General features: G+C 45.2%; 14 protein-coding genes across 21 annotated transcripts; 3 read left to right on the forward strand and 11 right to left on the reverse strand.

Annotated features, from left to right (window-relative positions):
• Positions 1-7874: 7874 nt before the first annotated feature.
• Positions 7875-8179, reverse strand: LOC6587993 (metallothionein-3). The gene is made up of 2 exons (XM_002013308.2): positions 8112-8179; positions 7875-8050 (listed from the first exon to the last, which is right to left on the reverse strand). The coding sequence occupies exons 1-2, from the start codon at positions 8134-8136 to the stop codon at positions 7938-7940; spliced, it is 138 nt and encodes a 45-aa protein (XP_002013344.1). The 5' UTR covers positions 8137-8179; the 3' UTR covers positions 7875-7937.
• Positions 8180-23366: 15187 nt separating this feature from the next.
• On the reverse strand, positions 23367-28858 carry LOC6587672. Its single transcript, XM_026995233.1, has 11 exons — positions 28807-28858; positions 28532-28749; positions 28319-28472; positions 26969-27106; positions 26685-26923; positions 24884-25016; positions 24640-24820; positions 24352-24579; positions 23912-24284; positions 23722-23853; positions 23367-23670 (listed from the first exon to the last, which is right to left on the reverse strand). The coding sequence occupies exons 1-11, from the start codon at positions 28856-28858 to the stop codon at positions 23470-23472; spliced, it is 2049 nt and encodes a 682-aa protein (XP_026851034.1). The 3' UTR covers positions 23367-23469.
• Positions 28859-38659: 9801 nt separating this feature from the next.
• LOC6587768 (NAD-dependent protein deacetylase Sirt2) lies at positions 38660-40140 on the reverse strand. Its single transcript, XM_002013310.2, has 4 exons — positions 39998-40140; positions 39848-39930; positions 39694-39790; positions 38660-39635 (listed from the first exon to the last, which is right to left on the reverse strand). The coding sequence occupies exons 1-4, from the start codon at positions 40080-40082 to the stop codon at positions 38767-38769; spliced, it is 1134 nt and encodes a 377-aa protein (XP_002013346.1). The 5' UTR covers positions 40083-40140; the 3' UTR covers positions 38660-38766.
• A 255-nt stretch (positions 40141-40395) lies between these two features.
• On the forward strand, positions 40396-43869 carry LOC6587688 (zinc finger protein 501). Of its 2 annotated transcripts, none has more exons than XM_026986920.1 (3): positions 40396-41438; positions 41529-42029; positions 42117-42240. In XM_026986920.1, the coding sequence occupies exons 1-3, from the start codon at positions 40799-40801 to the stop codon at positions 42125-42127; spliced, it is 1152 nt and encodes a 383-aa protein (XP_026842721.1). In that variant the 5' UTR covers positions 40396-40798; the 3' UTR covers positions 42128-42240. The 2 variants fall into 2 exon arrangements, with proteins under 2 accessions (XP_026842721.1, XP_002013347.2); XM_002013311.2 differs by having other exon boundaries at positions 40398-41438; positions 42235-43869.
• Positions 43870-46251: 2382 nt separating this feature from the next.
• On the reverse strand, positions 46252-59465 carry LOC6588000 (oxysterol-binding protein-related protein 8). Of its 7 annotated transcripts, XM_026984553.1 has the most exons (9): positions 58228-59462; positions 54561-54662; positions 50935-50984; positions 50037-50415; positions 49735-49971; positions 48780-48943; positions 48546-48724; positions 47307-48482; positions 46252-47239 (listed from the first exon to the last, which is right to left on the reverse strand). In XM_026984553.1, the coding sequence occupies exons 1-9, from the start codon at positions 58655-58657 to the stop codon at positions 47008-47010; spliced, it is 2949 nt and encodes a 982-aa protein (XP_026840354.1). In that variant the 5' UTR covers positions 58658-59462; the 3' UTR covers positions 46252-47007. The 7 variants fall into 7 exon arrangements, with proteins under 7 accessions (XP_026840354.1, XP_026840322.1, XP_026840337.1 ...); XM_026984521.1 differs by lacking the exon at positions 54561-54662 and having other exon boundaries at positions 49288-49971; positions 58228-59465; XM_026984536.1 differs by lacking the exon at positions 54561-54662 and having other exon boundaries at positions 58228-59461.
• Positions 59466-59648: 183 nt separating this feature from the next.
• Positions 59649-60580, reverse strand: LOC6588051. Its single transcript, XM_002013315.2, has one exon. It carries the CDS (start codon positions 60467-60469, stop codon positions 59726-59728), a length of 744 nt encoding a protein of 247 aa, XP_002013351.1. The 5' UTR covers positions 60470-60580; the 3' UTR covers positions 59649-59725.
• Positions 60581-61026: 446 nt separating this feature from the next.
• LOC6588074 (thioredoxin domain-containing protein 9) lies at positions 61027-62495 on the reverse strand. Its single transcript, XM_002013316.2, has 3 exons — positions 62429-62495; positions 61982-62230; positions 61027-61910 (listed from the first exon to the last, which is right to left on the reverse strand). Exons 2-3 carry the CDS (start codon positions 62156-62158, stop codon positions 61437-61439), a joined length of 651 nt encoding a protein of 216 aa, XP_002013352.1. The 5' UTR covers positions 62159-62230; positions 62429-62495; the 3' UTR covers positions 61027-61436.
• Positions 62496-63675: 1180 nt separating this feature from the next.
• Positions 63676-84345, forward strand: LOC6587943 (205 kDa microtubule-associated protein). Its single transcript, XM_026984198.1, has 2 exons — positions 63676-66051; positions 81014-84345. Exons 1-2 carry the CDS (start codon positions 64219-64221, stop codon positions 83030-83032), a joined length of 3852 nt encoding a protein of 1283 aa, XP_026839999.1. The 5' UTR covers positions 63676-64218; the 3' UTR covers positions 83033-84345.
• A 1787-nt stretch (positions 84346-86132) lies between these two features.
• LOC6588204 (DNA-binding protein modulo) lies at positions 86133-88502 on the reverse strand. Its single transcript, XM_002013319.2, has 4 exons — positions 88188-88502; positions 87671-88112; positions 86834-87571; positions 86133-86762 (listed from the first exon to the last, which is right to left on the reverse strand). The coding sequence occupies exons 1-4, from the start codon at positions 88431-88433 to the stop codon at positions 86398-86400; spliced, it is 1791 nt and encodes a 596-aa protein (XP_002013355.1). The 5' UTR covers positions 88434-88502; the 3' UTR covers positions 86133-86397.
• Positions 88503-88986: 484 nt separating this feature from the next.
• On the forward strand, positions 88987-93310 carry LOC6588142 (beta-arrestin-1). The gene is made up of 2 exons (XM_026993104.1): positions 88987-89926; positions 91912-93310. Exons 1-2 carry the CDS (start codon positions 89299-89301, stop codon positions 92760-92762), a joined length of 1479 nt encoding a protein of 492 aa, XP_026848905.1. The 5' UTR covers positions 88987-89298; the 3' UTR covers positions 92763-93310.
• Positions 93311-97204: 3894 nt separating this feature from the next.
• On the reverse strand, positions 97205-97981 carry LOC6588156. The gene has a single exon (XM_002013321.1). The coding sequence runs from the start codon at positions 97979-97981 to the stop codon at positions 97205-97207; it is 777 nt and encodes a 258-aa protein (XP_002013357.1).
• A 3163-nt stretch (positions 97982-101144) lies between these two features.
• LOC113564943 lies at positions 101145-101921 on the reverse strand. Its single transcript, XM_026984519.1, has one exon. It carries the CDS (start codon positions 101919-101921, stop codon positions 101145-101147), a length of 777 nt encoding a protein of 258 aa, XP_026840320.1.
• A 3163-nt stretch (positions 101922-105084) lies between these two features.
• On the reverse strand, positions 105085-105861 carry LOC6588151. Its single transcript, XM_002013322.1, has one exon. The coding sequence runs from the start codon at positions 105859-105861 to the stop codon at positions 105085-105087; it is 777 nt and encodes a 258-aa protein (XP_002013358.1).
• Positions 105862-114178: 8317 nt separating this feature from the next.
• Positions 114179-115522, reverse strand: LOC6588126 (CCR4-NOT transcription complex subunit 9). Its single transcript, XM_026994985.1, has 2 exons — positions 114405-115522; positions 114179-114345 (listed from the first exon to the last, which is right to left on the reverse strand). Exons 1-2 carry the CDS (start codon positions 115258-115260, stop codon positions 114311-114313), a joined length of 891 nt encoding a protein of 296 aa, XP_026850786.1. The 5' UTR covers positions 115261-115522; the 3' UTR covers positions 114179-114310.
• Between the last annotated feature and the right edge of the window lie 25120 nt (positions 115523-140642).

The following is a 140642-nucleotide window of genomic DNA, read 5'->3' on the forward strand; positions in this document are numbered from 1 at the left end:
TCATTAGCATTGATTTATGATTAAGTTCAACCTCAATTTTCAGTTAAATCGTTTTCCTTGCCTTCGTTTGGCGCTTGTGCGTCCTTCCCCCAGCACAGGGATTCTGCAAAGGACTTGAGAGCTGTTTGGGGGACAGAGGGGAGACCAAATGCTGGGGGACTCCAGCTTGTGCTGGAGCTGGAGACTGGGGGAAAACGTCGAAAACAAGAAATCAGAAAATCAGAAGTAGCTGCGATTCTCACAATCGGACGCACTGATGTGTATAATGATCTTTAGCTGGGATTTAAAACGGATAATAAATAATAAAAATACAGGGCGATTGAGGCGAAGGCAGCACGGGAATCCGAGCCAGTCCTGAATGGAAACTGAGCTTATAGTAAGTCTTCGCCGGCGCGGGCTCTCTCTTATAAAAAATGAATCGTTAAAAGGCCGCACAACGGCCACACAACACAGACATACAGACCTACTATATATAAATATATATTCGAATACTTATAAAGGAATATAAATGTTGGTTGCCACAGCAAATCAGAAAACAAAAAAAACAACGTGTAACGCAGTGGCAAGAAACGGAAAAATAACGCAATATTCAAGAGATGTATGTCGGAAATGGAAGACAATGGATGACAAAGGCCATGATATATGATGAGCCAGTCACTCAATTCCGCTGTCTCTGGACGGAACGGGACACAGAGGCCTACAGATTGAAATAGAAATGAAAATAGAAATTGAAATAGATGAAAAGTTTAATGATAGTTCCGTTCTATGTTCAAACTGATATGAATGATGTCTGCCGATGAGCTGTACAAATCGTACACACAATACAGCTTCATAATCTAGAGACCGTTTTGCCAGAGCAGAGAAACTCCATTTGAATAATGCTGTTCAATAAAGTGAATTGCTTTCATTCAGCCAGTTTCCCCATTGATTCTGTCCACAAGAGCACGCCAGGGCATACCAGGGCACGGGCACGGCAGCATCACACAAGGAAATTCACATTGTTGGTTGGCATTTCTCCCGATTTAAACGAATCCCGCCACACCAGCAGCAAAAGCAAGAGCACCAGCAGCAGTAACGGCAAAAAGCAGCAGCATTGAAATATGGAATAAGTTAAAAGGATTTATTAACTTTTAAAAGCTTCGCCCACAACAAAGCCAAAAGGCAGGGCGACGGCCAGCCGCCAACCACCATCGGTCCACCAAGTAACGACAAATATTGTATGCTGACTTCAGAAAATGCCAATGTTGGGCTGTCCCTGCCTGGGTCTTCTTTAATACCGAATATCGGATTTATGCAGCCGCTTCATGGCCTTTTGTTGCCAGTATAGTACAATCGGAAATTGCTCACATGGCGCGTTGAAAAATATTCTTGGGGCGGAGACAAATTTGAAAACACTTTTGTTACTCTTTTTTCAAGAGTTTAAGAAGAGTTTTAATACGAGTCAAATAAAATACTTGAAAGATGGATGTCCCAAATAAAAATTATCATATGCGAAAAGAATTCGATGAAATAGAGCGGGATAAAAAGCGAAGGATCGGGAAATTGGACAAATTAGAAAAATATTCAATGAAATTGAATTCAAATCCAAATCAAACCATATTCGTAACATCATCACATTGCCTAGCCATTACTTTCTGTGAAAGTCACTTTAAATATTTATACCATTTTTTCTATATGATTTCAATGTGCAAAAGTGAACTTTGGTTTTCTCAAAATATTTCCCACATTTATCAAATCTGGCCAAACAAACTAGTCTCGTCTAAGCTGAGCGGGGGCCGGAGAATATATGTATATAAAAAATACAACTCTTTGTTGCTCTGGCAATACCATATATCCTTTGTACAATAAACATCGCTCACAGGCATACACAGCACGGGGAGAAGTGCAACCATATTTGTGAATAAATTGTGCTGCCAATAAAAAATATAGCAAACTCAAACAAAAAATTCACAAAGCACATAAATTGGCTTTCTGTCGCCAAGGCAGCAGCGACTTATTCGATGCGACCCCGAAACTGGAGCTGGAACTGCAACCCGAACTCAAGCCCAAACCTAATCCCAACTCTTGCTGGAGGAATAAATAAACTGACTGCCACTGCACTTGACTCAACCAAAGAGGAGCTGCTTTTCCGGCCATTTTCATGGCAGAATGGCACCACAGTGGCTGCTTTTGAGCCACAATTTGAATTAAACACTTTTCTGGCGCTGCCATTGTGCTGATGGTGTTGCTCTGGATGATGTTGCTGTGGATGTTGCCTTTGCTGCTCCTGCACTCTTAATGGAAATTAGCACACTTTTCACATTTTCCCTTTGCTGTTGATACCGTGATGGCTCTGTGTGTATGCTGGCGATTGCAGTTTTCGCTCCCATTTTCGCTCCCTTTGCAGTTTGCAATTCGTAGATTCAAAAGTTCGGAAGCTGTTAATAATGTCGACAGGCACACGACACAAGTATTTCATTAGAGAGAAAGGAAGGCGGCAACCTCCTAGCCCCAACTGCCAGTCGGTCACTCGTCAGTAGTGTTTCCCCTAATTTGTTACCCTTTGAATTGGGGCGTTATCAATTCAAGTAAATGTTTGCAATGTGGGAAATTTAACTCTCTCATTGAAGCTCATAGAACCTCTGACTGAAACCCACGTCAAAGCCAAGTTCTTAGAGATCCCTAAGGACGGATGGGACAAAAGCGAGTTTTCTAATATACCTCTTTTATGCACAAGGGATTCGAAAAGGTATCTAATGTTTCGACCACGAAACTAGCCATCCGTTTCTTGTTTTCAATTTGGCTTTTACACCCGTTCCGTGCACGAAACGTTCTCGCGTGTCGTGATATCTGTTCAAATGCAATTACTAGAGAGCTGCTCTGCTCTCATGGCAAATGAAAGAAAAACTAATTAAATCCTTTGTCCAACATTTTGTCAAACAAAGAAGCAAGTCAAAAAAAAAATAGGATTACTCGTACATGAAATGGACGAGAGGTGGGAGAGTGGGATAGTGGGAGGGAGGTGTATAAACAGATCGCTTGCTAAAAGTTATTCAAGATAGCATTTACATTCCTTAACAATCCCGCGCTCTATGCAAATCAGAGTACGAGTATCCCCATCTGCAATGCGCCAAGGAAGCCAAAGGCGCCCACAAATCCGGTGCAGCTATATATTTATGTTAATGCGATCGACGAATCAATATGCTTTCGATTTCAGCATAAATGGCGCATCAGCGACATCCGTCTTGATATAAGAGGGATTACACGCGGAACCCACAGCGGAGCAATGTCATCGACAAGTGGGCGGATGAGTGGGAGGTAAGGAATGGCAGTCATAAATTTTTCACTGGCTTGAATCCCATTAGGGCAAAGAGCCGGCCAGTGAGTTCGCAAAGTGTCTCCGGCAGGTGCATTTCTCTGTTGTCTCCAGTTGTCGTCGTCGTCGTTGTCTCCACCTCCGTTGACCTCACCTCTGACGTCGCGCTGCTTCTGCATTGATTTATGCCAATCACGCTTCGCTAATAACTCAGCGACTCCACCGATGCTACTCCGGATGCTGATGCCGCTGCCTCTGTTCTCTGCTCTGGTGGCTGTCATAATGACAGCAATTTGAGGGTTAAATTGGATATGCTTGAAGCGTTGACAAAGTTGGTCACGTGCTCTTTTTTATACCCGCTACCCGTAGGGCACAAGGGTATATGATATGACAGGTAAAAGCGAGCTTCAGTCAATTCCCACATTTCTCTTGTACTCCAAACTAAAATTCAGAGAAGTTTCATTATGCGTATCTAGAAAAATATATACAGATTTTATATTTGTTGGAGCCAATATGTAATTATTCATTGAATATCAAAATGATCCATACCATTGGACAACACAGTATTCTTAAGTCGTTTCTACTAATTTTTTTCTGGCTGGTACCCGCCCTGTAAACGGTCCCACATAATTGACGTTTCATTAGCAGCATCTCTGCCTCTGTTTAAAGAACATTTACCATGCAAATGTCCACCTTACTTGATGCTCCCTACTTCCATCCTCAAACACACACTTTAAAGTTGTTGTCTTGGCAATTAGAAAGGTCAATCTTATGATGATGATGATGATGATGGTGACGTGATGATACCAATGATGGCACTCATAAAAACTTAAATTCGTGCACACACTTGCTCTTCCTTTTTCACTTTTCCCCCATTGAACTTGTACGAAAATCGAATTTGTGAAGTTCCTATACACACACACACGCACCGGACCCTCAATGGGAATGGGAAAATTTCATAAATGAACCAGGATTCCACTTCAATTTATGACATAATGATATTTGAGTGGGGCAAATTGTGTTAGCCCCGGGGATGGGAAGGAGTCTGAGGAGCGTTTCTTTTGTGGGTGCTTCTTGGTATGCTTGTGGCGGCTATTTGGCTCAATTTTATGTAAATTATGGGATTATGTTGTGATTTAGAATGGGTTACAATTGGAGCTTAGGGAGCCTATTAGGAACCACTTCCCATTGATAAGGTGTTGAGGTTAATTCGAGTTTTTATGTGGTGTGATGGGTGCTCCCTGGCCATTAAATTTAACAACACATTTTTGTTAGTTTTCGTATAAAAAGTTCTCTTACTTTGTTCACCCTGCTATCCTGCGCCACACTCCGTGTGATTAATAGCTGAAAAACTTGTTTTCTAATTATTTAACACCCAAAAACTACGACAATTAATTATGTGGCTGAACAATGAAGCCCCTGACGGACATTGTGGGCGACTCACAGACACACACAGACAAATACAAAAGCTTACAACAATTGCTAGTACAACAATAAATTTTATTGTGCATACACAAAATTCTCGTTGCGAATTTTGTGTGGCGCTTTTTTTCGTACTCCTGTTATTTGGTTGGCAAATGAAATTGTAGAGCAATGCACATGCATAGAGACAGCCACTCCGACACACGCAGAAATATATACATCAGATAACCAACCGATCCGTAAAGAAAGCAGAAACACTAACAGGGTGCCTTGGTACAAAATATTCGAGGATTTCTTATTAATATCCAGTTATTTTTAAGGTGTATTTAGTGATGTTTAGGCTCCTTTTAAACTGCTTAGCAAGTCCAAGAAAAATGTCCTTCTGCATTTGTTATACTTAACATCAACTCGCTACTTTCTAGTCAAATATGGATTAGTTCTAAGAAAACCAAAATATCCTTAGTTCCTACTAATTAAACCGACTGAGGGAAGAAAAGTTTGGTCAATAGCTGTCTTAATAATTTGATTATAGCAACTATTGAATGAATATCAAAATTGAAGACCCAAAGTTCCCCTGATGTACATTTTCACAGGGCATATTTCGTCACTATGTTAAATTCCACTATGCTAAGAGTATACAAATGAACGTACTCGTACGAATGGATGTGGATATGCATCCCATTGCAATGCATTGCATTCGGGTTAATTGTTTTTAGGCATGCAAAAACACAGAGGGAAAGAGGAACACACAATACCATATAGAGGGAAGAGGAAGGTAGAGAGCCCGAGAGAGAACCATTTAATGGCATAGCACATTCATTTGTAACTTTTTAATTAAACAGCAAACTGTGACAAATTATTTTAACGAGCTTTTCGCAATACAAATTAAAAATAAAAATCGTTATAAAGAAAACTCAAACGTCAGGCCCAAAGCCGAATAAAGCCCCAAGCAGCTAACAGACAACATCCTCAACCAAAAAAATACATAGAACGAACCACAATAAACTGGCCAAGATGGGAAGGCTCACAAGAAATCTGCTTAAAACAATTATTTCAGAATAATTGGCTTTAATTGCTTCCAGCATCCCCGACACCGTCGTCAGCGCCCGAAGTCGCCCAAGAAGGGGGAAACTTATGCCAAAGTGTAGGTCATAATGGCATCTATCAGTGGGCGACGAGGGCCGAGCAAGGGCTGTCGAGGGTTGAGTGGGCGGAAGCGGAAACAAGCAATTTTGCGGCCAAGTTACGAGTGCCACAGACAGCGGCTGAACAAGCAAAACAAGCACAACACAAGACAGAAGGCTAAAGACAATAATCCGACTAAAAGATACCCACTACTCAAGAACCAATTACCTGAAATAGCATTTAATAAAAAGAATTAAGTAGAGGCGATAAGTGCGTTTCATTTCACAGAGCGACTGACATTACGATAACCTATTTTGGTTGATTAAAAAGCTTTCGGAAGAGCTGTCTGCTGTATGTATCAGAAATAAAATATTCTATTATACTCTGCGATTACCGGGTATAGCAACTAAAACGATACGATGTGAAAGAAAAGATTTCGCAAAGTGTGGAAGTTTTCATCCTCTTGCCAAAGTAATTCAACAAGTTCTTAGCCAGAGATACGAGTATTTTCATAATTAACAGACTACGGTTTCGGTGCACTCTCGTATAGTGTGCATTTGGAAAGGAATCTCAAGTTTTAAACGCTTAAAAGACAATACCCCAGCGGTAACCAGATGTGCACTGGGCAAACTCTATAATTAAGTTAATAGAACCATGAGCAAAAGGGTATGCCGGGCAAGCCGCAAACAACAAGAAACCGCAGCCAAGTAAATAAAGTTGTGCGTTGGTCGCCTCCAACAAAAAGTGTTGGGATTTGGTGTGGCAACTGTGTTTGCGGATGGTTTTGTTTGCCTTGTTGTGGCCCAGACCCAGAGAGCCGAGGAGGCAAACACCAAAGTCTAAAAGCTGCTTATGACTTGCCCCGATTGTTAATTGCAATCAACTGTTCGAGCACACCTCGCCCATGGCTCTGCAAGATTAATGATGGAATTAAAAACCAAGCCAAGCCATGTAATGTGCCTGCCTGTGTATGAGTTGAGCAGTGCACTTAATTAAAAATGTTTGCCTAAATTATGTACAGACAATTAGACAGGCAGACAGGACAGCAGCCCAGACAGGCATTTCCACAATTTGTGGTTGGGATTTTTAACATTTCCGTGCCAGTCCCCAATACCAGCCCGACGCCCCATCGCCAGACCAAGGAGGTTCATTGTTAGACTAAACATGAGGCTCAGACTCACTTTCAAGAGGCTTTTGCTGAGCAATCTGAGAGCAGCAGCTCTGCGCGAAGTCCCTAAGTGGCCGCCAATTCATATTTAAGCGGATATTATCATTTTGGTCATATGATTGCAACACTTAGAAGCAGCCCGCTCCGACTCAACAAACTTGATGTATTCTTGGCCAGGATTACTCCATAATCTCAAAAACTATATTCATTTGCAAGGCAAGACCAGGCACCTAGTCGTCTCTCTTTTGTAGGTAGACTTAGTAAAAGAGGGCGAGATCGAGAAACAGTATGATGATGAGAGTATCATAACTTCGGTTCTGAAGTTGGCTTTCTTGAGCTCTTGAGTTTGTTTTACTTGATTTCCCTTTGTCACATCTTCGCTGTGGTGGGACTGGGTGGCAATGGATGTCCTGGAGCAGCGCTAATTAATTGCTTAAACAATTGCACTCTAACAGCAACCGCGCATTGTTGTGGGGTCCCCATTGCGTATACTTAATGCGAGAAATTATTTCACGCTCACTTACAAGTGTCACAATTTCGAGTAGTGTCCTCGCTGGTCCAAATGAGACCGCATAAATTTTGCAGCCTGCTTGCCTGACTGCCTGACTGCCACGCGCCGCAAATGCAATAACTGCGCGTTTTGGCCATGTGACCCTGGCTAAATGTGACACTAGGCCAAACGAGGATTTAACCGACCCGAGAGGCAAAAACTGGAATGGCCCCGTCATCTCTGCTATGACGCTAGCGAGTGGCAAATATTTGCCCTCGACATGTGTTTTGCTGGAATTTAGCTGCGGCAAACGCAATTCTAATTAAGCGAATATCATTTGCGACAGTAAGCGACAGTCGACGTAATAAACGATGTAACAGCTTAAAGTTTACTTTATTTTATTGCTCATTCTGTCAGGGAAAGGATACCCTGGCGAATCACTTGGCCTTGGTGGTGCAGCACTTATCCTTGGGACCAGACTTGCAGGCGCACTTGCAGTCCTGATCGCAGGCGCAATTATCGCCGCACTTGGTCGACGTGCACTTGCAGTCTGAAAAATAGAAGTTGTTTAAAAAATGAGTGACTAGACAATGGTTACACCTTCGACTCACTAGATCCACAGCCCTTGCAAACCATTTTGAAGATTGAATCGGTTGTACTTTACAACTTGTTGTTGGTCAGTGCGGGTTTGTGCCTGAGTATTTATAGGCTCGACCACCAGCTGAGGGCCGCGTGTAAATATTTTGCACTCTGCTCGTTTGATAACGAAAAACGTGTGCAAAATCAACAGAACATACTCGACTGCAGTCAGCAGTCAACAGAAAACGAGTTGGGGAACCCTTCTTATCAGTCAGTGATAAGATAGGGGATAGGGGATCGAATCCCCTTAGATTGCTGTCTCCCAGTTAGTCTTACAAAGCCCCCGATAAACGTTACTGGGTACTTACTATGCGCAATTGGGGCTAGTTAAAGGGGTCAGAGTGGAATTACCGCAAATTGCAAAAGTTTTTAATTGTTTATCTCGGTCTCGGGCGAAGCATTAGCGCAACATGGCCACGCCACTGCGATGTTGTCCTTGTCGCAATCAGCACACAAAAATCTTTCCAAGCGGATGCAAAAATTAGCCCACTCTCTCTCAAGGCTTTTCTGTCCGCCTGCTCCTGCTTCTGCTCCTGCTCCTGCCTCTACTGCTACTGCTACTGCCTCGCAGCACTTTCAGGATGAGGTCAAATTATTAATTTAATATGCATCCGTGCCGACTCGGACTTTTTGGACTTCCGTTTGCCGCAGCGTCAACTTGCCCCACGACCAACCAATTTTGTGGGTTATACATTCTGTTTGGATGCCCACTGGCCCACTCAAGACCTATGACACGGGATGGCCACAAAATGGCCACCATTTCCGCTGCTCCCACTCACTGTTTCTACCCAGTAGTCGTTGAGTTCGAGGGTATATTGCATTTGGATCTTATAGGCAGAATGAACGCATGTGAGCAGCATAACCATTATATTTCTTTAATTATGAGCAAAGGATTGATGAGATTCAAGAAACTATAAAATATAGTATTAAATATTGATATTATTCGTTTTAATACTCAAATGACGCATCACCAACTTATAGAATATGGTTCTGATAATATAAGCCATTATCTACTGATATACTGGAAAGCATCCCAATTGGACAAATATTACATTCAAAATTAAAAGACTAAAAAAACCAATGTCATGTATCTCTTCTAGTATTATTTTTGTATTCGAACTTTATTGGGATATTTCGTCCTCTCAAAATAGGTCTGTTTAGCGGGTACTCTATAGTCCGTATATAGAGCTTTAGTCTCATTCTTGAAACTCCCTTCTCGGACCAGCTTTGGTGCCTTTTCTTTGTCTGATTAACGTTTAAACTCATTAAGATAACGCAATTCTTGGCGCTCTGCTTAATTTTACTTTCTTGCAAACAGCTGCCTCCGTGGTTTTGCCTCCGGTTAGAAGCTGGGGGCTGGGGGCTGGAGATGGGGTTCAAAGGTCAGAAAGCTGGAAATCTGTTGCCATTGTCTGGAACTTGATGCTTGTAATTGGTTTGTAAACAATTTTGGCTGCTCTTTGACAATTTTCCTGGCCATTTTGTGTTGGGGCTAATTGTAAATTTTCCCCGCAGCTTCTTATCAAAATTGAAGTGAGCATTGAGCTGGACGGCCAGGGCCCGGCCTGATGCCCGGCATTATGCTCTCTATGTTCACGCTCAATTAAGGTCTGTGGCTGCTGGTTGTGTTGGTCTGGCTATGGTTTTTGGGAGCGGCTGGACAGATAGGGATCCGGGCTCTATTTACCCGCCAATCAATTCAATTTGCGACTTGTTTGCGCCGGGCATCGTTTCAGATCCGCTCTATTCGGGTCGATCCTGAGCGGGTGGGTTCGATTTGTTCGCCGTCAATAGCCGTCGGCAGCGCGCTGCGCTCCCTTATTAAACGAGCAAATATTTTCGCTGGCATATTAGATAAATGCTATGATTATGATTATGGCCTGGCAAAATGGCATAATAATCTGCGGAGTTCGAGGAAGGAGCAGCAGCATAATCAAGCGGATTTTGCCGAAAATATGAGGAAAATGTGAATAATTAAATGATTTGATTATGGCAAGGCTTTAATATTATATTTCTCCTTTAAAAGGGCCATTTAAAATGTATTGTATATGTGTATATTATTACCAATAACATAGTTGACTAGTCACCTAGTTTTAAAGCCCTTTATTGTCTGTACCCTGAGAACCTCCGAAGCAATTTAAATTTAAGCAAGCGAAGAAGGACTCAGATGGTCCCTGGCATTTGTAACTTAATTCGGGCCATCAGCTTGACATGACCATCCTGGCAAGTCACTTTGAACTAGTATAGGGGCAATCGTTCATCGGAACGAAAGCCAAACACATGCCATCAATCCCTCAGCAACTCCTTGTCACCCTTTTTTATCAGTCAGCAGGAACTGCACCTCAAAGAGCGCCTCAATTAGCATAATCCATACACAATGGATGACACCAAAAAGCTGAAATGTCGAATAGTGGGATGGGAGGTGTCATACCGAGCGACAGGCAAGGGACTTCAAAGGCCAACCAACCTTTTACAAGGGCCTCTTAAAGTCATAGAATCAAGAAGCAAGAAGCAAGCATCATTATAAGCAAGATGAGAAGCTCATTATACTATGGATTATGCTAATTTCAATCATATTTTATTTTTGGGGTCTTAAAATAGGCCTGGTTATCGCAAGGGGAATTTCCAATGATCCTGAACTATATACAATCGCTATTCTATATAAAGTACAACTAAGGGCTGATTGGCTCTTTCTTAAACTCAAGAGAAAACAGTAGAGTACATTTATGCATTGCATTCTAGCTCCCATAGAACGGGCGTTCCACGCATCTAAATGCTGCAAACAGAGTTGTTAATAGGCTAATATCAAAAATGTCTGATCCCATAATCAACTCAAAGCTAACTGCGGTATGCATTCTAACAGAATTTGTTAGTATTATTCACGCCCTTGGCCTTTCCGCAGCCAATGCTGCGCTTCAAATCGCATTCGCAGCATTAAAACCATTCCAGAATACGAGCCCGTGAAGGGAGAGGACTGGACTTCAGCTGGGACTGGGACTGGGACTGGGAACTACGAGGACTGAACATTTGGCCGAACAACGGAGCAACGGGCAGAGGAACAGCGACAGGAACGACATAACACTCGACGCACCAAACGAAAAAGACGGGGGGAAAAAAGGAACCTGCAACAAGCATCGGACCAAATGCTGTCCTGGTTCTGGTTCTGGTTCTGGATCTGCCTACGTTGCGGCTGCTGTGGTTGCAGTTCATGGCAGCCAGAGCCCCACAGAGGGGGAGGCATGGAAGAGGCATAGGCCGGCCGAACAGACCCAAAAATGTTCTGCAATATGCGTCGAGTTGGAAAATTCATCATAAATTCCATGCGACAACATGGGAGCCAAACTTTTCATATGCTCCTCAAAATGCCGCAACGGTCTGTCCCACAGTCCCACAGTCGCAAGCATCCAACCATCTATCCATCCAACCATCCATCCCGTCCAACAGCTGCTGGCGATTTTTATTTATACATACGTTGAGATGTATGTACATACATATACCCAGCAGAGTGTTGCAACATCTCGACACGCCCACCCGGCCCCTGTCCCCGCTGTCAGAAAGTGTGGAAGTGTGTTAAATGCATATTTGTGGAGCTTAAATTCCATTGCCGACAGATGACAATCGGTAACAGCTTGGCTAGTAAATTTCATACTTACCCTTTTGCAATGGTTAACCCGAATTCGAATTTGCATAAATGCCAGATACGAGTAGTTCCCTAAGCTGTCAACCATCCGTTTACCCAACCATCTCTGCGTTATCTTTTGTGGCTGTCATTTTTTTATCGACTTGAAGTTTAACAACTTCCACTCTGCAATTATAACTACGAGCATCACTTGCATTCATTACCGAAGACGGGGATGGCACAGGGTTCTTCGGGGTTTACGACTGCCACGATGCCAGAGCGTTTTTATGACAATTCCAGAAGCTCTAATGCTTTATCATTATGTAGGTCTTATCCTTACGTGCCTTTAAAGCTGGCAATTGCCATCGTTCGTGTCCTCGATTGAAATTGCTTGGCATCAGCTGAAGTTCTCATTACGCGCTAACGTTCTCAATATACATCACACTTCCGTTCTCCCACACACACACACACTGAGGGAAAATGCAATATATTCTGGTAAACAGAACGAAATAGTAGTTTTAAAAATAATTGAAGTCTCAGTCAGACATGGGTCTTGGCTTTTGCTTAATCACATTCAACCTTCATCATTTGAATTCTAAATTGTTTTAGTTCTGATTTAAGATTGAGTCGTTTCTAGCTAGTATTTGTGTTCAGTGCAGCCATACTGATGAACGCACAAAAGTTTGTCAATCTGCCAGCAAATGACATGCATCGACGCCGACGATGAGTGGGGCGCTTAAGAGCATGCAACACTTGGCGCCGTCATGCACGATGCTGACGTGCCAATGTCACAATTATTTAGAGAACCCATCCCCATCACCATCCCCATACCATCAAAGCAAAGCAAAGCCCTCCACCAGCAGGAAGGCGATGGTGGAGTGGGGAGCCCAAAAAAGATGTCGTATCCGTTGCAACTGCTGCCAACTTCCCGCATGCCAGAGAAGGGATAAGAGGTGAGAACTTGACGGAAATCACTAGAGCAACTTTTTTAATGGAATCAAATCAAATTGTTCGGAAGCTGTAAAAAGCGATTGCACGGAAGCATTTTGAGCTGTTGACAGCGAGCGGGGCGGCGCCACACGGTTGACATCGACAGCATCGACAGCCGCCAACAGTCATCGAGGTGTGAAAAAGGCGACACCAGCGCCAGAACTTGCCAAAGAAACACAAACTAAAAATCCCTAAAAATACTAGGAGGCGGAATCATAAGTACACACTTGAGAGGGAGCTCTTGGCAGCGTCGTCAATACGGCGTCAAGTGTGCGCTTGTCCACGCCCATTTAGGGCTCATCCGCAAAAGGAAACCAAAGGCAAGGAACATCTGAAGGAAGCCAACGAGAAGCCACCATGTAATTGGCCAAATGACAATGTGCACAAGGTGCAAAAAGTTACCACCAACTGAAGCTGGGGGCAGCAAAAAGAGTGTGAGCGGAGCTATGCCAAGAGGGCAGAAGTTCAAAGTGCAATCGTTCGCTTTTGGGTTATATGGCGCATAAGTTTCAGGCGGCGCTGCACTTGCACTTGCAAAGTTGCAGAGGAGAGGCCATAAAAATCGACCATAAAGCGTCAAGCTGGCTTGCCACAAACTGCTCGTAAATCAACTTAACACGCAGCAGGCCCACTCCGGAACTGACAGCCACCCGGACAGCAACCTCCCCCGTCCGTATCGGGGCACACAGCTAATAATTCTTGTTGACACCATCTAAGTTATGCACAATGAACTTGAGCTGGAGAGCTGGTGCAAATTAAGATAATCAATTCATTAGTGCGGTGGCCAGCGTGCCACAGTCCCTGGCTCCTGTTCTACTCCCAGTTCCAGCCTAAAGTTTCATTCGAAATGCACGACCAGAATTGCAATGGCAGTCGCAGAAGGAACAAATGTTCGCTCCACATTACATTTGTCTTTGGCTGGCTACCAGATTAATTGCCAATGAGTGTGTACAAGTTCGAGATGAAAGTTTTTCAGAACTCTTCCTCTTAGCCGCCATCCTCCTCCATCTGTCTCTGCTCCATTGCGTCTCCGTTCCGCTCCGTGTGGCATCCAAAGTGGGGGCCACGTACATTTTATCTGCTGCTCCTGCTTCTCCTGCTTCTTCTGCTGCTCCTGGTGGGCCCCTGCGCTCAACACAATTCGAGGTTTTTGAGGTGAAACAAATTTCCGGTGACATAAACTTAATTAGCTTTTGTTCGGGCTTTTGTTTTATGGTTTTGTGGGTGCCAGTGCCTGTGGGTTGACTGGTGTAGCATGGTGGCTGGCTGGGCGGAGACTGGGGGACTGAGACTGTGTGTCTTCTTTGTCTGTTGGTTTTTATAAATGGCTTTGGCATGTTGAAAGGCGGCATTTAGTTTTGATTTAATTGCTCGCCCACTTAACAGATTTATCTCCAAGATACTTTTGCTTCTTTTCCATATTTAATTAATGGCACGCACAACCAAACAAAAAACCCAACAATGCAAAGCCAAACCAAATAAAACCAAAAAAGAAGCCTATCTTCTGGAGCCGAAGCATGCGATACCCTTGCTTATCCATCCCTCTCGAGGCACCTATGTAAGTATGACTGAGTCCTGTATAATCTGTGTACTCGCCTTAGAAAGTGTATTTCAAATTAAATCAGATGCAAAACAAACTACTACGAGTATTAGCCATCAGCCGTCAGACGGCAAAAACTTTTCCCAACCACTTTTGGCATTTGGCTTACGATTTCGGTGGCCCATCTGCCTCCACCCGCTCCCGCTCCCACTCCCATTCAAGTTTAATAAAATGGGAAAATATTTACTGATAATATCACAAAATAATAATACATAACTGTTTACCGCAAACAAAGGCAGGGAGAACAACAAGACCAACAAAGAGCAGAACCAGCATGGGCAAAAGTAATGAAATTGAAAACTGAGCTTATGCCGAACGTGGATGAATAGGTGAAGCTAGAACTGAAATAACAGGCAAGCAAAGGTGGTCTGGTCTTGGTCCCAGAGAGGCAAGGATTGAAGGAAAACTGCGTGCGTGTGAAATAGTTGTGGACTCACAAACGGCACAAGCCCGTAGGATTTGAACGAATCCAACGCAGTGAGTGCAGAGTCTATAAGGACTTTTCAAAGTAACTAATACGAATGCATATGGATGTATCTGTATATGTATACATGTGTCCGTGTGAATACCAGGCGACCAAAGTTGAAATCTGTTCCTATCTCTTACCACAATTCGACGAATAATAAGTTCCCAAATTTGTTCAACATTAGTTTTCCTTAAACACTGTCTCTGATTTAATTACCTACGGAGTGAACTCACATTTTTTACATTAGTCATTAAACTTTAAAGAAACCACTGAAAAATAGGTGCTCTTTATATCCACCTAAACCCAGGAAAAAATACAGTGAGATCCGAATAGATTCACTTATTTTTTCCATTTTTATGCAATTTAATTTGCACCGAAAGTGGAGATTTATAAACAAGCAGTGCCTTTATTTATATTTTGACATTAATATAAATATATTTCATATTAAAATTAATTATATTTCGTACCCAAATTAAGAAATTATATTTGTGTTTATTAGTTTTTTATTGAAATTAAATACAGCCTGTAATAAAAATACTATTTCATCAATTTTTTTTAAATCATTGTATATAAAAACCAAATATTTATTTAAATACGGTTGTGATTCTTTTTACTATGCCGTTTTCTCTCAGTGTTTTTCACACAGAATAGATGTACATATATAAGAATTAGTAGTCCTAGTCGGTGCTTATTAAATTGATATCTTAAGTTTCTCTTCGATCTACAGCCGCATTTGATATCTTTGTAGCCAGTTCGTTCACAACAGAACATACAATTTCGACTTCTTTGAATTACTATATTTGCTCAATTTCATTATCCAATTCGATCGCTTACCTTTTGTCGCCTGCACACTTAAGGGGAGAATCAGAGCCACCATGTGTGGGCTCATAAATACTTCATCAGGCGCAGAGGACTAAGAAGTCTAAAGGTAAGAAAACTTTTCACTGAGGCTAAACTGACGATATAATGATCTCCCCAGGGTGTCGGGCGGCACACACATATGCACACACACTTCCAGAGACCCAGCCACCAACAAACCTACACGCAGACAGAGCTGATTAGGTCCTGAATTGAGATTCCTGCAGCATTGCCTGGCATCTCACCTTAATCGGCTGCCACAGTTACTTATGCTTGCCATTGCTTGCTGCCAGCTGCCTGCTGCTTGTGGATGCTGCCCCCCATCTACAACGCCAGCTCTTACCCCAGATCATCCTCCTCCGGCGCTGCTTCATTCCGGACAATATTAACAGGAAGTGAAATCAAAAGGTTGGCTTTTACTTGATTTTCTCAATTCAGAGGCAGCTCGAAGAACCCTCTTGGCCAGCCTCCATTGTTCGTGTGGCTTGTAGTTTAACTTTATCATCTTCACTGGGCGGTTGGGGAAGTTCCTCAGTCCTTCCCTCTCTTTCTCTATGCCTCTGCCTCTGCCTCAGCCTCAGACTTGTCTTGGGCCAAGTTGCCTACCATCTTTCAACTCATCTCCGTTTCCGTTTGCTTTATTCTGCTCGGCATTGGTTTGTCCGGGTCCGGAGCGTGCTCCATGGCTGTTGCTGTTACTGCTGTTATTGTATAAGCAGCTCATCTGCGGCTGAGCGCATTTTATTTGCTTCAAATTGAGTTATGCCTAATGAAAATCAAATAAGCCGCAATCGAGCCGGAAATGTTGGCTGAGTCGTGTCCTTGCCCGCAGTCGCTCTCCGCCCCCCGAAGCAATGCCTGCCACTTCTCGTTTGGCAGTTTGTGACTTTACATTAGCTTCATTGCCAGACTATTGACGCCCTTTGTTGGTGTCCCGCCACCAACATAACTCTGGCAAATGGCAAACACATCAGATGCGAATCAATTAAAATGGCTTCGAATGGATTGAAAGAGCCACAGAGTACACAGCGTAGGCGTTGATCGTAAGCCCAACTTGAAGACTGCCTCTTGGTAAGCCTTTTGGGGCCACTTAGCAGGCAGAGTGGATTCCAGACTTGAGTGTACATTTAGTCACACATATATTGTATATTCATTTCATATTTAGTTTCCAGTCTGCGGCTGTGAAACTGTGTGTGCTAAAGAGAAATGAGGGAAAAACTCACACAGAATTTTGTTTGTACATAAAATTGCCTTCCCACTCATTACCCTGCCCCCACATGAGTATCTGTTTATGTGTGTGTAATAGCCCCAGAAGCAGGTTGGCCCTCCTCCTACCCCTCCTCCTAGCGTTAAGTGCAAGTGTGGAAAATTATTTAATGACTTTTCTGAATTTGAAACGGAATTCGTGAGTGCGTTGCGGCAGAGTGCGAAGTATCCCGGGGAGGAGGAGGCCAAATATTTGCATACGCAGACGGGGAGTCAGAGTGCAGGGAAGAGCAAGGGGGGTGGGTGCACAAAGACGGAGTCGAGCCATTAAAGCGGTCGAGGGCAAACCTTTGCAACTGCCAAGTGGCAAGTAATTTGACCCCAAGGCCCTTCACTGAGCAACTTTTTTCACCTACAATCTTATTAATTATTAATGCGTCTTTGAAGTGCAACGCGTCGGCCACTTGGCCAGGCTCCACCACCACCACCATCATCATCCTCGTTCTCCTCATCAGCATCTAAGCATCTCAGCATCAACGCCTAACGAAGCCGCACTCGAGCAGCAGTCTCCAGGAGCGACGACGGTGTCAACATTAATTTGTGTTCAGGCGACACTCGCAAGACAGCTGACAGCTCTCGGAAGGATAACCAAAGCTGAAGATGGGAGATGGAGAGGCTGAGGCAGAGGCAGGCGGAGATGAAGCCGGAGGTGTAGCTGAAACAGTAGCAGCATATAATTTGTAATTAATGACCAGTTAAAGAGAGCAACCTTTGGACAGAAGAAGAGCTGAGCACTGGGACTTTGTCGGCCTGCGATTTACACTGGCAAAATGGGTGACAGCCAAACGCTGATTTATTGCCAGAGACCGCAAAATTTATATGCCATCTCACTGACTCGCCGAGCCCCTGTACCGACGGTCCCTGCAGATCCGGTGCCGTGCCTGCCTGCTTGCTTCCTCATTCTTGCCACATTGAGCCTGCTTGTCTTTACAATCCATATTCCGTTTTTCGTTCACTTCCCAAAAAGTACACTAGACTGTTAATAGAAGTTGAATGAGTGCATGCCGCTCTCCAGCGTTTGTAATGCTAATTGACCAAATTGAGGAAAAACCATATCGAACAACCAACAAAATAACCATTAAAACTATTATCGATATTAATTAATATGTATTAAAGGCAATAATAACAGGGCGAACACTGGCTTAACACTCTTGTTAAACCAATCAAAATTGATTATTTAATTCAACTTAATCGAGCGTAGAGTTTCCCCCCCTGCTGGTCCACACATTTCTGAGCCACAAATAATATCCAAGAGCCGATTGATCGCGGTAAGTGACCGATGGGTAAATGGTGGAAAAAAATTACGAATCAATGAGCTGGCAATAATACGTAGGCTGCCTGTTAAGACCAGGTCAAAATCGCCACTTCCATTTAAAATATCAGAACGAAAAATTCCTCTCTGGCGAAACATTTTCATATCATGATTTTCTACGATCTGTGACATTCAAATTCTGGTTATGAAACATTTAAACCACATTAAAGCAAGCGAACCGTATTTATAGATAAATTTAAAGCACAAAAAACCAAAAATGGAATAATTAATTACCGTAAAATGACAATGTGTTTTTTTAGAGTAAACAAAGAGTCGACTTGCATTTACCTTAGTATTTTTTTCTATTCCTGCAACATTTGAATGTGAAACGTCAGCAGCATCTCGACACGGCTTGCCTTTATGCTCGTCTCTGGCTCGGTTCTCTTTCAAATTTTCTTCTCTTTTCGATTCCACCTTCCACGAACTCTTTTTTGGTGCGACTATTGTGAGGAAGGAGGAAGGAGTAGCCCCTGTTTCATTTTGAAGTCATAGATCCCCGGCAAAGTGCAATTTATCTTGTGTACCAGGCAGATGAATCCGATAGTCAATGGCCTGAGCCTGAGCCTGAGCCCACTTACATTTCTGTTATTACTCCTCCAGTCTGAGCCCCAGATACCACCCGTCCCAGTTCCATCCAGATTGCGGATCTGTGGACACATTCGTTTCATTCCTTCTTCTGCATGTTTTGACTTTGTCTGCGGCTGTTGTCACTCGTCCGACTTAGACCCTTCTGTGGATGCCAGGCCTAAGCCAGAGACAGAACCTGCCATTCAAAGTGTAATTCCTCAATTACACAAGTGTCTATAGCTGCTCGCCTATGATTCGTCCCACCCCTCCGCTTCCCCTTTCAATCTACTGCTCCAATTGTCGACGTTTTCAAGCGCATCCGTAAGCCGGCGCCCGGCTTCCAGCTGGTGATTAATGGATCTCCGCTCCCGATTCGATGTTTTGCCAACCTAGAAACGCATCTAAGTGAAACAACACGGGAGATAACAGTTTAAGCCGATTCGCAACTGTATTTATTTGGTAGCCAACTTTTTAGCTAAGTGCAAAACAATTTACCCAAATTCGCACACAGCCAACACACACACACACACACACACACACCACACACTCACACGCACTAAACCACACAAAAACTTGCACATGTATGCATGTATGTATATTGTTCATACATGTTTGCTTAATTGTTCCCCCGACTATTGCCTCTTTGAGACGACTCCCCCGCCGCACAAAACCTCTTTGTTGTTGCTGCTGCTGCTGGAATGTATTTTCCCCGTGCAACGTAAAGCCTGCCTAAGCAGCTCTGCACTTTTGCGGGTCTCGCTTTTTCTCTATGAAATACCCAGTAGGATGGTGGAGCATATTGGGTCACGAGTCCACCTATTTTCGGGCAGGAAAGAAGTTTAATTTGGGGGTACAAAAATTGATTAAGTTAGCCCTTAAAATGAATAGATAGATAATAGGATTCTTTGCCCGGATATTGTTTAATATCAAATGTTTGGTGTACTCGTATGTATTATTATGATCTATTATATAATTCTAGTAAATAATTAAAGCTAACAATTACCATGGTTTGAAGCTATGTATAGCTAATGAGTCCTTAATTATATAACTTTTTAATCAAATTACCTCATACAAAATTTTTCATGAGATATTGCCATAATTTACTGCACTCCCGTCTCTTTAGTTTGAGTTTCTCTGTGCTACAGGGTATGCCAGTCATTGGAAGAAAAGAGTGCAACTTTTGACTGAAACTTTCCCCTCCGTTGTTTTATTATGCTAATGCAGCACAGCTCTGGGGTAACGGCAACCCCCCCGCCACCTGCCGCGTAGTCAAGTGTGTTGATTGGCGCCCTCTCCTGTTCGCTCTTCCTTCTCACAAACACACACGCACAGAAGGAGGAGTCCCAGCTTTGGGGGGGGTTGGGGCTGTAGAACAATAAGGGCTTGCAACATGTGAAAACTGTGCCAGCGTCGAGGAGGGAGAGTGTGCATTTGTGTAATGCCTTTTAAGCAGCATTAGACTAAGCCAAAACTTTGCTGGAGAAGCCAATACCAAACACCTCATAAAATATGAAAGAGCCCCTCGATATGGGGCGGGGCGCGCTCCAACAAAAGCAAAAACGAGAACAAGAACAAACAAATGGCGCAAATTTAAAAGGACGTCAAAGACACACCGCGAACGGGCGTCTCGGCCAGGTCGTTTGCCTGAGAACTTCAGCAGACTGTAAAATGAAATAATTATGAGCTATAAATTTGCCGGCGTCTTGGAAAAATTGTCGCAAAAGCTGCGGGGGTAGGGAGATGGAGCTGGTGAAGGATCAGAGGTAGTGGTAGGAGAAAAAAGCAGAAGAAACAGGCTACGATGCCTGAGTTGATAATGAGGCAGAACCTTAGACGCCGCCGTTGTTGAGGCAACCTTACCGACAGACAGCGACAAAACACAGGCAATTATGCAGAGCAAAAAATATACCGAATTCCTAATTGGATCGATTCGAATTCCACGGCTCCTCATGCCCAAGCGATTTCCAAAGGATGCGAACATTAAAAATTCATAAGACTCCTCGATTTGCAGATGCTAATTCAATTTAAAGGCCTCAACCTCTGGTCCCAGCCTTTCGAACCCAGATGGAACAGGCAAATCCACTTGCATGCCTGGACTCCTCTTCGAGCTCATATTTTATCGGTCCTGTCGTCTGGCTGCAGTTGCACGTGCCAATCTACCCGAAAGCTCCTACTGTCTCCCCTGTCCCCCCTCTCTGTCCGCCAGGACTTTTATCAGAGCGCGTAAATTTTCAGAGGGGACGACAACGCCTCGCACAGATTTATTTTATTTACAGCAAACTCGTTTCCACGGTGCTGCCACTGCCACTGCCGCCGCCGCCGCCGCCGCCTTTTATATAATTTCAATTATCGCCTGTTGGCTGTGGGCCATAAATTAAGTTAAAATCTGAGACGTTGCAGGTTGCGTTGATTGCATGTGAAAAATATTCCATTTTCCCAGTCATTTAATTAAGTGCAAATGCATAAGTTATGAACTCCAGAAAAGTAGTGGAAGGAAGTGAGGGTTTTGGGGTCGCCTTTTTATGTCGTGGATTTTCGAGCAAGTTTATTGAACCCTTTGACTGAGATAAGAGCTTTGTTCGGGGGCAAATCCCTTGCTAAAACTTTTGCCGACCCCGAAAAAATTGTCGTATAGCTGTCAGAACTGTCCCGGAGGGGCCATAGACGTGCACAACTTTTCCAACAGGAACAACATCAGTCCGTGAAGGCTAACAAACGGAAACAAACAGCTGCATTAGCAGCCACAAATCAGCAACAATCACAGCAGCAGCAGCAACAGACAAAGTTGAGCGCACTCACTTAAAAATTCCAAACACAGTACGGAAATATGCAAAATCTGGTGGAATGGACCAAACAAACAAACAAACCAAAAACCAGGAAACAAAGAATTTTTTAATGCCGAAGATGGAATGCTCTTCCATAGCCATTGATTCAATTCTAGAGAAATAGTTAACTATAACGTGTATTAAATGGTTGATATATTATTTATTTATTTATCTAATATCTAAAAATTCATGTCACCGTAAACCGATTTGTATACAATTTTTTTTTTTTTTTAGTCATGCGAATCGTAAATTATTTTCCTTTCTACCACTATCCACAAATTTTAAATCGGGATTTTAGTACTTTTGAATGAACAACATGTTTGTGTGTTTGTGTTACGTGTTTTGCGACTGTGAAAGGTTTGCACTGCGAGCAATTCCATTGGGCCGCCGAATGAATAAACCAGGAAGCATGCGAAATAGCAGATATCGAAAATGTGAGTGTGAGCATGTCCCAATAGCATGAATTTCAATTACCAGAGGCAAGAGATGAACGAAATTAACCACGAAGGTGATAAAGAATGTCCCCAAAGTCATGCACTTAAATGTAAACTTGAGTCATCAAAATTGTAGACTAAGATGAATCATACATCACAATAAATAGTTAAAAGTAGAGCAACAATAATAGTATTATACTCGTATTATATTAAGGATTTTAAAATCGTTTATTTGACATTAATTACTACCGTGTAGTTGTGGTACAATAAAGAGTCATGGCAACACCAACTGCTAAGCTACGAGACAGATGAACTGTGCAGCACAGCCGGATATGGCTATTTAACAACACTCTTATAAATTCACTTGACGGTTATAAATACTCCTACTCTTGCAAGTTGCATACATCTCGAGAAAATCACGATACCCTAGGCACGGAATCCAAGGAGAGAGAACGAGAGCAACGACAACGGAAATGACACAGCCGCCATGTTGGTGAACTTGTTGTTGTCGTTGTCTCCGACTGTAGCTAAAGTTGCTGTTTGTTTCTTGGTTTGTTTGTTTGTCGCTTTGAAACGAGGTGTTAACGAGCGGAGTAGACGGCATATGCAGGTGAGATTTACGGAGACTACGGTGGAGCATTAGAAGCAGTAGAGATTCCAGCAGGAGCAGCAGTTGCTGGGATTTGAGTAGCAGGAGGGATTCGAGTATAATGTGGCGGAGCAGCAGCGGCGGACCAAGAAGAAGGATGCCGCTAGAGACTTTGCAAACTGCACTAAGAGTGGCCCGCACCATGTGAGTGGATGTGTGGGCGTGGGCTCCGTCCAAAGCTGCGGCAAATTAGTGATAATGAATAATTTCCCACAGCGATAATTAAGGGCATCATTAAAAATGTTGCCGGGGATGAAATTGAGTTCGTCTGGGACTAAAACGCTTTTCCAATTACCACGACACACAGGGCAAAAGCCATTTTCCGCTTGCATATCCACAGTCCTACCAGTAAGTCCTCCCCAAAAAGCAGCCCCAAAACGCCAGCCAGTTCTTGCCACATGTCCGTGGCAAGTGCAGCCGATAGTGCCGGAAAACGAGACCGAATGCTCACGGAGATGAGCTCACTTTTCACTTGGCCATTCGGCCGTGACGCTTAACCAATGCCGGCCAACAATGCCGCCGGTCGATGTCGATTCCCTGCTGCCAAGCTGCTGTCATATTTTGCGCCGTGGGAAACTGGCACCTCACGCTACGCCCCTCCTTCGACTAAGCCGGGGTTTTGTGGCTTTTGCGTGTGATTTTGATGTTTGCTGTGACACGTGCTCATGGTCGTCGTCGTCCAGGATGAAAGGGGCGGCGGGGAACTAAACTGAATTGCAGGAACGATGCACGAAAATGGGCAAATTATTTGATTTTCTGTAGCCCACAGATGGCAGTCTCCACCAAGAGGGCACTGAAAGCGAAGGTGTAGCCAAAGGCCAGGACAAATAGAGCCCCAGAGATGTTGCTGACATTCAGCGGCTTTGGTGCACCCTTGGCCTTGGGCCCGTTGACCATATCCAGCAGAATTTCCTGTACCTTCTTGTCCATATACTTGACCACAAACTGTAAATTAATTAATTAATTAGTCAGAGTGACATACAAATAGGAGACTACCTCCAGCTCCCAGTGAACATAGAGACCCGTCTCCTGGCAGGTGAGAATATGCCTGTCCAGCTCCGGCATCAAAGTCCAGCCACGTATAGACACAGCCCGGGTCCAATCAAAGTACAGATCATCGTGCAGAACCTGAGACGACACATTTGATACAAACCAAGCCCATGAGATGTGAGAGATTTCCCCTTACAATGCGGTTCTCCAATGCTTCCGCGGGCACATAATTTCCAACCGAAAGAGACCCCGAGACCAGACGCTCGATCCCCAGTCCATAATTGGGGCTGAAGCTGGCATTGGACAAGAAGCTGTGGTCGCGCACCTCAAAGTTCCTGGCCAATATCTGCTCGATGCCCAGATCGGAGCTCTCCACGGTATGGACCCAGACAATGGAGGGTGCTGCCCATTTCCAGCCAGCTTGTGCCCACTTCTCGATGGTGTCTACGGGAGCACTGTAGAAGGGGACTGTCAGCAGCGACTTGAGCTGTCCGCTGTAGATGTTCTCCAGCGTGATGGTGGCGCACAAGAGCGTAGCCAGAAAGAAGCGAGTGGCAAACCGATCAAAGCTAGAGGGGATTCAGAAAAGGGAAACATGGAGTTTAAAACCCATGCATGATGCCCACTCGAACAGACCTGAGTGGAGCCGATGGCTGCTGGATGAACAGAGCAAAGGTGTCCAGCAGGGACTGCTCGATCTTCTTCGCATGATGGAATTCTGGCTCATATCTGCCATAGCCCAGCCGAAAGCTTGCAAACTTCATCACATATAGAAAGACGCCGCATATCACCATTGTGGAGATGAGCAGCAGCCACGTGGCGCCATTGAAGGGTAGAATATTGGTGCGCCAACTGGGTAAGGGTCTATAAAGATTAAAACTTCAATTGGAAAAGGAGAACGAGAGGTTAAGGGTATTCCATTACGCCGGTGCTGGTCCCAGAATTGTCACCGAGGAGCGGGCAATGTGATACGAGGTCTCCGTGATGCCGTCGTACCAGTTGTAGATGCAGCCAATGGCCAGCTCCACGCGCTGTTCGTAAATGTCCCCCAGCATGCCGTCGCTCGACTCATTCTCATAGATGCTGCCCCAGTTGTCGGCCCCATCTGGAACAGGGAGAACGCCTTAAGATTTGGCTCCAGCCAAACGGTGCCCCTGGCACAACTTACACGCCTCCACACGCAAATGACAATGATGCACCTGACAGAAGGTCTTCATCACATTGGCCTCGGCACCGTAGTACGCAATCGAACGGTTAGCCCCATGCGGGTGAATGGGATCTTCATTGCCCTCGCCAGCTGGCTGCAGTACCGTACGTGTAAGATGATCAAGGGGGAACTGCTTAATGGTAAACTATTGCTGGCCAATCAAGCGTCTGGGCTAATTTCGTTAATGGCCTTGTTATGGCCACGCCTCACACACACACACAAACACACACAGTGTTGGGGCAAGTTGGGGGCATTCAAATGGACATCGACACTTGCCTCGTCGGGTGGCAATTAAATGGAAACACGTAATTTAAATCAATGTTGGAGCCGGAGCCAAAGCTAAGCCCCAAACAAAACCACATGCACATGCTTGCGGCTGTATTCGCCCTCTGTCTCTTTCAGCGCGTGTGTGTGCGTGTGTTTATGAATGGGAGGTAGTATTTGTGTTAGTGTTTGTGTGGGCGTGACCGTGTGTGTGTGTGTGTGGCTGTGTGTGCTTACAAATGTGCAAATGTCCTTAAGGCAAACAATTGAGTGCGAACAAAACTTTTGCCAAATGACAACAAAAGAACTTTATTTTTTACAACTGGCACAGTGGGGCTAAAATGTACAAAAATAAAAGATAAGTTTGACAAATTTTTGTTATAGAGTAAGGGTAAATACTAGTTGATTTTGGATTCACATCTCTGATGCCTTTTGTTATCTGATTGATCCGAGACACTGTGCTTATACTCGTCTCAGAACACTGTGAACACTTCGATGCTCATATAAAATGAATGTTGTACGATATCTTTAACATAATATTGATACTTTTTTTAAGTCCCTAACACTTCAAGAAGAAGAAATCTATAGCATGGTGACGAAAAACCAAAAAAGGAGATGTTGATTTCAAAATCTACAATTTTAAATAGCATATTAAGTTATTCTAAACACAGTTTATGGGATATTTTAATTGTTTTACAAATAAATATAAGCTAGGGGGCAAGACCTCTTAAAAGTCGCTTCGCTCGTGCGTCAACCCCCGGCTCACTCGCGCCGATGTGTGTAAAATATAGGGAGACTACCCAATAATTTGTCTATTTAATAGAGAGATAACATACCTACATATATAAATAGTATAGGAGCATTACCAGAACTGTATAGAAACATGTCTGATATTTTGGACAATAATTTTTGAAGTGCGATATTTTTCTAGGTGGCTGCAAAAAAGTCTGTTTTTTTATTATCCCCAAGTCAAAAACTATGTGGCATGGTGTAACCAGACCAATCATATAGACGGCTCCTGACAACTGCTCTGAAATCTGCAACCTCCTCCGCAGCCATAGACACAGGACCACAGGACAACATGTGCTTACATTTTAGTTCCCAAAATCGTTGCCCACAACGACAACAAAGGCAAATAACTAAGCACCTCTCACCCACACAGAACAGAGCGAACCCACCCACAGAATGAGGCAACCACTGGACATTTATTCATGATGAGTCCACACACACACTGAGCCCCGACTAATGCAAAGACAACGATGTGAATGGGGGCCAGATGAAGAAGAGGCCCAGAACGGACCAGGGGCCAGAGAGGATAAGGAAGGGGATGAGTGCGAGTGCGAGGACAACCAATTGGCTTTGCTTAATGTTGGCGTGCAAATCTCTGGCATTTGTGGCCCAGCCTGCTCCCGGGGACATGCCACAGGGAGCAGGCCGCAGGGTTGGGGGGAGCAACAACAACAAACGATAAATATAAACTTAACCGGCAATTACTTACCACATAATTAGTAATTGTATATGGGACATAAGTAATGGAGCCCAAGCGCAGGGTGCGCTGCTGCAGATCGAGTAGCTTGTTGGGATAAAGTTCGACCCGGCTGTTCCCGGCAAAAGTTTCGTTCGGCAAGAATGCGCCCAGGCGCACGGCATCCAAATTACCAAAGGCTCCGACAAACTTTTGTGTCCACAGCTCGAAATTGATGTCGCGGTACGGCAAAGTGGCTCCGGCTCCTCCATCTCCATCTCGCACATCCCCATCCACATCCACATCTCTGAGTCGACTCCCATCCCTCGTGCTTTCCGTGTTTACCGATGTGCCCTCTTTATGCCTGTGGGCTGGTACTGGTACTGTTGCTGGTCCTCTTTCTGGTCCTGTTACGGCTCTTGTTCCTGGTCGCACCATCAGATGGTGTGGGTAGACTAAAGCGCATTACAACGATTTCCCGTTGTTGGACAAGCAGAAACAACAAACAAGCAGGGGACATGCGAAAAACCAAAAAAAAATGGGCGGAGAAAGCTGGCATTAGTTTTGCCCAGATCGACTACAGGCTATCCTGTATTACGAGATATTATTTTGACTTATAATGATTAAATGATACAGAAATAACATTTTAAAAAAATTAATAAACTAAAAACACATAATAATATTTTTTTTTTAGTGCTAAGAAAACAGATTTAGAAAGTGGAAAGTTTTCTTCAAAAAATAAAGAGATAACCCAAGCATTATTTTCAATGAAATTTCTTAAGAAAAACTCCTGTTTTAAGAGTTTTTCTATAGCGATTGTCAAAAAGACAAATAATTGTAATTTAATTAATAATTGAATAAATTGTATATAAGAAGGCGAATTTTTCAAAACGTAATTTCATTGCATTATTTTGTACACTTTTTCAAACGAAAAGAGCTATAAAATGTGTATTATAAACTAAAGTATTGGCACACTTATCACTTTGCATTTTTTTTATGGAGCATGTTCATGGAATTTCGTCCAATAAATCGCTCAAATATAGTTAAGGAAAAAGAAACCAAAGAAAATCGTAAGTTATGTCAAATACAGGAAAGAATATAGCATATATGTATGTGTTTTTTTGTAATATCTGCAAACGTCAAAGTCTCCTCCATGCCATTCCGTCTGCCTTCACCCTTTTTACCTACCTTCCGACATACACTCACACATTGTTAAGTCACCCTGTATCCTCAATAAATACAGGGTATGTGAAAAGAAAATAAAAAAAATCGAAACAAAATTAAGTCGTGGCAAGCAAAACAGTGAAAACAAAGCCAACAAATAAAGAAAAAGACGGAACGGAACGGAAAGGAAAAGAAAGCCCAAGCAGAAAAAAGCCAAAGTTTACAATTGAACAAGACGCCGTCGAGCGTTGAAATTATTGGCAAGTGCTAAAGTTTGATCAACTGGCCACGAATGTCCTGCGGTGGTTGCCCGCTCCTATTTGTGTTGCACAGTGTCAGAGCATGGAAAAGTTTTCCAGTTGGATTTGTTTAGACATGCCCCAGAGGGGGCTGGCAAGAAGTCACCGCTTAAGCTAATAAATTGATGTTGGGGGAATGGGAAGCGACGGAATTCCAGGGGAGCTCGATTGAAATGTGAGATCAATGAACGCCACTTCACTTACACTGCAGAATGTCCATGGCCAACAACTCCTGGGGATGTTCATCCTCGCACAAGAACAGATATCGCTTGTCCTTGAGGCGCACATTGGCATTGCGTGTGGCATAGTATCGGGCATGGAGAAAAAGATTCGTCTGCGGCAGGATTGTGATGAATCCCTTAAGAGGAGGAGGTATGGTAACATGGTAACAGCCTCGATTCTGTTCTCTAAACCTACCTCTATGGTGCTGCTGTTGACGGCACTCATGACCTGCCACTCAAGTTCCGCCAAGTCACTCAATTGTCCGACATTGATCCATTGCAGGAGTATGGATTGACCGAAGCCCTTAAGCACAAGCTCCAGAGATCTCAGGTACTCCAGTTGAAGGAGAGTTGTGGTCCTGGTATTGTTGTGAACGATCAGAATAGACGAAAAGGAAGCGAAATATTGTCCAACTGAGGGAAAGAAGAGATTGGGGTGTGATATGAGAGCTATAAAAGCCGCCTTCTTACTTATAATCCGAAGCAATGGACTCAGCTGCATCACGAGTGGCTGGAACAACATCTTGTCGCTCTATTGGTCTCAAATGCAGGGAAAATCAGCCTTTATAGGAGGGACTACGACTTAATGACCCTGCATCGATTGAGGAACAAATTGATTTGAGCTCGAACTGTAATTGAAAACCCTCTGGTCGGCTCTGGGTCTGGTCTGGCTATCATTACAAACTTCCAATGGGCATTGTTTGCCCAGACATTATCCTAATGAAACGCACACAAGACATTACAATATTTGCATAATTCACTAAACAATCCTCGGCAGGTCGGGGGAAAATCGAACAGAGGTGGATGGGAGTTTGTCAAGTAGAACAACTCCACTGCCACTCAAGCGAAAGCCATCGAAGTGAGGTGACTGCAGCATTCGATCCCTTAATCAACCCTGAACGGACTTCCCCCTGGCTGTGGGCCAATTAGCGAAGCCACAAATTAGCGACAACAATACTGCCAAAAGACTGACTTTCATTATGAATGCGAACAAAGCCCCCAGCCGAACCAGCGCTACAGCCGGCGGATAGTAGACACAGAACTGAGCCAGGCCAGGCCAAGTGTCAATTGAAACAATTCAATGGTCTGGCCAGGAATGGGGGAAGCCAGGAGTCATTGGAACAACGCAGTCGTGGCCAATGTGAGAACATAAACGGACAGACCCAAACGTCTGCTGTTCTCTCCCTCTTTCTGCGGGAATGTGTGAGTGTTGGGAGTGCTTAACCAGTGGGTTATTTGAAATTGAAAGACGGATTAAAGGATTTACTCTCCTGGCAAGGCAGACCGGAACCAGCTGGAGACACAGAAAGCGAGCAAGCAGGCACGACGAGCGGGGAATGACGGCAGTCTGACTCCGGCTCTGGTCATTCGAGTGCCCAGCAGGCGACGATTTTATTGCCCCGACAACCTGCTAGGACCTGCCCCCCAAAAAACAACAACAACAAGAAAGGCCAGCACACCCACACACATGGCTGTAACTATGGCAACATCCACTCGGGGCCCCCAAGGGCAATTAAACACTCAAGCGGCGTTTTGTGGAGGCGTGAGAGTTGGGTTGCGATGCCCCCTATTCGGGGTTATTCGAAAGTCAATGGCATTAAAAATCCATGAAACGGTTTATCTTCCCTGAAATGATTCATTGGATAGCAATCAAAGATAAAGATCGAGATAAAGCGTTTACTAAGTTAATAGCTGAGAAATGGTCGCATAAAACCAGAATAATATTTAATCTATCCATTCGATATTTCAGTTTTGCAACGTTACTAAAATATAAGAAATACAGCTTCATACGAATCCACTTATATTTAAGAGCGTTCTCTCAGGTTCCAGAATATCGTCTGTTGGACGAATGTGCCAAAAAAGATGGGAAACTCAAAACTATGCCCAGCGCCTTGAGTCAACCAGAACTAATCAAGATACACATGGCAGACCAGTGAGTGAGTGTTTTATTTGGTCTTTTTCTGGTTCAATGTCTGTCCGCAGAAATGGAATTTACTCACCTCGCACACGCAACTATCGGGCAGCATTCCCGGAGCCAGGAGCCAGCAGCCAGCAGCCGGGCCAGGCCTGGCCGGGCCGGGCCTGGCGCCGCACCACCGCAGGCTGGCTGGCCAACAAGCCGACCACAATGTGGCCAACAAGCACCAGTGGCCAGAACAGCAACATATGTATGGCCAAAAGAGAGAGTGTTTCCGTGTGTGGGCAAAGAGTGCGTGGCGCATTTTTAGCTAAAGTTTTTTCAAATTCTTTCCCGGGTTTCTGTTGTGCTTTCATCTGCTGCCTGTTGCCTGGTGCATGGTGCATGGTGCATGGTGCATGGTGCGGCGGTGTGGGCAATTTGCTAGCCAGTATTGCTCCTGAATTGCTAATGGAAAGTAGTTGCCGCAAAAGAAATTAAGAGCCTTAAAGAACTTTAAATTGCCACAAGTTTAAAGGCAAATTTTAATACTCATTTTCTCCCCTATTCATATGCAAATAATCACGGCCACGACAGCAAGTGCAGCCCGGCAATCAACGCTCTGAGCTGCATTAATGAATACTAAACAAAACAGAAGTCCTTGAAAGTCCTTGCCAACTAAGGCTAAACAATGGCAATATGAAGGACTCAACGTACATCATGCCACTCCATAATATGTGCCAGAGCCCTGCAGAGGCAACACGAACCATGGAAATGAGTTTTCCCTTTCAGCGAGAAGCGGTTGACAATCAGGCCATTCAATACGGAATACTAACTAAAATGAACATCGTCATATTCCGATTCAGGGCTCAAGGGTACATCAGATTTAAGAGGCTTCAAGTCTTCAAAACCAAACACGACACCAGAATGATCCAGAATAGATATCACAAGACTAACAATTTAAGTAGATCCCGGGCTTTCTCTTGATTTTTCCTAGTATTTTATTCGCAAAGTGTTGAGTTTTCATCGAATTATGTGACCTGAATTGGTCACCTCATCTATGTCTGTGTCTGTTTGAATGATTGAACTCATTGCAGAAGCCAGAAACAATTACGCACAGCTCATCAGATTGCCTCGCCCACCCGCACTTGATGATGGGCTGCTGTGACAACTGAATGCTGACAGGCTCCGACAGGCGGCATGGCATGTGTTTGAGTGGGGCTCTGGGAGATTCTTCTATCAATTCTGGGATAGGATGTGTAAATATTTGCATGGTAATTAGCTGCGACATCCATGCCACTTCGCATCCATGAGGCAGTCTCCTGTCATTGGCGCTGTCCTTGGAATTCTCATTTGCCAGCCAAGTGCGTGAGGTGGAAAATACATATTTCCCCAGAACATTTTGTTGCTGCACAATTATGCAGATTGGCATTGCTGAGTGGTGGTCTGGGGGTGCTGGGTCTGCAGAGGGCTTCGAGTATTGCAGTAAATATTTGCCATTTGGTCGAGGCCTTACTGCCCGGACTTCTGGTATTTTTCTGATATTTGTTCTTGCTATTTTTTTGTTTGTTTTCTGGCTGTATTGCAATTTTTGCATATGGTTTGTAAACAAACTTGAGTTGTAGCTGGTGATTTTAATGCCCTTTTTTTTAGAAAAAAATCTTATCAAAGCAGAAAAGGAAGCATGTTCGATTTTGCTGGGTTTGTTTCAGTGTAAGCCCGTGCACAAATCCTGCACTTTTTAAAAAGATTTGTATTGTCAAGTCATTGCAAAAAAATCCTTTTCATTTTGAATGTACTCCAACGAAATAGCAGTTATAATTTCATCACATAACTTCCATCGAAAGGGCATCTAGGGTTCGACCCCCTAGCATATCTTCCTCGGTTTCATTCTCTTTTTTTTTTGCTCCTTGTGGGTTCTTTTCATTGAAGTCTGAGGCAAACACTCGAGCGTGTAAATGCACACACACACAAAAAAGGAGGGGAAGATGGCGAAACTAAAATAGAAACACATTTCATTTCCGTAAGATCTGGCAGAGTGGAAACGGAAAATGTGCAGTACACTACTATATGGTGTGGAGGGAGGGGGTGAGGATCTTAGGAGGGGGGGCAGAACAACGGGCAAACAACAAGAAAGTGGAAATATACTTGGCGATAAACCAACGAAATCGATTGGAAATATTTTAACGAAATTGCAGCTTAAAGTGTCAAGGCAGCATGTTGCATGGCTGCCAGCCCCAAGATGGAGCCATACAGGGGGTTGGGGATTGGGCAGTGGATAGTGTGAAGGAGGGCGTGTGGAGGGAGGAGGGGGGATAGCAATCATTTTCAGTGACGTTAAGATGAGTGCTCGTTCCGTTGATTCCGGCTGTCGATGATTATGAGGCTGCTGCAGATCCAGATCCAGCTGCAACGAAATGTTTCTGTTGGGCATTTAGATAGAATCCTACACTCAGAGAAACTAAGGTATATCAAATGGTGTTGCTTGGAACACTTGATGGTCCTTTTTTTAATGCCATAAATGATCACCATTCTTGGAAATCAAATTATTCTTTATTCAAATTCTGTCATAATCCCTGTCTTACGTTCCGCCCCATGCGAACCTATAGAGTAAATAATAGTATCTTTTTCTGAGTGAGATTCTCTCTCTACTGTTTTTCTCGGCCCATCTCTCACTCTCTGTATCTATGTCTCGAGTGTGCAATCTCCGAGCGAAGCGCAACGGCAAAGAAACAGTTTAAATGCTAACAATGCAACGGTTTCGGGTCAAGTATTTCCATTTCTTCCCCTGTCCCTCCTTGGCAACATCTCCCCTGCTCTGTATTTTGGCATATCTCCCTCCCTTCGGCTACGGAAACGAAGTGTAATGAAAGCGTGTAAAGTGCAAATCGAAAAGGCAATACAAGTAACGAGTACAAAATACTTATACCCCTCCGTTTCTACCTCTTTTGGCCAACATTTTCTCTAAATTACCAATGTCGGACAGGGCCAGGACGATAAGGAGGTAGGAAAGGTACCAACTGGTAAGGTGCCCCGGGCATATCCTGAGCGAAGGAAACAGGCTGAGGAAATGTATCGCAAAATGCAGTTTCTTTCACGCTCTAAATGGGTTTTCCTTTGCGCTTTCTCTCTGTTTCTCTCTGCTAAATTATAACTTTAATTAAACGAATTTAATTTCGGGCATTTCTCCAAGGACTTGACTTATCCCCCGATAGCGAAGTGCTTGCTGCTGGAGAATTTCGTTCGGTCTGGCCAGGCACTTAACTATTTATCTAAACAGATTTCCACATTTCATTAGCATTTGGCGACCACAGAAACCGCCAGCGAATTAAATATTGATAATTGTTTTTCCACATCGATTCCACGGGCAGCTGGCTCAGCGCCGCGCCCCATAACTTTATATGAATTTATCTATACAAATATATCTATCTATCTATGCAATTACATAATCCACTTTGTTGTCGAGCCGCAGAGTAATGTTGCTGTTGTTTTTTCCAAAATTTATTGCATTCTGAATTCCGGCGGGAATTGGCCATGGCCCAGGGGCTTAGAGCCAACCATTCAAAATGAATTTAAAGCCGACGCAGGCAAACGAGCCAAATGAAAAATTTCAATTAACCACAAAAACCGGACACAACAAAACGAAAACGAAACAAAAACCAAAAAAAAGGTTGTCCACTGCCAAACCATTTTGGCTAAATCATTTCCCCATCTCCCCCATCCACGACGACTACTCGCATACGAGTGCCGGTCTCTCTCTATATTTTTGAGGAGTTTTTGCTGCAGTGACAGCAGCCGGGGACAAAGCGAAAATCCGATTGTTGGAGTGCGCGGGTCGTCCTGTGCCACAATTAAATGCACTCGATGATGCACCTGACGGACCCCAGGACGCAGCACAGCACAGCACACCATACCCACAGACCATGCCCATCTCCGCCGTTCATTTATTCATTGAAGATTGGCTTTGGCCCAATCAATTGACCATGCACCGTGCACCCCAGCCATCGACGAGGTTTTTCCTGGTCCAAATCAATGCAGCATGCGGTCGGGGTCACCCCACTGCCAGTGGACGGGTTCCAGCTTTCCAGGGGGAGGAAACCAGCTAAATCAATGCGAATTATTTGGTTTTTCAATTCGTTACACTTCTCCAGTGACAATCCCTTAATTTTGTTTGTTGTTTATTGATTTTATTTTGATTATAAGAAATATATGATATGTCCGATCTTGTGAATAATTTCATTTGGCCACCATTCGAATTGGTTATGTTCTGGTTAGTGGCCATCATATTTATGCACATCGGTACTATGTGCACTGAAAAAAGGGCATATATTTCCTGATTTCAAAGACCGTACGAGTCATAGAGAAAACAATCTATGAATTGTGTTATAAATGCATTCTTGTCCTGTCGTGATGATTTTGGTCAGGATTTTTCCTCTGTGTATGGGTAAAGCCACAGCGGAAATGTACTATATTTTATACATACCACCGCAGCTCATTTGGAGCCACGAAAACCGCCAATTTGGATCTGTGCGGCAGGCAGGCAGGGCATCATTTCAAATCGCACTTTAATTTTGCAGGAGAGAGTGTGGCATGCGGGAGGGGCACGGCACACTCAATCGTTTTTGGAGCATTGTGTTGACAAAGACGTAAATAAAAATTTATGCGCCCAAAAGTAGCTATACAACATGCACATAAAATGATTATGACGATTATGCTGGGAGCTGGAGCTGGAGCTGGAGCTGCTCCGTCGACTGCTGGGAGGGATGGGATATTATGCGAAAAAGAACATTGGGTACCCACCCACACACATATGCAATGACCCCCCCCCCCCCCCCACACAGAAACACACACTCCCGCACATTTATTGACACAAATTGCTTTTTCAGAACAGCATTTGGCAGCCGTCGCCCGAGTGCTGCGGCTCCTTCTGGTTTTCTTTTTATTAAAGCCATAATAAAATATTCATAAAGATTCCGTTTATGCTACGATAACAATGCATATTTTAGAATAAACGCCCATCAAAGATGTCTTTTTTTATTCTTTGGGGCCCACACAATCAATGAAGATCTCTTCGATTTGCTTTATTAGAGACCGCTTGAGCTATTTGTGGTTCTGGGTATGGGCTATGGGATTTCAAATGCTTTTAAACCCTCTCCATTTGGGTGTGTGGTGGGGGCTGGGGGTGTGTCTTTGCAATCAATTCGATGGCAAGCTGTGTACTGCTCCTCCGCACAATCATGTCAAGAATTCAATATCAGAGCGCGAGCACAGCTGTCGGTGATGACATCGAGGAATGTCCCTACAAGGAATACTCGTCTTTTGTTTCAATGCCATTGATGAACAGGCTCAGAGTGGGGATTAGGTGATCCCGGGTGCCGGGTGCCGGGTGCCGGCGGTCGGGGGTGGCATCATTTTGATTACAAATATGAAACATGTTCACATAAATATGGCCCCGCCCTTTGGTCCCTCCCTCCGGCTCCACTTTCGCCTTCGGCATCATCAAGTGCGTGTGTATGGAGTGCACTTAATGGCGTTCCTTCCACATTGGAGGAGCGGAGCGGAGCGGAGAGCAGAGGGCTTCCGCCCAAGTCAAGTCAAGTTAATATTGGGGGCAACTTGAGTCAATTTTGAGTGAGTGAGACACAGCATATACACACAGAGTACAGACTGCAGAGTACAGAGTACAGAGTACAGACAGCCAAACACTCTGGAAAATTGCAAATAGACAAGTTCTTGGGGCCATTAGCTTTAATTGCCCAAGTTGTGGGGCAACTGCAACAAATTGCGAGGCCATCAATATTTCCGTTGCTGCATCTGATTTCCTAGTGTGCACCTCCAGCATCCGCATCCTCCCTGCCAGCGATTAACAATATCAGTTTCTGCTTCCCCCGTCCGGAGGGACAGGAGGTTACCCGCTGTGCTGGTTCGGGCTGGGTTTTAATTAGTGCAGCCCGTACGTATTTTCTATTGGCCAATTCACCGCAGAAGCTTCATTACCAGCAAACCGTACGAGTATGAGGCAGATCCCCATCCCTCTCTCTCTCTCTCTCTCTCTTTCTTTCTCTCCGTCCATCTGTTTGCGTGTGTGTTTATCTGTGGGACAGATTGTGAGTCATTAAGTTGGTGCAGCAAGCATCAGGATGCAGCTGCATGCCACACAAACATTCTGTTAGGATGCCACATACAACGCCCACAACGGCGGTTGATGACGTTGGGGGCGCGGCAATGGGGCAATGGGCAGCTGTAACGGAATCAGAACCAGAAGCAGGATCAGAGCCAGCAAATGCTGCCACAGAAACAGAAACAGAACCAGAACCAGAACCATGTCGAGAGTTAACCTTTGTTGGCGGTTTCAGCTTTTTGTGCGCCGGAAACGGCAGAGCAACTCAATCAGTTTTTGCGGTTTTCGGTGGCACGGCTAAAAGGGACCTCGGCCCTGCCTCCCGACTTCGGCTGGACGGACACTGGCTAACGCTAATGGCTCACAAATGGCACTTGAATAATTGAAAGCCGGAAACGAGCCAGAGCCAAATGAAATGAAACGCACGGGATTTACCAGCCATGATGCGCATTCCTTTGTCCGTTCAAACATGTCCCATCTATACAATTTGCACCCTCAACCAAGCCCTAGTCCCTACCATACCCTACCATACTGCCTAGCCCTCTTCCGGCAGCTTCTGGTCTCCTCTTCATGCGAGTCCACAACGGTTTCCGCTCAGTGGCGATGAGCTCCTGCAGACTGTCCGCCCATCCCCAACAGGTAACCAATCTCTAGTAGTGGAAATTCTGTGCATGTGGCTAATATCATGACTTTCTTATGCCCCTTGCCCCCGGTGCACATGCACCTGCCAATACAGTCTCGACAGGTTCGTGTTCTGAATTTATTGAATATGCTACAGTATTCATTGCCAATCCAACGCACGAGATAAATTTCTAGTGCCCTTGATTGACCTTTTTCTACCTTGGATGTAGACACGTGGACAGTGCAGTCAACAGCAAGTACAAAAAAATATTGTTTGTCGAGGTCTGAATGGACTGTTTTGATTTTGATTTATTAATTTCAAGCTATTATTTAAAACTTCAATTTGTTTGCTCCCAATTATAGGAGCAGAGTCCAGAGCTTATGAGTCTGATGAGCACAGACTGCTGTGCTGGCGCGCTGCCTGGAAAATGTCGTAGGAATGCTTCGCTAAAGGGGACTTCCGGCTCCATGTACATTGGACCAGGGTCCTGAAGGCTTATATTTGATTGTATCGACAACGCTGTAGTTGGCTTGCAGCCACATGCCTGAACCAGAACCTTGAACTGATTCTGAGGCACAGTACGCTGCTTTAAGTACTCTGCCCAAAGCCCGGCAGCCAATTCCTGGGCTGCTCGACCAGTACTGGTCCGTATTTAGTAACCCTGACGGCGGCGTCTGGAATCGAAGCGTCCATCGATGCGAGGAAATGATGATCATGATGCTGTTCCGTGTCCAAAAGTGCTTTCTGCCTTGCGGGAGCTCCTCGAGCTAGATGCCCAACAGATGGTATACCTAATTGAACCATTGGAAAGCGATATGTGTGAATGGCAAGGAGAAAGTCTTCTTCGCCTGCCTCCTCTGTCTGAAACACGCGTGGGCGGAGGAGTTACAGTATGCCTTCCATCTGATGTCCCACATGCATTTCAGCCTTCTCAGTAGGAGAACAATATGATCGCAAAGGTTTTCAAGTCGCCCGACTTCCAAGATTGTCTCTTCGAGTGATCAAGGACTCTCTATCGATCTCCGCCAGCATGGAATTGCGGAATTCTCGACAGCTCAACTAGCGGACCTTCAACCTGTTCCTGCAGCAGCACTCCGAGACCCACATTGATAGCCTCGAGCCTGGTGGTGATGATGACGATGTCCACTTGTTTCGGGCCCGTAGTTCGTTGACGTATTCCGATGTCCAGCGACGGCAGACTTGTTGTTTGAAGGCCGTCACCACGTCGAAGTGCTCTAGATTGGTGAGGTTAAGTGTGTGGATTATCCGCTCAGGTAGCGCATAGGCAGACCTTCTTCATAAAAGATAAGGAATATGGAATTGTCACCCAATATTAGTCAGTGTGGAGGTAAATGATAGTGTAAATATTTGATACCGTTACGTAATTCCGGATTGAGGAATTAAAGATTATTTGGGATTTTCTTTTTGAAAGAATTAAAGTTTTCTTCTGAACAAACTCGGAGTCAAAACGAACTAATTCCACATTAGCAATCGATCCGGCTTGTGGCTTATAACAAATCAGCTTATAATCCTATATATTTTCATTGGTTTATAGTCTATGGTCGCGAAAGTCGACAACTGGATAGCTGATATCCTGACTTCGTTCACGTCCTTTACATGGCTTCGAGAGGACAAATCGAAAGCCGCAAACGAGCCGAAACAAAATGAAATGAAACGCACTGAATTTACAAGCAATGCTGCGCATTCCTTTGTCCATTTATACATCTGCCATGTTTACAAATTGCACTCTAAACCAAACTTAACTACTAATTTAACTATCTAATCCGTTCTTTACTGCGGTGCAGTTTTCTCGGGGCTACTGGTAGAGGCAGCCTCCTCAGCGTGCGGCTTCTGTTTTGCAACCAATTCCTGCTCGGTCAACAGTTTTCGCTCAGTGGAGATGAGGTCCTGCAGCTCGTCCTCCCAGCCCAGATTTTTGGCCAATTCCAGCACACCTTCGTCACAGTCACCAAGGAAGGCCACATCCCGCGTGTTGTTGGGCCGGTTGTAGAGCAGAAAATCGTCATTGTGTCCATCCATCCAGGTGGTGTATTTGGGACGTCCAACGGCGTCGCGATTAATCAGCAGTCGCACACAGCGCGGTCCAGGGAGCTGCGCCAGCGATGCAAACGGATGCACTTCCAGCGTGGTGCCCATGATAATCAGAAGGTCACACTCCTTGAAGTCTCCATCTAAACTGTTGTGGAACTTTTCGGGTAGATTTTCGCCAAAGAAGACAATATCCGGCTTCACGATTTTCTTGCAGTTTGTGCAGGTAGGCAGCCGATCGGAGAAGATCTCCTTCTTCATCCAGGCCATGTCGTACTCCTTCTTGCAGCCAATACAATGGTTTGTATGGAAGCTGCCATGTGCCTCGATTAACTTTTCATCGGGTATGCCTGCCAGGCGATCCAGCGTGTCAATGTTCTGCGTGTAGTGCCTCAGCAGCATACCCTTCTCATGCAGCAGCCGAATAAAATAGTGTGCCGTAGTTGGCTCAAACGAACCAGGGTACAGCTCCTTGGCCAGGGCAAAGAAGGGAGCTGGTTTCTTCTTAAAATAGCCCAACTCAAATATGGCCGTGGGGTAGGGTAGCTTGTATTTAGCCAGGTTGTCGTACAGTCCCGAGCCGGGTGATCGAAAGTCCGGTATGCCAGCGGCTAAACGAGCGACAACAAATGTAAAAGGCGCGGCCAGACGTACACTCAGTTGACTTACATGTGGATATTCCGGCTCCAACCATGGTGATAATCTTCTTGAATCCATTTTCACGCCAGTGGTCGGCAAGGCCCTTAAAGGTCAAGTCCGCTATGACCTGGAATAAATCAATAATGCATCAACATTCATTTAATCAGTGAGTGGTCCACCATACCTTCTCCTTCTCCTTAGTCGATGAGGGACCTACATTCAAAGTGCTTGCTAGCAGCCGACTTATACCATCTACTGTGAGACTACCTGGAATTAACACAAAACATTACTAAATGACAGTCGTGACAATTGTTTATTGTCAGTCCGAACAGACCTTCGCTATTATCACTTTCGGCGGAATCCTCTTCCTTCGGGGCGATCTCCACTGCAGCAGTGTCATTCTGATCGTTGTCGCTCATAATGAAGCAGGTTTTCAGCCTTTGATAGTAGATATATCGAAGGTCTCGAATTTTTCGGAAAATACCTGCCGTTTGTTTTTGTGTTTTTAATAAACCAATATCGAAACACGCTACCTTCGTAATTTTCGACTCATCGATATTTTCCATCCGATAGTTGCTATCGAAAGTATTCGCGATATGAGCAGTGCGCAATTCGGCACATTTTTGGTGCGCAGCCCTGGTACGACTATTCGATATGCACTATCGGTGGGCGAGCGACCACTGCCGATGCAGCTCTGCCCGTGCCGAGGCCCTGGAAAACCACGCCAGTCATTTTTGTTTTGATAAGGATACGGATACAAAAAGAGCGTGGCCTGAAAATTTTGCATTAAGCATATAAAACGCAACTTTAAGATTCGCGAAAACTGTGAAAACTGTGTGGCATGTTGTGCAGGACAGAGTGTTTGCCAAATTTCTTGCGATAACGCATACGTGGAAGCGACGTGCCAGGTGCCAGGGCAGGTCGTGGTAGCAGCAGCAGCAGCAGACAGCTAAAATAACAAACCGACGGCGGAGTGTGGTGGGGCTCTGGTGGCAAATGGCTGCGGGGTTTCAATTAAATTGTATAACGCGCCCACTCGCATCCTTCATGTGCAGACAATAAGCGACCCAAAAGTCACTAGCTGGAGCTGAAGATTTTTCGAATACCTCAGATCGGTGAGGCAAACCCCATTACTATGCATCTGAATCATGCAACTGCTGCGACAGCTGCCATGGCCAACTATCAGCACTATGCGCCCGCCCAGCTGGCCACGCACGGTGGCGGCGGCGGTGGTGGTGGGGGCGGGGGTGGAGGAGGCGGTGGCGCTGGAAACGCCTTGCAGCAGTCGACCACCCTGGCCAGCCTGCAGCAGAGTCAGTTCGCGTTGCACCAACTGACCGCTGTGCAGGCCATCCAGCATCCCACCCACCAGACCATGCTCCATCCGCAGCATCCACTGGTCCACCTGCTAGATATATCGACGACCACAACGAATAGCGGGGGCAATCACACGCCCATACCGCCCATGAAGCAGGAGATTGTGCAGACTTTCATCAAAGAGGAGGAGTCGGTGGTGGACGACCCGCGCAAAAAGAAGCAGTGCCACGTGTGTAAGAACAAATTCCGGCAGCTCACGACGTTACGCAACCACATGAAAATACACACCGATGAACGGCCCTACAAGTGCAAGCACTGCGACAAGGCATTCCGCCAGATCTCGACACTGACCAACCACGTGAAGATCCACACTGGCGAGAAGCCGTTCACCTGCAATATCTGCGCCAAGGACTTCCGGCAGCAGAGCACACTGATCAATCACATCAAGACGCATAAGGGTAAGTGCAGGCCTTTGACTGAGGAATCACCTTCGACCAGACCCTGAACATCCCAACAACTATTTCCCATTCCGCACTTTCCCCACATAGCGGCAGAGTCGAGCACGCCGACGTCACTACTCAACTATCAGCCCCAGCCGCAGTCATCTGGGAAGATGAGGAAATCGCAGGCGAATCAGATGCACAACGCCTACCAGCAACAGCAGCAGCATATGCCGCGCGTACAAATCTCAAAGACTCTATACTCCGGCAGCTACAGCTCGCCGGCGGCCGAGGAGCTGGTGAAACCGTACCAGTGCAGCGTGTGCAAGCGGCGATTCCCGCAGCTGAGCACGCTGCACAATCACGAGCGGACGCACATCGATCCCAAGCCGTACAAGTGTGAGACGTGCGACAAGTCTTTCAGCCAACTGGCCACGCTGGCCAATCACAAAAAGATCCATACGGGAGATAAACCATACACGTGTTCCTACTGCCACATGCAGTTCCGACAGCAGAGCACCCTCACCAACCACATGAAGACGCACACGCATCTGGCCTCCCAGCAGCAGCAGCAACAGCAGCAGCCAGGAGGCACAGTCACAGCCACAGGTGAGCCGCTTGTGTGTTCGCCCTACAACTGAGCCGCTTTCTGTTATCACTGTGTGCATTGACCATTAACGCTCTTCCCTAACGAAGCTTTTATTTAAATTTTGTACGCATGCAAACACCGATTCGTTACGATCCGACCACCAAACCGCCAACCGATCAACCCTCCTCCAACATCAACCGAACCAATCCGCACATCGAATTGCAGTGGATCACTCGATGCCAGTGCCCCTCGCGCCGGGAACGCAGCAACTGACGAGCGGACTGCTGCCCAACAATCTGCACGGGGCAACGCACAACATCCTCCAGCTGGAGCATCATCCGTTACTGCATTTTCTGGACAGCGGCACCACGGTCAGCTCTGTGGTAGCCAGTAATGTGGCTGCTGTTGCGGCCAAGTCTGAGCACTTCCAGACCAACACCAAGTCTGAACACTTCCAGGCCGCCTCGCCGCCCGGTCGCATAACCATGGTGGGCAACATCAACATGCTGAAGGGCGAGAATCCGGACCGTCCGTTTGGGTGCAGCGTCTGCCAGCGGTTCTTCTCCCAGCAGAGCACCCTGGTCAATCACATTAAGACGCATACGGGTGAGAAGCCGTACAAGTGCAAGATCTGTGAGGTTAACTTCCGACAGGTGGCCACGCTCAACAATCACATGAAGATCCATACTGGTGAAAAGCCCTACAACTGTTCCTACTGTCCCAAGCAGTTCCGGCAGAAGAGCACCCTGCAGAATCATCTAAGGGTGCACACGTGCTAGGCGAGAGGCGACGCCACAATCTCCAGCCACCAGTCCGCAGCCAGCGCAGCCCAGCCCAGCCCAGCCCAGCCAGCGAGCCAGTCAACCAGCCATTGAGGAATAGTGCAATATGCATGCCACATACATAAACCGCATACAGTTATAGAGTTGCATATGTATACAGAATATGATTACATGAATACTATATTTGAATTATATACTCAAAAGTGTTATTTACCTGCTGTGCAGAGCGCAATTGTATGTAACTATATAGTAGGAGAGCTGATCCACATGCATGTCCAATTGTAAATTAAGGCTAGCCGTACATCGTACATCGTACATCGTACATCGTACATCGTACTGTCGTACATCTGACGTGCACACACGTACACATATAATACAGGGTGTTTAAGCCTAAAACTCTATACTATCCCCCCACTACTACTAATACTACTACTATTAGCCTCATAACTGTTGTCACCCAATCCCAGCCCCAGCCCCAGATCCAGCCTCTCCCGTTTCCCTTCCCCCGAGTCAAGTCTAGCTTCTCTCCAGCTTTTCTCGTCGTGTTAAATGTTAAGCCCCGAAAGCAAACTAAAGTAAAGTAAAGTAAACAAATAATGGTAAAACTAGTTATTGCTATACTGTGTGTAACCCCCCGCCCGCTCTAAACATATACATACATAAGTTGTCATCGAAAAACAAAAACGCAACTATTTATATAAGTGTACTCTTAGCGGATATTTAGCAGCATCTTTTACTCAAATGACTACAAGCGGAACGACGGCGCGATCGCATAAATAATCAATAATACCACACTATTCATGAAAGAAAAGTTTAAAAACAAACCGGGTTGCTTATACTAGAACAAACAAAAACTTAGAAAACGGAGAGACGAGACGCGAGAGTCCCTATATTAAGCGAAAAACAAGTAAAACCAGCTTTTACTGCATAGACACACAGAGTATGAACGTAAATGTTGTAGAAAATATATAGTATATATACAAAATATACATATAAATAAACTACTTGTAAATGTAAGCAAAGCGAATAGCTAAAAACAACAACAATAAAACATGGAAAACAAGAAATATTACCCATATTCAACGTACCCCACTAATCTTGCATTCAGACCTTATCAACAGCACTCCCAGAGATGTTGTCTCCTACGAATCTTATATGATGTGCTATTCTATCACATTTTCCAATCACTCAACGATTTAGTTAGATTTGCCGAACGATTGCCCAACCTATTATAGAACTCATTTGAGAATTTTTGATTGCAGTCCAATAGGATTGGAGTTTAAATATAAATCCTGTATATCCCCCTGTATATCAAACAGGGACATTCCCATTAACTCAAGGTTAAGGAATACTTATGTTCATAGCGATCTCTTTCTGCAAGATGAGCTTACAATCAAGCTGGAAAAAGGAAAACTGCAAATGCAGTATCTAATATTCGAAGCAAAACAATTTTGAATCAAAAAATCCAATTGGAAATGTGTGTTGCTTAGGATCACTTTGAAAAGGGCTAGATATAATCCAATACCAAAGAAGTATATATCCACTAACTAGAATACTAGAGGAATACACAAATGTGGCCAGCAGTGTGTCCGCCAGTAGAGATAAACAACATTGAGTTTTCTTGGATTCCCTGCAACTTTAAGAACGAATTTCACTCACTTAACAAATCAAAAGCATTAAATATTGAAGATGATAGCCAGAGGAATATCCATACTTTTTTAAGTATCACCCACGTACGTCGCACAAGTATTACTATCATCATAGTAATAGAGGTATTATAGAGGTATAGCAAAGTTATCCGCTATTCCCAAATTGTTTGAGAAGGTTTTAACTCCGCACTTGCAACATCTCTGCAAGTCACTTATATCTCCAACTCAGCATGGATTTATAAGGCGGCGATCAACCACCACGAACTTGTTAGAGTTTACCTCTTTCATTATTAAAGGCTTTAAAGGTAACTTACAGACGGATGTTATTTACACCGACTTTAGTAAAGCATTCGACTCTGTAAACCATTCCCTTTTAGCACATAAACTTGACCTTTTAGGGTTTCCGCCCAACCTCCTGAGATGGATTTCTAGCTATCTTTGTTCTAGGTCTCAAAGAGTCCTCTTCAAAAACTCCCTCTCTTTACCAGTAAAGGTTTCTTCGGGAGTACCACAGGGCAGCCATCTAGGCCCCTTACTCTTCACACTCTTTATTAATGACTTGCCTTCAGTAATAACATACTCTCGAGTACTTATGTATGCGGATGATGTTAAACTCTGTGTCCAGTACAAGGACATTTCATTTCATTCTCGCTTGCAATCCGATCTCAATAGCTTTCAGTCATGGTGTTGTGCAAACTTGTTACACCTTAATGCCTCGAAATGCAAAGTTATGACATTTCATCGTTCTAACCCTTTGTTGGCTCCCTACACCCTATTTGGGGGTTCTCTTGAGAGAATTACCCTGGTGGATGATCTGGGTGTTATGTTAGATCCCAAGTTAAAGTTTTCCGAACACATTTCTACCATGGTAAATAAGGCCATGGGCGTGCTTGGGTTTATAAAGAGGTGGTCAAAGGAATTTGACGACCCCTATATAACAAAGACTCTCTATACCTCGCTTGTTCGTCCGATCTTAGAATACGGCTCCTGTGTATGGTGCCCTCAGTACAAAGTACACCAGGACCGTATAGAATCAGTACAGAAAAACTTTTTACTCTTTGCTCTGCGGGGCCTTAACTGGGATGCGGGTGTAAGACTCCCATCTTACTCTAGTAGACTATTATTAGTAAACCTCCCATCCTTAGTTAACCGTAGAAAAATGCTTGGTGTGATATTTATGCACAACTTGATCAGGGGTGACATAGACAGCCCTGATCTGTTGAGCCGCATAAACTTCACGATTCCTATTAGACTGACTAGAAACTTTATACCGTTGTTCCTTCCACTTTGTAGATCGAATTATTCCTTGCATGAACCGTTTAGGGTCTTATGCTCGGATTATAATTCCCTCTACCATATTATATCCTCCACTAATTCTCTTCCTCTTATTAAATTACTAATCCTTACACACCTTTCTAGTAATTAGTAATTGTAGTGGTATTTGTATTTTGTATTTTATTGCATGCTTAATTTCTTAATAAGTTTAGTGCTAATTTTCCTCGAAGGTTAGTCTAATATCTATCTTTCTTGCATGCTCGCGTTTGGTTCGGCTACGCACCGCGCGTCATGCGGCAGCGCCCCTCGGTCGGTTGGGCGGGAGGAGGGCTGCGTTTTGCCTGGGATCCGCGCGTAACAGCCTTCTGCTGGTGTCACACGGGCCACTTGACGGTGCAGTAATTGCATCGCCTCTTGTTAGATGCAGTCATTGCATGTCAACGTCCAATAATCAGCTGGGATCCTTTGGGTGTACTCCCCAAACCCATACCCAGTAAATGTCATTTAAAGATGGGCAGTAGCCTCTTTTTATTTGATTTGAAAAAAAGATAATTTATTAAATATGCACTTCAAGTGAAATGCTTGCAGGTCTGGGGGGAATACAAGGGAAAACAGGAGGTCATGTATATAAGATATAGGTTGTACTAAAATTAGATACATATTATAAGCACTTTCGCATTAAATCTCTAGGGTGCGGGTGGTGTCGAGCAGACAGCCTCTCGAGCATTGTTCGTTCGTTAATCGCTCCAAAAGGTAATCGGGTAAAAGGTAATAAAAGAGTACGTATCCGTATAATTACTCAAAGAAGGGAGAGACAACAACGAAACGAAAAAGCGAACTAGCCAAACAGTAGTATCGAAGATATTGGAATTTTTACGAAATCAGGTGCAACTATACTATATGCATGTGTGTGTGTGTATATATTTATCTATACGCTATCCTAGCCTACCCAAAAAGTGTTTCGGAGTTAAGAAGGAGACTTGCACTTGGCCGTTAACTGTGGGATAGTGGGAGGGTGGGGAGGGGAGGGGAGTGGAGGGGACTTACGAGTACATACGGCAAACACTTATGACTTAGTTCGTGATTGGATTCTCGCGCAAATAGAGTTTCTAGCTGCACATCTCTGGCAGCGGGCAAAGGCAATACAGTATACAATAAAATAGTAGGCGTCGTACAGTCTGAATCTGTTTTATAGGGTGTATTATAAGTTATCTAAAGGTTGACCAAAATGTATTCTTGAGTCTAAACAAATTGCGCCCGCAACTGCCCTGCCCTCTCCTGCCCGTCCGCGTCTACTTGAACAGCCAGCGCAGGATCAGGCTAAAGGTCAGCCCAATGAGAGCATAGATCAGCGACTTGATCACCGTCGACAGGGCCACACCGCCGCCCAGCATGTTCTGTGCGCCATGTCTCAGGTGCGGCGGGGGAGCGTACTGCATTCGCTCTAGTCGCCGGCTTATGTCGTTCAGCTGCTTCGAGTGCTCCTCCAGCACCCGGTTAACCTGATCGAGGGCCGCGTTAATTCTGAAAGGTAGAAAAATCGATACTGTAGTACTTTCCACGAGGAGAGAGGCAATGCCCTTTCACTTACTGCCTAATCGAGCTTGAGGAGCTCCGCTTGACCACGCCCTGGGGCGACTGGCTGGAGTCCGAGTTGGTGTCTCGCGGCGCCAGTACCAGGCTCTTGTTCTTGGCCTTGGGCGCCTTCGAGGAGGCTGCCCCCGATTGTCTGTGCGAGCGGGCCACCGGTTCGAGGGAGCTCCGCAGGGGATGCATAAGTTCGGCCCCGTGGACGATGGGCACCGACTTGTGGCGAGTCTGGGTCAGCACCTTGTACTGGCACTCGTACTGCCGCACATCGTTCCGGACGTCCCAGGGCCGAAGGTCGGCGTACTTGTATATCCACTGGCCGTAGCTATCCAGCTCGAAGAGATTGGGCACGTATGGGGCCTCGATGCTCGAACGCTCCTTGGCGTCGGCCCGCTGCTTCTCCTCCAGTACGGTCTTCTCTTCGGTGGCAGCCACCTGATCCTCGCGTGCAATGGACTCTGAGACGCGCTCCCACAGGCGCTGCGACTCGTGCGGCTCCTGCGCCTCGACGGGGACCAGGTATCGAGGCAGCCGCTTAGCGCGCAGATCGGCATCCACCTTGAACAGAAGGGTTTCCTCGCCCGTCTTGGCGTCCTTGATGCGGCACTCCCTGTCCCAGTGTCCATTGATGGTGGCCAGCGTCTCCTTGCCCAGCTTGATTTTGCCCACAACCACATTGGTGGACTCTGAGCCGCCGAGGAATGGCTTCAGCTTGAACTCTAACTCCGTCCTGTAACCGGTGTTCTCGCACTCGATGTTTATCTTGCCGCCCAGCTCCATGGACAGCGTACCCATCAGAATGCCTTTGCAGTGGGCGTAGGGCGTGGTCGCTGTGTAGCATTCACCGCGCGGCAATAGCGTCATCGTGGCCGCCCCCTCAAGGACGGCGGAGGTGCTATTGCCGTAGAACTTCGATTTCGCCAAGATGGAGCAGGTGATGCTGAAGCCATCCTCGCGATTCGTCACGTAGAAGGCCGACACGGGCGGGTGATGCGAGACCTGCTCGGCAATATAGAATGTCCGACTGCCGCTGGGATGCTGCCAATAGCAGCGGAACGTCTCGCCCAATATCGGATTGTAGGGCTTCTTCAGGCCCTTGGGTTTCTTGTAGAAGCTGGACATGTACCATTGCACGATGATCTTCATGCGCGTGAATGCGTCATCCTCCTGCACGGCCCTACAGAGAGAGTCAGAGTCTTAGTTGGTAATGAAGCACACGTTAGGGGAAGAGATGACCTACTTGGAGAGCAAATCTGCGTGGTAATACGAGTCCGAGAGCTTGTCCAGAAACGAACGTGGCTCCAGGATGAACGTGGGCAGCACCACCTTGCTCAGATCCATGCCAGGACGCACCTGCTTCACAATGCACCAGATGAGGCTCTTGTTCTCGTCGGCCAACTCCTCCACCTGCTCCCCTTGCTGAAGAAGAAACGTGTGAAATGTTGTGGGAGGGAGATGACTTCCGTTTAGTTACCTCCCCAAATTCCTCTTCGGTGATGGGCACATAGGTGGTCTCCACGCAGTCGGCTGGTTCTAGGGTATCATCTTGCACTGCCTCGCCCGCATCCGACTCCGATTCTGACTCCAGGCCCGACATGGCGGCGTTGGGCGCTTCATTCTGACTGTCCGCGTCCAGATCTGAAAGGGATAAGATTCATTGAAATGAGACACACGTTTAGCATTTGCCACAGACGTTTCTCTAGCTGTAGCAGCCTCTTAAGAACAAAGCTCTCGACTGCTGTCAGCCTCATTAGCGAAATACAAGGCAGATGCAGGCGCTCTTGTTTTACAGCAGCAAGGACTAATGATTAAGAGGGGCTCTGACGGTGTCAAAGAGGATGCCCTTCCCGGCACATACTCTATAATTTTGAACAATAATTTCCAAGTCTACGCTGATCCTGATCCTAGCCAGCTACAACTACAATGACATCGACAACGACAGCACTAGCTATATCTAGCTATAACGACTTGTTCGGCATCACCCTTCACGTTGAGGCGGAACCGGGGCTGCAACGGGCACTCGGGCGGAGCGCTCACAGGCCGCGGATCAGGGCCCGGGGCAGGGGCCGGGGCCGGGGCCTGGCTGCCAGCGCTCGTGTCACCATAGTCATCCTCGTTCTCTTCGCTGGAGCTGCTGCCGCCCAGGGCCCCTGTTCCGCCCAGGGACAGGGACTTGCTGACGGGGCTCAGGAGGCGACGCTTGCGCTGGGTACCCAAGGCGTAGTCGCAGCTGGAGGCATCGCTGCAGGAGCTCTTTCGTTGCTCCGAATGATGCCGAAAGTGTGGCAGCCGCTTGGTGCGCTCCCAGTTGCTGACGGCGCTGCTGTAGAGCTGCTGCAGCAGTGGAGTCTGGGCCCGCGAGGGCAGGCTGGTGTCGGAGCGCGAGGACTCCATGTCGGGCGGCAGCGCCAGGAACTGACCCCACTTACCGTGGTCGTTGAAGTGCTTCTCGTAGTCCGCCTCCGACCACTGTGTCTCGTGGGAGACGGGCAGCAGCGGTTCCCCCACGTAGGAGGTGTTGGACGGCGCTGTGCTGCTGTTGGTGCGCAGCAACAAAGCCGAGCAGCGCAGCGACAGTTCCAGGGCATCCATCCAGCATTTACCAGCCGCCTGGCTGGGCGCTCGAAAGATCAGGTAGGCGGTTGGTAATGGCTGGACAACGGCGCCTGCAAGAACAATTCTTTAGAGGTCGCATCGGGCATACGTTGTTTGGCGCTTGGCCACCACTCACCAATTGTCTCCTTGTCGGGGCCGCGTGGCGCCCAGATGGACTGCTCCATGGGATGGAAGAGCTTGAAGCAGAAGCCATCCTTCTTGCTGGGCCGCTCGATCACCTGGCACGCGGTCAGCATCACGGTGCCCACCCAGTGACTGCTCTTGGTCTTCTGGCTCTTGTAGATCAACAGCAGTCCCGGCTTGAGCACGCACCACAGCTTCGTCCAGGACTTGAGGGTGCCGCGGACCTTCAGCCAGTCGGCCAGCACAATCACGGCTGGATCCTGCAGGGAATTCATCAGCTCGCTGGCCACGCGTTTCTTCTCTTTGCGGTAGTTCTTCCTCTGGGCCTTGTAGGACTCCTTTCGATTGAGTTTGGCGGCATCGGCAGCGGACTATAAGAACGCCAGAGATCAAATAAGTAGGACATACCATACCTGGAATTCGTGAGACTAAAACCTTTCTCCCAAAACAGCAATGGAAAACGTTCAAATACTGGGATATTTTCATGGATTCAGGCGGGTCTCAGGCGCTTGGTGCTCTTACGTCAAGAGTCTACGGAAAATTACTCAAGGCAGAGCTGTCAAAAGTTCTTTTTGGAAGCAAGGAAGCCCGAAACTCAAGTGTTAATCTAATTAACATTTATAATTCCAATGAAAGTGGAAAGAACAATGTATCATATCCATTCCATGTTGCACGTGGCATGTTCCAAGTCCATCGATTACAATAAATATCAGACCAGACCAGACCAGACCAGACCCCACTCTTATCGCAACTTCTTGCCCGCCCCACCTCCCTGTAGATATAGATAATGACCCCATTTCTGTTTGCTGGTAACCAATTTTTGATAAACTCAAACTAAATAAAATTATACAATAATTATGTATGTACGTATTCGGTTCGGGAATACTTGCCTTATCTGCCACATTGCCGTCCCGATTATCTGAGGCCCAATTGGCGATTCCTGTAAAACGGAAAATATGTTCTACGTAATGATTGTTTTTCATTAATCAGGAGCTTGGATGGGATATTCGTGTGTGGTGTGTGATTTTGTAGATGGTTTTAATCGATCCGAAAAATGAACAAAAAATATATCGCAAAAGGGGAAAAGTTTTCCATCGACGTTTTACGATCGAAAAAAAAAAAAAAAACACAAAAAACTAAGAAGAGGCCCAGAGACTAGGACCAGGTTGGGTCGGCATAAAAATCAACAATATCTATACTAAAGGTGAGCGCAGGTCGGGGGAGGGGAGGGCCATGGGTCGCGGATGGGCTGCCGGGGCAGTCGTTTTATTTATTTTACGAATATGCTTTAATTTATTTCGCAAGATACACAAACAAACATCGACTACATCTCGCGCGGTTCCGTACACCGAGAGAGCGAGAGTCTTATGGGAGGTCGGTCGTGGGGGCGCGGGACGCGGGGCACGTATGGGGTGGCATTGTCAAGTGTCTCGTACTTGCATTTTACGGCACTGCTGTCCGGCCCTCGCGCTCATTCCACATTATTATTAATTTCGTTTATTGCTTGTCTAAAAATAAATACCCAAAAAGAGTATATAATCGTAAAGCTCACACACACACACACACACACACACAGAGAGAATAGATTATAATTTCTTGTTGACTTTTTGTTGGTGGATTAATAATTGCCACTTGCTTTGTAGAAGATTCATGACCAATCGGACATAACTCCGGTTCTCCGGCTCTCCACTGGTTTCCGTTCCGAAGATTACATCCACACACAGATGTATGTGTGTGCAATATTTACAGGCAGTAGTTTCTTTGCATATTTATTTTCATTATTATTTTGCTCATTCACACGTTTTACAAGGCGGCAGACGGCACGGCACGGCACGGCACGGCACTACATGGCGTATGCGTTATGCGTTATGCGAGAGGGAACCGTTTCGAAGACGCCGACGACTGCGTGCTGAATGTGTTTTTTCGACTTCTTTCTGTTTTCTGCTTTCTTCTTCTTTTTCTGGCTTTCTGCCGTTCCGCCGGCCTCTCGCGCCGACTGATTGAGATATATGCCGCCGGGCGCTAAACGAAACGCTCGCCCAAAAGCGCACAAGCGGCGGCAGCAAATGACAACTGAAAGCAGCAGCAGAGCAGAGCAGCAGAGCAGAGCAGCAGCAGAGCAGCAGCAGAGCAGAGCAGAGACCCGTCAGCGCGCTGAGAGCTGGGGCCCAGCGGCGATGACGACAACGTCGGTCGGCCAACACAGCCACAACAATTGTCTGGTCTGCCCGCTGGCTCGCTCTGTTTATGCACTCGGAGCACGCTCGTCATTATTTTTGAAAGAGCAAATAGCCAAGAACCGAAGGTATTGATACTTTTACAAACTGATCATTCCAGTGTCCAATCTTCGATGACAAGCCAAAGATAAAAAAAAACTGAGGCTCCTACTACTTTCTACAGACAGATCTGGTCTAGTTTTATTTTGATCAATTTTGGTTGCGTTTTAGGCAAAGATTTTCCACTGCATTTGAACCATATTTGGTTGGAACATTTTCAGCAAGAATCGGTCCTGTTTGGCCTTAATTTCGGTCAGCGGTGGGCAGTATTTGCTGCGTCATGCACACGACATGTATGTTGCTCTTTGCACTCGCTTGTGCAAAGGCAGCTGTTGGGAGCAAAGATTTAAACTAAAGCTACCTACAATTCCATCACAGACACAAACCACTAAAAAGTGGGGATATTCTGTACCCCTAAGCCTAGGGGACATGCAAAAATGCCCCCTAAGCGAACGGGCACATATGTACCTTTCGAATGTCACGAATCGCCACGAGCGGGAGAGTGTATATTTCGTGGCGCACGAGTAGTGTGGCAATATTTCTAGCAGAGAAGATCGCCGCTGGTTCTGCCTCTGCCGCAGCCAGCAGACAGTTCAAACGCGTGAATATACGATATAGACAACATGTGTGTGGGGTGTTCAGATAACGATAACAACGCTGACCTCGCTGCTGATGCTCTGCCGCAAACCTTTCGGTAGGCGTTATCGATGGGGGCCCAGCAGAGGAGCTGCCATATCTCCGGCCGGACAGCAGAACAGCGTGTGTTCTGAAATTATATATTGTACAACACAACACCCCGCAATTATGGCTTGCTTTCGTGGATTGTGACTCAGGTGGGATCTCCTTAGCCCGAACCTATCCCAAGTGGAAGATTAGAGACAGGGCGGATCGTTATCTGTGCACTACAGTGCACGTGCACGTTGGGTTGTACTCGGCCTGGATTTATTCGTTTCATAATAGAGATCGAAATCAAAGCCATTGTAAAGATAGCCAGATATCCAGAACAATCGACTGCAGACCTAGGCCTGAGCAATGGGTTTACTAGCTAGAATCTCAGCTTCTTCCTTGGTATCTCTACTGAATCATAAAATACCTACCTATTTGTTTTTCCAATTAATGTGTTCCCAGTCCAATGTCCATGATAAATGGGTAAGGAACACCTGTGAAATGTAGCATAATTGTCTGCCCAAAGATAAAATCCCGATCGGAGACCACCTGAGCATTTTATGTGTGTCACGGCTGAAAGGAGCGGGCTCGCAGACACCTGTCGAAGCACAGGTGTGCTTCTGGGGATTACTCATCACAGAAATCAGAACATGAACCTTTATCAGTGCCAGCAGCGATAAGGAAAATGCTGTTGTCGTTTCGTCAATGGATGATTCACCTCTTCAATGGACCCTTTTTGCGGGAAATCCTCGGCTGAAACTATCGTAAAAGTCTTTCGCTCCATAGATTCCATGGAGATTTGTCACCTAATTGGTTTCTTATCGCGGATTCGCAACATTTTTAGGGTTGTAAAACTCAAATCAAAGCCATAACCGCCCAGCCAAAGCGATAGCGATAAGATATCGTACGACCAGAACCCAGGGACAAGCATTTATCCAGGTTTCTTTCTGCCAAGCGAAAAGTCCGAACAGCACTCGAGTATTTAATAATAATTCCCGACTCTCCACAGCACACAATCGCAAAATCTTTTCATGATAAAGTGGCCGCAGTCGCTCCACAGAAAATTCTACACAGAAATGGCACGAAAATGGCAATCGAAATGCGTCATGGAATGCTTGGCTGACTTTTTGGGTGGAGGGGCAGTAGGGGGGGTTTCGGTTGGGGGATTGGGTTAAGGTTGGGTGGGGCATATACATAAGTATTAGCTGGCGGATGGGAGTTGCATACAAATGCGACACCAAGCAGTTTTTGGTCAGCAAAATCAGGTGATCAGAGATGATCAGGTGATCAGTTGCTCAGTTGCTCAGTTGATTATGATCGTGATGGATGGAAACGAAACATAAGTTCTCACAACTACGAGAGAGCCTCTCTCTCGCTCTCTCTATAGACTATGATCCCTAGTGGATGATCCTTCGAGTCAAAAGCAACCAAAGAAATTTCAGAGATGATCAGTGATCGCTAATCGATAATAAATGTAATCGAATGTGATGTTTTGGGTGATTGATTGATTGAGTCGAAAGAGTGTTGTTGTTGTTGGTTTTTTGTGGTTTTTTTTTTACGAGGAGGAACTTCACCTGGCGATGATGGCGCCGGACTGTTGCTCAAACTGTCGGTGGATGGCAGTTTCGTTAAGAGCACTTTCAGCGAAGGTCGCCGTTTGAATTTGAAATCGAATACTGAGGAGAGCAGCACACACATATACGGGCGGAGGGAGAAAGAGAGAGAAAGCGAGCAATATGTATATAGATATAGATATATATATATAAGTATATATAGATATATAGAGAAGGTTCACTGGTACAGACAGTTTTAGTTACAGATAGTACGCACACGACACATAGACGACATCGACACGTTTTAAGTACAAAATAAAGCACATACTACACACAGAAGGAACAAAAGGATAGCCACACACACACAGACACACACAGAAGTACAGTTATCTACAGTTTAGAGTGGGAGTGGGAGGAGGAGGAGGAGCTTGATCCAATCAGGCCATAAGGCAGCACCATCCGAGACCATCCATTACCATTACGGGCTTAATTATGTGAGCTCATCAATTGTCTCCGTATCAGACATGGGAGCTCAGCACGCAGTCCCGTTGCAAGCCCCCAACCGCCCCCGCTTAAGATGGTCTCGTTGAGCGCCAAGGAGGCGCCTGCCTGCCTGCCTGCCTGACTGGCTGCCTGCCTGCCTGGCGGTAATTAAGATTAAGGCGATAGGGATAGAGGACTCGTACCAGAAGACAGCATACAATGCCTTGATTGATTTTAAATAAAGAGCTCGAGCGGCCGCCCGCCTTGCAGGCAATCAATTTACGCAATTAGAACACCCCTCACCAGCCACCCAAAGACTCTACGGAAATACTGGAATAGTTCAAAGTTCAGGCATGCGGTCATGCGGCGAGAATTATGGACACACACTCTCTGTTTGGCAATTCCCCAGACCCTCCAATGATGCAAGTGCACTCTGCACTTTCCCACCAGCCCACCCCCCACCATTCCCCTCCCCGGTGACGTCACATGGCGCCACTCTAAATGACCCCCCACTGAGTCCTCGGTTGTGCTTCTTTTTCGATGTAATCCAATTACAATTCCATTTCGGGGATCAATGAAGAGTGACATGTGGCGTGGGGACGGACGGCAGGTAGCCCCCTCTCCACCCCGTTCTAGCCATGTTTTATGTATCCCTGTATTCCTGTAATTTGCCCAAAAGCATGCTATAAAATATTCATCGGGACACACACACACACACACACACACAGGGCAGGATGAAACTCGTTCAGTATGCAAATGCAGATGCAAATCGGCATTAGCCCAGAGACTCGAACAAAAGCACAGCCCAGTGCCCCCCACTCACCCTCTCGCTGTTGACCTTTTCGTGGAGCCATCTTTTAGCCGAAACACTCGCAAAAATAGAGCTCATCAGCACGAGAGGAGGTCCGGCCCAAAGTCTATAGTCCACATTCTGTGACCAGTTGACCCACTCTCCGCTGCGACCTCTGCCCCGCCCGCTGCCCCTTCCGCTGCCTGCCTCTGTGCGCGACAAGCTCCACTTAAAATGTTCGCGAAAACAGTCCGAAAACATCGCCGACACATGTATGCTCTTTTCTTGGAAGATAATTGAAGACTTTAGCGAAACGCGTACACGACATGTAAGCAGTTTACAGCATTCGCTTGTGCAGAAAGGACATGATTTATGGATTGCAGCCCAAGAGCTTTTACCAGCAACCCCAACCATGGAAGACCTCGGGAGGCTCTGCCGCAATCCATCGATTTTTTTCGTATTTATTTTTCACGCATTTTCCCTTTTTTGCAAATTCACGAGCATGTCCGTCGGGGGTGAGGGTAGTGGGGGTAGAGGGCAGTGGGGGCACCTCTTTGACAGGTGTACAATTTTCCAAGCGTTTTTGCACACATTCATGCAGGACCGGGGGCGAGCTCTATTCGCGCCCACTGTGCCCAGGGCCAGCCAAAAAAAGAGACGAGGCGCGGCGTACAATGGCAATTATAAAGTCGCATTTAGCCTGGAGTATGAGCGCTTGTGTCAGCTAATTACGTACACTACACACATACATATAGATATAGATATACACACGAGTATGGATGTATGTATGTGTCTATCTGAACAATAAAAGAATACAACATGCGAAATAAAAAATTTAACGACAATAGCACACAATAATAATCAAGAGCAATAGCAAAAATATACACAAATTTCTGTGGACTTGGGGTCAAAGGGTGCGCGTGCAAAATTCCCTTCCCGCCGATCATTGATTGGTGATGTTGTCCTGGTTACCCACCTGTCCCGGGCCCCATAATGGGGGCCCGCAGAAAGCAAAAGTCATATGCAAATCGATAAACAGCACAAAAGGGGAAAACGAGAAGCAAAAACAATCAAGAAACAGAAACAAAAGCGAAACCATGTTGCAAAAGCAAGAGGGGGGGGGGGGGGAGGTGGGAATGCATGGAAATGAAGAACCTAAAACTTGGGCGGCAGGTGGAAACGAGATACGTTATCGGGTGTTAAGTGATACGTTAGGGCAAATAAAAAGTACTAAACAATTGTGGGAAAACAGAACGAAAATGACACATGATTTAGGAACAGAAATCGGATACGATTCAACTCCAAAGACTTTTGGGGCGAGAGAGCCACGCATAATCATAATCGTATATTATCAAAAGGAGGCTGTCCTTCTGAGGGATCTTGGCTAGGATCTTAGCGATGAATATTCTGATAATAAACGAATCATTTCCCCCTAATCTACTTTGCATTTCCATAAGCTGTACTGCTTTAGCTAATCCACTTAGTCAGTAGATCTGTTCCGCTTAGTGGATAAGTCAATTAATTACTGGGAAAATCTCCATAAGGAATCTGCCTTGAACACTCGACTCGTATCCCTAGTATCACCGATGCCATGGCAACACTGTAAACACAACCACACCGGACCATGGCAAAATGTTCCGATATGACAATCAAACCTTGGGTAATTCGTGGAGAGCCAAGAGCATGGCAACCAGTCAGACAGCCCCCGACTACTTAGTATGTAAATCAATTAACACCAGCGACAGATACAACTACAGCGACAACTACAACTACAACTACAACTACAGCAATCAAAAGAAAAGTGAACGACAGACATGGGACTTGGATGAATGGTTCCGACACAGCGGAAGTGTGCTAAATGCCGAACAAAGCAAAGTGTTAAGCGATAACGGGGCCACAGGGAGAGCCAGTGGCGGGGCGGGGAGATGGTTTGTTTCCGACACTCATCGGATGAATGAATGAGTGAACGGGATGGACATTAGATGAATTTTTGAAATGCGAGAAGCCACAGCAAATCAAAACTGAAACTGATATCAAAAATTATGTTTGTGTGCGTGTTTGTGTGCTTGTGTGTGCCCCCCTACAATGTTAATCATTTTGATTAGTTTCGATTGTGAATGATCGAATCGAAAGAACACATAACGGAACGAAACTAAACGAAATGGAGAACACAGAGGCAGAGAGACACAGAGACACAGAGACAGAGAGAGTGTTGCGGTGGAGTATGTGGTCCGCTGACATTGAATCGAATTAAAAAGGAAAACAAGACGTAAGAGGCAGAGGCAGAGGCAGAGGCAGAGGAAGAGGATAAAGAGAATACGAAATGAACAGAACGCCAAAAAAAGACATCAAAAAGCCATTGGGGCCAGGCCATCTAGCAGGTATGGGGAGGGGATGAGGGGCAGCTGTACTCACCTGTCGACTGACGGAGACCAGCACTGTTCGGTGGCGTAATGCTGATGCCGCCGACACTGCCGGCCGCACCGACGCTCAGGCCCAGCGATTGATTCGAGGCCCCCATCGAGAGGCCGGATGGCGTCACGGCGCCGCCAGTGGCGCTCGGAGTCTGCAGCTGCAGATGGCTGCCCGTCGGGACACTACTGGACTGCTGCGGGGTGCCTGGCATCGAGTGGGAGGAGGTGGATGCACCCGTCCCACTAACGCCAGCCAGGCCCAGCGACGGCAGCAAGGAGTCGCCGCCGCCAGAGTGCTTCGCGCTGTTGATCCTGATGGGCGTACTGGTGCTGGCAGCTGCTGTGCCTGTTACGGAGGAGAGGCTGGACGTGGGATTGACGGGCGTATGACTGCCGCTGCCGCTCGGTTGCGCTGGCTGGGGCGACTGCATGGTTACTCTCGATTAGGATACACTTTCTTTGGGATGCACTTAAATGTTCTGTTCCAGGGGGCTGATCAATAAGGCATTGCTCCAGGTGTTCAGGCAGCCACAATACACACTCAACTCACAGAGAGGGACACACACACACACTGACACACAGTGACACACAAACACACGGGCACGGGGCCAATTATTGATTTTTGTTGTTGCCGCGAGAGAGAGTTTCCCTTCTTTTTTGCACTTTGAATTTGTTCTGTTTTGTTTTGAATTTAGATTCTTCTTCTATCGATTGCTTACAAGCAGCATTGCCAAAAAACAAACGAAAAACTAAAAGTGTGTGCGAGAGAGATGCCTACGTTTTCTCCAGCTCAGCTGTTGTCAGTGCAGGCCGATTGTTAATTAATCCAGATTAATGCCGCGTTATGGCCACGTAACATTAAAACCCACCAATTAGTAGCAATGGCAAAGAAAAACGCTGCTGCTGCTGCTAGTAAAATTCTACGCACACACACACACACACACAGAGAAATGGACACACTTATGCGGGCTTTGTCACACGCTTTTCGTATCTGTATCGTTGGGCCGTTGTCGTTCGTGGGCGTCCGCTGTCGTTCATCCGGCGTCGTTCGCGATTCACGTTCGAATGAAGCTGCCCCACCGTCCAGCCAGCCATCATCATTCCAAAAAGCTAAACTTGTTTCTTTTCGTTTTCGTATGAGCTCATCCACCGCAGCCATTCCATTCCATGCCGCCGCACCACATCACCTCACCGACCAGGCATGGGCAGACGCACACCCCCCTCCTCGGATACGGCTGGTATTATTTTATGACGCGGCAAAGACGCTGGAAGTGCAAAAGCGTCCCGTTGTAAAAGTTAAACAAGCTTTTTGCTGTTTTCGGGGACGACTTACAAGCAGCTGATGCGCTCGTAGTCTCCAACCCTGATCGGGCAGGGTCGCAACACAGCTCAGCCAGGGCTGCACTGGCACAACATTTTGAATTTAATTTTAACAGATTTTTTATTACGTTACGTCACTCTTTGGAAGAGAATTAAGATATGAGTATATACAAAATTCGTCAGAAGTTGGTTTCGCCACCGCCGCTGAGCAAAACTAACTGCACACGCCCCGGCATCGATTCGTACAGTTGTTCGATCTTGTCCACCATCTCCTGGTCGGTGTGCCATGCGTCGTAGAGCACGGCCCGAAACTCTTGGGCATTTTTCGGAGCCTGCGTCTGGATCTTGGGCTGGATGATAGCCATCAGCTGTTCGAGGAGACTCAGGTCACTGCGATTGGTCCCCTCTGGACCCACCAGGGTATCCACGAATATCTCCTTCGGCGGCGTGCCATCTACCAACTTGAGATCGTCCATGTTGAAGACGTTGCGCCAGTCGCGCACTGTCCAGTCCTGGTGTGCAGTGGCCCAGGCCATGCGGCGTTTCTTGACGGCCATACTTAGCCCCACGTTCCTCACATGGATATGCTTTGTCTTGATATCGACCACGCGACTCTGAAGGGTGCGACGGTTCCTCTCGATGTCGTGCTGGAGCACATGCTTCTGCTGCACATGGATGGGATGATCTTGAACCTGCACCACCACATTATCCGCTATTTTGTGCGGGAGGCGCACTGTCTTAATCACTGCCGCGGGCTTCGTCGGGAGTTTTAATGTGGCGGTGTTTCCCTCGACGAGCTCGCACTCCTTGATGCAACTGACCACACTCTCCACGTCGCACTCCATAATCTGTGCTATTTCCTCGAAGGTGTTGGAGCGAATCAGAGCCTGCACTATGCCGCGCGCCGCAGGTACGAGAACCATTCTTGAAGAGCTTGTTGTCTGTCTCTGATGGATACGATTTGGACAAGAGATTTATAGTCCCGGGCAGACTGCGAGGTTTTGTAGCGAACAAGCTAAATTGGCGTCAGATAAATTTTTGCGATCAGGCGTCCCTTTTGCTTTTGACGGATGCTTCCGTTATTCGTCAAACCGGGCTGCCAACTTAATCGCATGCAGCCCTGCTGCAGCGCGCACTTTTCAAATAATCGAATCGAATCACTGGTTTTCTTTGAGAATATGCAATTTAATAGTTTTCTTTCTGATGCTTTATAGAATTACAAAAATAAATATAAAAAACTTGTACATATGTGTTAGTTACCACTACATTAGGAAATGCATTACATCTCTGTCAAATTGTTAGAAAATATATATATGCCAGATGATATTTTGTTTGTCTTTTTTGTTTGTTGTGTGCATTCTTTTACATTCACCATTTAAGAGCGAGCTTGAGTACGTGCGGATTGTGCCCCAGAGGCAGACTCGAAGATGGGTTGTAAACTACTAGCAAGTGGATAACACATGGGTAAAAATATTAGAAATTATTGTAAAAAACAGTATTAAAGAGTTTACATAATCGTGCATAATAGTTGAGGCTTTATAAACATCGTTTCAAAGGAGATATAATTAAGATTAGGGTACTTTTAAGCTCGCTAGAGTGTTTAAACGGGGGTAAAAGGCAACCGAATACTAATGCTATACGAACTGAATGTGCGGAGTGGATAGGGGGGAGAGGAGGGTCGCAGCAGCAGGAATACGTTCGAAAACGTAATATTAAATAAATAACTCTAAAAAGTATGCCTAATTGGTTTAGATCCATGTGCTAGCTTTTGATTTGTGTGTGTGCTTGTGTTTGTTTCTTTTTCCGATTTGTTTCAGGCCAAGCTTTGAGTGTGGGTTTTGTGTGTGGCTGGGACTTTTGGGCTTAAGGTTACGGAATGGGTGGCTGTTGTTAGTCATCCAGTTCGATGTCAGAGTCATCGGAATCGTAGCCGCCACGTATTGTCTTTTGCGCCCGGTTCATGTACGGCTTGCGCTTCACATCTGGCGGCTGCATGAGATCGCCCTTGTACTCAATCACCCCCGAGTGGGCGATGCGCCACTCGAGCATCTCCGTGGAGAAATCGTCGCAATTGCCCAAGTCGGTGAAGCCTACAATGAAGTCCTTCGTCTTGCTGTCCTTCACCAGTGCAATCGTGGGTATCACCTTGATACGCAGGCGCTGCGTCAGGAATGGGGACTTCTCGGCGTTCACCTTGCAGAATTTGGCCTCCACATGCTTAGCGGCCAGGGTCTTCAGGTGCATGTCCACAATACGGCACCGCTCGGCGCTGTCTCTGTAGAAGTGGCACACGATGTTGGGTGATTTTTTCGACACCTCGAAGAACTCTTTCTCATCAGCCAGCTCCGTGTAGGTGCCGTGGCCCTGGGAGAAAGAGGCGAGAATTCGGTCAGCTCTTGGCGGAAATGGTGCGGCAACGACGAGGCATTACTCACATTTCTGAGCCACTCTTGCTTCTTGTTGTTCAGCTCTTTCAGTTCGCGTAGGCGCTGCTCGCGCAACACCTTCAGGTCGTCAGAGTCCAGGTTATCCAGGCGGTCGAGCTGCTGGTCCAGCTGCTGCTCGATCGTCTTGGCCGCATTGAACAATTGATTTTCCAATAGGTGTGCCATGGCTGGAGGTTCTATCTGTCCAGATAGCAAACAAACCTGCGCTGAAGATTTTCCTCTGGTTTAGCTCGGGCTCTGCGTGTGGTGCGGCATGTTGAGGTGAGGTCGAGGTTGAGGTTGTGTATGTGTCCGGCACAAATGAAAGGCGTAGTCATAGGAGCCGCAGATGCGTCATGTTTAGTGGAAAATTCGGTTAAGTAGGCCATGTTAGTGGAAGTTTGCAATGGGCTGCGTCAAATGCAACAACAAATTAACTTTTTAGATGGTACGTACATTGATAGTTCGACTATTTCATTGATTTTAATGGTTTAAAGTTTATTTTAGCGTAGTGTTGTGACAGTGTGACCGTGGATTTATCTACAAAATACACCGTCCAGTCCCGTCTCCACTTTTAATTTACACCAACAAAATATCTGTCGGTGTATTCCTTCATATTCGTCGATTTTGATATTCGGTGGGATATTACTAGTCAGCTTGGATCCTCAACCCTGATCATATAGTTTTATCCGACAATCGAATCAATTTTACATAAGAATGGTTTATTTTAAGAATTCATCTTTATTGTATGTTTATAAAATAAGGTTTAAACAAAGAAGGTCAACAAAAATGTGCTAGGTTTTACATGGTAACTACACATTTGCTACATGTCAACAACATATGTATTTATGGACTACGGACATTTGTATACCCTATGGTCCATAAATTAATATTAAAATCCTGTTCTCCGACCTGACATGTTTTTCACCTATTCATGCATTTAATTATATTCCTGTATATATCTGTATATATCTATCCATATACATTTTTTCAATGTCTGCTTAATTCATTAGATATGATTATTCGAATCAATTCTCAAAGCACATTGTTGATCAAAAAACGGCGATGTAAGGTTCGTACAAGACTTGTAATATCCTTTAGCCGTTTTATCCTGTTGTTCACCCTTTCCATTGCCCATTTAAGAATGTAGCGCAGCTCAGGTAAAAGATATCGTGGTAAACGAGAATAGGAAGGATAGGATAGGTTGGATCTACAAGAATAATTTACAAACAGTATTCTTTTTCGCGGCTTAACTCAAGTTGTTCACCGCATTAGTTAGAGGTGGGTTAAGTTCGTTTCGTTTATCGGTATATTTCGGTATTTTTCTTGCCACCATTTGCCACACTCTAATGAGTTAACGTGTATTTACCATGTAAGGAAATGAATTTTGTGGAAATTGTGGTTGACTGTTTTGATTTAAACCCTTAATCTGACCACTATTGTAGGAAATTGACTTAATAATCGGCTAAAATTATGAAGTCAGACCTGAGGGTCTGTGCTAGCAAGTAATATTCAACCGAATATCCAAAACGAGGAATAGAATATGTTCCAGATTTAACACAAATAATTCGTCAGTATATTTACGGTATATTTTGAAATTTGTGACGTGTTCGGTATATTTCAAAGGCGGAAGACGGTATATTTCATCAGAATATGCGCAGCCACACTGTTCATATCAAAACTTTAATTTCAACTGAGCGGTTGCAGCGCGCGTCGGTCGGCTTGAAGGCGAACAATTCAAAAGTAACAAAGCCCAAGAAAATCTTATTTGAGAGTTAAACAGAAACACAGAAGGCGAAACCAAAACGTTCAAAACGTTTGTTAAAAGTTGAATGTGCTAGCGTGTACGTTATTAGTCCGTTTTGACATTTTCTCAAAAGTGCGAAAGAAGGGAAAAAGGACCGAGTGAAGAAGCAGCGAAAACGACAAGCGAAAAATTTGTTCGTGACTCGGCGGCTGTGCTGTTCTGTTCGCTTCTCCCTCCCGTTCGCCGCTCTCTCTGTGTGTGTTTGTGTGGTGCTGTGGTGCGGCGTGTATGTGAGAGGGCACAAGGAGAATTTGCAAGAAGCAAGAAAGAAACGCCAGAAAAAGAAGCGAGAAGAGAAATAAAACGCAGTGGCGTGTGAATCACGAGTAAGCTGAATCATTGTTATAATTTTTTTTGGCAAGCCCAAGAGCCAAAAGAAATTGTTTATTGCTAAAAGAGCACCGATATCCCCCAGAGAGAGATTGAGAGATACAGCAAAATGGAGCACGAGGACAACGCTCAGTTCGATAATTACATGAACCGCTTCGCGGAGAATATTCAGCAAATCGCTGGCGGTGCCGGCAATGCTGCCGATGCTGCCGGCGAGCTAGTGCCCAACATCGGCACCGCCTCCGTCAAGTCGGGCGAGCACGAAGACGACGAGGAATGGAAGTACAGACATGAAGTGCTGCAGAGCGAAAAGCAGCAGCAACAGCAGCATCTTGGCGGCTTCGGCGAGGAGGATTTCGGCGCTAACGTGGCAGGAAATGGCAACGGCAACGGCACCGGCAATGGGTTTGGCCACCACGAGGCAGAGCTGCTGATCGGCAATGGGCTGGGCAATGGCGGCGGTGCAGCCGCTGGCTTTAGCCTGGTCTACGAGGACGAAGACGTTGAAGTGATCAAGAACGACGGTGACTTCTCGACAAACTCCAACACCACAACGTCGACCGGCGAGGTGGCCGGCCTGGAGCGGCACGATCAGCAGCAGCTGCTGCTGGAGCCACAGCGAGATCTGCTGCAGCAGCAGCAGGAGCTGCTCCATCAGCAGGAGGACGAGGATGAGGCCAGCTCGGTGGCCACCACATATGGCACCAGCAGCCTGAGCGAGAACAATCCCACGCCGCTGGATCAGGAAGTGGTGGGTGGCCAACAGGAGGAACAGGAACAGGCACAGGACTTGCTCGAAGCCTTTGACAACAAGGAGAACAACGATCCTGTTGACGACCCCGAAGAATCTCACTCGCAACTCAATCCCAATGCCGTCGCATTTGTGCCCAATTTTGGCTCCCAGCCGTCATCCCCATTGCCCATGGAGGGTGAGCCTGTCCTGGGCCTGAATCCCCGCCAGCTAATTGGTGGTCCTCTCGACGATATGGTGGCGGAGAGTCCCCGCAAGGGCTCGGCCAGGGACAACATGGACGCCATTGCCGTGCCCGACGAGCGGGAGTTTGACATTGAGGCGGCCAAGCGACCCCATGAACTGGAGCAGGAAAACGATGTCTTTTCCGATGGCAACCTGGAGCAACAGCTCTTGAATGGAGCAGGCGCTGGCATTGTCCTGGGCGCTGCCCCGGTCCTCGAGGATGTCCTGGACCACGGCCCAGAGACCAGCGTTGACTTGGATCTGCCCGTGGACCAGATCATCGCCAGCAACGACATCATGAAGCAGTCGTTCTACGGCGAGCACAATGCCTCCATTGAGGACATACTCAACTCGGTGCAGCCGCTGCCGACTCAGTCGAGCGAGGATTTCGGAGCTGCCGAGAAGGAGCTGCTCAATGTGGAGGAAAAGGAACATGTTTCGCAGTCCCCCTCCACGGAGGAGCTGCAGTACCAGGCCAACGACGACCAAGACCAGATTCAGATTCAGCAGATCCAGCATCAGCAGCAATTGTTTGGCTCTGCCCCCGAGGACCCAATGCAGGCCTCGTTCTATCTGGAGCACACTTCCAGCGAGGCCCATCAGCAGCAGCAGGACCAGCAGCGCCCAGATGAAGATCTTTCACAGCTGCCCGGCGACTCTTCCGATCCCTTCGCCCAGAACGTCAACGACCAGAGCCTGCTGCTGGACACCAGTGCCCCACTGTTCAGCCCCGAGGAAATTGCCCCCGTGTCCAAACTGGACGCCAGTGCCCCCCCGTTCGTTCCCGATGAAAATGCGCCCGTGGCCAAGCTGGAGCTGGAGCCGCAGCAAGCCGATATTGTAGACATTACGCCGTCGCCGCTCTCCTCCACCGAGGAGAAGCATCTCGTCGAGGACACCAAGGAGACATTCGAGCAGGAGACTCTATTGTTCGAGCCAGTTGTCGAGGCCGGAGCTCCCCCACAGGTAAGCCGACCGCACCTGGGCTTGCACAAGAAGATGACTCATTAAAAGTGCCAAAAAGTCATCATTATTATGCACTCGTTCGTCATTTCATTTGTTTTCTCAACCCTGTTTACAAATATATATACATCTGTGCGTGTGCGTGTGTGTGTGTACCAGTGCCAGTACCAGTACCCATATGTGTGTTAATTTTTCCTGTCTTGCTTCCGTTCCTGCCCTGCCTTTGCGCCTCACCTGGCCCGCCTAAAAGAGAAATCATTAAATTTGTTGGTATACTCCTTTGTCCTCTCTGTACAGCTCCTGGCAGTGCATGTGCCGTGACCCCTCCATCTGTCCTTTGTCTGGTCGCACAGTGAAACAGTTGCAGTTTGCTGGCGGTCGCGGGGGAGGGGGTGCGGAAAGTGGGAGTGATAGAAATGTGTTTGCTGTCGAATATTTGTTTAAAATTACATTTTTCACCGAAAGTGGTTGCATTTATTGAGCCTTTACTGTGGTTATTGCACTTCTACGATCCTGGGGTGTGTACCGTTAACTCGCTCACGCGTCGAACAACGTCTCCGTCTCCTCTCTCTCTCTCTCTCTCTCTCTCTCACTTGCTATGTTTCCGCTGGCTCGGTCATGTCCTCGCCCTCGTTCTGGTTCTCATTCTCCTTGACGCGCTCTCCTGCTATTGCTCTGCACTCTCCTGTAGTGGTTGCAGCAGTCGTGCCGCCGGCCCGGCCCGGGGTCGGGTCGGGTCTCGACTGCCACTCAATTTTTACACTCAACAGGACACGCAAGTGTTTCCTTCGCCCTTCCCCTTGCCCCCTGCTCCCTGCCAGAGAGCGGAGCGAGTACATATTTGGTGGTGTTAAGGTTAGAGCCATGCTCTTGGGTGGGGTTTTCCCCCTTTGTCTCTGAGTGCGCGAATGTGTGCGAATGTGTGTTTTAATACTTTAAATTCCGATTTGAAATAATTAAGGGAGGCCCCAAGGGGGTTGTTGGCCATTTGCCTTTTGGCCATCATCCTCTCTTTATTGCCTGCCTTTGTTGTGTTTGCGTGTGTGTGTAGCACTTAAAGCTGTTGACCCGGCTCGAATAAGCACTTAAATATTGTTGTCACCATTTTTTTGGGACTTCCACCTTTTGTCTCTTTTTGTTGGATTTCCGTTCCAATTGGAATATTTTGGTCAAATGCATTCTTGTATGTACTCCACTGAACCTTTTGGCTCTCTCTCTCTCTGTCTCTTTCGTTGCTCTGTTTGCTCTCTGCTCTCAGACTGGCTGGCTGGCTGGCTGCAATCTGCATGGCCAGCAGCAACAACAAAAAGCGTAACAGTAAATGGCGTTGCCAACTTCTGCAAGAGCTGGCAACCTTTTCGCTTCGTTGCAAATTCCAGCTCCAATGCACACACACATACACCGATGCATATGCACGCTTTCATAATTACAACAACACTGAAAACAGCTGCACACAGACAAACGGACAGAGATAGCTAGACAACGAGTAGGCGCGAGAGAGCGAGAAGGGGAGTGAGAGACGAGCTTTTGGGTTCGCTTAATTGGGTCATATACGGTTTTCGCTTGCATGTGTATACGATTTTTATGATTCTCTTTATATTTGTTTTATGTGTATTTTCTTCTTTGTCTTGCTTTGGGCATTGTTGTTGGTGCTGTCGCTGCTGTTGCTGCTATCGGCATCGGCCACTTCCTGTGGGAGTTGTGCTTTGGGTGTAGCTTACGCCTGCAGACAAAACGATTGAAGAAAGCGGCCGCCGCTTGTCTTTTGCCCTCTCTTCTGCTTCTTCTTATTCTCCTCCTTCTGCATGCATTTCATTGTTTGCATATTACTATATTTATCAAAATGATTTGTGTCGTTTTGTGTCTCTCTTTTGTTATTTATTGCCATTCTGCTCTTCCCCTTTCCCTGTCACCCAATTCGTCCTGCGCAGGGGCCATGATGTTTTTGACCAGATGTTTTTCCTCAAGGGTATCTACAATTTCGGACCCTTTGCCAGCCCTTCTTTTTGTTGTTTATTATTACTCTGCTTTGGCGCACGCCACGTCTTCCCTTCCCTTCTCTTCCCTTCCCTTTCCTTCTGCTTTGCTTTGCTTTGATACGATTCCGTTCCGTGTCGCATGCCAATTATTACTGTTTATTTATCGGCAATCACATATAACAACAACATTAGCGTAACAGACAGTTTGTCACCGATCTTGTAAACAAAAACAAAACAAAAGAAAACAAAAGAAAAACCAGCAGCCATTTAGCCGCCGGGCGCGGGCATTTTTATCAACGAAAAATGAGACCCTACACAATTTTCAAGTGGTTTTCAACGTGTGGTCATTAAGTTGTTTCGTGAATGGGCTCTTTGATTGATTTATGGCCAGATAACATGATGATTGTCTGTTAATTGGCAGCAGAAGGTGCTCTCAGCGGCCAACAGCCAAAGGCAATCGTGTTAATCTAACATTAAAAGGTCGGGGGGGCTGTTCTCGAAAACGAAGGGAAATCTTTCAGATTTTTAAATATATTAAATATTCTTTTATTGTTATAAGTTTTCAGCATTCTATTCCACCTCTTACCTTTAATATAATATATTTAATGTTTTAAGAATAAACTCAGTCAATACCTACTGCACGTACCACGAAAGGACTGCAGGTCACTGTCTGGCTGCGACACATGCAACAAAGCTAAGCATCACCAACCCAAGACAGCTATAGGAAATGGTCATCGAAACCCGGGAACATCTCATCTGCAACTGGCCGAAAACAACCTGGTCGCCCTGGTCCTGGCATCACTAGAAGATGCCTCTAAGAGGACGCCCAAGGAACTACTTGCCTTTGCTAAAAATACCTCGATTGTCGACGACTTTAAAACCTGATAAGCACTCCCGCGACGATTCATACCCCCCCCCATCCTGATAACCAAGGGCCTTACTGGCCTATGGGGGCCGTTCCGGTTAACCTAATCTACTACTTAAAGAATAATCGATACGATTGCCAGAGCTTTCGGGAGCCCTGAATATCTGAGGCACATACAAAACAGCATTCATTGCACTTTGCTCTCCTGCTGCTCTAATCACGCCAATCTATTTATAAAATCAAAGCCTGAGAATAGCGCCAGCCCACAATCTGATACATATATGTACACATAGAAAGATAGATAGATGGAAAGATGGAGAGATAGAGAGAGAGAGAGAGAGGATGCACTTAAAAATTAGACAAACAACAAACTGATAAATGCGCAAAATTGTTCACGCGTCTGGCTTATGACTCAGCTCGAAAAAGGTCTACCTACCGGCCTATCGCCGGTGTCTGTGTCGGTGTCTACGATTCCCACAATGGGGCAGAAACAATTACAATTGCAAGCCGCATAGAATTACAATTACAAAATACAAAATACAAAATACAATTTGTATTGTTTGAAGAGAAACTTTCCCTAGAGCTTCGCTTCGACGCTGTAGTTCACACAATTCGCATGACATTTGCTCTGGAACCATTTTTTTCGGTTCAATTAAAATTTATACAATTTACATACATTTGCATTTCCATTTGCTGCATTATCATTGTGTTTTAGACTGAATCTTTGAATGACAACTGGTCGGGTCTGGTCTGATCAGGCCACCATACAGTATTATTATTATTTTATTTTTTTCCCGACTGTAATTGAGCGCACTCGTAATTTAAAACAGAGCAAAACAAATATATATGTACAATATATTGTGTTTATGTGTGACCCTCCAAAAGTGAATTTATTTAGCAAATAAAGTGTAGGTACATTCCAGAAATTGTGCAAGGGGAGTGCTTCTTAGGTTAGGGGTATTCCTGGATTGGCTTTGGGTTTTTAAACCACACTGAATCGTTTATACAGGGCAACAAATGGACGAAAGTCGTATCTAATAGACCTTCTTAAAAATTGATCTGGCAATTTAAGACCCCACGCAGAGTTCTTGGTCTATCGAAGAAGGAGCGTCGTACCCTTAGCTTAGCTTTTGCCGAAAGATACCCAGTAGTGTCCTTAGAAAAATGCAATAATGAAAACAAAAAATTAATCTAATTAAGAGAGTCATAAGAAAGCCGATCATATGGATTTTATTTGAATTTTAATGTTCCGAAAGCACGAATTTATCCAATTTTGCGGTGCTTTGTCGTCCTCCAGCGCCACAGTACCCACAAATAATTGAATACAGCTTGCTTTCATACAAAAAATTTGAATATTTAACTGTTTTTGTTAGCAAAAAATCACATAACAGTGCAACCGTAGAGCCTGCGCCTCTGGGGCCAGATATATAGCATTTTGCTGGTCTTTAAAAGGAGAAAATTCACTAAAAATTTGCATAGATCCGTTGCCATGTCCCATCGTAGGCACATGCTGGAATACCATTAACACGTTTTTGATGCCTGCTACTTTTTATTTGTGCAGTCCAAGGCCTGACCCCAGCACGTGGCTGGATGAGGGGGGAGGGGGCCCAGACTTTATGGCCCAGACTTACAAAATGCTTTTCGGCTTAACAGCCCCTGGAGCCCCTGGAGCCCCTGGAGCCCCCGGAGCCACAGAGCCTGGCCTGTAATTAAATTGAAAAATCCATTAAGATTATTAGCTCAATTAAAATTGCAGTTCGCTTCTTTCTTCACTCTCTTTCTGTCTACAGTAATTTAGTTCACACACACACATCAGATAGATACTCATGCAACGTGGCTTTTGCCGAGGCGCCACTCCATGACTATGGGAATGCGATTGCAATTGAGTGACGCCTGACGCCTGACGCTTGGCGGTGGGGCAAGCAACGGTTGGTCTGGTCTGGTCTGGTCTGATTTTTCTTCGCTCTCTCGTACTTTTGAAACCTACGCGAAGAAGGCGCAATGGCACCCAACCTTGTCTGCCCACACAGGACAAGTGCTTAGAGATACAGATAGATAGATAGACCCAGGCTCAGACCCAGACTCCACTGCTGCTGCTGCTGCCCACCTATCGACAGACGCCCAAAGCGTCCCAAAGTGACAGCCAGAAGGAGAGAGAGAGAGAGAGAGAGAGAGAGAGAGAGAGAGAGAGAGAGAGAGAGAGAGAGAGAGACAGAGAGAGACATACCGATGTGTGTATCTCAAAACTCCGCATGTCTGGGGATGTCTGTATGTATCTGTGCGAAACTCGTTTCGGCCCCAAAAAGCCAAAAAGCAGAACAATTGCAAGACAAGACAAGAAATCTCTTGCTGCAATATGATTGCTGCTGCTGCCACTGCCACTGCGACTGCTGTGTGGGTTGACTGTGGAGTTGATTGCCAAAAAGCAGGCACACACGACTGGAGGAGCACTTGACGACGCTGCCAATCCTCCGGGCCAGGAGGCCCAGGCCAACTCAGGCAGACGGAGACGACTTGACGATTAATTGCAGCATTTTACATTTCGAGTTCAAAAGAAAATGCTTGCAGCAGCAGAGGCAGAGGCAGAGGCGGCAGGGGCAGCATCATCAGCCAGAGTCAGAGGCAGAGCCATTGCTTGTATCTGGCAGATACAGTATCTCGTGCGGCCTTTTTGCCGCTGCATTTGTATGTGTTATCTAAATTTACATTTTCCCCATGTACATGTATATATTTCATATATATCTGTACTTTTGCCCGTTCCGCGGAGAGAGGCGACACTTATGAGCGCCCTGCACTTTCGCTGGCTGCATCTTTTGAGATAGAACTCAGTGCCAGTGCTTCCTGCTGCTGCTGCTGCTGCTGCCCCTGCCTCCTCTTGGTCAGTGTATTTATAAAAATGCAAAATCCTCTGCCAAGTGCCAAGTTCAATAGCTTTTCATACACCCCTGAGGGGCAGGAAGGGGGGCAGGAAGGGGGGCAGGGAGGAGATACTTACACGAAAAAATCATTATTCAAAACGGGAGACAAAATGTCGCTGGGTGCATGTTTCTGTTGAGTTCTGTTCCTGGTTTTTTGGCCCCTGCAGCGATGGATTGGATGGATGGATGGACGGATGGTTGGCTGGCTGGGATGCCGGCAAGGATGGCAAGCTGGCAGACCCCAACTCCAGAGAGGTCTCCCCTCGGCACAAAAATAGAATTTAATCGCTTCGAGGCTGAAGCAGTGGGCTGGTATCCAGTGGGGTGTGTCATCCATCCAGTTGCGAAAAAGAAAGAGTGTTGTGTGTGTGTGCTGTTAATTGAAAGACATTCCAGAAAGAGGCCATCCCAGCGACGATCCACTCACTGCAGTCATCTGTCTTCCGCCCCAGCCACTGCACCTGCCCCTGCCCCTGCCCCTGCCCCTGCACCTGCCCCTGCACCTGCCCCTGCCCCTGCTGTATGTTTTCGGTGAGGAAAACTATCCGCAAGATTGATGTTTTCATGCCAGAGCTGGGTACCCGCCTTAAACTGAACCTATTTGTCTTCCAAGTGCTGCCCATCCGCTCTCGAATGGAGATTTAATGCATGTCTAACAAGACATAACAGTTTCTTTCGGCGACAATAACATCTTGATGGAACGGAGAGAGAGAGAGACGTGGGGAGAGAGGATTGGGATAGTAAAACCTGAGAACCAAGTCCGCTGTGGCCTCGTGTCTTGCTAGAGCCATTAAACTGGTTAAATTTAGTTGGAAATTAAAATAATTTTGTCACATTTAGTGCTATAAAAAAAACCTGAAAACATGGAAAGGAAACTCACATAAAGATCAAATGTGGTTTATAAAAGCATTCATTTGCTTGATTTGGATGTGATTTAGGGGATGTACTATGACTAATCACTATCACTATCTAATATCATTGAAAATATACGCATTTATTGACCGGTACTCTAGTATTAGGTCATCTAAGCATTCGTAAGAGAAAAACAAACCTTATCGGCGTGACGTGAGTTGAACCGGAGGCGAACCGTGAGTAGAACTTCCATACAGCGAATCTCAAAGGGACAAATAAGGGAAATCGTTATACGTGAAATTCGTCATATCCGTAACAATAAATTTTTTTAAGCCTATTTTGCTTTAAAATATGTATATATGTATATGTATAACTTTGTTCTACGGAAGTTCGTTATAGAGAAGCTCGACTGTCTTACGCCCATACTTTTCTATGGTAGACGATATTTTTAGAAAGTGGAGCTCCGGGCTTCACTCAAAAGCCATTCCAGCTCGGCCGATGTAGCAGATGACTGAGATTTAGTCTTTGGCCGTCGTGCACATGACATGTATTTTGTGTTCCAAAGTCGAAAGAAAACAAAAAGAATGAAAAAATAATTCAAATTATGTTTTAAATATTTTGTAATTATTTAACATTAAAAATCATAATTTAATTTGTAAACATATATATATATCTAAAAACATATATTAAACCCCCTGGCGCGCTCTCTCACAGAGTAGCTTAGCAGAGTAGGGTGCCTGATTGATGACAGGTGACAAGATATCACCTTCTCTTTTAGAGTGGTTCCGCATAATTTGTATAATAAAATGTTTGGTCATCTGCCAGAAATGTTTAGATATCGCTTTGGTTCCTTTGCCTTTAGCCGCTGCCAGGCCTTCGCCTATCGCAGTTATCGCAGAGCACTTGCCCCGCAATTAATCACACTCCAAATCCCATAAACATTCCCTGATAATAACTTCTTCTAGAAGGAAAGGCCAACTGCTATTTATAGTTGGAGTTATCTCCGCCTGGATTCCATTTCTAATGCCACACAAGTCGTGCAGAGACAGAGAGAGAGGCGGGCGGGTATATGGGTGGATAAATGGATCGTAAATAAAAGTAAATGTGGAGTTCTAGCCTGGGTTTGAGCCCTGGAGTCATGGATCATGTTTGTCATAAAAGAAAATTGTGCAAAATAAATTCCGAGAATAGAGGAAAATGTTTCGACCTGCAGGTCAATTTACTTTAATTAATCATAAAAACAGATACAGAACAAGAAACAAGCCAAGACACAAACAAAACGTCAAATTTAATAACAGAAGAGACTTGCATTGGCTTTGGGGGGCCCTCGCCAACATCTATCTATAGGAATTGACAGAACAGAACGGAACGGTCTGGAACGGTCTGGATGGAATGGGTGGGGAGTCGCCTCGGCCTGCTTCTATGGATGGTTTAGTGGAGCTCCAACTTTCAAATTGTCCAGAGATGATTGCACTTCCCCCCGGCCACAGCCCCAGCCACAGCCCCAGCCACAGCCACGTCTTCGCCGAAGAGAGTGTGAAGCCAAAGCCAAAGCCAACGCCAAGGCATTGGCCATTAGCCACAAGGCTTTTTGCCTTGCCTCGCCTTGCCTTGCCTTTGTCTAGAGCTTCGGGGGCCCCCAATGCTAAAGAACTCATAAAATAAAAAGTGGCAGAAGTACGACGGGTATCTATGGCAGAAGAGCCCCAGAAGCCCCAAACCAATGTTCGTGCTGGCCAAGTTTGTTGGCCAGGTGTTTTATTACCATTTGTGCTATTAACAATTTCTTTTGGCCCATGTTTCATGCTCTTTTTGTATCTCATATTTTGCACTATTATGAATTTGCTAGATACCCTCTCTCTTCCCTCCCTGCCTCCCTCCGCTCTCTTTCTTTGCGGACCGTTTTGATTGGTGGAGGGGGACCCTCCTTTGGAGCGTTTTCGGTTTATGGCCAGGCCGAGAGTCCAACTGTTGGCCAACAAAGCCAGTCAATTTCATGGCTGCGGCTGCGGCTGCTGCTCCATTCTAATGTATCCATCGGATGACTGCAATGTGGTTTCGTTTCTTTCTTTCTTCTTGTAATTGTATCTTTTCGGTACATTCTGTATCCGTTGAATACTTTCACAAAAGAACCAAAAACAACACACAAAAAAACAAAAACAAGCCGCAGTTAAATCTGTTTCATGTCCGTCGCTTTTCCACATTGCATTTTCTTGTCTTGTTTTTCCTTTTTGTTTCGTACTGGCAAATGTAGCTGTATCTTTAGCTGTGCATCTTTATCACATTACCGAATGGATTTATGGAGAGGGGAGTGAGCACTGGCTCTGGCTCTGGGGCAAACCAATCTGGCCTTTCACTTGGCCAAGAACCCATTACCATTACCATTCCTAATCCCATTTGGAGGGAGAACTGATTTATCATCGAACTTCACAGAAAATTAATTGAAATACTAAAATGCACTTGGTATTTTTTTTTTTTTTTGATGGATTCGAAAGATACAGCAATGGAATTGCAAGAAGCGCAGAAATGCTTCCCCTATGAGAGCCTGGGTTTTCGAGCCACCAGATAATAGTCTTCCTGTTTCCCCTGAACGAAACTTTTGCCTCTTCAAAGTTTCATTTTATCTTGGGCCCTGCGTCTGGTTCGGGGTCTTTCGAAACTTTCTGCATAAATCCAAAGAAAGAAAAAAAGAAAAGTTCCATCTAATAAATTTTCTGCATGAACATTTTTTTGTTATTTTCATTTTTGTGGTTTCCTAAACAAATTACAAACAAAGTGGGGGGAAAAATTGGCAGATTTTCTCATATTTATTTTGGACAAGCCTCATACAAGATTTTCCTTTCCTTTCTGTCAAAACCGAGCGAAAACGCCAGCGGCAACAGAGCAACCGCAGAGGAGGAGAGAACATGCCCCAACATCATCATCATCATCCACTCGGCGGCATCGCGTTGGGCTTTTCTTTTGGAACTTGGGAACTCTCCAAAGTACAAAAGCAAAAGGCAAAAATTATAAAACATAATTAACTTTCTATTCTTTTGGACTTGATTCGTTTCTTGTTTCTCTTGCCCCTCTTGCCCCTCTTGCCGCAAAACACTTCAGACAGCGCTCCAGCCAGCTAGACCGACCTCATCATCATCATCATTATGATTATCATGTGGCAACATGGTTTCGCAAATTTTTGTTGGCGGCTGTCTTGACTCCATCTGACTCTCCCCCTCCACGTATCCGTATCCGTATCTTTATCTTTGACTGTGTCTGTGTCCAACTCTTGCCAGTTTGTGCCCTGCTTTATTTCTTTTCTTGAGATCTTTGGTGCTTTTTTTTTTCGTCTGGCTTGCGAAAATGTTGCCATGGCCGTTTGCCGGTTTTCCTACACAATTTGCGCTGTATCTAGTTCTTTTTTTTCTTTTATTGTGGTTTATTAATTTTTTGTATTATTTATGCCAGAGCGCCGCCATAATTCATTGAGTCCGAGCCGGGGCTGAGTTGGCGTTGAGTCGGTGTATCGTTAATTGTCCAAAATTATATTAAGAGAATGACGGACAGAAGCGCTCCCCGCCCCGGGGGGCGACCACGCCCCACAAGGCCGCCGCCGACTCATTGACATTTCTCGAGCGAGTGGCTGACTAAGCGCAAAACCCATAATGAAAAGCAACAAGAAAACACACGAGAGCACAAAAAGAGAAAATGTCGCAGTGCATTTTCTTGACCTAAGTCATTTCCGCACTGATATGAAAGCAGAGAGTGCAGCAGGAGAGAGCGAGGAAGGGGCTCCCACCAAAGATAATAGAAATAGAAGTAATAGAGTGACCAACGCCCAAAGCAAGTCCTGCGCTCCTAACAGATCATCCTCCTCCAATACGGGTAAAAAAAAGCACAAAAAACTTAATTAAAATTCCAAAAAGGTGGATTTGCTTCATGCCTCAGTGCAACTGCAGCGCAGTCGCAGCGGCAGTAACTTTGTGTGTAAGAATGATGAAAATACATATAACATTTTCCATTAATCACCATTGGGAGATTAATGATGTGCAGCAGCAGCAGCACATGAGCCGCGGCTGCATCTACCAAAAAAGAAGCAAAAAATAATAAGGTGGAAACAATAGAATATATGCTCATGCGCCCAGCGCTGGCTGCATGTTGCGTGTTCCTCTCCAGTTGCATGTTGCCTGGCTGCCTGCTTGCTGGCTTGCTGGCTTGCCACACGGTTTCAACATTTATTGCTCATCATAATTGCCGCGGCACAGTTAACCAAGCAGGATAGGCAGAGAAAACGAAAGAGAGAGAGGGATAGAGGTAGAGGAAGAGTGAGCCAAGCGCTGCAGCCTGCAGGGCATATTAGTGTCTCCCTCGCTCTTTCTCCCACTCGCTGGCAAACAAAAAAGAAATAGAGATGAGAGGATTTGGCAATTTCTGGATGAGTCACAGTTTACAGGGCATCGGTTGGGTCGCTGCTGCCCGCACTCTTGATGTTCGCCTTCTTTTCCTTTTGATTTGTCACTAATTTTTTTTCGCATATTTAAAAATAGAAATTACATAGCCGCACAGCCCCAATAGAAGCAAAAGCAAAAACAGCAGCAGCAGCAGCCACACTTCATTACGCACGCACACACACACACACACACACACTCGCATAAGGGAAGGAACACATGCAAAAGTCAAATAAAAATGCAAAGAGCAAACTTTTTCGCTTTATTTGGCATTGTATTTGGAGAGTTTGTGCCTCTCTCTCTCTCTCTCTGTTTCTCCTTTGATGAGAGTGCGTGTGCCCCCTCCCTCATGCCCCGATCAGATCATCAAGAGCGTCGCCATGGAACATCATGGATCATCAGACAGCCGGCGGCGAATGCGAATTGTGCGTATGAAAAGGGAACGGCCCAAGACAGTGGAACATTAAGCTGTTTTATTGTGGTTGATTATTATAATCATTTTGTGCATACATGTACACACTTTTATGGTTAGTGAATGAGTGTGTGTATGCGTGTGCATGGCCAAAAACGGTTGACAGTTCGGACCGATAGAGACCCTGCGCAGCGACTGTCAATTGCATTCCATTTTTGTACAAACCTAATGGCCACTGTGGTCGCCTCTCCTCCGTCCTCCGTCCTCCTTAGAGAGTGTGTCTCATTTCCCCCGTGTGCCTCGCGGTGCCCAGTTTTGGCTGTCTAACGAGCCATGTGTGGCAGCAAACGGCAACCGTTGGGTCGGTCGGACGTCGCGTACATCGAACGTCGAACATTGAATGTCGAATGTCGCATAGCAGCAGCAGTAGGGGAGAGCCGGAGGAAGGCCCGGCAAAGACATGGACGACTCAATACCAGTGATTTGTTGTATTTGCGCACAAATTTGCGACTCTATAAATTGTCTTGTACGCTTGTGTGCGGATCTCTGTATAAAATTATAGCCGGCCATTTGTTCATACTAAAACAACCGTACAGTCAGCTACGCTCCTGCTTATGCGATCATTCTCCTCCTCCTACTCCTCCTCCTGCTCATGCAAATCCACATACAACGCCATCTGTTGAACTTGATTTTTCTTTTGCTCTCTTTTACCTGCCCCCAGTCGCACTCTCTCTCTCTCGCTGTCTCTTTCTCTCTGAATCGCACAAGTTGACGTCAACTTTCGTGCAATTTCTTCATTTGCTGCGCACTTTTTTGCAATTATCCAAAGCCAAAAATTCACATGAGAGCCAGCCGAGCCGCAGCTAGAAATTGTTGATGTCATCGTTGCGTTCTTTGTTTGCCTTTTGGCAAGCGGCAAAAAGCACGGACAAACACCAACAAAACCACCCACCAACAGCGGCAGAGCCGGTGACGGCGACCGTTGACGCCTCGTTGAGCAAATCAATGAGTGTGTGAGAGAGTGAGACCCATTGTTGTACTCTTTGAGGGAGAGAGTATTATGATTTTGCTCAAGTATTTACTACGTGCAAAGAAGCTTATACATATATTTATTTATGTATTTCTGATAAGCATCAGCCGTAAGGCTTAACCAAATTGGGTTTAAATCAGATATGAAATATCATACGATTATATGGACATGGCAGCCAGGGTATCAAAAGCTTCGCTCCCATTTCTTTTTCTGTGCATGTATTTTTGCTGCCGGCTTCTTCGAGTGCCAAAATGATTTGTAAATAGACAGAGAGAGAGAGAGAGGGAGAGGGTTTGCGGTACTCTAGCACACAGTGAAATCTCTTTCATTGAGTGGACCACAAATTGAATGTGCAAATCGTTAGACATTGTGTGTGCCCACTGTACACATTTGTGTGTGCAAAAGTACGAGTATTGGTTGGCCAAATAGATTATTTGTGCAAAAATAAAAAGCAAAACACTCAATTAACACACCGGGCAGGCCGGCCGGCCGGCAATCGCCGCTACAGAGAGCGCTGCCAACTTGTGCGGCTATCAGCTTCCACACTGATAAAATACCGAGCAATTATCGCGGCGATTAAAATGCACACAGGGAGTGGGGCAGTGGAGTGGAATGGGCTTGCAGAGTTATTTGAAAACGCGTATTACATCATTTCTAGTCATGATTGATTAGCAAATAGCAGCGACGATGAGTCATGGGGCAAGGAACTAAGTCTCGAGAGAGCTCCGACTAAGCTGGGGTTTGTCTTTCATGCTTCTTTCTTTCTTTTTGTTGTTGTTTTTTTTTTTTTTTTGGACTTATTCGCTTCAGCTCACTTTTAACCCCATTACGCTTGAGCAACAGTCCAAGCAGTGCAAAGCAGTGGAGAGAGAGGAGAGCAAGGCAAAAGAAAGTCCGACCAGCCCGACCAGCCGGCAATTGCGCGAGGCGAGTGGGCTAAAAGTGGGCAACCGAACTGGGAAACCTGGCAACCCGGGGACCTGGCAACGAACGGGGCCCCGGCTGGTGGCATTTACTGGTCAATGACATTTTCGAGTTTCAGATCGCTCTCTGTGGTGTGATGTGCTCCGATGTGCTGCGGTGTGGGTCGACGATGCGGTGGTGCGGTGTGGCCTGGCCTGGTCTGGTCTGGTCTTTGCGTGCCACAGAAGAAAAGTGCCGGAAAAAATGTTAACGCTACATTTTCCCCTGCGCCAAAACTAACGCCGAGTCACACTACTAAGTCACTGACACGTTTCCTGTCATCTGACTGTTGTTTTTTTTCCCTTCTTTCTTTCTCTATCTTTGGTTTTTGTTGTTGCTGTGTATGTATGCCCTGGCCATGTCATCGCTGGTTTGGCTCTGTGCCTGCGGTCTGGTTGTTGGTAATACAGTGCGACATGGGGCTGGAATACTGTCCAGCAATTGCCATGACATTGTCGGGGGGCTGTTCCTGTTCCTCCTTAGTTGCTCCCGCTGCCGCTGCTTTCTCACTTTCACAAGTTCTCTGGGCTCTTCTCCGGGCTGATGTCATCATTATCATAATTTGTATGCATTAGTAATGTGTCTGCGTGTCAACCCTGGACCCTCCCTGGCAAATGCGCAGACAACACTCCCCTTAGTTTACTCCGAAATCTACAGTTACCCTGGGGGTGAGTGCAACGTCCTGAAAGGGCTGCCACTTTGTACCACATTTTGGGATTACTTTTACAGTGTTACCTACGGATGTGGGATGTGGGTTGTGGGTGGCAAGATTGTCCCATAAAACATGCACCATTTAAAAGCACTTTAGTTGATTTCTTTTCGTCAAAAATCCTTCCTGGAAAATGTATATTTGAATATTGCCTGCTTTGGGGCGCGGTCGCTGTACCGATATAAAAAATATTCCATCCACTTGCTTTTATATACGCGTATGTGGGGCATGTGGGGCCCACAGTCCAGGCCAGCCCAGATGATATTCATTCCTGTTTTCCCTCCGTATTTATTTAGCTGGAAATTTGTCTGTCTGTCTTCGTGGTGTGATTTATTTTCGTTGGAGCACAAAATACTTTGGTTGCTGCATCTGTCAGATATTTTTACGAGCCACGAGCAATAATGCCATAAGTAGCGCGCAGAGGGAAAACTGTTGTGCCACCATTTTGCTGTGTGCGTTGTGCCCCCAGACAAACGGAGATGTCTTTCAATGGACGGGGGCTTATTGCATTTATCGATTTAACAGCACTGAAAACTTCGAGAGGGGGGATTCCAGACAAACGGGAGACTGGAAGACAGCGACAATGGAGAGCCAGACACTTACCAAATGCTTCTTTTTGTTGTCTTTCGGCGATGGCGATGGCGATGGCGATGATGTTGTTGATAATTGTATTTTGGTTTAGTCATCTTCGGGGTGTGGTGCCTAGCATTTCCAATTCCCCCAATTCCCCCGAATCCCCCGAATCTTTTCCACGTCACTTAATAATCTTTTCTACCCACTTGTTTTTCCGTTTCCTTTCGTTTTCCGCAGGTGGAGGAGTACGCTGCCTTCAATGCAGCTTCCGGCTATGAGGCTCAACGCTCCGTCGAGGCAGAGGCGGAGGTGGAGGTGGAGCTGCAGGAGGAGGAGCAGCTCGCCCCGTCACCGGGAATCAATCCATTTGCTGCGCCATTCACGCCCGCACACTTGGCCGAGGAAGTCATCGTGGCCCAAGAGCTGCAACCGGAAATACAGGAAAACTTCAACCAGCTGCAATTGCAGGAGGAACTCATCGATGAGGAGTACCAGATTAGCCCTGAGCCTGAAGCCGCCGCCCCCGCCCCCGTCAACGTGTTCCCCGACTTTGCTGCTGCCGCGGCTCCAGCTCCAGCTCCAGCTGAGGCTGCTGCACCCTTTTTCAATGGCTTCGAGAGCAATGCCACCCCAGAGCCGGTGCTCCAGCAGGAGGAGATTAGGGAGCCATCGGTGCTGCTCTACTCTGAGCCAGCTGTGGAGGCACCAGCTCCGGCTCTTCAAGAGCCCGAGCTGCCTGTGAGCTCTGAAGCAACTTCCGAAGCAGTTAAACCCGTTTCTAATGCATTTGACCTGGACGACACTCCGGTGGCTGAAGCAGAGCCCATCCCTGTGCCCGCCAGCGAACCCGTTGCCGAGGAGCCCCCCGTGGTCGCCGCTGCTGCTGTGGTGGCTGCAGCTGCAGCCGCTGTCGCCGGCACTGCCGTGGCCGCAGCCGCAGCCAAGGCCAAGGGAAAACCAACTCACACTGATGCCAAGAAGCCGGCTGCCAAGCCTGCAACCACTACGGCTGCTGCCAAGCCCAAGCCAGCAGCTCCTTCTGCGGCAAAGAAGCCCGCAACAGGCCCCACAACAACAGCAGCACGCCCTCGGACGGCACCAGTGGCTCCCAGGACCACGACTGCATCGTCGTCGACAGCTGGCAAGCCGGCCACCACTGCCCGCAAGCCGCTGACCAGCTCGGTGGGAACTGCCGCTGCCAAGACGGCACCCAGGATCACCACCACAGCCAGTGCACGACCAGCGACAGCTCCGGCCGGCCGTACGGCTCCCGCCAGCAAGCCGTTGGCCAGCAAGCCCCTGGGCAGCACTTTGACCAAGACGACGACCAGCACAACGACAGCCGCTCGCAGCGCTGCCTCTGCCAGCCTGGCGGCACGCAAGCCTCTCCCTTCGGCCTCGGCCAATGCAGCTGGTGCCAGCAGCGCCAGCAGCCTGGCCAAGCCACGTTCGGCGACCACCACCAGCACTGGCGCACCCAAGCCGAAGGTGCCGTCGCCTCGCAGCGCCGCCCCTACTGGCGCCAGCACAGCCCGCAAGGCGGCGACTGCTGCTTCCACAACGATTGCATCCTCGCAGGGCGCTCGTAGCCCCACAAAGCCAACGACCAATGGACTGGGCAAGAGCACCGCAGGCAGCAGCACTACTACCACCACCACTACTCGCGTCAAGTCGGCCACAACGGCCAATGGCACAGGCACTGGCACTACTACCACATCGACAACAAAGACTTTCACAGCCCGCCCGGCACCCAAGTTCACGCACTCGATGGCCAGCGGAACCACCGGCAGCAGCAGCACCACCACCACCACGCGACGCTCCCTGCTGGCCACGAGCTCGACCACGACTGCGGCCCAGCGCAAGTCCTCGCCCCTGAAGCCCAGCAACAACACGCTCAGGGCGTCGCCTCTGAAGTCAGCCGGAAGCGCCTCCACCACGCCGCTGAAACCGAAAGCCAAAGAAACCGCAGCCGCTTCCAAAGCCTCGCCGGCCACTCTAAAGGCGCCCAAGGTGCCCACCCCGATGAAGGGTGCAGCCCCTGGGGCCCCCATTAGGAAACCAGTGCCGGCTGAGCCGGCTCCTCCGGCCACCAATGGCGAGGAGGAGCAGCAGCCACCCATTACCCAGAACGGCAACGGATCACACGAGGCAGAGGTCGTCGCAGAGGAGTTCCCAGTGTCCCAGGATCAGGAACAGGCACCGGCTGTAGCTCCAGCTGCAGCTCCACCCGCAGAGGTGTCCCTGCTGGATTTCTAAGGAAAAAAACACGATAATTACTTTACTAATATTATAAACATATTAAGCTAAAGTACTTTGTGCGCGCGCGGACATCAAGAGAGGAAAATAAGATGGGGAAAACTGAAGAAACGGAAAACTTTAAGACAGAAAATCGAACCCGAATTGTGAATTGTGGGCCCCGATACCGATGCTCCAATGCAATCGAACCGAACCGATCTATTAATACATCGACTACGATTTCGATTTCTTTATAGATATTTATATATATATTAAATGTATGTTATTAAAACGAAGCCCCAGAGCGAAAGCAACGTTTTGTGCTATTTTGTGAAGGTTTTTTGTACCGCTGTGGCAAATGATTATACTATATGGTGTGCTCTGTTTTTTCTCGCTCATTTATTTAAGTTTTTTAGTAATTGTTCCTCACACGCTCTGTTATTTCTTTCGCCCATGTGCTAAGCGAAATTTTTGTATTGCTCCGAACGGCACGACGGCACCCAAGCGCATCGCGAAAAACCACACAAAATAATTGTCATTTTTGCAACATTTTTAAAGGCAAAGAAAACCCAATTGCGAAAGAAAAAAGCCCAAAAAAAAAACATTGTCAAAAAGGGAAAACGCAAAAAAAAAAACAACAAAAATCAAATAAAACTATGAAAAAATATCGTGTAGGAAGAACAAGAAAAAGTATAACTGTAGCTATTAGTCGGCGTTCTAACAAGTTAATGGGAAGAAGAAGAAAAACCATAAAAAAAATCAAAACTAATCGAACAAGAAGGAAAAGCAAACAAAATTTGCGCAGCTGAAATGTTAGACTGCTAACCATTAAAAAACGAAAACAAAAAGAAAAGAAAAATAACTTATAATATTACTAAAGGATTCAAGCAAGAATCGATGTGTTTTAACTGTCCTCCAAGCACACACGCATATATTTTATTGATTTAAAAATGTTTTGTATACGTTCCTCCAAGTCTACTTAAAAGAAAAGAGTTACAAAAATTGAATTTGCTTGAAACCCCGAAGAGCAATCAAAATCTTAACCCAGTGTATCATTTTAACTTCAGCAAAAAAAAAATCTTGAAAAGTTTTCTGTTTTAACACATTTGAAAAGCAGTTTTTAATGCCACCAGGAAACTGGTTTCATTGTATTATTATTTTTTAATTCGTTAAAGACAAACATCAGCAAACAATCGGCAGAACGAACATTTAATGTAACTCTACAGCACCATCCCCGAATCACACACACTCTCTATACATATACTCTATGTTTAAAACGATATTACCAATTAAAAATTAAACAAAAACGAACAAAAAAATACTTAAAAAGGAAACATTACAACTTTTGATTTGTTTTATTTTATTTGTATTTCATTTTTTAATTTATTCCTTCGGTTTTAGTATATACAGATCCCGTTTCAATATTTATGTATATGGAATGAGAGATACCAAAGCGTCAACGACTCGAATTTATTGTATTGAGAAAACCAATTTTGCCTGCTTTTGTGAAAGTAAACACCTCCCCTGTCCCCAGTCCCCTGCCCTGTCGGGGGGGGGGAGGGAAATGTGGATCAGTTTTTAGATATTAAGTTGCTAGAGTTGAAAGTTTTGCCTCTATTTACACACATAAATCAAATATACAATGCATGCAGTAATACAATACACAAGTATGTATTACCTAGATAAGCCTATGCGATCGATCGGTAGATCCTATCCATGTTTTTAGAGAGTTGGTTGGTTGGTTGGTTGATTTGCGTTATTCGGTTTGCCCAGCCCAGCCCCGCCCCGCCCCCAGTGCCCTTCACTTTCATTTGCCTTATTACTAGTAATTTGCTAACTAAAGCATAAGCTAAATTATGATAATTATTATATTACATCTATTGAAAGAGTTTAAGAGTCGAAAGCACGAGACTCGGGCCCCTTCCAACCCTGATATCCAGCCCAGTCAAAGACCTTCACGGCTCCAATTAGTTGTGCTTGAATTAGCCAGACGGACCCGGGCCCGGCCCCGGCCCCCGCCCCAGCCCACCTTCAACCCCTCAACCCAACAGCCCATTATCGTCTAGTTCGAAGAGAGACTGATTAAGTGATTCATAACCAATACTGCCCGTGGGGCTCGGAACGGTACGGATTCAGCAGGGGCCTGCTGTTGCTGGATGGCTGGAAATTTATTCTCCGTTGCATTTAGGCCTTGGCTCTCGGACCAGGGAATATTTCCTTTTTTATACACATATACATATATTACACATGCATGCATGGAAGAACCCTAAGCAAGTACTTAAACAACAAAATATATTTAAAGAAAAAGGCAGAAGATACTAAAACTAAACAAAAACTAACTAATACCTACACATAATTTATCAAATATACATACATATGCAACAAATGGAAAATATACAAGACATACTATCTATCTAAACCATATACATGCATACATACATACATACATACATACATACGAGTATACATATATATCAGTCAACAAGAACAAACATATTTGTGTAGTGACAAAACTGAAATTAACAAATATTACACAAAAATACAGAAAATTTATTACTAATAAATGTTAAATATACAAAAAAGAAAACACCACCACCGCTGAGCAATTACTTACGTTACCAACTGTTGCTGATGGGCGATGCCGTCAAGGAGCTCCCCAATCAGTCAGAGTCCTCCAAGGGGGCGTCGTGAATCGGGCTCATTATGGCCAGTGACCTAGCCAAGCCCCCACTTCCACTTAATGCAACTGACCTGGGCCTGGGTCTGGGCCCCCCGCCTGCCGGCCGCCTCTGCTCATTTGCATTGTGGCCAAGAAGACATGAACAAAGACGAGACTTACGAGTGGTCTGCCGGCCAATGGGAGCGCCACCGCAGAGCAGGGCCATCAAAAAGTTTGCGTGTGGAGTGCAGGCTGGCTGGCTTGCATGAATCACTCGACCGGCGACATCGTGTGCAAAGTGTAATGAATCATTTGTCTCGGGGGCAGAGAGGGTACACCCATACGCGGAGTGTGTGTGTACGTGCTGGTAATTTGCAATTTTGTTCTCGCACCAACTTTTACCAGTTTTTTTGTATGAAATTGGCCCACAGCCTTTGAAGGCAGACAAGACGACAAAAGACGTTTTGCGTTTGTTTGCATTTACTCGACTCTTTTTATTCAGCTTTCGGCTCGGTGGTGTGAATGGCAGCAGAGCAGCCCTTACATCGGGTAATATACAAATCTTTTATGGAGTGGGGGAGGAGGAAAAGCGACCACGCCGACACCGATGACGCCGCCAGACTTAATGACTAAATTCAACGCACTATTTCGCATTGGGTTGCAGGGAGGGGCGTTTTGCGTTTATGGATTACAGATTAACTTAAGACTAAGCCAGTCTAAAATCTGTTTAGACCTCCTGCTTGACCTTCTTCCAAGCAGGCTTTGCACCGTTGTCCTGGGCTGGCCGTTTGTTGAAGGGCTTCTTGCCGAATTTGTTGAACTTTGGTGGGCCGGCGGCACCTGGGGCTGGCTTGCGGTTGCCGCCGCCGTTGCGGTGCAAGGTCGACTTCTTTTTGAGCAGCTTGTGCTTCAGCATCGAGTTGGGCTCTAGGAATACGGGCTGGTTCTTCACGACGCGCTCATTGCACAGGAAGGACTTGCAGAAGCCGTCGTTGGTGGCGAACTTGACCAGGGCCTTGTGGGTCAGCAGTGTGACGGAATCGATCTTACCGCTCTCACCAAGCAATTCCTGTAGGTCGCTCTCAGTCACATCTACAAATAGTAAAAGAACAAAAATATTAGTATGGAAAAGGTGCTGGGAATGGGGAGGGGGAAAAACCCACCTGCGGCAAGATTTGTCACCAGAACGGTTCGTGGCGATGTGTTGAAGGTGTATTGCTCCAACTTGAGCTCCAAGTCGCTGACAGTCTTGCCATTGAGCTGCAGCAGCGCCTTGGCGGCCTGCTCTGGCTCCTTGAATGTGACAAAGGCTAGGACATAGTTGGTGCACACAACATCAATGTCCACAATGTCGCCGAACTTCTTGAAGATCTTCTCAATAACGTCGGACTTGAAGGACTCGTGCTTGGCACCATTCTGGACGATCAGCGTACGCTCGGGCGACTTCTTCGAGTTGAGCTTGTACGAGGGCTCGCGAACGGTAATGAAGCGAGAGTTCAACTCGGTGCCGTGCAGCTTGAGAGCCTTGGGCATGGAATCGACAGACTTGAAGCGCACGAAAGCCGTAGGGTTGCTGCGGTTGTTGGACAGGTTGACCGCCTCCACTTCACCGACCTTCGAGAAGAATGTCGACAACTGCTCTTTGGTGGTATCGCGGCCAACTAGTCCCACGGCAACAGTGCGATTATTCAGATCATCCTTGTTGAATGGCCGACCCACGACCAAAACATTGCCGTAGAAGGTCAAGGCCTTCTCCTTGGCTTCCAGAGCGGCCTCGGCCGCTGCAGATGTCTCGAAGGCAATGAAGACAGTGTTGCCGTCATTCTTTCCCTTAATACGATTCACTGCAATGAGGGGCCCGAATTTGCTGAACTGAGCAACCAAATCGAGATGTTTGTACTCTGGAAAAAACGTTTAAGGCAAATCCAAATGTGAGCTCAAATGCACAACGACCACCAGAAATCATTTAACTTTAAAGAAGAAGGCGTTAAATAACTTACCATTTGGTATGTTGGAGACGTGAATAACCTGATCCTTGGGAACATCCGCTGGAATCTTGCCAACAGTGATTTTTGGAATGCCGCCCTTTTTGGGTGACGACGCAGGTACTGCTGCTGCTGCTGCTGGGGCAGCTACCTTGCTTTTCTTGGCTATGGGAGCCTCAACAGGTTCATCGTCTTCGGAATCGCTCAGTTGTTTTCCTGCATTTGAAATCTGGCCAGGTTCATCGTCTTCGGAATCGCTCAGTTGTTTTCCTGCATTTGAAATCTGGCCAGGTTCATCCTCTTCGGAATCGCTCACTTGTTTTCCTGAATTTGAAATCTGGCCAGGTTCGATGCTAGAATCGTCATCGTCATCATCTTCATCATCATCATCATCCTCCTCATCGCCATCGTCTTCAACAGCTTCATCGTCAATTAAATCTGAAACTTTTTGTTCTTCCTACAAATACAAAAAACACAAAACACGCGGTTTTTCCTACGGCTTTTCCTGAAGCGTGCTGTCTCTGAAACTTACCTCGGACTCGCTGCCTTCCTCAGATTTGACGGCAGTCTGCTCCTCCTCGGAATCGGACTCATCCTCGCTTTGCTGCACTTGTTGCTCTAGCTTTCTTTTGGACTGCCTTGTCTGCGTTTGGGTAGCCACAACCTCCTCGTCGATCTGTGCCGCCTTTGGCTTTGGCCCGCGCTTGTTGCCGACTGGCTTCTTAACACCATTCTCGGACTTCTTTGCAGGGGCTACAGCGCGTTTCCTTTGTGCCATTTTGCTAGTTAAAATGTTTTCAGTCAGTCAGGCTAATTAAAATAGGTTACTTTCAGGCAAATTTGTCGCCGAAATGTGAACAACGCGTGGTTTAAGCGGAGTAAAACGCACGTGGTAATAGGGATGGGAAACAGATTTATCGGGGAAATATACCGTCCGACTCTCAGAAATATACCGCCTCATTTTAAAAATATACCGCAAATATACTGACGAATTCAAGTTCTATTTAACATATTCCTCGTTTTTGATATTCCGTCGAATATTACAAACAAAAAATATATATATATTGAAATTTAAACAAATGAAACAGCCCAACATGATATGGCAACGTCGTGAAATTAGTTGCAGCACTTACAGCACTACCATAGATGGCGCCATATCGATATTCATCTGCCATTCTATGAGCGATAAGCTTGAAGGACGAGGGTCATAACCTCCAGCTATTATTTATTAGTTCGAAAGGTCGTTGAAACATAAAAACTGGCGGCGAGCGCTTATCACCGTAGGACTACCTATTGCGAATGGTTGTTTCTGAGAGTAGTCGTGACCAGCAACAGACACGGATGTATCGCTCATCCCTAGAAATTTCGTACAATGCTTATCGATAAGCGATAAAGTATACACATAAAAAATTAAATTGCAGCACCAGCACCAACGCACATATTTATTGTTCGAAGTGCGAGGAGTGCCAAAAACAAAGAGCGAAGCGACGAGCGTGTGTGCGACTAAACACTTTGGAGCAGATACAGACAGACCGGAACCAGAGCCAGCCACGGGCCGTATCAATAAGGGAGTCGCAGCAGCAGCAGCACAGGGCAAGGAACTGAGCAGCAGCAGCAGCTAGAACAACGTCGACGACTACACAATGAACACACTGACCCCCAGCACAAACGGAGCAGCCAGCGGTGGCTCCACAACGGCCATATCCACGACAGGCAACGGCAACGGCAATGGCAGCGGCTCCAGCACAAATGTCACAGCGGCCGGCACTGCCGTCGATGGCGGCGGGGGCGGTGGCCTCGACGAGGCTGGCGGCGATGCCAGCTCACGGCGGCAGGCGACTCGTGTTTTCAAGAAGAGTTCGTCCAATGGCAAAATCACCGTGTATCTTGGCAAACGGGACTTTGTCGACCATGTGACGCACGTAGATCCCATAGATGGGGTGGTCTTCATCGATCCCGAGTATGTCAAGGATCGCAAGGTGTTTGGCCAGGTGCTGGCCGCCTTTCGCTATGGTCGCGAGGACCTGGACGTACTGGGTCTGACATTCCGCAAGGACCTGTATTTAGCGCATGAGCAAATCTTCCCACCCATGCAACTGGAACGCCCGATGACCCGTCTTCAGGAGCGGCTGATTAAAAAGCTGGGCCCCAATGCACATCCGTTCTACTTTGAAGTGCCACCCTACTGCCCCGCCTCGGTGTCCTTGCAGCCGGCCCCCGGAGATGTGGGCAAGTCTTGCGGTGTGGATTACGAGCTGAAAGCATTTGTGGGTGAGTCTTTGGCATATGGCTGGCAGGCAGGCAGGCAGTCAGCCGAGGGCTTGCCTGCCTCGTTGTCCATTATTAATGTATGTGTCGACATCTGTGCGTGTGTGCGTGCGTGTGTATGAGAGTTCTGCTCCGGTCAGGCAAAGTCAAAATCATTGATGAGCAGCGACTGCAACAGTGGCGGCAGCATTCAGGCATTGTCAATACATGCATAAATATGTACATTTCCACATTCCACATTCCGCAGTACGTACCCATGTACATACATACAATATGTGGAGTGGAGTATAGATGTGTATAATGTGGCGCATGTGTCACGCGGACACGCGGGGTTAATTAATCCAGCTACGTCTACATGGAGCGACAGCGGGGACTGCGCAAAAATGTCATTGGAGGTTTGATGACGCAGCGTCCCACCTAATTGGAATTCGACGCTTCTAATTGGAATCCGACGCTGCTCTCGACGGTGGTTGTATCACAGTCGAGATATGTATTGTTGTTGGCTTTAATTAGGCGCCGCTGCCACTGTCGCTGCCGCTCCCGTTGACTTTGCTGACGTTTTCCACACTGCTCCTCCCAAAAAACACTCAATTGATTCTCGGAAGAGTGGTGGGGGGGGGGCAGGGGTTTTGTTTTCTGCTTACAAAAGCTTAAAGCGCAGAGCGGTTCTCCTCTTTCCTTATTTGTAATAATAATAGGTTAACAACAATATACGATCGCCGCTTGTTCAGCGAAAAAATTAGCTGCGATTTATGGAAGTTACGCGCGCATATTTGCGTTTCGCACGCGCACTGGCAGTCGCACATCTTCTACGCTCCTCGCTCCCAAGCCCCATCCTGGAACGGGATGGGACAGTGCCGCAGGCCATCTCGCTTGCACTTGGCACACATTGCTATCTGTTTTGTGTGCGGCGCGCTCTTGCCTTTTGTCCGCTTCTGGCGCTCATTCTTATCTGGTTGCGGAGGCTCTGCCAATTTGTGTGCGGCCATAAAGAGATTAATGAAAGAGCGGGGCGGCGGCAGCGGCAGCGGCAACGGCACCCCAATTGGCATTTGGGTGGGCCTTGCCATATGTACATATAGATAGACAGCCTACTGTTGCACTGCACTAGATGATACCTAAATAAAATGTGAGATTTTCAAAATAATTATTCACAGAAGCGTTCCACAGCACGTCACACCCACTCTGGATCTCTGGCAGCTTCCTATACCCGAGCAGAGGGTGTTATGACTATCAATGATGACCGAGTATTTCGTACTCTCACATTGCTGATCGGCATTAAAGCTGGTCTCCAAGCTGAAGCTTTGTACATACCCTTCTATTTGCTGCCTGCAGCATGAACACCTTGTTCCCAAAACCACTCTTAGAAAAATCACTTTCATCTGATTATTTCATCTAATTTAGACCACAAAAGATCGCTTTGGAGTCCCATCTATCTGCTAGAGTATTAAACACTTCGGGGTCTGAACGATAGACTCTCTTTCTTGTTATTTACTTGGCGTATGTTGATTTGTTTATTTAATGTGCTTTGCCTCCATGTTTTTGGCATAAACAATTAACTCAGCCCCTCTTGACGCGGCACGATTTACGATCTTCAATTTGGAAAGCATTTCGTTCAATTGGGGCAACACAGAAAACCAACCAAGAAAATCTTGGCATTGAGCTGTCTGTATCTGGCTCTAAACCATCTCTTGTCACTATGCCCTTGTATGTGGATTCCCGGAATTTGGTGGGGATCTACATACAATGGTTGGGAAGGGGATAACTGATTCATCTGGTTACAATGCCGGTGCCGATGCCGATGCCCGACGCCTACCATCTATGACGCACATAAACAAGCGTTCTTTCATCTATTCACACACTGAGAAGCACACACGCATTAGGGATAGATATGACACACCTCTAAGCCAAATATGCAAACGTCACATGATATTATTCCAGTCAAGTGGATAGCCAGGCCCTTACTAATTATGTGTATCCTACATTAGGTGAGCACGTCGAGGACAAGCCACACAAACGGAACTCGGTGCGGCTAACCATACGGAAGGTCATGTATGCCCCGTCCAAGGCCGGGGAGCAGCCATCGATTGAGGTGAGCAAGGAGTTCATGATGAAGCCGAATAAGATCCATCTGGAGGCCAGCCTGGACAAGGAGCTGTACCATCATGGCGAGAAGATATCGATCAATGTGCATGTGGCCAACAACTCCAATCGAACGGTCAAGAAGATCAAGGTCTGTGTGCGGCAATTCGCGGACATTTGCCTCTTCTCGACGGCCCAGTACAAGTCCGTTGTGGCCGAGATCGAGTCGGAGGATGGTTGCCAGGTGGCCCCGGGCTTCACCCTGTCCAAGGTCTTTGAGCTGTGCCCTATGCTGGCCAACAACAAGGACAAATGGGGACTGGCCCTGGACGGACAGCTGAAGCACGAGGACACAAATTTGGCGTCCAGCACGCTGATCACCAATCCCGCCCAGCGCGAGAGTCTCGGCATAATGGTGCACTACAAGGTCAAGGTTAAGCTGCTAATCAGCTCGCCGCTGCTGAACGGCGACTTGGTTGCCGAGCTGCCGTTCACGCTAATGCACCCCAAGCCCGAGGAGGAGGAGCCCCCGCTGCTGGGCGAGAGATCGCCGCGGGCCAGCCTGGCGGCGCCGCTGCTCACCTTGGGCGACGCGAATGAGGACGGGGCATCGGGGTCAGGTGGCGACCAGGGACAACAGGATGTGCCCACCACCACCAATCTGATCCAGCTGGACGATGAAGAGGCGCAGGACGATGACATCATCTTCGAGGACTTTGCCCGCCTGCGTCTGAAGGGCGCCGAAACGGAGGCCTAAGTCGCTGATGGCTGGTCTCCCGTCCCCCTAGATTTTCGGTCGCATTGTTGTCGAGCCCAGAGCTCTTGCAGTTCTTGATCGGTCTCGATCGGTCTTGATCGGTCTTTAGATATATGATGATATATGTTATAGCAGTGTGCACGCACAACAACACACTTCGATTGTCCAACTTATTGAATACGGTCACCTTTCGGCATTTTGTATCATATATGAGAAATTCGCGCAGCCGCCTAAATGTAAAGTTTTATACAGTAGCCAATAGCCACGGTAAATAGTTTGGTGTAAGCTAAAGTATTTGATATGTGTAGGCCATACGTTCTAGTATCTATAGAGTTAAGCTGACAGTGTACGAATTTTAAAATGTGAAATTGTTTAACAAATACACAAACCATACACAGACACGCCCACACCCACTCCCACACAACGCAACGCAGCACAGCACAGCAAACCGCACAAGCGAACCAGATACGCCATGTAATTTACAACCCAACACCCACGCCTGCAACAGTTGAAAGAATGCACAAAAATTATATTTATTTATCTTCGAACCACGAAATCTGTTCACTTATGCCCAACGATTGACGATTGAAATACGCGCACACAATCCTATGCATTCTAGACCTCACACGTTGTTGGACTTGTCGTAATTGTGGCCCCATCGGAGCACGGCAATATTTTAAAAGCTTTAAATGCAGCTAATTCGAACTATGTTTTTCATTAAAAAGAACAGCAGCAGCAGCACAATGAAACGCCCGAGCATTATACTTACATCCAATGCCTAAGTGTAAAGAATAATTTAATGTAATTACAAAAAGAATAAAATGCAAGGAAACTTGTTAAATGTACTTTGTTAAAAATAGCAAAAGGTTATGTATGATTTTCGAAATTTGCGAATCGAATTTTGAACTTGGTAGCTGAAAATATCATCAGAAATATTTTAATATGCATTTTTATAGCGTTCAGACGGATCGTATGCACTGAATCCTTTGGCACGAGTTCTGCTCCTAATTGGCTAAGTCCGGAATCGAAATTGAGGAAACGAAAACGTAACGCAAATTACTTTAGAAACACACACAAATTGGAATTGGTTCCACTATATATATTTTTATGACGACCTTTTCAATGAAAAGTAAAAAACGCATAAATTTAGAAGCTGTGAAAGCGAGAAATGTATGAATTTGGTTCCTTTCATTTATGGGCGGCGCCTGCTACGAATGAATTATATGATATTTAAAAATAATTAAAATTCTAGATACGCCTAGGACAAACAAAATTGATAAAAAAAAATATGAAAATAACATAATTTAAGGCTTTTAAATGCGAACATTAGCTCGAATTTGTTTTTAGACCGAAAGAAACAGCAGAAGCGAAACAAACCTTGATATACTATGTAGATATCATATGAACATATTTTAAAGTGCATTTTTATAACGCGTATATCTGTACGATCGTATGGGTTTGTTAGAATGTTTTTAGAACGCGACGGGAATTATAGAAACTGGAGCAAAAACTGGTTAAAATGGATACAATACTCGTATGACAACAAGTAATTTAACAAAAATATATAGAGCAATTTAAATGTATATGTAGAAGGAATATTAAAATAAATATTTATATGTGAATATAGTAAATATACATCAGAACCGAACAAAACAGAACAGAACCGAGTGTAAAGCATTTAAGCCATAGCCTCAGCATGTGCCCACGAATATGAATATGAATATGAATATCCAGCAGATCTGCTTAAGAAATTAGTCTCGGATGAATATAAATCAAATTTTCAACATTATTTGTAAAGTTTTTATAATACCTTTTTATATATTTCATACATACACATATAAGACGGAGGAGAACCCTTTTGTAGCCTGCACAAAAGCAAAAACAGATGAGAAAATTGAATTAATTTTATTTTTTAAAGTACATTTTTTATCTAGTACCAAAATGCATTCAATTTGATAAATGTTTAATGTGTAATAATTAATTATACAGATATAGGTATAGGTATAGGATATATAGTTATTTATATATATTATATACATATGTATAATAAATACCGAGCATTATGTGCTGTTTGCCTAGCCCACGCACAGAGAAGGAACCCACGATAGTTGAAATGCTACTTATAAGATATGAAATGTATGTATTACAAGTACCTACCAGAACTAACATAGTATCATAGTCCCATAGTATATACTATACACCGATATAAATATATATATATACGAGTATATCTGTACATATATGTATATGATATGTAGAATATGTGAAATCGAAATCGAACATTGATTGATAATCTATCCACCCTAGCCCTCGCGCAAAGCGATTCGAATGGAACACGAAATCCAAGACAACCTACCTACTACTCGTACTCGTATGACTAATCGAACCCAAAAACACGAAAACCTAAAACCTAAAACGGATAACGGAAAGATTGAATGTTGTTTATTTAAATGTTATAGAGTACCGAACCGATAAAGGAAGGCATAATTATTGGAAGAGTGGAAGGGGCACGTTGGAGTTGTGTGTGTGTGCGTGTGTGTGGATGAACGAAAGAGTGTGTGTGTGTGTGTGTGTCTGTGAAAGACAATGTCCGAAAAGCTTTAAACAAATATATACAAAAATATATAGAGAGAGCATTACAAAAATATACCATTTATTTGAGTTTGTTATATCGATATTGAATCACATTCCCCATTCCCCCTGCTATGTCTCTCAATATCATCCAACGTGTCCATCAAATAATTAATGTTCTATCTACTCGACGCAAAAAAAAACAAAACGAAAACTACATAAAACAATCTATCAAATACTGAACTAAAAGGGCAAAGAAAAACAGCAGATTTTTAAATGTAAACGAATTTTTTTTTGTCATTTGATTTAAGCTGTCATTATTGTTGCACCATTTAGAGAATAATTAATTAATGAATTATGATATATTTTTGATGTCCAGCGATGATTGAACAGCAAAAAATGGGAAATATATTCGCTTTGTGTTTGCCTGAACAGTTTAATAATGTAAACTCCTGAATAATTATGCAATAAAACGATAGAAATTCTATGGAACTCAGTGGAATAATACGAGTATGAATGTACCATATGAATAATCAAAATCAGAGGGTAATTAAAGTACACAAGTAGAAACTGTTGTCATACGTTTGTCGAAGGTTCCTTTATACCGCAACAATTAGCGAGAATTGTATTACATTAAAGGGGTATTGTATACGTCCTGAGTGTTCCCTGGGATCCCATTTATAATCCGTGCACATTAAGCTGCTGAAACACAGTGCTGACCCACAATCAGGAGCTGAATGGAGAACGAGCGGGTGTTAGCCTGCTTGTGGGATCATCAGAACTTCTTGGGATTATAATTTATACATTTTGCACAAACTGAATAATTGATAATGGCACAATGGACTTGGCAGCGCCGCTGCGGTTTAGAGGCTGCGCTGTGGAACGGATGTACAGACAGATGTCGGGCGCTGGCGCTGGCGCTGGCTGATGGCCAACGAACCCGAGCAACGAGCGGAAAACCGCAATGTGAAAAAGCCATTTGCTGTTTGGCCTTCCCCCTCCTAAATTTCCACTCACCCAACATTACTAGCGCACTTAAAACAGACGAGGAGCAGCAGTCAGCAGAGAAGTCAGGTCATAGAGCAGAATGTTGTAACATTTCGGGGGACGGCCATTCAGTGCGGTTGTGTCTTGGGTATGTGTCAGTCAACCTGTGACGACCACCGAATCTGTCGCTGGGAGTCGAGCAGCAATTCTTCATTTCCGGTGCAGCTTAAGAGCCATGATTCCTTCCCGACTCCTTCCTTCCTGGTTCCCCTCTGTGTGAGGAAAGCCTTTCTTTTTGTGCGCTGTGGAAAAAGCGAGCAACGGCAACGGCAACGGCAATGGCAGCGGAAGTTGCTTGCCTGACCCAGACCCAGACACAGACCCACACCACTCAAGCCAAAACTCGTTCCGGGGTCGCCTTCAGTCTTCTACGTGTTCCTTACCTTGTCCTGCCTTGCCCTCCACTCGCGCTTTGTACTGTATGGTTTTCATTTCCGGTTTCCGCTGCTGTTCGAGTTACTTAAGCGGATTACAAGAGCAACAGCGAATGACGAAGTCAGTTGGAGCAGGGGCTTGCTGCAAATGATGAAGTAGACGACAGGACCGATTCCAGTCCTGTTCCTGTTTTGATTTACCAAATATGTTGAATATTAATTGAGATTTATGGCCACTGCACCTCCACTGGCCCTTCCTAACCCACCCACCCATGCATTGTTAGGCAAACCCATTATCGTAATTATGCCAAAATGACGGATATAGAATACCAGTTGTACATGGACCTTGCCTATGGCGAACTCTACTTCATTAAAAGCTGAAACACAGTCGGATTGCTGCTTTGCTATTACTTATATTTGAATGATTGAAACAGGGAGAGGCATCTAGCACTAGGCCTGGCAGTGGGCATTCTCCCAGAGCTGGGCTTGCGACTGGTAGTAGTTCACCAATTCCTCCATACTGACGTTGGCGAGCATCTCATTGATTTTCGGGACGAGCAGGTTCTGGTACAAGGAGTCGGTGATCTTTGGCTGGATCTCCTCTAGACCAAGAGAAATGAGAGTCTTGCTCCAGCGGTTCCAGAAGTTGTTGGTGGAGATGTTCCACAGAGTGTTCCAGTTGTCCAGCTGAATGTCGGCCAAGTAGATGGCCAGTTTGAAGTCGACGATGCGCAGACCCGAGGAATTGGTCAGGCTGTTGGCAAAAGAGTAGCTTCCCACAAAGCGCAGATCCACAAAGGCCTCATTGATCAGATCGCGCTGACGGATGGGCAGAGGGACTCCGGCAATGTTGATGAAACCCTCGATCTCGGAAGAGCCCAGAATCTGGATCTTGGGGAAGATAACGTCGTAAGCTGCCACGCCGGTGGTGCCATAATCGCTGGCGCTCAGTATCTGGAAGTTGTTGAGGCCCTCGATCCGGATGTTGCTCACATTGCCCTTCAGATTGTAGTCGTCGCTGGAGCAGTCGAAGGCGTAGAAGGGATTGACAATGGGAGCAAGCACGGGAATGTCGGGGGCGTAGCCGCAGGGCATGATACTCTTGAAGGCCTGTATGTACCGGGTCATGGCCGAGCTGAAGTTAGCACTGGCAGCCTGTTGGGGGACTGGTGTAGCGCTGACCAGGGCGATGCCCAGGAGGGCCACAAGGAAGAGTTGGGAAGCCATTTCGATTGCTGACGCGGTTGGTGAATGAACTGTGAATGGTTTACGATGGCACCGTGTGTCTTTTATAGTTGGGATTCTTATCTATTCAGTCGATGTTAAATGGAAACTTTCAAGTCTTATGATGGATTGAATATCGATCGAATCGCTTATTGGGTGCCCATATCGCCACTAAGGCGCATTACATATCTTCAGCTCCCACATGACTCATTGGCTCGTGCGCCTGTCGAGGGGTTTCACACACGATTTCAAACGATCCATCGAATACTTAGTGTCTGCAAATACCGAGAGCCGTGTTCATTTGGTTTCGATATCGGAATGAGTTCCCGGAATATTCTAATTGATGAGACCCTTAGAGTGGCCTTTTCCGAAGCCACAAGCAACCAACTAGCAGCTTTATTAGAGACTTTTTAATTTAGTTCCACTGAATTTTTCTACTACTGGAGATGATAGATGAGCTGAACAGAACATCAGAAAAACATTCATGTTCCCAACATATACAGGTGTTGTGGTGTTAAACCTCTGAAATATTTTCAGATTTATAGAAATGCAAGCAGACTGTAAATGGTATCGTAACTCTTTCTCCAATTCCGGTCGCGTTTAGTACTCTTGTCTAAGTCCGCGGTGGCGAATCTCCAGTCTTTTATGGGACCCCGGCATTTCCAGAATATCGACCCAGGCTCTTGAGATTGAAAGCTTCTTCTACGGCTCCCACTTTCCTGGGTAGCATCTGGTATAAATATATGTTTGCCATCAACACTTTTCAGATCGATATAATCGTAATCAATAGTGGATTATTCATTTCATCTTTAACTTTACATAAAAGGTACTATCTTCAATCTAGTGGACCTTCAGTGCCACCAGATAGTTGGGACTCCCAATTTTCTTTTCAAATTAATATATCTTGTTTTCTATTATATGCAACTTTTTTTCTTGTTTGTTTTGGAAAAACAAACATATTTAATTGCTAAGAATTCCGCTTCAAAAGTACGCCTTTGATTCCAGACCTATTCCTCTTGGAGTTGCACATATCGTGGTTTTCTGGAATTCCTTCTCCCGTTTTTTGAGTGTTCTTGTCTTGCAATCCTTTATTGGGTTTATGGAACTTTTTTTAATGTTGAATGTTGTACCAAAAGCAATAGAATCAAAAAAATCCACATCTTGAAGTGCTTCGAGATGTTCAACTGCTCGAGAAAGGGAAAGAAAACTTGCTTTTCTCTCCTTAAGAGAAATATACTAAAGCTGTTCCTTCTTATCAACAATTTCTGAGTAAACACATAAACTTACTCGTTTAATCTGTTATGAGAAAATAATGAGAAAGTCTGGATGAAATGCGGGAATGATAAGAATAAAAAATACTTTTCACTTTGAACTTTAAACTCAAAAGAATCCGTGTGAATATATCCAAACTGCCAATGCAAATGACGCAATGATATTGTGGAAGAGTAGACCCTGGAGCTGTAGATCTTACTATAACCTGTTCCCTGGCTCTGTTTCCTTTAATTTGTTAAATAAACGCTTTATACTTTATAAGCCTGTGTTTTCACCGGGTCCAGACGGGGCTCCAGGCTGTGTACTCAGGTACTGCCCGGAGGTTCTGACGTGGACTCTTGCTTAAACTATTCACCCTGTCCATTAATAGCTCTTGCTTCCTCCCGATCTGGAAGGAACTTTTTATAATTCCTCTCCATAAAAAAGGTAGCAAGTCTGACGCAACAAATAATAGAGGTACATATATCTAAGTCATCTAACTCCGCTTAACTTAACTTTAATCACTTATGTCTCCAACTCAGCATGGATTTATAATGCGGCTATCAACCACCACGAATGAACAACTCTTTCATCATTAAAGGCTTTCAAGGAAACTTACATACGGATGTTATTTACACCGACTTTAGTAAAGCACTCGACTCTGTAAACCACTCCCTTCCAGCACATAAACACGATGGATTACTACCTTTGTTTCAGGTCTCAAAGAGTCCTCTTCAAAATCTCCCTCACCTTCGGTATAAGCATACTCTCGATGATCCGCATATGAAGGTGATGTTAAGCTCATGTCCAGTATATGTATATTATATATATATATTTTTTTTTTATTTTATTAGAAATCAGCTTTACTTAAACTATGTATATTTCCCTTCAAACTCGCTTTCAGTCATGGTGCTGTGTAAATTTGATAGACCTTATTGCCTCAAAATGTAAAGTAATGAAATATCATACCCTATATACCTATACCCTATGCGGCGATTCTCTTGATATAATTATTCAGGTTGATCATCTTGGTGTTCATACTTCTACCATGGTAAGGAAGGACATTGGCTTGTTTGGGTTTATAGGGAGGTTGTCAAAGGAATTTTTTGACCCCTAAATAACAAAGACTCTTTATACCTCGCTAGTTTGTCCGATCTTAGAACACAGCACCTGCGTATACCAGGACCGTATAGTATCAGTACAGAAAAACTTTTTACTCTTTGCTTTACGGGAGGCGGCTGTGAGAGTACCATCTTACTCTAGTAGACTGCTATTAGTAAATCTCCCATCCTTAGCTAACCGTAGAACATGCTTGGTGTGATTTTTATGCACAACTTGATCGAGGGTGAAGTAGATAGCCTTGATTTGTTCAGCCGCATAAACTTCACTCCCCTAGAAACAATTTACCGTTGACCCTTCCGTTTTTTAGATCGAGTTATTCCCTGATATAACCGTTTAGGGTCTTATGCTAGGATTATAGTTCCCTCTATCGTATAATACCTACAACTAATTCCCTTCATTCTGTGTTTTTGGTGGGATCCGCTCGTAACATCCTTTTGCTGGTGTCACACGGGCCACTTGATGGTCACGCAACGTCCAGATAGTACATTCGAAAAAATGGTTTCTAAAGTCTTCTTTCTTGAATAGGAAGATAGTTGGTCGGGTGACCTACTTCTGATTTAATACACCAAATGTGTTGACAATTAATTGAGATTTATGGCCCCTGCATCCACCAAAGCATTGTTAGCCAAGCCCAAACACGGCCTTCAGTCGCCCCATTAGTGCAATTATCGCAAAATGACGGATATAGAATACCAGTTGTAGTTGGACTGGTGTTGAAAGCCGAAACACAGTTAGATTGCTGCTTTGCTATTATCTATATTTGAATGATTGAAACATGGAGAGTCATCTAGCACTAGGCCTGGCAGTGGGCATTCTCCCAGAGCTGGGCTTGCGACTGGTAGTAGTTCACCAATTCCTCCATACTGACGTTGGCGAGCATCTCATTGATTTTCGGGACGAGCAGGTTCTGGTACAAGGAGTCGGTGATCTTTGGCTGGATCTCCTCTAGACCAAGAGAAATGAGAGTCTTGCTCCAGCGGTTCCAGAAGTTGTTGGTGGAGATGTTCCACAGAGTGTTCCAGTTGTCCAGCTGAATGTCGGCCAAGTAGATGGCCAGTTTGAAGTCGACGATGCGCAGACCCGAGGAATTGGTCAGGCTGTTGGCAAAAGAGTAGCTTCCCACAAAGCGCAGATCCACAAAGGCCTCATTGATCAGATCGCGCTGACGGATGGGCAGAGGGACTCCGGCAATGTTGATGAAACCCTCGATCTCGGAAGAGCCCAGAATCTGGATCTTGGGGAAGATAACGTCGTAAGCTGCCACGCCGGTGGTGCCATAATCGCTGGCGCTCAGTATCTGGAAGTTGTTGAGGCCCTCGATCCGGATGTTGCTCACATTGCCCTTCAGATTGTAGTCGTCGCTGGAGCAGTCGAAGGCGTAGAAGGGATTGACAATGGGAGCAAGCACGGGAATGTCGGGGGCGTAGCCGCAGGGCATGATACTCTTGAAGGCCTGTATGTACCGGGTCATGGCCGAGCTGAAGTTAGCACTGGCAGCCTGTTGGGGGACTGGTGTAGCGCTGACCAGGGCGATGCCCAGGAGGGCCACAAGGAAGAGTTGGGAAGCCATTTCGATTGCTGACTCGGTTGGTGAATGAACTGTGAATGGTTTACGATGGCACCGTGTGTCTTTTATAGTTGGGATTCTTATCTATTCAGTCGATGTTAAATGGAAACTTTCAAGTCTTATGATGGATTGCATATCGATCGAATCGCTTATTGGGTGCCCATATCGCCACTAAGGCGCATTACATATCTTCAGCTCCCACATGACTCATTGGCTCGTGCGCCTGTCGAGGGGTTTCACACACGATTTCAAACGATCCATCGAATACTTAGTGTCTGCAAATACCGAGAGCCGTGTTCATTTGGTTTCGATATCGGAATGAGTTCCCGGAATATTCTAATTGATGAGACCCTTAGAGTGGCCTTTTCCGAAGCCACAAGCAACCAACTAGCAGCTTTATTAGAGACTTTTTAATTTAGTTCCACTGAATTTTTCTACTACTGGAGATGATAGATGAGCTGAACAGAACATCAGAAAAACATTCATGTTCCCAACATATACAGGTGTTGTGGTGTTAAACCTCTGAAATATTTTCAGATTTATAGAAATGCAAGCAGACTGTAAATGGTATCGTAACTCTTTCTCCAATTCCGGTCGCGTTTAGTACTCTTGTCTAAGTCCGCGGTGGCGAATCTCCAGTCTTTTATGGGACCCCGGCATTTCCAGAATATCGACCCAGGCTCTTGAGATTGAAAGCTTCTTCTACGGCTCCCACTTTCCTGGGTAGCATCTGGTATAAATATATGTTTGCCATCAACACTTTTCAGATCGATATAATCGTAATCAATAGTGGATTATTCATTTCATCTTTAACTTTACATAAAAGGTACTATCTTCAATCTAGTGGACCTTCAGTGCCACCAGATAGTTGGGACTCCCAATTTTCTTTTCAAATTAATATATCTTGTTTTCTATTATATGCAACTTTTTTTCTTGTTTGTTTTGGAAAAACAAACATATTTAATTGCTAAGAATTCCGCTTCAAAAGTACGCCTTTGATTCCAGACCTATTCCTCTTGGAGTTGCACATATCGTGGTTTTCTGGAATTCCTTCTCCCGTTTTTTGAGTGTTCTTGTCTTGCAATCCTTTATTGGGTTTATGGAACTTTTTTTAATGTTGAATGTTGTACCAAAAGCAATAGAATCAAAAAAATCCACATCTTGAAGTGCTTCGAGATGTTCAACTGCTCGAGAAAGGGAAAGAAAACTTGCTTTTCTCTCCTTAAGAGAAATATACTAAAGCTGTTCCTTCTTATCAACAATTTCTGAGTAAACACATAAACTTACTCGTTTAATCTGTTATGAGAAAATAATGAGAAAGTCTGGATGAAATGCGGGAATGATAAGAATAAAAAATACTTTTCACTTTGAACTTTAAACTCAAAAGAATCCGTGTGAATATATCCAAACTGCCAATGCAAATGACGCAATGATATTGTGGAAGAGTAGACCCTGGAGCTGTAGATCTTACTATAACCTGTTCCCTGGCTCTGTTTCCTTTAATTTGTTAAATAAACGCTTTATACTTTATAAGCCTGTGTTTTCACCGGGTCCAGACGGGGCTCCAGGCTGTGTACTCAGGTACTGCCCGGAGGTTCTGACGTGGACTCTTGCTTAAACTATTCACCCTGTCCATTAATAGCTCTTGCTTCCTCCCGATCTGGAAGGAACTTTTTATAATTCCTCTCCATAAAAAAGGTAGCAAGTCTGACGCAACAAATAATAGAGGTACATATATCTAAGTCATCTAACTCCGCTTAACTTAACTTTAATCACTTATGTCTCCAACTCAGCATGGATTTATAATGCGGCTATCAACCACCACGAATGAACAACTCTTTCATCATTAAAGGCTTTCAAGGAAACTTACATACGGATGTTATTTACACCGACTTTAGTAAAGCACTCGACTCTGTAAACCACTCCCTTCCAGCACATAAACACGATGGATTACTACCTTTGTTTCAGGTCTCAAAGAGTCCTCTTCAAAATCTCCCTCACCTTCGGTATAAGCATACTCTCGATGATCCGCATATGAAGGTGATGTTAAGCTCATGTCCAGTATATGTATATTATATATATATATTTTTTTTTTATTTTATTAGAAATCAGCTTTACTTAAACTATGTATATTTCCCTTCAAACTCGCTTTCAGTCATGGTGCTGTGTAAATTTGATAGACCTTATTGCCTCAAAATGTAAAGTAATGAAATATCATACCCTATATACCTATACCCTATGCGGCGATTCTCTTGATATAATTATTCAGGTTGATCATCTTGGTGTTCATACTTCTACCATGGTAAGGAAGGACATTGGCTTGTTTGGGTTTATAGGGAGGTTGTCAAAGGAATTTTTTGACCCCTAAATAACAAAGACTCTTTATACCTCGCTAGTTTGTCCGATCTTAGAACACAGCACCTGCGTATACCAGGACCGTATAGTATCAGTACAGAAAAACTTTTTACTCTTTGCTTTACGGGAGGCGGCTGTGAGAGTACCATCTTACTCTAGTAGACTGCTATTAGTAAATCTCCCATCCTTAGCTAACCGTAGAACATGCTTGGTGTGATTTTTATGCACAACTTGATCGAGGGTGAAGTAGATAGCCTTGATTTGTTCAGCCGCATAAACTTCACTCCCCTAGAAACAATTTACCGTTGACCCTTCCGTTTTTTAGATCGAGTTATTCCCTGATATAACCGTTTAGGGTCTTATGCTAGGATTATAGTTCCCTCTATCGTATAATACCTACAACTAATTCCCTTCATTCTGTGTTTTTGGTGGGATCCGCTCGTAACATCCTTTTGCTGGTGTCACACGGGCCACTTGATGGTCACGCAACGTCCAGATAGTACATTCGAAAAAATGGTTTCTAAAGTCTTCTTTCTTGAATAGGAAGATAGTTGGTCGGGTGACCTACTTCTGATTTAATACACCAAATGTGTTGACAATTAATTGAGATTTATGGCCCCTGCATCCACCAAAGCATTGTTAGCCAAGCCCAAACACGGCCTTCAGTCGCCCCATTAGTGCAATTATCGCAAAATGACGGATATAGAATACCAGTTGTAGTTGGACTGGTGTTGAAAGCCGAAACACAGTTAGATTGCTGCTTTGCTATTATCTATATTTGAATGATTGAAACATGGAGAGTCATCTAGCACTAGGCCTGGCAGTGGGCATTCTCCCAGAGCTGGGCTTGCGACTGGTAGTAGTTCACCAATTCCTCCATACTGACGTTGGCGAGCATCTCATTGATTTTCGGGACGAGCAGGTTCTGGTACAAGGAGTCGGTGATCTTTGGCTGGATCTCCTCTAGACCAAGAGAAATGAGAGTCTTGCTCCAGCGGTTCCAGAAGTTGTTGGTGGAGATGTTCCACAGAGTGTTCCAGTTGTCCAGCTGAATGTCGGCCAAGTAGATGGCCAGTTTGAAGTCGACGATGCGCAGACCCGAGGAATTGGTCAGGCTGTTGGCAAAAGAATAGCTTCCCACAAAGCGCAGATCCACAAAGGCCTCATTGATCACATCGCGCTGACGGATGGGCACATCGTACCCGGCAAAGTTTATGGAACCCTCGACATCGGCTGATCCCAGCACCTGGATCTTGGGGAAGATAACGTCGTAAGCTGCCTCGCCGGTGGTGCCATAATCGCTGGCGCTCAGTATCTGGAAGTTGTTGAGGCCCTCGATCCGGATGTTGCTCACATTGCCCTTCAGATTGTAGTCGTCGCTGGAGCAGTCGAAGGCGTAGAAGGGATTGACAATGGGAGCAAGCACGGGAATGTCGGGGGCGTAGCCGCAGGGCATGATACTCTTGAAGGCCTGTATGTACCGGGTCATGGCCGAGCTGAAGTTAGCACTGGCAGCCTGTTGGGGGACTGGTGTAGCGCTGACCAGGGCGATGCCCAGGAGGGCCACAAGGAAGAGTTGGGAAGCCATTTCGATTGCTGACTCGGTTGGTGAATGAACTGTGACTGGTTTATGATCGCGCCGGGTGTCTTTTATAGCTCGACTTTTTATCTCTTGGTTATATTTTCGTTGGGAGATTCCAAATCTTATGATTGATTGCATATCGATGGAATCGCTTACTGAGTTGCCTTATCGCCACTAAGCCGCATTAATTTTAATTTTCCACAAGACTCAATGGTTCGTGTGCCTGCTTTGGGGGTTTTCCTGACAGCTCAGCACGCGTTTTCCCCAAACGATCGATCGTCTGGTTAGTGGCTGCATAATGCCAATAGCCGCGTAAATTTGGTTCCAATATAGGAATGAATTCCCCGTATAGATATTCCTACTGTTGAGGCGAGGCGACTGTTTGGCCAGTTCCCATGGCCTTATCTGAAAAAACAGTCAATTAGCTGTTTAGCAAACATTTAAAATTCAGTTGAATACTGAATTCTGTAGAAATCTCCATTTTAGTTCTAGTTTGCTTGATTAAGGGAACATCAGGATGCATCAAAATAAATCCTCTTTTCAGTGCGCGAAATTTGAGCATTTCTCGGAATTACATTTGTATTCGCTGCTGGTCTTACGAAACCATTAGGCTTTAATTTTGGCGGTTGTAAGTGCTTTTTGAACCGCTTCATGGTCGTTGGAGAAACATTACCTGCACTATTAACGGTGGCTGCGTGGCTACAGACTTAATCTGACTATGGTGCCTCTCCTCTTCCAGCTCCTGCTGCTCTTTCTGTCTGAAATATTAGTGGATGCTGCATTTTAGTTTTTAGCAAATGTTCCTTCCCTCTCGTGCCCTCAAGCGCACACTCCGTGTAGTGTCTATCGAATGAGCAGGACTATATCAAGCCTTCAACCTTCGGTGGTAGACTTTTATGCGTCTTATTGGCAATTTTACCAGCCCGGCGAGTTCTTAACAGCCGACAATCGACTTTCTTTAGATGGTGAATGGGAATCTGTGGAAATAAACATTAGCTTTTCGTTTGGGCTGGGTTTTGTAATGTATTCAAATAATTTAAGTCAATATTGATTTAAATTGGTGAATTAGCCAAGGCATGAACTTCATTTCGATATGAAGTAAAATAATAATATGGATTAGTCCCTTTTAGGTTTATTTTTACTTTAGATTGGAAAGCTTTATGCTTCATGCTTTAGCTTTTCTCAACTTACATTAGTTTAGACATTTTGCGTTACTAGATATGTCGGCTTGAGCGATGTTTTGCTGCACGAGAACTAGACGGAGAAGCATTGGTCCTAAATCTGGGGGGATCAGCCACAGCCGAGGAGCCACGTTCAAGTACGGAGTCATTCTCATTACTTTGGCGATGTTTTATTGCACGAGAACTAGACGGAGAATCAGTGGTCCTAAATCTTGTTTTGCTAGTGGGATCAGCTACAGCCGAGGAGCCACGTCCAAGCTCGGAGTCAATCCCATCACTTTGGAGATGTTTTGCTGCACGAGAACTAGACGGAGAATCATTGGTCCTAAATCTCGTATTGCTAGTGGGATCTGCTACAGCCGAGGAGCCACGTACAAGTACGGTGTCATTCTCATGACTTTGCCGATGTTTTGCTGCACGAGAACTAGACGGAGAATCAGTGGTCCTAAATCTTGTTTTGCTAGTGGGATCAGCTATCGGCGAGGAGCCCCGTACAAGTACGGTGTTATTCTCATTACTAATTGCCTTGTACTTCTTCTCCAAGTCGCAAATTCGGATCTCTTGGCTCACGATGATCGTCTGGAGTCGAATTATATCGTCGCGGATTTTGTTCACGTTCGCCTCAGACAAATACATAAAGCGCTGACTATTCAGTGGTGCAATAGATGTACACACTGAGGAATCGCTGTTGTCGGCTTTTCCAGAATTTCCGTCGAATCGTCTGCTGCTGGGACCCTCACGATAGGCTTTTGAAGTGGGAATTCTTGGCCCCTGAGGATGCATCTTGATGTTGGGGCTACTTGCTGACAATTCGCTCGGATTGATGGCAGCTCGGCAAACCGGAAGAGGAGCGGATCTATAAGGCCTGTTTCATCTAATCATATTTGTTGGACTACAATTTGGAATGGTTGGTATTATTGTGGCAGCATTTTCATATAGAGAAAAAAGTGACTTAATATTCAAGGTACACCCGATGAACGGATAACATTTGAGTTCCCTGAGCTATTATTTGAGATGGAAAAAGTGCACACAAAGAATCTCTTTTCAGAGATATTTGACTTTAGCTATAGCAAACAAATGAACCTTCAATTTGAAAAAGATTCCATTTTTGTTCATTCCCTTGGTATTTGGGATTCCTGTTCCAACTTGTGTTTTTCGTGCGTATTCGGGCATCCCAATGGCCTTTGTTTCAACATTTTGATTTGGTTTGGCAGGGTCCAGCGCGCAGGGAGATGGAAATGGCTCTGGCTCTGGCGCTAGCTGTTTGGGATGATGACTGGGACCATTGAAGCTTTGTTGGAGCGATTCACTTGAAATGCAAAAGTTCAATTTACTGCAGGCGCCAGTTTGCTTTCTTTTCTCGTGTTGTGTTGCACTGCGTGCCGTACCGGAAACAAGCTACGCTCGGTCCACTCCTATCCACCTATCCAACATCCGCTCCCACATGGAGAGCGACACGCACAGATATGCACAATGGTACATATGTAGGTATGCTCCCTGCCTGCGCCTGGACAAACGGGATGGATAGTGAAACAAAGCAAATGTGAGCTGAGTAGCCTCTGCATTGGACATTTGTTACCGCTGGGCAAAGATGTCCGCAGCGACCCAGGGCGAGGGCCAGGGACTGGGTTTTAGGTTCTGCTACTCCGGCTTTGCTTCCATCCTTTGATTCTCCCACCCCGCGACGGAGGAGCGGAGTATGTGTGTGTGATTGAATGGACTTGGAGTGTAGTACAACACTCGGAGCTGACGATGACCACGTCCATGTTGCCGTTTTACCATGCAAATGCCGGTGAAAACATTTTTTGGACACAGATCCACCGTTGGCCATATTTCGCCAGTGCTGTGGATGGGGAGGGGCGACCTGGCCGAACAGCTGCCGTCTGCCGCTTGCCGCTGCTTCAGTTTGCCCTGCAGCCATTGATGATGAGCGCAATGTTCATAACCTGCCCCCTCCTCCCACTGTTTCTGGGTGGATGGGCTGGTTGTATGCTAATTCCCTCCAGGTGCACATGTGCGGATAGCCGGGTCGAGCCGGAGACGGACCGTGCCCGGCGGCTGAACAAGATCTGTATTCCATTTCTGTTATATATACACAAGTTTGGTACACATTATTTTCCTGTTTCGAGCAGATCAAAGTGACAACTGACCGCATTAAGGCTGTAGCTATGCAGAATATCCGCCGAAAACTCAGCTGATGATGGGGCTCCACTTCATTTGTGGCACACGACGACGGCGGCCCAACGCTGTCGGCCACAACAAAGCATGGCCCACAGCCAATTTGGTTGGACACACGGCTAATTGGACCAAAGTGCGTGTGCCATCCCATCCTCCGCCTGCTACTATTCCTCCTCCTCCTGCTGCTAGCTGACGGTGTACCTTGGGTGATGGTGGTGTGTGCGAGAGTGTGCCATGCCTGTGTTTTGGGTGGATGGAGTAAGAGTGTTCTTGATTATACTTCCGCTTGCTTAATAGGAATTGCGCCACAAAACCACATTATGCCGGCGCGTTGTCGCCCTCAAGTTCTTCTTATTCCTACCTCAGGTGGGGCCGGCCCGATCCCTGAGCATCAGCCTGAACCGGAGCTCAGCTGCTTTGGCCTCTCTTTTGGGCATTATGAAACCACAAAACTTTTACCGTTTGTTTTGGTTTGGCCTCCGCCAGCGCCCGGATTCCCCTGCACCCACATGTATTGACTAAATTAATATTCTCAATTGAAAACTTTTCAACAATAGTTGCTGCAAAGTTTTTCAAAGCCATTACACGGAGAGAAATCCCACGCGGGATCAAACAAATAATTAAAAACAATAAAATTTATTATGTTGTAAGATGCTCGTTAGCAAACGAGTTGGCAGCCCTGGAGCCTTTAATGATATTCGATTATTGTCAGCTGGTCAGATTGTGCTTATCGATATCCTAGCTTTTGTTTGCCTTTGTAATTTGCAATTGTTTATGGTATTTTTGCAGATAAGTTGTAAGAGAAAAGTATCAGTGAAAGTGAAGTACTCTTTGGAAATTAGCCACGTTGCTGATTATGTTATTCGTGTGTCCACGGGTGTCGAAAGCGATCGAGATGCTTCCAACGCGTCACTGCCCTGAGATGGCGGCCCCGCTTGGCGGAGTCTGGAGTTTCTGGAGTTGTCGTTCCGCGAGGAATACTTGAGTATTGGATTTACTTTCACTATATAAAGTTATTATGTGTTTTTGTACATAAATTTCAGAATACATAGGATGAAGAATTCTGTAATCAATCATTGGCTTCAATGATTGCTGAACTGAAGATATCAGGTACACACTACCCATGTATGCATGTAAGTAAATGTTTGTAATGAACTTCCAATCATAATTGTTTCTTTTTTTGTAGGCATTGTGAAATGATTCATATGAAAAGCTTCGGCCCGTCAAATGAGTCACTGCCAGTATTCTCAACACAGCGTTTCCCTTTGAATAATCTTGGCTAAAGCCCATTTCGTTCAGTGCAGCCTAGGCGGACACACCGCAAAACTTTTGCGTGTGGTTTTGTGTATTCCATTCTAATAAGTCGCCAGCTATCTAACAATTCAAATCTAAGAAAATTTCAAAATTCAATTTGCACTGTGGTGCGGTGGTGCTGTGTCGCTGTGTTGATGGGGGAGTGAACAACAAAAGCCCACCTCATCTAGAAACTCCCTCGGTTTTGTCCCTTCTCATCATCAGGAGCCATTGCCGATGCGACGGCAAAGTGAACAAACATTTCTGAAAACTTACTTGAATAGATTATTAGGAATTATCAAAACTTAATTTAGCTTAAGAGTGCTCAACGTAAAGGGGGCAGGGCAGGGCAGGCGGGCGGGACGTGGCATGCGGGCAGCTAATGAATACCGCCCGAGTTCAGGAACAGGTGACAAACAATCAGTGACTGCAGCACTTGAAAGGCGGCTTTTGAAGTGGTTGCCATTGAGAAAACTTTTGACTTGAAAGGGGGGACTCCGACCTGGTCGGGGACGCTGTGGCCATTGATCTTGTCATGTCTTTGTTGTGGACTCTGGTAAGTCCCCGACTAAGCGGCTTAGGGCACTCTGCGCTTGTGGAACTTAAAAGTTTAGCACATGCGACTTAAGCGCTAAAAGAAATAACATCGACTGCTAGGCTGTCATCACAGCGGGACTGCGTTTATTAACTAGACTCGGAGATGGACGCTGACATGGACATGAACACGGACAGGAATCGATCTAATGAGGCTGCCAGCTGGCGGCAGTGTCTGGGATTGGCCGGGTCTGCCATATCCAGCTGTGTAATCGGCTTCAATTAAATCAAGCCAAACGACACCGGCAATTTGAACGTTCGCTTTTGTGCTCCCCACGGGCACGGACAAGGAGCTTGCAGCTAAATAGAATCCAGCCAATGTCGGAGTTGAAGTTGGAGTTGGAGTCATGGCGACCTTTTAGCAGTGCTTCCTGCCGCTTTCCCCGTCCTGGCCATTCACTCAATCTGGCGTTAATAACGTGGCACAAAATTTACAAGGGAAGTGCAGATGGAAAGAATACTTGAGTTACCTTTACCTTGCCCTTGCCCTTATTCCGAGTCGATAATCGCAAAGGAAAACGGATGTCCAATTAGTTGTGTGCCAGCTTCCGGCTCCAGCTCTTCCTGTGCACATCCAGCTCATCTTCGCCCGGTCTGAGCCTGTCAATTGCAGCAGCTTCCATTCGGAGTCGAGCCAAGTCGATTGCCAGTTGGAGGCCAGGCGACGCACAGCCTCGCCCCGCCCCGCCCGTCGTCATTGTTGCCGGTTGGACGCCAATGGCATAATTTTCATATTTGCTTGCCAGTCAATTGCCAACAATTTGCATAGTTTGATGTATGCATGTATGTATGTATGTAAGTATGTATGAATAGTAGGTATATGTGATTTATATGTAATCCTCCCACTCTACTTTTAGATATGGCTTATCCCGGTCCCTAATCAATGCCTATTTATGTTCGAAATCCGTTTGGCTTTGCCAGTGACGCGCTTATCGCGCTGCATGCTCGTCGGGCTAAAAATTGAATAAAGGATTTAGGGCCTTAAATTGGAGGTACAGCCGCCGACTTGCCACGTCAAATGCCAGTGTCTCAAAGTGTGCGTGTTGTGACTCCACCAAGGATCTCCGCGCGTGTGTGTGTGTGTGTGTGACAGGAAGCCAAACAAAAGCAACATGTGTAACTTGTATGGCCTGGCAGCGTCAAAAGGCGAGAGGCTGGAAAAATCTATTAGAACGTGTCTTGCCTGCCAACCCGATACTTCGTTACCCATTCGCCCAGCCTCTGCTCCATTTTCCCGCTTATATTTCACCCGAGGGCATAATAAGCTTGCCTCTGCCTGCCACTTTTTCGAAGAGGAAAACCTCTCCGCCTCTCTGCCCCTCGGCTTTTCTTTTTTTCCTTTCCTTTCCCTTTCTTTTTTTTTTATTTATTTCCACGTGCGTGTGTGTGCCTGAGATATTTACTTATGATTGAGTTGCGTGGCGGCAGAAGAGGAAACATCGGGGGCACGCCACCCTCGAAACAATTTGGTAAGAGATTGCGGTTGCTTTACTGATTTTCTCACCCATTTTGTGTGCGCTTTCGCCCCATTTTACCCGACCGTTCGTTTCCTCCCTCTTCCTGCTGCCGGCCTGCCGGCCCGGCCCGCCTGCCAGCCAGACTGTGTGTGAGAGATGAAAATTTAAATTGATTTTGCATTGTTTGACTGTCATTGTTGTTGCCCTCATCGCCGGGCTGTTGGCTGTTGTTTTTCTGTTTTTTGTTGTTTTTGTATATGGTGGTTCTCGATAAAAACGAAGCTCTGGTTCTACATGGGTGGAAAATTATTATAAATTTCAATTTGTGCATCATAAACGTAACACCGAATTGGTTTCGGGATTCCCTTACCCGATTCTCTTTGTTGGCCAGCTAGCTGGACAGTACTGTTGCCTTTTGGGATGATCTTTCATACCAAGAGGTATCACCATACGAGAAGGTACGATTACAGGTAAAATACGCAGCCTAAATAACAGAATGGAGATTAAGTGGGCTGACTATTGCTGTCATGGCGGATTTGATTGGAAATAATCAGTCTTGGCTCGGACTTGCTCTCTGTTCGTATTTCCGGGTTGAGAGACTTGACTGCACTGGGAATTGTAGGTGTTTTGTCAAAGAACTTCGTGAGGCCTTGCATGCACACTCTACGGACAGCCATGGATAGCGGATCTACAAAATTCAAGGTAAAGCTACAAACATATATGAATACCTTGTCACTTTCATAGGTTTCAATCGAAATGTATTGTTCTTTTTCCTCTCAGGTCTTGGACACGTCAATTATCCGAACGGCTTATGCTTTTCTGATATTCTCGGAGCCTTACAGAGATCCAGGGTAAAGATATTCCTATCCCCACCATTCCATGGAAGGATTAACATATTATTTTTCCTTTCAGGTCTTGGCAGACGTTTCCCCAGAGCTTTGATCTGCCTGGAATTGTACTCCCCTCTTCTTCGATATGGCTTGACTCACCCCGGCATTGTGATGCGCTTTGTTTATGTGCGACCCAAGAATCATTTGTTTTTATATGAAATTGTTTTACGCTGTGGCAGCGATCAACCCTGCGTCTGCTCCGCTCTCTGATTACAACTACAAAACTGATTCTTTGGTTTCCTTTTTGCCGGGCTGTTTGCTCTCTGCTTTCTTTGGCTGTTCATACAAATGTTTATCGACTTGTGCGTTGATTTTCCGCTTGCTTTGGTTTTACAGCAGCCCCAGCCCCAGCCCCAGCCCCAGTTCCGGTCCCATTTTCATCCTTCGAAGATTTTTCGGCATATCCATGTCAGAACCGAGCCGTAGCACGTGCACGGTAGGGTTAACCGTTGCTGCTACCCCTTCCCATTCCCACTCCATCCCTGGCATGTCTGGAGAGTGTGTGTGTCTGTGTGTGTGGTACTGAGTGGGGTCTGCATTTGGGGCTATGGATTGGTAATTGAATTTATTGTTTGACATTCAAAGTACCGTTGAGTCAATTACGCTGGAAAATTGGTATCAAAATATTTACGAGCTGTTTATTGCATTACGCAAACTTGATGCCCCCTCCAGGCAAGCCAATTCGATCCCCAGCCCGAACTAAAAATGAGAAAAGGTAACGCAATTTACATGCTGATGCCAGGGCTCCCCCGAGTGGGTGCAAGGCTACATACATACATAAGTACAAATATATTCTCAAGAAAAATTACATAAAGGTTAAACGAAAAAGGAAACTTGTCGAGGTGTAAACTGCCCGTGTGCGTCAATTAATTGAACAGAGGGATTCTCCTGCTTGCGCTGCAATAGATCAAGAATCAACTGCTTGAATTCCGGAGCAAATGCCATCCAATACTTACACTTAATGGGCTTAATGGCCACCTTCTCGTTGAGTGTCTGCAGGTCGGACTTGACGGTGTCATAACTGAGCACATTATCCATGCAAAAGAAGCCATTGCGCAGCTGCATCGGCAAGTGTAGCTGGATCATCTCGAGGGACTCGGGATTGTCGGCCAGACGCGTGTAGATGTGCAAGACATGTTGCAGGATTCGAGGATCCGGCTCCAGCGTCTGCTGATGGATGACGCGGCCCAGAGTGTGGATCAGATGGGTTCGACGGGACAGACGACGGGTGGCAAACTTCAGGCCCACCGCATTGTCCAGGATGCGGTAGAGAATAAACGAAGAGAGTGTTTTGCTAATGCTCGAGCCGTGCTCCAGCTGGCGCAGGAGCTGAGGAATCAGCTCGGCGGCCATTGTGTAGCAGATGATCTCCGTTGTGTTCTTTTTCAGCAGCCCACAGATGATGATCAGGACCGAGAGTCGCACGTGCTCGATGGGACGCGTTTTCTGGGTCAGCCTCAGCAGTGGCATCAGATAGTAGAACACGTGGGTGCGCATCAGTAGCACTCCAGTATCCGGATGCTTGGCCATGGACAAGAAGAGGCTGAGGGCCGCGAATACGCGCTGCGACTGCTGGTCATCCAAACTGTTGGCCGACACCGCCGGATAGACGTCAATCACCTCCTGCAATAGCCCGGCCACAGCGCCAAACGACTGCCACAGCATGGGACCGAGATTTACGATTATTCGGCGACGCTCGCAAAGCTCTAGCATGGCCAAAGGACGGTCCTCCTTGCTGCACAGGTCCAAAATCCATCCACAGATGTACTCGGCCTCGGCCAATTCCCCGATATTAACTTCTGAATCGCTCATCTTGTTTGCTTTAATTGTTTAATTTTCCTTTTAATTTTCCCTGCGGCTTTCACCTGTCTCTTCGGTGGCAGAATGGTAATTGTTTGCTGTCAATATGAAAGTCGGCCTTCTGTCTGTTTTTTCAGCGGTGCAGTGCAATTTTTGTTGACCACTTTGTTTGGGTTATAAGCCGAGAAATCTTGCACCTTTCAAGCAGATGTTGCGTTTAGCCCAGACAGAAATTGGAGCCTGGCCTCAGACTTAAACAATGAGAGTAAACAGTAAATAACCACATCAAATTGCACTGTTTTATAAGCCAGACTATTTTTCTTTTCACTAATTGAGAGATGTCACTACTAGTGTTGGAAAAGTTATGAATGTCAATCGTGTAATTTAGTGTCAAACACAGAGGGTGACAATGTTATAAAAAGAATATTAATTAATGCACTAAAGTCCTCGAAATTACGGAATTAAATATAGCCGTATGACACTAGACACTAGACTTTAGAGAGAGGGAGAGACAGAAATTGAATCTGAAAAGTGTGGCAATCGAATATTTCTGCCGCAGCTGGCGCATATAACTTTCTCGCTCTCACTGAAAGCTTTTCCCATAAGACTGTCCAAAGTCCAATTTCATCAGGCTATTAGTAATTAATATCGTTATGGTATGTCTGGAGTATTTGAGTTTTCTTTGAACAAACTCACATTGAAAAATGCATTCGCATATCAATCTTAATAAAGCCGTCAGTCAAATACTGCATTATTTACCAAACCAAAGTCTGTGCACACTAGCCAGGCGACATTAACGGTACAAATATATGCATATGCATATATGTAGCTCGTTGGACGACCAGACAGGCCATTGGATAAATGAGCTGATGAGTTGCAGTTAATTAGAGCGAATTCATCACTCACTTGCAACACCCACTCCCCACCGCCAGTCCCCAGTCCCTGCCCCTCACGGCCGTCTGTACACCCAAATGAATTATGCATAACAATGTGGGCAACAAGAACAACATGGGGCTAAAGCTAAACCATGCAATTAAATGCAAACAATTTTCCATAAATTATGTGCGGCAGCAACAGCAGCAGCAGCGTCACCCCGAATATGTACGAATATACATACATATGTATGTATGTAGTTCCATGAAGCGACTAATGCAAAACGGAAGCGGAAATCTGTTTCGGTCTTCTGCATGCGTGGACCTCTCCCCCTACTTGCCCGATTGTGTATGAGGTTGTGCCGTGCCGGCGTGTTAATTGGCAACAACTCTATTATTAGAAGAAAAATATGCTGACCCGTCAATGGCAGCAATTTGACTTGCTAATTTTCATGGCGGTCAAAAAAAAAAAAACCGTGGAAATCCAGACAAATATAGAGGAGAACACAGGAAAATATTCAAACACTGGTGTAGGTGAGGGGGGGTGTGGGGCAGCTGTGACAATTCCCAAAAATATATTTGCATATGCCAGATCGATGTACATATATTAATGCAATTAAGTGATGCATCCAAAATTTTCAAATAAACAAATGCGCAAACAGCAGTTTTCTCCTCGCAACTCCCCTCCGGCCCCACCGTTTCATTTTCCTGTCGGTAGAAAAGTATTAACTGCATTTTCTGGATAATTAGGCAGGTCAGTCGCAATCGGAATTTCCGGTTGCGTTGTTGCCCTTATTCAAAGTTTCGAATCGCATTGGCAAATTAGAAATTTCACGCTACACCAGGCAAAACGACAAATAGTTGTGCCTTTTAATAAATCGACTAAAATGGTACCTATTCTCTGAAATACTGAATTATTATTAATACTCCTCTCAATGAATGAATGCCATGGAAAGCAGCAAAGTAAAAGTACCAGTAAATGATAATTTGATGCTCCCACAGGTCACATTGAGTGCAGGGCACATCGTTATTAGCTGCTGTCCAACCCAAGCCACTCAACCAAAATGCCAAAATTGCATTTGGAGACTACACACACCGCACCCACGCCACGTCACGGCACGCCACGCCAGAAGGCACCACGCACCACATCAGAGGGCCTGGCATACCTGGGCCCTATGGTATTTTGTCTAATTTAAATTAATATTATGCCAAGCATCAGCAGTGGCGGCAGTGCATGCCAGAGGCATTTGGGCCTTTATATCCTTTGGCCCTTTTTGGGGCCGCCAGACAGGACAGCAGAGCCAAAATCCAACAGCCAACCCATTGGCCATTGTTCGTCGGCCACGGCAAATTGAAATTGAAACTGCAACCGGATGTAATTGGGCTTGCATACGTTCGTTTCGATTTGGTTTGGGCTCCGTTCCGCTTAGGTTTCTGCTCTACTCTTTCCTGTTCTGCCAGTCTGTTTGTCTGTCTGTCCGTTGATAATATCATTGATAGCTTTTGCCACAATTCGTAACCGCAATAAGTTGTTGTTGGTCACAGTTGGAGCGGCAAAAAAGGACCGACCGTCCCTTACCTATGAGACTACGAGCATGTATAGACGGCTGTCCACTCCCACATGGCCATGAGGTTGTTCTGTTATGTGTTTCTGTGCTGAATGGCAACTGGAAATTGGAAATTTTAAGCTACCTTTATCTGTTGAATGGCTTGTTGATTATTACCGAAGCTGGCGAATGGATTTGCAGTTGCTTCATTTGTGGAAATTAATGAACCAACACACCTAAGCTGCCTTCCATTGTCTACTGCATTCTCTGTGTGCATCAAATACGTTTTGGAATTTGCCATTGTCTGTGTATGACTGACTGGGTGGAACCCACAAGAAAGATATTTGGTAACGAACATTGCACCAACTGTAGCATAATAAAAACAGACCAGAGATGGGGATGGCTTTACCCTTTTTGTTTTTTTAAATATACCTACTCTTAACTGCACGCAAAGAGACAGAGAGAGAGAGAGAGAGAGAGATTTTATTGCATTATATTATTAAATATACATTTGAAAACAATTTAAAACATGTATAGTAGTACATAGTAGTATATTTTCAGTGCACATCTGCATTAGAAGTGCACAATGGTCCTCTGGGCACTTGCTCCCTGGGATAAACTTTGTTTGATTAACTTTTTGCAACCGAATAAGCAACAGGGAAAACCCCAAAAAGGTAAGCCCTAAGCCCGCACAAAGTGTCTTTATTTATATTTGATAAGGTATTACAGGAACACGCCACACAGACACAGCAAACAGCACCACAGAAACCCACAGAACCACACAGAAACAGAAGCAGAAACACGCAGAACAAGAAGCCCCAACAAGGCGGGCCCCAGTGCCAGCGAGTTGGAAAACTAAAAAGTGTCGCAGCAATTGTTTTGTGACTTGTAACTGTTTGCAATTGTTAAACTTTGGTCAATAATATCACCTGCGCCTGTCCACAACCCACAACAACACTAAACTGCATTTAGCATCAGAAACAATGCGGCGTCTGTTGCGGGGAAAGAAAGAGGTTGCAGGAGCTGCCGGGCGCCAAGTGGCAAGTAGCAAGTAGCAAGGGTAATGCAACAAGTACAAAGCTGCACGTATTTACCATCTACTAAGTATTTTCTATGACTTTGTGCCATTGTTTTTGTTTATTTTTTTATTTTTTTCCAGTAGCTTGCGTTTTTTCCACACCCTTCCAGAGGGTGTTAGGATTTTCGGCAGGCAGCTACAGTGTGGCTGCTACAGTGCACACTTGGAACTCCGCCTGGAACACTATAAGGACTGAAAGGAACAATCTGTCGGCTGGATATAAGCTGGTCAACTCACTTTGATATGACGGATATCTGCCAGTGTATCAACAGCTTCGGCTTTTCTTTGTGATTTGTATTCTTTTAGAGGTTTGCTCGAGCATTAAATAAGTCAAAACACTCACACAAATACGGGGAAGGAGCGAATGGAGGAATGGGGGGCCAGGAGCATGAGCAGCTGCTGGCCTGCCGCTGGATGGCTTGCTGGATGGCTTGCTGGTTGGCTCGCTGCCTGGGAACAATTGTCAACAGAGCGCATTGTTTTGTTTACAACATGGAAACTTTTGTGCTTAACTTTGGCACTGCCAACAAGCATTAAAAATAATTTTCTTAGCCAGCTGAGCAATGTGAATGGCGGAGGGTATTTCGGCGCAACAACCAGCATTGTGTGCTTTCCATTCCCGTTAGATGAGGCGCCTAGCCAAGGCCACTCGAGCGGGGAAAAGATATGGCAATTGAAAAGAGTAAATACGAAATGCACACAGATCTATGGGACGTTGCAAAGTATGCTACAGTGGAGATTCTTTAGATTGAAAAATTCTGCGTGGAATAACTCGATTTTCTCTATTTATAGAGAAGCAGTATTTCATATAAATCCAGTGCTAAATAAAGCAGAAGCTGGTTCCTGAAGTATTCCTCACCTGGTTGTGTTGCAGAAGTTTTCCTGCATATTTTGGGACCCTTTCGTTACGCTTGGGAAAACTTGAATAAGTTTGGTTTGTCATCAGCATAACTTTGCAATGTGCAGCAATCAAAATTAATGTAAAACGCGAATCTCCAAACTTTAATTAAGTCATACACAGACATTATGTCTGCTAAACCTTGCGTGGCCTCCCCAAAAACAAAAAAATACAATACATATATGTATGTAGACTGAAAACGATAACTGACACTTAAAAGGGGAAGGGTAATGGATGTGTTATTGCGAGGCGGTGGGTGTGAGCCAATGATTGTCATTAAAATGTTTCCGCTACCTCCCAAAAAACAGCATCCATTGTCAGTCGCCGTTGCTAATCAGCGATGATGCCACAAGGTATTCATATGCAAAACAGAGACGTTGCGCGACGTTGACATTATTCATTGCAAATGGCAAACGGAAGGGATATTCATATATGTATGTACATTGGCCTGCGTGTGTGTGTGTGTGAGTGTGTGTCGGAAGGGAGCATATGCCGGGTGGGGGGTGGTCGTGGGGTGCCCCCAAACTTTAGCGGCGCTTAAGGTAAAATATAATCAAAAGCCGTGAAAACATTTTTACACGTCATTAAACTCAAATTCAACAAACCATGGCAGCGTATGTTACGGCAGCACACCCATACACAGACCACCCACCAATGCCTGGCGGCACACACACACACTCACACACAGATAATCCCAAAAATGAAAGAGAGAGCTGATACTCCTTCCAAGCCTCCAGAAGATTGATGTGCCTCGGTTGCATAACTAAATTAAAGCTCCGTCTAAATACACGAGAGGAGCTGTAAAATTGCCAGGCTCCGGCTCCATATCGGAATCTGGTCTCTGGCTCGGCTTTTGTTAGTTTCTGTCGAAAACTTATAATTACCTTGTAATGATTGCAGTTAACATGTTTCGTGCTTGTTGATGATAGACACAGACACGGCCTCGAATCAGAAGCAGCCCACAGCTCCCAGCCCACACTTCTCTGACACTTATGAATAATGACTTTGTCGCAAGTTTCGACAAAACGTCAAAGTTTTCATGACTGTTAGGCAGACGCCTCCATGGGTGTGGATGTGTGGATACCTTTGTGCAAATTAAATTTAATTGAATGCAACAAACTAATGAAATTCATTTCCCAGATATAGCCAGGAATTTCGAGATTCAAGTCAAGCAAGGAAATCAATGAAATTTGATTTCCAGTTTAAAGGACCAAAACCCCACGGGGCAAGCAGCCCCGGTCAGCCTCAGTCCTTGGGCCATAAACCTTTGAATTATTAATTTTTAAGCTTCCCCCCCCACTCCATGTGTGTGTGTGTGGGGCAACATTATGAAAAAAAGAGCGACCCTAGGGCCTTTGATTTGGCCTGTGGGTCAGTGAAGCACAAGTAATAGGCTGGCAGGGAGGACACACAGTCCCCCCCACACACACACATATGTCTGCACGCCTGAGTGCGCATTATTAAATCTAAGTAGCCGAACGGATCGTGAAGTGGGTGCGGGTGTGGGTGTGGGAGTGGGGTCCCGGCATTATTAAAAAATCCCGGCATGAAAACCTCAGCAAAAGATAACAGAATATTGATTCCAAATCACATGCATTATGCATTAGCCCCCAAACAATTTGCAACATGTCGGTCAGCGGCCAGTCGGCGTCAGCGTCAACGATTTCGATTATAAAATTTCAAAAAATAACACAAAGCTGATTATTTTCGTTACATGGACAGGCAATTTGTCCAGCTGCCAAGAGCAGTACTCCACAAAAACATAATGCAAACCAAAAGCCAAAAATGAAACCATGACAGAAAAAAGGGCGCAGAGCAGGATTTTGGCCCCAGGCCGGCCGACAAACGGAATGGAATTGAGACTGGCCTGCTAGCTGACAGTTAGCGTTGCATTGTTTTTGCTAGCCAATTTCGGGTGGCTGTCAAATCGAACTCTGTAGGACTCTGCTTGCTCCAGCCATTCCTTTGATCCGTACAACCATTTCAGATCACTTTATTCGATAAAGCTATAGTTGTGCTCATCAGTCCCTCAGTCTTAATATTCAATACTATTATCGCAACTTAAGACCTGTGTCAACAAAAGCTTGAATGAGTCTCTTTTGATTTGTAAATAAAATATCCAAAATCGGACACATTAAGATTCAATTATCTTTCAATGGATTAGATAAAATATATAGCAGCTCCCTTATAAAAATACATACTCCAGCGTTGTTTCATATCTTATCATATCTTTTCCAAGTTTAGATGAAATCGGTTATCAACCCAACGAAATTCAGACTTAGACGCATTTAAATTTAAAACTAAACTAATGCTACCTCTTAAAAACCTTAATTAAAATCAAAATTAAAATAATATAAATTATTTTTGATTTAAATATTGTGTTTAGAAGAAAGTACAAAATAAAATAAAATTAACCATAAGGAATATTCAATATATAAATGTGGTGACTGGTGCATTATCTATATTTAGATATTTAGATAAAGGAATAAATAAATCATATTGTATCGCTTAATTGGGACTTTTTGATGACTTGATAAATTGTGCAGGGCATGCGAATCGTTGTGAGGAAAACTTGATGGAGTTTTCCTTTCGCCATTGCCTCTCAGTCCTCTCATACCGCGTGTTACACCAAATTACATTATCAGTGAAATTGAGTTTGGAAAGAGACTGGCGCCTGAAAAGCCGTCATGCCACTCGCCACCGTAAAGATAATTGACTAAAATGTTTTCACAAATTAATTAGAGGCGGCTAAATTAATTTACATGCCAAAAATGTTTGATGCAGCGCCGCCCTTGCCGTGCATTAGCTAATTGCAAATTGACTTTATCATTTTGGTTGCCGAATTGTTTGCGGCGGTGCCCATGTCCTTGGTAGCTGCTCCCTGCGGCTGTCAGCGGTGTATTTTTGTGTGTTCTTTTATCGTAGTATGTATTCTTTGGCGGTAACAAAGGCCCCAATAATGTACAAAATTTGAATAGAAAATGAAATTATTTTGATGCGGGTGCTGCGAAAATGCTTCTGGGGAAGCTATTCTTTTATCGAAAACAAAATCCCCCAACATGGTTTGTAATATGCTAATGTTTTACCTGAGGCAATTGCATTGAATTAATGAGTTTTAATAGATCAGGATCAGGACGGAGTGTGCAGATAAACAGCAGCATAGGGGCATTGAAAATTAGAGCATGAATAATACACTTTATTGTACAACATGGCTAATGAATAGCATAATTATATCATAAAAGAGCTGATTAATGTGGTCCAGAACATCTAGAATAAATCGAATATCTGCAGACAAGCCATACCTTTAAAGAAAAGCCATAGAGATGAGCAACACAAAATCAAAATACTGCAGATTTATCTTTTAATTAATACAATCAACCGCTTACAAAAAATCTTCTTCAAATATTTACGAGTATTTATGACAATTAGCATGAATTCTAATTGAAAGGCAAGTAACGTAATTCCCATTGGTTTTCCTTCTATTGTATTCTACTGTAAATACGAGTAGAACCCTATCCAAGTCAATTTGATCCAGTTGAGCCACTGGACTGAACTGAACTGACCGCAAAACGATTTCAACAGCAATAGAAACCCAAAGATAAATACTTGGTCACTGCCAGGAAATTGCTGAACAGACTCCAGTGCGTCCAGTGGGTCCAGTGGGACCAGTCTGCCAGCCACAGAAATTGTCTATGAAATTAATCACTTGACAAAGTTGTGCAATTTGCGTAGCCAAAAATTAACTTAAATGTTCGTTTTTTGCATGCACAATTGAGCACACACACACGCACACGCACAAACACTCGGCTCGGGCACACACTAGGACAATGCCGAGGAGTGGGTATTAAGAGAGTGCCATTGGTGATGGTGCTCCTTCTACTCGACCTCTGCTGACCAGCAGTGGCCACAAAACAAGGCTCAATTTGGGCCGAGATGGGAGATGGGTCCGGGTTGGGTACGTTTTGTCCCTGGCCTAAACCATTGAAAAACCGAAAATGTATGGCAATTAGAGTAGCTATTGTGTGTGTGCTGGAATGGATCACTGAGAAAAAGGATCTATGGCTTAGCCGCTTGCAAATCTTGGCTTGCAATGTGGATTTCTCTACGAACAGTGCTTCTGATGTGAGGATTGGGTAAATTAATCCTCTCAGACTGTCTTCTTTCATTTCAGGTTTTCCCTTTTTTTGCATAAATTTTTTTTTTCAAGTGCATCAGAATATGAAGTTACTGGTGGAGGAGGCATATGGCCGGGGCAAACTATTAGAGAGCAGTCCCGTGACTGTGTGTGTGCTGTTCATTTGGCCACATTTTGTGGCAGCCAGTGCAAATGGCTCTTTGCTGTTCTCACTGTGTTGAGTAATTTTTCAAAAAAGAAAAAAGAAGGACCAAAATGGGCTCCCTTCATTGTTATGCAGCCTTATTGTTATTGCATAAAAATGGCCGAGCCCAATCGCACCATCAGGGGACGCACACACACACACACACACACATGCAACAGTTGCAACTGTGGCGCAATTAAGCGACGCAATTAACGTGGCGCAGTGTTTAACCTGTTACGTTGTGGTCGGTCCGTAGCTGGACGTGGACGAGGACGTGGTGGGCCTTTCACATGGACGGACAGACGCTGGCGGGGGATTTTCTAAATTTTAATGCCGGCCATTTGGCTCCTGGCACATGTCCGACTGCAATTGGCCTCCATTTGTGTGCCCACAATTGTCCTCATAGCCATAGCAATAGCCATAGCCATAGACTCGTTCCTGGTCATACCGTTACCGTTTGAGTATGGCCTGGCGCATCCCTGGTAATCCCTTTAGCATTTAAGTATGAAGGGTCCCTGGCAAAATAACGCTCCCATTTAAGTATGCCAATTTTTCACACACCCACTCATTGGTTGTGCCACTTCTCGCCCCGCCCCCTCAGCCCGCTATTCCTGGTATAGCAGCGGGTTAAATGCATTATTTTTAACACCAATTGTGCAAATGGCCGAGAGCCGATAAATTGCCAACAAATGCGTGCAGTCTTGATTGCCTCAATTATATTAATTATCGTACGTGCTCTCCAGCCCCGACTCCTTGGCGGCAGTTTAATAATTTTCATACGTAATAGCAGAGAATAAAGTCCAATAATGTTTGAAAAAACCTTGCGTTGCACCAGACCAGGTTTTTCTGCCAAAGGGTTCAGTTACTCGTTCCTGGCTTAGTAGAGAGGCCTTTCTGTTTTATTACCTCTAACGGGGCCGACCTCTAACGAAGCTAATTTGTTGAATTTTGTCGAAATGCAATATTACATCCCCAGACAGCATGTGCAGAATTATGCGCAGATATCAGATATCGTTTTTTGTTTTGGTGCTGGTTGGTGCTGGGTGGCGGAGGGGGGAGGGGGAGGTGGCGTGAGGCATGGCTTCATAATTATTTGCGCATGATTTAATTATACGTTTCGCGAGGTACGAGCAACACCACATATGCGTGCATTTTTTGGCTGCTGGAGCGGACTTCTAGCCCGCAGCTGGGGAGCCGGAATAGTTTTGCGGGCACTCGTGCATAGTTTAATGTAATATTTGAGCGCGCTTAATTATGTGCAAATTGCAAACAAAATAGATTAAATATTAATCGCATTATTCCTTGACTCGTGTAGTTCTCGTGTAGGTCTCTCTACAAATATTTGGTCTAACACGATAGGGGGGAGAGGAAGTAACTCTAATTTGCCATGCGAGATACCCGTACATTCCGGTTGTCTGTGCGTGTGTGTGTGTGTGTGTGTGTGTGTTTTTGGCCGTATAAAATATTCCATTATGGAGTTTCGTTGTTCCATCATAAAAATTCATAACCCACAAAAGGTGTACGCTCGAGTGCGGCCCCCACAGAGATCACAATTGTATATATCCATTTCAATTACCCGGCACACTGGGGCCAAAACAAACCAACAAAAACGAAGAAAAAAAAAGGCAAAACCACTTCAATACCAATATCAATAGCAATTCATATAAAAATCAAATCGAGCGAAATCGTGCGTAAGAATTAATAACTTCCGTTTTGTGTTGTACTGTACAACAAAAATACTTACACATGGATGGTACGGTACATACGTCCAACGAACGAATTTGTGGGATATGTGGATGTGGATGCCGGAAATTAGAGAGAAACCCATGTCATATGCTCGAGTGGAAGGGAATTTTAATGGTCATAAAGAAAAATGACCCAAAGAACCTTTTACTCATAAGTTATTCACGAGAGAGAAAAGGCAGGACCCCCAAACGTAGCTAAACGAAGTTATTATCTGTCCGCTAGTTACTTACTTACCATATGCTCGTACAATGGCTGATGATTAACTTGCCCTCCCCCCATCGAACCGAGCAATTTGCAATTGCACGCCCGACTGACTCGACCCTGCAGCGAGTGCTCTCTGCTCGGCCTCCACCTGTCCACCTGTCCACCTGTCTTTCTGTTCTTTTTTGTTCTGCTCTGTCCCGCTGTGCCTTTAGGTTGGTATCCATGGACATATTGCATTTCCAGCGGACAAGGTGCCATTTCTTCCACCTCTTTGACGCCAGTCGTGGCTGCTAGGCAGATACGGCCTGTGGAAACGCTTCTGGGGTGCCTCGGCGTTTTACAAGAGGCTATAATGAGGTCCAAGTTTGTTCAAGCATATAATTCATCTCTTCTTACGGTTCCGATTGGGTTGAGTCGGCATTGCTGATCATCGCTTTTCATCTCACCTTATTTGTCATTTTCTTTTAATCCGCACTGGTGTCCAGACTAAGTAACCTTTCATCACCGTCACTGGGGCTGTTGAATATTTTTGTTTCTTGGCACGCCTCCAAACCTCACATATTATGTCTGTCTGTCTTTTCCTGTCGCCCATTTTTATTTGTATTTTTTAGTGGTTAAGTGAATGGGTATGCTGGCTTGGTATGTACTTTCCATTGGTTTTCCACATTGAGAAAATACACTTGCTTTTTATAATGCTCTGTAATAATAATAGAGAAATTAAAAGAAATTCGAAATGAAAGTAGAATGACTAAGAGCAAACCATACATGTATGGGGATTACCACTGGAATGTCAACAAGACCAACAAATTAAGAGTTACATTAAAAACACTTTACCATATAATTCTTTTCCCCGATATTAAAATTTAATTTTACTAAAATATGAAATTTTATGGTCGTTGATATGAAAATCAACAAAAAAAAATTTGTTCGAATTTTTTTTTTAAATGTTAAAAGAATGAAAATCATGATAAAAGTTCTTTCACAAAGTATCTCTCAAATATTCAGCTAAATAACAAAAATTGTACAAAAGTTTAACAATCTCTGCTAACGGTAGAAATTTTGCAAAGTCACGGCAGATACTTAGATTATTCGTAATATTTCACATATGTTTTTATGTATTAGTAATGTTATACAGATAGTCTTGACCAATTTGAAGAGTTTGGAATTTCGTCTACCCAGTTTCCTGGGTTTATTTTTCACAATCACAACTATTGGGTATCCTTTACTTGTTACATCCGCTTGAAGCCAGATTGCTTGTGGATTTCTGTCGGGTCCTTTGTGTGCAAATTGTTGGCTATCGGCTATTGGCTATTGACTCTTTGCGTCTTTTGTTGTTTTAAAATTGCTCATTTTATGCAAATGAGTGAGTGCACGTACCCCAATTACCCCACACTCATACGAGTATGCTCGTAAGAGGGGGTACAAACCCTTTGATGGCAGCGAACTCTTACACTTCCACCCTGCCGTTTTTGTATTTTTTCTGAGTAAGCGGCGGACAGTTCAGTGATTAGAAAATTGTGGCCATGTCTGGCTACTTGGTTATGCAGGTGACGATACAATGGTGCTAAGTGAAGGCGAGCCGAGTGGCTGTTACGTGCCATCGCAGGTGCATGAAATTGCACATCAAATTGAGTTATGACAGGGCTCTAATTTGACAGGCGTTGAGGCGTGCTGATTGCGTGTAAATGATTCCATCCAACCAGACAGCCTGCCAGCCTGCCTGCCAGCCTGTCCAAAAATCTCAGCTGCAACAGGCTCTGATTAAGAACCGTAAAGTGCCAAAAAAGAAATGGAAAACTTTTATTTGAGCATTTAATTAATGGCCACAATTTACTTTCTAATTAAGGGGTGAAGGGCCAGCAACCGGGCAAAGGTTTCTCCGGTGATATTTGTGATTGATATGTATGCCCGGGTCCAACGGGAAGTTTTGCTTTACCCCAAGCCCGAACCGGGGAAGGGGGAACGGGGAACGGGCCGCACCGCAACTCTTTTCGTGGAGAAAATTAATTCAAGTGCGTAAATTACTTCCACAGCCACCTCAGGTGATTGCCGAGTCGGCTCGCTTCGCCTTCCTTTCCGACTTAATTGAAAGTTGGCAGCATAGGCTCGACCCCTGTGTGCCCTGTGTGAGTCCTCATCCTCATATCACCCACAAACGAATCGGGCACGGTCCAACCTGATGGCCCAAAGTGCCTGGCGGTTGATTTGCGGCGGCGATGGAAGAAAAGTGAAATGTACTCCCCTTTCCCTGCGCCCGTGCCGGCTCTAGGCTGGTGGTTTTTACTCCATTTTGGGTTCTGGTGCAGCTGTGTTTTTACAACCGAATTGCTGCCACTGAGCCGTGGGTGTTTTGAGTAGAAAACGTAATGAAAGACAGAGAGCCACCTGCCACCTGGTGGAAAAAGTGTGAAAAAGCTCCAGCTGAGGGACTGAAAGAAAGTCATCCCAAAGAATTCAACAAGAACAAATAATTTCCGTGCTAATTCTGAAACTGGTATAAATGGCTATATATAAAAGATGATTTCTGCGAATATGGCCTTTGTATTTTTCGGTACCAAAGGCAAATTACCCGAAGATTATCAAATAAATCAAGCCTGGATTAAAACATACCGTCGGGGAAAGTTCACGCTAAACTTACATACACAAATTAAGATAGAAAATGAAATATTTAACATCAAATTATCAGGATTTTGCAGTAGTATGTGTGGAATAGCGAACAATTTGATAGAGTAATCCGGGACATTGCTAACAAAAAAGCTCAATCAGGCCGCCAACCTCTGTCGACCTCGACCTCCGGCAGCTTCATCCAATTAACTTCTACTTTTCTCTGTGCTGCCTCATCTGCCGGCCATGGTCCTGGTCCTGGTCCTGATTCTACTACGGGACCACGTCCTGGCGGTGGATTAAGTGAAGGCTTACATAAGTGCAGACAGCCAACATGTGTTGCAAGCTGATTTGGCTTTAAGGCGGACCAAAAGGTTATTTTATTTATAGCATTAGGTGGCTGGTGGCTGGGTGCTGGGTGCTGGTGACAGCAACTGCGCATTGCCTGGACTGCCGAGGTTGCTGGGGCTGCCTGCTCTACTACTGCCGTTGCACTTTTGGCCTTTGATCATAATGACGTTGACATGTTGGCCCTTTTCGACCCCCCACTGGGTTGGCCTTTTGACCGGAGCGTGCTTTGAATCGACTGCATTGTCCACTTGAATGGACCCACATGTTGCACACACAGAGAAGTGGTGCGGACACAGCACCAACAACAACAAAAAAATAAAAAAACTGATTGTAGAAAATAAAGTCCCGACCGCACACTGACAACGCGGTTCGAGGATTCTGGCAACAATTGAGCTCTTAACTACAGCCGGGATGCATTTTAATTAACAACAGTTTTGCCCACAAATGATTTTGCTTTAAAGATCTTTTTACAACATTGACCATAAAATAGGTATTTAATTGGCTTTGAAAAGTACTATTCTGCCTAAAGTCTGGTAAGTATTTTTCCAGATATGGTTTCCATATCGGAAGTCTATAGATTTGCATAAACACATGTACTTTCATTTACTTGATATTTTAGATTTTTAATATTTTTTAATATTACAGAAAGGTTGTATTGGATTTTGATGATCTGATGGGATTATGATATGGTATGATAGGTATGCTCATAGGAACAAATTCGAATTATACTTTTAATTAAATAAAATAAAATATTTATATATAATATAATATTATATATAATATAATATAATATAATATTATATAATATAATATGATATAATATAATAATATATATATATATAATTTATATATTTATAAATATTTCTCGGATTTACGGTTTGCTGAAATTCGCTGAAATTGCAATGCATGTACACATATGTACATATATACATATATATGCATACACAATTTTATATGTTGCGTTCTGTTATTACTTTCTATTGTTTGGCAATGTGTTTGCATATTTAAAAATTCCGTTTGTGTGTTAAACGCAGCAATTAAAAATACAAGCATGAATTAAACGGGCTTATAAAAAAGCCCTCTCGCAAAAGCAACAGAGGTCGTTGAAGGGTGGGTGTTGGGGGCAAGGTCTCTGCTGTAAATACAAATACAAAGCGTTAGGCAGACACCATCGCCAGCGCCAGCGCCAGCCCCAGACCTAGTCCCATTCCACGTCCCAATCTCCATTCCCAGCCGCAGTCCAAAAAACTCACTGGGGCGACGACGGACGAAGGAAGCGCAAATACAAACTGATTAAATATGCACTTTGCAGCTCTGAAAACGCGGAATAAATTAAAGTGTTAATTTAACATGACACATTAGTGCAGCCCTCACACTCTCTCTCTCTCTCACTCTCTTTTCTCACGCACCCACACACACACACACAGACAACAAACAGACACTCACGTACACTGAGAACAAAAATATTCTGGTTTCCTCATTTCCAGAAGAATATCAAGAAATAACTGAAATGAATATGAGAAATATTCCGTAATGGAGGATAAACCAGAGTGAGTGGAATCCACAGCCAGAGATGTTTTCTACTCCATTTATTCTTAAAAAGTTGAAGGCAGAGAATAGTACTCTTTTAAACTTAATGACACTTTGGCCCAGAAATAATGAGAATGGTCACTAGAATTAAAAATAAATATTTTCCTCGAGTGTACCATACACCTATAATACATAGAAATGAGTTGGGCTTTGGCTTCTGGTCTGACTTTGCTCTGTCGCCTGATTTTTGTGTGTGTCTGCGTGTCTGTTTTTTGGGGAGATCCCTCCACTGCCTCCACTGCTGGTGCTGGTGCTGGTGCTGGTACTGCTAATGAGTTGAAGGACTGCTGGGCCCAAGCTGCAGGGATTAGACGACCGTGTGCTGGCCCTGATGATGATGGTGGTACCAACTCCCAAACACCTGACATGCGGTAAGGTGTTTGAAGTAATTACGCTCACGCTGATGTATTAGCATTTTAAAGCGTTATTATTGTTGCTGCCTCGCTGCTGGCTCTCGTTCTGGTGCTGCCTCTGCTGGCTGCTGGTTAAGTGGAATGCCAGGCGGCAGCTGTGCAGACCACAAAAAGAAATCATATACGAGTATAGAACCGAAATTTGCCAACTTTGAAGTGGCTTTAATTCAATTAGCGGTTTGTCTAGTGTGTGTCTGTGTGCGTGTGTGTATGTGGTGGCTGATGGTATAATGCGTTTAGTTGAGTGCCATGAAGTGTTGGTCTTACTGAGTAATTTAAAAGGCTCTCATTTAAAAAATAAGCCCAGTTAATGGAGAGTCGAACCATTCATTAGCCTGCCACTGAATGAGAGAGAAAACGAAGTGAACGCTTCCACGTATGGATATCCGAGGGGAAAGGTAACGAACAGTATTTACCTGACCATAAATCGCTGGCAGGTCCATTCCAGCTAGTGTCCCCTTTTCAGGAATCAATCTACCGTAACTAACAGCTGCGATTAGAGTTGCTTGTTGTTGTTCCCCCAGGTAAGGGATTTACAATGGCAATGCTCCAGCTCCCTGGACCGTGGGCCCTGGACCAGAATGGTCTGCAATTTATGCAGCTGTCAGCGATGGCTAACAAAAGCCAACCGGGGACTTGCCTTGAGTTACTTCTCGTCTATATCTCTGCACTATATTTTTGTGTGTTCTTTTTGAACGCTTCGATGTGATTAAATGTTGGCGCTTACTGTTTACTGCAAAGGGGTGCGCATTCCCATAAACATGCTCCGCGGGTCGCCATGGAGGGTAAGTAGCGGAGCCATTGGTCACGCTTAATCGCCTGCTAGATGGACAACAGTGGCAGTGGCAGGAAAAGGGGCAGAAAAAGCGACATCAAGTATACGCGTCGTGTACATAATTCTATGCTTCGGCAGGGACACTAAAATTGCAGGGCGTGTCCCTCGGCTGGGGCTCAGAGGCGTGAAGGTAGCCCGTACACATACACACACTCAATGCCGGGGGGAGAAGTGCACACACACACATATGCCTGCCTGTGCGACAGTGCAATGAAAATAATGAAAAGCAAAAGCAAAAGCACCCTGGGAGTTTTATAACAATTGATCACCTGTTACATTCATTGGTAATTGCACCCAGAGCCATACTAAATACACAGATACACACAAATGCACTCGAACGAACACCCAGAGGAACACTCTCGCACGCATACTTGGAGGAACACCCACAGGTAATACTCATCCTGGCCGCATTGGTCGGTCGCATGTCCGTGTGTATGGAAGTAGAGCCCAACGGGCCGCATGATGTGTGCACTGCATTCCCTGGCAATCTGGCACCCCCGAATACCACCCAAACAACACCGTGTGCGACAGCCAGTTCCCGGTACTGAGTCCCCATCATAGATGTATCCCCCACTTACCCCCAACAGCAGAACCTTGGATTCATCAATAAACCCGGTGCAGGACCTCTATCCGCGCCATAGTCATGGAAACACCAGGCACCCACAGCCATTGCCAGTGCATTACCCGTCGTGGTCTTTGCTTTCGATTGTCGTTGGCTTCGGATTTTGTGCATGAGGTCAGCTTTTGTGTGCTTGGTCTCAGGCTATGGTCTTCCACCAACGAACTGGAGTCCCAACGAACCTCCCAGCTACTCAATGCATTTGCCTCTGCTCTGACTACCGCCCGCTACCTTCTCTCACTGCGGAGTGAACTGGATGGCCCTGGGACATTTGTTACAGTTGAAATGCGCTCGTAAAATGTTTTTTGAATCGTTCTGCAGTAGCTTCTGCTTCAGCTCCAACTCTTACTGCTGTGCCTGCTTCTCCTCTAGCTCCTCTCCTCACCCAGCTCCTGGTTCTGCTTCTGACCCTACTCCAGCTTCTCCTGGGCGGTACTGCTCCAGTTCGACCTCCAGCTCCATCCTACCCCCCATCTCCCTGTTGAATGCCAACAAGTAAAACAAATTGTTGCATTTTAATGTGTTCGTCCCGTTGAATATTCCAGGTGCGTGCCGTGTGGGTATGTATGGGTGAAGGACTGACCAGTATATATAGTCGTAGCGGGTCAGTGGGTAGTGGATGGATTGGATGGAGTGGGGTAAAGCAGGAGGATTTATTGAATTTTAAATTTTAATTTGCAATTTTTCAGAGCGAAAAAAAAGAGAGGTAGAATGCGGCATAGTGGGGAGGGGGACGGGGAAATCCCAGCTGACGGAACTGTTGTTGATTGAAAAATGTGGCTGTGGCTCTGGCAATAATATCCCTGGAATATGTAGGAACAGAGCTGGCACTTTTTAGGTAATGAAATCGATTATGAGCGGCTTCCAGGCGAAGCTGTTTCGGATTAAAAATGGTTCCCTTCGAACGAGGTGCTTTTTTCTTGTGAGATTTAAATGATTGTGTGAATGTAGACATTCATTTCCATTTGTCTATGGCTGCAAATGGAGATATCGACAACAGATACTCCGGATATCATTGGACACCACGCCCCATGCCACACACGCCCACCCACTCGCCCATGCCACGCCCACAGCATCTGTCCGGAGCAAGGCAGCCGCCCGTTGCGCTCTCCTGCTGTCACTTGTCAAACATTTTGCTCTGCTTTGTGGCCATCTGAAGCCTCAAAGGCTTTCGTTGGGACAACAATACAGGAGCAGGGGGAGACACAAGTAGAGAGCGCTGTGCTGTGGCAGAGGCCAGTGGATGTGTGTAGAAGGGGCAAGGGAAGCTGGGGCAAGCAGAGAGGCCAACAGGATTAGCATTTAGTTTAGTTGGCTTTGTTAGCCGCTGGTTGCCATGGTTTACTTCGGTTTGATTTACCTTTGCATCTGCCTTTGGTGGCCCCTCGGCACACGCGTCCCGACACCTGCGGCAAATGTCAGTGCAGCTAAATGGCTTACGACCCCCCCGACTCCCCCTTTCACTCCTCTGCCGGTGGCTGGCTTTCTCCACTGGCCAGGTTTCCGTTGCTAATTTCAGTTGCTGTCGCCTGAAAGCATTCTGCAGACGGTAAAAACTTTGATTGTGCGTGCAGCAGGGCAAACAATGCCGAGGCGAAACATAACTTTTAATGAAATTCAACGCATTTTCTTGTTAATATTAAAATGCGTCGACGGCGACGAAAGAGAACGACAAAAGGGCAGGGAAATTATATTTATTATTTTATTATTATTGTTCTTTATTTTTTGCTAAGGAATTTTCCTTAATACACCTTTTGCCAGGGTTTGGATCTGGTTCTGGTTCGTGCTTGAGCAATTCCTTCAATTCAAAGCCTTGGGGGCATGCAAATGCCTCTCGTCAGCCAGTTGCCTCCCTTAGCTGTGGCACTCTGTGCCGTGCCGTTCCCCCGTGGTCCCGCATGGTCCCTGTATGACAGCCAACCCCCTTTGGCATCGTGTATTATTCTTTTATGCGTTTCTAATTTCATTTAGCGACATTCGACATCCCACCTTGTCGTACTCCCCTGGAAACTTTGATAAACATTTCTTTGGCGAGTCTTTGGGCTCGTGGCTCGTGGCTCGGGCCTCGACCTGCATTGTTGTGCTTTCTTCATTCTTTTGCTTATGTATTAACATTTTTTTTGCCCCATCTTTATACCCTTCCAGAGGGTTTCATGATTATAAGAAAATGTTTGCAATATAGAGAAGGAGTCATCTCATAAAGAACATATCTCTCTAATTTATAAAAATTCAATTTACATATATTGTAGCTATAAAATTGTCCATTGTCCATTCAACTTTATGGTGGATTTCGAAACGATCTCTAATTTAATACATTATTTGGCTGGAAAAATAATCCACGATAAAGTCACTTTTTGATATACAAATACCTGCCGTGGCAATCATGAATTTTCTAGGGTATTTAGAGCATCGGTTCCAGAGGGTAGTATTTCTCTTTTCTCATTTTCTCTTTGCATTTGGCTTGGCTCTCTGGTTCTGAGTATTTTCTTTTAATTTTTTGTATTTCCCCCTCAACTTTGAAATTAGATTAGAAATATTGCTACCAGCATTCTGCTGGCTTTTCTTTGCTTTTCCATCTGCTCCGCCTACTCCTCTCAACTCCTCCTCCACCACCTCCTCCCCCATCTCTTGCTTTTCAATTCTTGGCTTTATTAATACGCATGTTTTTTATGTGTTTGTGTGTTTGGGCGTTCGGTTTTCTGATTTGCATGGCACTAAACAAGAAAAAATGCTCTTTATGTTTGTTTAATATTTCAGATTTCCTTTGGTTCCACCGCATTGGAGAGGGGGCTCGGCCGGGGTGGAAGGGGTCCTGGCTTGCTGCGACTGTTTCAGTTTCGAAATTATATTTTAATTTAGTTGGCGTCGTTAACTTTTTATGTCGCTGCAGGCCAAGTCCTTGACACGGAAGCCCCGCCTCACAGCTGAATACAAAAAGTTTTCCCTGTTCTGTTTAAGCTTCATGGATTGCAATTTGCTGGTTATTATTTCATTAAATTTGTGTCCAATTAGAGGTCTGAATTTGGCATTAGACTTGTCATTAGTTAGTAATTTAAGACTTTTAATGGGTGGTATATTATGATGAAAACACCATGGAAGTGGAGAGAAGGATAGAGTTCTATTGAAGCTTCCACCAGGGTCGTGTAGTGGATGGAAGATGAACGGCATCCATCTTTTGGGAAATTGCATTGCTTGACTATCCTCGAAATACCAATCTCATTCGAAGCTTCTCCACACAAATTAGCAAATTGTTTTCTCTTGCCAGATATTATCCCATTTAGGATCCGAACCCCCCGCCAACGCCATACTTGTGCAACAATGGCAACCGCAGCAAAGGCAACTGGATGATGATATTATGCAAGTGTGTTCTGCCAATACTCGTACCTGGCTCCCACACAGACTTCTATTTGTCTCCCAGCGACGTCTTCTCGATATTGGCAGCTCGTGTGGCAGCGGTTGTGGCCATGTAATGAATATGCACTGCGGCCTCCAACATTTGCCATCAGTCTGAGCAGCTTCCCATTGATGTCATTATGTGTGTATTGTGGTTTCGGATCCTCTTCCCTTCCCTTTCCTCCTTCTAATGGATAAATACCCGACCCATCCTCCTGCTAGCTCACAGGCATACTACGAGTATTTCCACAGCGGATGTTAAGCTCTAATTAATCCGGATGGAGGGTGTTGTTGATTTGCTTTTGATTACATCTGAAACTTAAACTGATTGATGCGCTTAATTTTTCAGTTGCACAAAAGTATTTAAGTCGATTATCCTGTGTGTGTGTGTGTGTGTGTGTGTGTGTGTGTTACGCCTCGGGTTAGGCCATAACTTATTGTTAAAGGGTTGAGCGGATCATTCTCTAATTATATGATTTTTCATTGATTATATTTATAGTTACATGTGTTCCAGCCAACAACCCCCCAGCTTCGTTTAATCGCAGTGAAAAATTAATTAATTTATTTATATTAATTGCGAAACACACACCTAAAAAAAACCCATACTCCCTCAAGTGTGAGAAACAAGTTTATGCCTCAATTAATTTCCATCATAGAAATGGACGTAATTAATTCTCGGTTCTACCTTCAAAACAATCCGCACTCCTGGGCAAACATGTGAAATTTTCAATTTCCAAAAGAAAAATCATTTTATACACATACGTCCGAATCCAGAGAAAAGGAAAAAAGGAACAAAGCTGCAAAAGGAACGCAAATTGAATTTTGGGTCGGACCGGACCACAGGATGTGAACCCTTTTTGGTGCGACTTTTTTTTTGTTTGCCTCTCCTCAAGCTTTTTTCCGTTACTGTTTCTGTTCCGTTCGAATGAACAAAGTGCAGCTGAGGGGCGTGTTTCTTGGACTGCTCGTACTCCCCCACAGAGATGGATGTGTGTGTGAGCATTAATTAAAATACAAAAATTGTATAAGAACCCAGGCTTTTTCCATCATACAGAGATCATAAATTATATAAAAGAGATACCGAAAAAGTATCCGGCAATCCACACAATGTAGCAGAATCAGCTTAAAGTCCCGCCCCCACACCGTGTGTGTCCCCGTTCTACCCCGACCCTCTGTTCCGTTCAATTCGTGGCTGCCATTTGGCAAATTGAACTCATGTCCAAGTTTTAAGCAGATTACAGGCCATTAAGCATTTTTTTCATACATAAGAGTACGTGTGCGAGTGCGAGAGGGCGGTGGTAGGTGGTAGGTGGTTGGTGGAGTGGTCAAGCCTGATGGGTTCTGGGTGCTCTTTTCAAACCATTTCTGCGTTTAACATATGCGAAGTCATATAAATATTTTGATAAGGGTTTGCCGACCCAACCCAACCGACTGCGAACATATTTTGCCGCCGGCTCTGGCTCTGGCTCTGGCTCTGGCTCTCATGTCGGAAGGGTTGGACGGACGGACGCTTAATACCCATCATGACTTTTAAGTTATCTCTCTCTTTCTCTCTCTGTGTCTCGCACATCCCCTCCGCCCATCAGTCGAATTAAAAATGCCCCAAATATAGTGCTATATACAGATGACCGGCCTAGTAGGGGCTAAAAGATACAGCATCTGAAACTTCAAAGTAAATAGGTAGTTCTTGCTCCTGCCCCTTGTTGGTCTTTTTTTTTTGTTTTTGTAAATCCCAAAAGTGCCTGCTGAAACCTTGTCATTATTTTTGACAAATTAAATGGAGCAAATGGAAATGGAAATGGGTGAGGGTGGGGATGCGGATGGGAATGATGCAGAGTACCTGTCATTCGCATTTTATGCTAATTCTTTTCATTAAAATACACAAAAATGGGACATGCATTTGAGCTCAGTCTTTGAGTCTTTGCCTTTCAAGAGCTGACAACAAATATTTCCATTTTGACATTTTAATTCATTTCGGGCTATGAAAAAAGCTATGAATATTTAAGATGAGCTCTGGGTCTCGACCTTGAGATACCCGTTACCGGGATGAATAGAAATAATTTAAAACCAAAGTAAACACTAAGAATGGCTAGAATGGTAGGCATTGTCAATGCTGGTTTGGGTTCTCTTTCATCTTAAAACAAAGTTATTTCTTTACCTATTGAAATTTCGATGGCTTTCCTGATATTAATTCGAATCGAGCTGTCTTTATAAAACAATTGTTATGGAAATATATTTATAATTTCATAGAGAATGAGTACATATACAACTGGATAATAATTGAATGACTTTCTTATGAACTTATGGTTAGTATTCAAATTTTATTGGCTAGCGTGAGAGACAGGGGGAATCGAGAAATAATTGTTGATCTGTATACCGGATTGGATACATATAAATTGTATTCTTAGAGAAATTCCTTTAAATCTTTCGGGTCATTGCTTTCTGCTGTTGCACAAAAGTCTCCATGAATACCAAAAGCAGGCAGAGTGCCAATTGAAAGTATTAACAAGTATGGTATGAAATAGCTGCTCCTCCATATAACTGACAGACAGACAGACAGGCAGGCAGGCAGAGAGACAAGGTTCTGGGAAGCGAGGCATCCCCCAGAACTGCCAAACAAATTGCATATGTCAATTACAAAACTGGCGGCCGCACAAATAAAGTTTTAAAACTTCATTTCTGTATATGCCACGGAAGAAAAGCGGAAAACTCGCAGGCAAATAAACAGAGCAAAAGCATCGAGGAACAGCCGTACCCGCACTGCGTGAAGAGATCTCCGTTCGGGGTCTCTGCGGCTGGCAAATCACTGTTGCAAAAACTGTTGAAAATTCCATTAAACTTCGCGTAAATAACCGAAGGCGTTCAATTCGAGTCGACGTCGTTTATATAATTTTGTTGTTTGCCCAAAACAAGAGTGGATCGCGGGGGTAGAGTATGGCCAAGGGCGGGGTACAAAAAAGTTATACGCAAAACTTAAAACAAGCTAGTGCTGTGGAGTGGCGCCAAAAGGGGAGGGGGGGAGGAGCTGGCTAAAGTTTTGCATGCCTGATGTGTGGGAGAAAGGTCGCGGGTTGTTGTTTTTAAAGCACTTGAAGAGGGTATTATGAAGAATTTCCGACCTCTTAAAGGATCTTAATCTTAATCAAAGCTGTTCTAAAACACAGTTCTAAGTCCATCGGTTTACGAGAACTGCATACAGAGCTCTCTTTTTAAAAGGTCTCTTGAATAGATCATTACTCAGAATGGTCTGGATAGGATATATAGGAGCTAAACAATCAGTCATTATTTGTAGCAAAAAGTTTCTTTCTGAAGATATTCTAAAGAGAATGCGGTTTAATTGGATTTAATGTAAGATAATCTCCATTAAAGTTAAATATTGGGTCTCTAAGGGTATCTACAGTCTCGACTCGCATTTCTTTCCAGTATTTTTTTTGTTGCCTTGTTTTTCCGACATTTCTTTTGTACTTGAGCTGAAATGCAGCGAAATTAACTAAAGCATACTTAATAATAAGGATGGATGAAGAGCCAGGGTTGAGGGCTTGTTGCTTATCTAGCCAGGACACGCACACGTTGCATATGCATATGCAGCTGCCTCACATGTGGCGGCTGCTCCTTGTTTCTTGTCTGGAGGCCGCCCCAGGGCTTGCTGTGTATGTGGCATGCATCAAATTATGTGCGGCGTATTGTTTCCAGCAAAATATTTTATATTATATTCTACTTAAATCTCAGAGTCAAGTTAACTTGGCCATCAACTTTTGTTCACTTGGGCTAAATAGTTGCTGGTTTTTCTCTCATCTCCATCTCTGTTGCCTTTGTTTTCTTTTCTTTTCTGTTCTGCTCTGCTCTGCTCTGGCCAAGACTTATAATTCGATTCGAAGGCAAAGGTTATGAATAGCTTATGGCCTTAAGTAGGTCCGAGATGCTTCGTTCTAATGCACATGGCTGCATTCCATTTAAATGAAAAACTTTTGTGTGTTCTGGCCATTATATACATTATATATATACAAATGTTTTGTGTTGGGATGAAGCCTTTTCGACAGCGGTTAATTTAATGAAATGCTAAATGAAAAAGACAAAGCCAAGAGCCAAGAGCCAAGAGCTAAGCACTAATTAGGCGCCCAGGTGTGACTACACTTCGGGGATAAGCAACGTTAGTTTCAATTAATTAAGTATTTCATAATTGTTACTATAAGAAACACGAATTCCAATTGAAGATGAAGATGTCGATGTTTTTGGGGCCAGTCGAGCAGCAAATCGATTTGGTGGTCGTGGATGGGTCGACAGTCAGCTTAGAGCCTTTTGCATATTCCGACTGCAATATGCATAGATTAATTTCATTTTGGACCCAACCCCCTGGAAAAAGTGATTTGCAAATCAATGGAGCAGGACAACGAGTGGCTCTCCTGGCATCGCATCGAATCGATTCAATTTCGCCTCCTAATTTAATTACAATTTATGCAGAACTCCGAGCTGAATCGAACAGCTGCTTAAGCTCAAAGATTTTCTATTTGGTATCTCGTTCGTGTCCGGTCCTCGTGCTGATTGATGTAGATGCTGATGTCGACCCTTGTCCGACTCCAACGACGACTCCGACGACGACGACGACTACGACTACTGCAGATTGTAATTTGCATCGAACATTAATTAATTGCATATTATGGACATGCATAATGGTTACTAATACGCCAAAACCAATAATCAACACAACAATGGGCAAACACAAAGGCCAGAGTCCTATGCTGTCCTGTCAATCGAGGTTAGTTCTGAAGGGCAGGGCAAGGATTAGATATGCTTGAAGTGGACTCTGGCAAATGTGTTTCAATTTACAAAAGCTGTCTCAGATGTCTGTCTACTGTTTGGTTGTGGGTGTGCGTGTGTGTGAGCGTGAGTGTGGACAGGACGAGAAGGACACTTGGAGAACCCAA

Source organism: Drosophila persimilis, unplaced genomic scaffold (genome assembly GCF_003286085.1).
Source record: "Drosophila persimilis strain 14011-0111.01,24,50 unplaced genomic scaffold, DperRS2 tig00000000-arrow-pilon, whole genome shotgun sequence".
Taxonomy (NCBI): domain Eukaryota; kingdom Metazoa; phylum Arthropoda; class Insecta; order Diptera; family Drosophilidae; genus Drosophila; species Drosophila persimilis.

What these genes read in the sequence shown, in the direction of transcription:
- LOC6587993 (XM_002013308.2), bottom strand. Translation starts at nt 8,136, where the DNA reads ATGGTTTGCAAGGGCTGTGGATCTA. An exon ending in TTGCAAGGGCTGTGGATCTA is followed by an intron (nt 8,051 to 8,111) that starts GTGAGTCGAAGG and finishes TCTATTTTTCAG; the next exon opens with ACTGCAAGTGCACGTCGACC.
- LOC6588156 (XM_002013321.1), bottom strand. Translation starts at nt 97,981, where the DNA reads ATGGCTTCCCAACTCTTCCTTGTGGCCCTCCTGGGCATCGCCCTGGTC.
- LOC6587768 (XM_002013310.2), bottom strand. Translation starts at nt 40,082, where the DNA reads ATGAGCGACAACGATCAGAATGACACTGCTGCAGTGGAGATCGCCCCG. An exon ending in CGACTAAGGAGAAGGAGAAG is followed by an intron (nt 39,791 to 39,847) that starts GTATGGTGGACC and finishes GATTTATTCCAG; the next exon opens with GTCATAGCGGACTTGACCTT. An exon ending in TGGAGCCGGAATATCCACAT is followed by an intron (nt 39,636 to 39,693) that starts GTAAGTCAACTG and finishes TCGCTCGTTTAG; the next exon opens with CCGCTGGCATACCGGACTTT.
- LOC6588074 (XM_002013316.2), bottom strand. Translation starts at nt 62,158, where the DNA reads ATGGCACACCTATTGGAAAATCAATTGTTCAATGCGGCCAAGACGATC. An exon ending in AGCAAGAGTGGCTCAGAAAT is followed by an intron (nt 61,911 to 61,981) that starts GTGAGTAATGCC and finishes TCTTTCTCCCAG; the next exon opens with GGCCACGGCACCTACACGGA.
- LOC6587943 (XM_026984198.1), top strand. Translation starts at nt 64,219, where the DNA reads ATGGAGCACGAGGACAACGCTCAGTTCGATAATTACATGAACCGCTTC. An exon ending in AGGCCGGAGCTCCCCCACAG is followed by an intron (nt 66,052 to 81,013) that starts GTAAGCCGACCG and finishes CGTTTTCCGCAG; the next exon opens with GTGGAGGAGTACGCTGCCTT.
- LOC6588000 (XM_026984521.1), bottom strand. Translation starts at nt 58,657, where the DNA reads ATGCAGTCGCCCCAGCCAGCGCAACCGAGCGGCAGCGGCAGTCATACG. An exon ending in ACGGCAATGTGGCAGATAAG is followed by an intron (nt 50,416 to 50,934) that starts GCAAGTATTCCC and finishes GCGTTCTTATAG; the next exon opens with TCCGCTGCCGATGCCGCCAA. An exon ending in TCCTCAAGCTCGATTAGGCA is followed by an intron (nt 47,240 to 47,306) that starts GTAAGTGAAAGG and finishes TCTACCTTTCAG; the next exon opens with AATTAACGCGGCCCTCGATC.
- LOC113564943 (XM_026984519.1), bottom strand. Translation starts at nt 101,921, where the DNA reads ATGGCTTCCCAACTCTTCCTTGTGGCCCTCCTGGGCATCGCCCTGGTC.
- LOC6588051 (XM_002013315.2), bottom strand. Translation starts at nt 60,469, where the DNA reads ATGGTTCTCGTACCTGCGGCGCGCGGCATAGTGCAGGCTCTGATTCGC.
- LOC6588151 (XM_002013322.1), bottom strand. Translation starts at nt 105,861, where the DNA reads ATGGCTTCCCAACTCTTCCTTGTGGCCCTCCTGGGCATCGCCCTGGTC.
- LOC6588126 (XM_026994985.1), bottom strand. Translation starts at nt 115,260, where the DNA reads ATGAGCGATTCAGAAGTTAATATCGGGGAATTGGCCGAGGCCGAGTAC. An exon ending in GGCCATTAAGCCCATTAAGT is followed by an intron (nt 114,346 to 114,404) that starts GTAAGTATTGGA and finishes GATCTATTGCAG; the next exon opens with CGCAAGCAGGAGAATCCCTC.
- LOC6587688 (XM_002013311.2), top strand. Translation starts at nt 40,799, where the DNA reads ATGCATCTGAATCATGCAACTGCTGCGACAGCTGCCATGGCCAACTAT. An exon ending in TCACATCAAGACGCATAAGG is followed by an intron (nt 41,439 to 41,528) that starts GTAAGTGCAGGC and finishes TTCCCCACATAG; the next exon opens with CGGCAGAGTCGAGCACGCCG. An exon ending in AGGCACAGTCACAGCCACAG is followed by an intron (nt 42,030 to 42,234) that starts GTGAGCCGCTTG and finishes ATCGAATTGCAG; the next exon opens with TGGATCACTCGATGCCAGTG.
- LOC6588204 (XM_002013319.2), bottom strand. Translation starts at nt 88,433, where the DNA reads ATGGCACAAAGGAAACGCGCTGTAGCCCCTGCAAAGAAGTCCGAGAAT. An exon ending in CGTCTCCAACATACCAAATG is followed by an intron (nt 87,572 to 87,670) that starts GTAAGTTATTTA and finishes CGTTTTTTCCAG; the next exon opens with AGTACAAACATCTCGATTTG. An exon ending in GGTGACAAATCTTGCCGCAG is followed by an intron (nt 86,763 to 86,833) that starts GTGGGTTTTTCC and finishes TACTATTTGTAG; the next exon opens with ATGTGACTGAGAGCGACCTA.
- LOC6588142 (XM_026993104.1), top strand. Translation starts at nt 89,299, where the DNA reads ATGAACACACTGACCCCCAGCACAAACGGAGCAGCCAGCGGTGGCTCC. An exon ending in CGAGCTGAAAGCATTTGTGG is followed by an intron (nt 89,927 to 91,911) that starts GTGAGTCTTTGG and finishes ATCCTACATTAG; the next exon opens with GTGAGCACGTCGAGGACAAG.
- LOC6587672 (XM_026995233.1), bottom strand. Translation starts at nt 28,858, where the DNA reads ATGTTGTTCCAGCCACTCGTGATGCAGCTGAGTCCATTGCTTCGGATT. An exon ending in AAGCATTGGAGAACCGCATT is followed by an intron (nt 23,854 to 23,911) that starts GTAAGGGGAAAT and finishes GTGTCGTCTCAG; the next exon opens with GTTCTGCACGATGATCTGTA. An exon ending in ATGTTCACTGGGAGCTGGAG is followed by an intron (nt 23,671 to 23,721) that starts GTAGTCTCCTAT and finishes ATTAATTTACAG; the next exon opens with TTTGTGGTCAAGTATATGGA.